The following is a 144,179-nucleotide window of genomic DNA, read 5'->3' as shown; positions in this document are numbered from 1 at the left end:
CTGTAATGACAGAAAAAGAAAGGATATTTGAGAAGATGATTTTCAAATTGGGTCTCTCTGAATTGATTGGAAAGCCAAATAATTTGTAAAAGTTGGAAATCTGAAAGAAAAGTAGAAAAATCCTGCATTTCTTTTCTCTTTCCATGGATGCCAGCTGACCTGTTCAGTTATTCCTTATCATTTTCTGCTCTTAAATAAAAGCTTTAAAGTAACATTCAGCTTTCATTGTAAACAAGATTTTGAGAGTTTTAAAAAATCAGTGTAAGATATTTGGATATAATTCAAAGAATTGTAATGCATAAATTGATTGGATTGAAATGAAGAATGCTGTCGAAATGCAGGGACATATCCATAGAATAAATTTCAGAATTATTTTACAGAGTCGGCAAGTTAGAAAATCCAAGTTAGAAAAGCCAGTGCCTGACTTAGTTGTAATGAACCATGGGAAGAAAGTGACCTGAATGTTCAGGGTCAATGATCAGTATTTAATTACATTTGCAGTCACAATGTGTACAGAGAATAGGGAACTGAAAATGAAAGCATGGACTTAAAGGAGAAATATTTGGGAGAATGAATGAGAATTAAATTGAGCTCAGTTTGTGAAATTGTGATCAATTGGGTGGCACATTTAACATTGCACATAGACTTACAGCAACTAGTGGCTCAGGTTCAAGTCCAACACCAATTGGATGTGATTGGGCAGCATGTGCTTGTGGGCCAAAAAGGCTGTTACCCTGCTGTTAGTCTGTATGTCTACATTTATAAATTAATTAGGGGGAAATATGAATAAACAAGAGCATGAAATGTGCAAGGTACGTTAGATGATTAACTCATTAAAGTTTTTCTCCAACATCCAGAATTTCATGGATATACAAACAAAATATTTTGCATCAAATTTTTCTATTTTTAAATTTAAATTTAGACCTTCAGCACAGCATGCTAAAAATATGTAGGTAATACAGAATGGATCACAAAAAAGTGCAAGAAATAGGAAAATTAGAGTGGCAAGCAAGTGCATGAAAATGACTGGCAATTTACAAATGGGAAAATGTTTTAAAAGTCTACGTGAAATGAGATGACAGTTCAAGAAGCAGCGAGTCGGTGAGAATCAGACATTGTTAATGGACATTTATCTACAATTTGCCAAAGCAAAATGAAAGGAGCACAACATCTAAACAGCCATTCTCAACTTTTATTTGGCTATTCAGTCCCCTTAGGAGACTGCTCAAAGTTTATGGGCCCCCTTCCCCATGAAGCACACAAGTTTCGATATATTCCGTACTTCTCTCCTACTGACTACATGAAAAACATGGGATATATTCATGTTCCATGAGGTGAAAAACAAGCAAGGCTTTTACTTCAATGTGCCCCAGGGCCCCACCACCCCCATTGAGATTGGTTGATCCACACCAATCAATTAGTTTTCTGGTATTAAAATAATGTTGTTAGTATTGTGCATTCAAGTTTGTTACAGCTGTCTTCTTTTGGATTCTGCAACATCAATTGCTCATCTATGCATCCTATGCCTCTTCTGCATTAGAACAGACTAGTATTATGAAATATGTAATGATATTGTCATCATCAATAGCTATCCCTTGCGGTCGAGGATGACGGCCTTCGCTCCGTTGATCCACAGAGCAAAGGCGCCTATGCGTGTATTTAACATGTACTTGATCTTCCCAAGATCGTGTTATATGGTGAGCTCTCCACTGGCCACCGTGACAGAGGTGCACCAAAGAAGAGGTACAAGGACTGCCTAAAGAAATCTCTTGGTGCCTGCCACATTGACCACCGCCAGTGAGCTGATCTCGCCTCAAACCGTACATCTTGGCGCCTCACAGTTCGGTGGGCAGCAACCTCCTTTGAAGAAGACCGCAGAGCCCACCTCACTGACAAAAGACAAAGGAGGAAAAACACAACACCCAACCCCAACCAACCAATTTTCCCCTGCAACCGCTGCAACTGTGTCTACCTTTCCTGCATCGGACTTGTCAGCCACAAACGAGCCTGCAGCTGACGTGGACATTTACCCCCTCCATAAATCTTCGTCCGCGAAGCCAAGCCAAAGAAAGAAAGAAGAAAAGAAGATCTTGTGCTCTAAGAAGCACCCGATACTTCACAAATCAACCAACCAATTCCAATGGCATGAAAACCATGACAATTAGACATAATGGATTTGTTGCAGCCTTCACAGTTGTGGAGTTCAGAGTAACTTCGTCCGCCTGTTCCACTGTTGAGGACTTGGTTGGATTGTTCTTTGTCAGGGACCTCACCCTTGATTTTACCGCCACAGGTGGCCCTACCAGGAGCATAGCTCCAGATGGCATCACTCTCGGGATCACAGGACCACACAAGCTTCTCCACCATGACAAGGTAGTATATCTGTGAAAAATAAAGATCTCGTTGTCCTGGTTTATTTGTGGGTATTTTTATTTTTTAACTATAAGCCAGTAACTAGTATCTTTCCACTGCATTTGTTAGAGATTACCAACACTCATGCACAATGAGACACGTCTGAAGAATGTACTTGCATTTATGTAGAGCCTTTTAAGATTTCAGGATTTGCCTAATTGTATCACATCAAATTGATTATTTTTTCTCTGTAGCAGAACCAATCTTTTTATGTTCATCTTGGGACCTAAATTTAAATGATGATGTTAAATTCATTTGAGGTCAATTTAATTAACCTACATATTCCATTAGATGGAAAGCAACACAACAGTCCAAGGACTAAAAGGCCATGAAGCATCAAAGATTTATGATGGGGATTAAATCCCCTTGTTTTTATGGGATACATAATTTGTTAAATGATCTGGGTGAGGAATGGGGAGGTGAGTGGTGGATGGAGGTTGAGGGGAAAAATAAGCAGGTGCAAAGTGAATCTCCAACACAACCACCATAACAAAATTATTTCAATTACTTACAGATCCCCTCTCTGTATTCATATCTCTTTGCCATGGAGTGAAAATCATACCACTATCTGAACATATTATTATTTAAGCATATCCCATTCCAATCAATTGATTGGCTAAAAATGTATAATTAAAATGTTGTCAATCTTTTAGATTATAAAGGGTTAACGGTTCAATGGGCTGCTTATCAATTGCTTTGGGGAAATAGTCCAGTACTTGAGTAACCTTGTTGATTCAGAACCATTTTCGAAGGACGCCTGACAATCTCCTCTGTTAATTCATTGCCACCTGTAACGCTTGAATTGTTTGCTTAGTCTGTGCAGTTCGATATATGGCTCGTTGGGAAATTATTTCTTTAAAAAGAAAAAAAAAACACTTGTCGGACTGGGACCCGCGTTTGAAAATTTGTAAAATCCGGATTTTTTTTTGGTAAAATTCTGGATAATTTTCTTAGCAATACAGTAAGAAATCTCCTTCTTCCCAAATACTCCCCGAATTGCCCACAATATAAAATTGTCGATACTCGCTCATTAACTGTTCTGAATTAAAATTAGAGTACAACCCAACAAGGAAAACCTAAAATGCGAATTCAAATTTTAAAATACTGATAGAAAGTTCTTCGGGGGGGAGGGGGGGGGGAAGTGAATTGCAACGTAACCAAGGAAAGAATGATTGCGTTCTCCAAGGTGATTTCCACATTTCAAAAGTGGACGTTTAAAACAATATTAGAGGAAGTTGAGTTTGGCTAAATGTTGGTTCAGTGGGGTCACCCCAGAACACAACACTGAAGAACTGCACGCTTGGACTTCTTTGCAGTAGGGAATGAGTAAAGCCTCCGGAACCGTGAGAGGTGGTGGCTTTGATTCTCTCCCCGTCATGCCGGAGAGAGAGGGAGAAACGGAATGGAGGGAGGGGGGATCGCAAGATGCCAGGGAGCTCCACATCCGTGGCAGACTTGATACTCCACCAGCCCGTCTTTTCGCATTTACTATAACGTCGGCAGGCTGACTCATTCACACTCGCCACTAACAGTAATCCCTCGCACCACCCTCCTCTTGGATTACGTCAGAGATCTCCCCTCCTATATTCTGCCCTATCTAAATATCTACAGTGAGGAAAAAAAAAGTTTGTATTGGTGACCAAGAAGCATTTCTGCAAAGGTATCCATCCCCATCCCGTCTTCCGCCGTCCTCTTCGTCTCTCTGAGTGTCGGATTATCGGTTTTCAGTGCATAAATCGGAGATCCAAATCAATCTGTGCTTCAGAGAGAGAGGATAATAGAACCAGGAGTTCACTTCGGATGCCTAATCCAAGCAGCGTTTGAGGGAGTAGAGTCATCCAGCTTCATCTGCTCAGGGATCTAAGAAGGGAGAACAAAATCGTCTCCGTCTCTTCAACTCTGGACAGCCCCTCCCACACTCCTCCCTGTCTGGAAGCGATGTGACTGTACATTCAGCACCCAGATCCCGGACAGCTCTCTCCCCCGCCTGGAACGACGTGACCAGTGTTCAGCACCTGAACTCGAGACAGCTCCCGTTAACCTGTCTGCCTGAAGCACTCGAACCTCTTGCACTCGGATGCGGTTTTGAGCTCTGGTTGCGAATTGGCGCCGTGATTCCCAACAGCTTCGTTCTCTCTCTCTGCAAGAGACGTCCAGTGAGCAAATGGCCTCTCTCGGCTTCTTCTCCAACGATTCGGGCCAGCGATCCGGCGCAGGAGACAGTTCGGCGGCAGGTAAAGGCAGGCAAAGCACGTGTAACCGCCGAAGGAGGCGGGGAGGAAGAGATCGGGCGGGGAGGGAAGTTGGGGGAGTTCAAGGAATAGGAAGGCACGGAAACCTATGACTTTGAAGACACTGTCCCCTGGGAAAATAGATATCCTGATCCATTGAATATATCCACACTCTGGGTTTGATTGGATATTAAATATTTCTAAATTATCACACGCTGACTTTATGATGTGTTAACCGCAAACAACTTATTGGAGGTTTGACTTGAACCCTGAATGAAACTGTATGAAACAGATTGTCCCCACTCGAGAATGAATGACCAAGGAACCCATTACACTTCGCAATAATGGAATATTTATTGCGCGCAGTAAGATCCACTCCTTTATTGTGAATGAACTGAATATTTTGGTTTTCAATTTGAGCGACGCACGGGTTCTAAATTCTCGCATTTAAAACATCTCATGGCAGCATTCAATTACAGGTCGCATTCTGTATTCGTGACCCTTTCCTGGAGTGTGGTTAACATCCAAAATAAGCCACTGGTTGCAATTATACACCGTCGACTGCACAGTGTGGAGTAACTGGTCGTAAGAGATCCGATTAGGCTCACGAGACCTCCATAATTGCTATGCTTTTAATTGTTTTTGCATATAATCGTGTTCTCACCCCCCCCCCCCCCAAGGATGTCAGAGTTCCTTCGCATAACCCCCTCCCGAATCCCCCAGTCCTGGCCGGAGAACTGCAGCCTCACTGACCACCCTCTGAACTCATCCTAGTGTTAGCTGAGGGATCTCGATATTGTGAGCGGGGCAGCTCGTCCTCAGCCGGGTCACGCCAACTGTAAGAACGGGTTGAGCTGGCCACAGGCAGGGCAAGATGATTTCATGTATTGTTCATTTTTACGTTTCTTGCAGCTCCAGCTTGGTGTCAAATGGCTCAGAAGTTCACAGGCGGGATTGGAACAAAGCTTTGCGGTAAGTTGACAAAATATTGGCGTGTACTGACATGAGAAGTGCTGATCGACTAAAGAGATCGGAGGTTCATATAGTTAGGTTCCAGGCAACCTCCTAAAGGATCAGCAGGTTCAAAAGACCAACGTGCATGATCTCCAATTAGATTCATAGACTTGTTGTGGGGGGGGAGGTAAACATCCTTCATTGACATTTCAATGTTTGTTAACTATCCAGAACGCCCGGCGACATGACCTGAAATGTTGGGCTAGAGGATTCGCAGGCGCGGCCAGAAGCTTGAAATTGCATTAAAACGCGTGGGAGCCCTCGTTTTCTTATCCCTTAACCTACCAGCCAGGGGTCATTTTTTTAAAAATAAAGTCTCCATGGTCTCTATTATTTTAAAGCCAAGTCTCTGTTAGATTTTTTTTAAATTATAACGGGGGTTGTGGTGGTTGGGGGGGGGGGGCGATCAAATAGCAAGATTATTCAAATTCTCGGCCAGCCTTGAGAGTTGTCAACGTTTAGAGGTTATTCCGACTGTGTCATGTAATTTCACCTTTATATAATGTCTAGTTCGTTTTATATTATCTGGGGACGTGCCCAGGAATTTAAATATGGCCTTTTCTTTTTTTTTTTGGTGGTGGGGGGGGGAGAAGGGAGAAGAGTAGAGAAACACATTCAACGTCCATTTACAAATGCTGGCGCGCCCAAATGTGGTTACTGATTGCAGTGAGGTAGAATGGCAAGTGAATAAAGGTTGAAGGGGGCTCCCACTTTTTCCCCTCCATCTGAAGCATACCCCCACAGCCATGGTGAATCTCAAAATGTTCTCATTCATATAAGGAAGAAGGCATGTGAAGAGATCTAATGCCCAAATATTTGGGCTCCAGGCAACCGTAAGGGATCAGCAGGTCCACCAAAACCATTCATAGGCTCCATGAAAATAAGTAGATGTTTCAATGAATCTTAATAGAATTTCTTTGGCTATTATCAGCCCATCTTTGTTTTGTGCTTTTTGTGGTAAATTCATTATTTTCAAAACTTACACATCTCTTCATTGAGAAATGTTCAATAGTTATAGAATCAACCTTAAAATCTACAACCAGAAAATGGAATGAGAGACAAAAATGGTCAAACTTCAGCATGTGGGCCCTTCTTGTAATCAAGCCAGAATATAATTTGATGGTGCTGCATCAGATTTAATCGATATAAAATTGTTGGTCATTATTAAGTTTGAAAAATTATGATTGACAATTTTAATATAAAAGAATATAAATATAATTACACAAAAAATAACTGGTTTTTTAAAAAAACATTCCTTCCTTTTTCTTGGTATACCTCAATCTTAGTTAGATTAATAGACTTCCCATGTTACTGTCAAATTTGTTTTGCATTATTTTTATTCTCAAAATAGGAGAAAAAAAATCAATTTTGTTCCTTGTGAATGACGTCTCAGACTTTTCTACAAGCTGATAAGCAATCATTTGAGTCAATTTGTCAAACTGGTTATCCATTTGCGCAATGCTTGTTGCAAAAGAAAATCTTTTCAATTTGTGAACATCAAGTACAGGACAATTTGGGTCTGACAAACTAGACATACATGTATTAGAATACACTTTCACTTTTCCACTGCCTACCAATATACAATTTAACCAACACTACTACTGACTTTTCCATTATCCACAGATTTGACAGCAATATCTTTAAAGATACCTGGTCAATTTACTATTATATTTCCTCAAAGCTGTACATAACCATATATAATGATACAATAATGCACAATCACTACAAAAGAAGCAGAGTATTACAATGACCAAAGAATGCAAGGTGATGGTTTTGAAACTGCTCCCCAAACTCACATACCACTTTAAGTAATCCCTCTGCCACAAGTGCTGTGATTAGTAAGGGATTGCTCAAGGTGATATGTGGGTGGAAAGAAAAGTTTGAAAACTCCTGTTTTAATCGCACCTAATTGACTCCTTATGTGCACAGTTTCATAACTCCGAAGGAAATGGCCCAATGACAATTTTTCAAGCAAAATATTTCAGTAACAATGGAGTCTAGAGCAGTGATTCTCAACCTTCCCTTCCCACTTGCATAAGGCATATGGATTACTTAAAGTGGTACGTGAGTGGAAAAGTAAAAGGTTGAGAACCACTGCATTTTACCATGATCCTCACCCTCCTTTTGTCTTCTCATCACCACTCCACCCTACATTTCTCATCTTCCTCCATCTGCTTTTCTTGCCCTTCCTTCCTTTGTCTGGCATATGCCAATCTTCTGCCTCTATCCATCATGCTTTACTTCTACCCGATCTTTCAATTGCATATGGAGGCTTCCTACCCGGTCCTCTTTATTCCAACATTTCTTTTTAAAAAAACAAGACTGCAGAAATTTTTTTTTTAAACTTGTGGCTCAAAAGGTCTCCCATTGATGCTCGACCCCATGATTTCCTCCATAGATTGGGTTTAGAATGTCATGCTACATGTGGCATCATATTGTCATGTTAAGTCAGGTGGAATTGCATAACAACAGCATTGTGAAAAACAAGGGGTAAGAAAAGATCAGCTCAAATTATAATGACCTAAATCCTGTTTTAAAATGTATCCAAATTGTATGAACATCATTGAAAAGATGTTCATTACTGTTCATCTTTATTTGCCTCCAGAATTGATGAGGCCACTTTAGAGAAAAATCCATAATCAACAATATTATGCATCTGAGGTCACATGAAGGCCAAACTGTGCAAGGGCAACTGATCAACTTCTGTGAATGATGATGGAATCAATTTTTTGTAAAAAAATCATGACAATCCAATATATTTTTATTACAGATTTATTGTAATTTCCTTTACTGCCATGGTGGGGTTCAAATTCGTGTTCAATAGTTCCAGTATTTGCTTGTTGATCTAGTAATTTAGCCATCATGCCTGACATCAGTGGTTTTCCAACTGCCCCCTAAACTCACATTCCACCTTATGCAATCCCTGTGTTTAGTAAGGGATTGCTTAAGGTGGTATGTGAGTGGGATGGGAATCACTGCTCTAGACCCACTTGTTACTGAACTACTTTGCTTGAGAAAAATTGTCATTGTCCCATTTCCTTTGGAGTTTGGAAACCGTGCATATAACGAGTCAATTAGATATGATTAAAATAGTAGTTTTCAAACTTTTTCTTTCCATCCACATACCACCTGAAGCAACCCCTTACTAATCACAGAGCACCTATGAGATAGGGAATACTTAAAATGATATGTGAGTGGAAATAAAAAAGTTGGTATAATGAGAATCCAGATAGAATTGGAGGGGAGGAAGGAGAGAGCAGAACAAAGAGCAGAAGTGTTTGCAGGGAAGAGGGCATGAGTGGAACTCAGAGATGGGTCTGTTGTCCATAGAAGGAAAGTTGTCTATTGATCTCAGAGTTTTGGCTTGAAATATTGACCATTTCCCCCCCACCCCCACTCCTTCATTGTGCTGCTTAACCCACTGAGTTCCTCCAGCAGATTGAAGATGCTACAATCTGAAGTATAGCACAATCTCGTTTTTGTCTACAAACATGATATTCTGCTCTCGAGACATTAAACATCTACTCTGTGTATTCATTATTTATACACATATTTAGACAATTAGATCATTAAACATAATGCAGATATAAGTGGTGTTTCTGAAATATACACTCAATATAAAATGGCCCTCTGTCCATTTCCTGTTGTGGAAACAGAAGACACCACAACACAGATACAGGCCCTTCAAACTCTTCGGTCTGTGACAAACTATTATCCTGCCTAGTCTCACTAATGTCCTCTTGAACCATATCCCTCCCATCCATTTACCAGTCTAATCTTTTTCTTAAATATCAAAATTAAGCATGTATTCACCAATTTAGCTGGCAGCCAATTCCACACTCCTACCACTCTCTGAAGAGGTTCGTCCACAATATTCCATTTAAAATGTTCCCCTTTCACCCTTAACCCATGTCCTCTAGTTTTTAATCTCACCTAACCTCATTGGGGAAAATGCCAGCTTATCTATATCCATCACAAATCATTTGACTTCTATGAAATCTCTCCTATTCTTCTCTGCTCCAGGGGATAGAGTAAATAAACTGTCCAACTTTTCCCTGTAACTCACTTCAAGTCCTGGCAACATCCTTGCACTCTTTCAATCTTACAGATATCCAAAACTAACCAAAACTGCATAGAATATCGTGCTGAAAGCTCAAGCACAACACTTTGGTGATGCATCTTCACCTTTGATCTGCTGAGTTTCTAGAGCGTTGTGTTTTCACAGAATACTAAATTTGGCTTTTCCAGTACATTATACAACTTAAACAAAACATCCCAACTCCTACATCCATTACTTTGATTTGTGAAGGCCAAAGTGCCAAAAGACCCTTCAACCTGATGCCACGTTCAGGCAATTATTTAGCTGCATTCCCAGATCCCTGTTCTACCACTCTTCTCAGTGCCCTACGATTAGGCATGTGTGGCCAACCTTGGTATGTCCTTTCAGAGTGCAACACCATACATTAAATTCCATCTGCCATTTTTCCAGCCAGTGCAAACCCCTCTTAAGCTTTGAAAATCTTCCATACCGTCTAATATTTCTCTAATCTTTGTATCATCTGCAAACTTACTGGTCTATTTTACCACATTTTCATCTCAGATGACTATAGACTCAATATCTATCCTTGAAGTCCACCAATAGTCACAGACCTCCAGTCAGAGAGGCAGTCATCCACTACCACTCTCTGGCTTCTCCCGTAGAACTAATGTCAAATCCAATTTGCTATCTTACCATGAACAGCGAGCAACAGAACCTTCCTGACATATCTCCCATACAAGACCTTTCAAATGCCTTAAAGTCCATGCAGACAATGTCTAGTACCTTTTCTTCTTCAACTTTCCTGATAACCTCCTCAAAAAGAAAGGAATTTGACAAGAACAACGTACCTCCTTTCCACATGTAAATAATGGAAACAAAAGGTTCTGTAATAATGCACCCATCCGATGACACCACTTGGAGTTACAGAAAAATAGTGACCTCTGAAAATACATCAACAGTGTGATCTTCTGCACCCAACTTCAAAATCAGTTTCCATTTGCGCAGGATCACTGGTTATTCTGAAATGTGTAGCAATCAAAAGAGAGTTGACATTAAAGTTTGATGACATAATTTGTCGTGCTTTGCACAGACAACCGAGAACGCTGTTTCATCGGGTTGTACTTGAGCAATCAGATGACAATAAACATGACACAATGGTTCAGATGATACTAAAGCTGGTGATGTAGCTGGTGAGGAAAGCCATTTTTAATTTTTTTCCCCCACACAAATTATATATTTTTAAAATTTTAGACATACCTCATGACAATAGGCCTCTCCAGCCCATAAGCCCATGCTGCCCAAATACCCAAATAAACATACAACCCCCTGAGGAGAAAATCCATACAAACAAAAATAATGCACAAATTCCTTGAATTGCTGGCAAACCTGAATTGCTGGCATTGTAATAGCATAGTTCTAACCATTATGCTAACCATGTCAGCTTGTATTAAGTTTACAATGAGATCTAGATCAGATGGGATGGGATGGTGGGCCAAGAAATGGCCAATGGAACCTCTCACTAACAAGTTCAAGCCAAGATAGAACATGCACAGTGAATGGCAGGGCCCTGAGGCAGGGAGGAGTACAGGCCAACAGGCAGAAGGTGATAATTCGACATGGATAGGAGTACAGGAGAGGAAAGGTGAGAATTGATGGGGGTAGAGGTGACTCTCTGAATGCAGAGCTGGAGGATAGGTGAAAGCAGGAAAGGCAAAGATAGAGAGAAAGAGTAGAGGAAAGGAAAAATAGGGATAGGGGTAGGGGAGAGATTGGGGTGGAGTTGTCAGAAACCAGAGGTCAATGTTAATGCCAACTGGTTAGAAGATGCCCAGATGGAATACAAGGTTTTGTTCCTCCAATATGGAGGAGGTCACAGTCTGGCAGTTTATGAGACCATGGACAGATATGACAGCATGGGAATAGGCAGGGAATTGAAATGGGTGGCCACTGGGATATCCCTGCTATTGGAGCAGGTAAAGCTAAATTGTTGAATGAAGCAATCTCCCAGTCTATCCAATGTAGAGGAGACAACAACAGAAGCACAGGATGCAATAGATGGCCCCAGAAGATTCACGTGAAGTGTTGATTCACTTGAAAGGACTGTTTGGAGCCACTAATGGTGGCATGCAAGGAGGTGTTGGTGCAAGTGTAGCACATCATTGAGTCACAGGGGAGGTACCAAGGTGGGGGGTGGGGGGGGAGTGATTGGGAAAAATGGAAGAGAGTCACAGAGGGATCAGCTCCTGCAGAAGAAGGAGATTGGAGGAAAGGGGAAGATGTATCTGGTTCTGGGATCTCATAGTAGATGACAGAAATAGCAGAGGATGATATGTTGAAAGCAGAGGCTAGTGGATGGTAGGTGAGAATAAGGGAAAACCAATTTTTGTTGCACATGGGTGCGGATAATGGAGGATATCTGAATGAGGGCTAAGGTGATGAAGGTAGAGGGGAAGTTCTCTTTTTTGAAGGCAGACATCTCAGATGACCTGACATGGAAGACTACATTCTGGTAACAGATGAGACTGAGACTGAGTAATTGCGAAAAAAGAATGACAGGGTCAGAAGACGTGTATTCTAGTACCTGTGGGAATTGGTGTGTTTATTGAAAATGTCTGTCAAGAGTATCTCACAAGATGGAGTCAGAGAGATTGAGAAAGGGGAGAATGTTGCTGGACATGGATGAAGGAAATCTAAGGTCAGGGTGGAAGTTGGCATCAAAATGGATAAAGTCAGTGACCTCATGAGGTAGCGCCAAAGTAGTCATTAATGGAATAGAGGAAGAGTTGAGGAGCTTTATCTGTGTTGGCTTGTAATATGAATTATGCCACATAGCCATTAAAAAGAAAGGCATAGCTGTGGCCATGCTGATACCCATGACTATCCCTTTGATTTGGATAGAGTAGGATGAGTCAAAGGAGAAGCTATTGAGGGCAAGAACAAGTTCTGATTAGATGCCTGTGGTGAAAATGAGGCAGTCGAGTTCAAGCAACTGAAAGTTGTTGAAGTGATGGAGGACATGTGAAGTATCCCAGATGAACATAGGAGGGAGAGGACTGGGATGGGGGGGTGGAGGGGAAACAAATCAGAGTGGAGGTAAGCAGATACCAGTTCAGTGGGACAGGAGCATGCAGCAATGATGGGTCTACCAGAACAATCAGGTTTGTGGATCTTGGGGTGGAGGTAGAACTGGGCAGTGTGGGGTCGAGAAAAAATAATGTTGAAGGCAATGGAAGGGAAAAGACTGGAAGTGATGAGCGCAGAGATGGAGGATGGTGAAGGCAGGTACTCTTGCAACATTTAAAGACATAGAAGGCCAGCCTATGTTGATACATTGGGTGTTTGATGCTAACCAAACTGAGCCAAAAGTCCAGATTCCTTGGTCAAGCATTTTGACAAATCTTGGTCAGGGAAATCAAGAGAGGGAAAATGGCAGAGATATTGCATGTTTTAGGGGAGAGAATTCCAGATATTGGGGATGGCAGTGAAATTTGGATCAACTCAACTTGGAGATAATCAACTAGAAAAAGCAGAAATCTACTGAAGGTTGTGTGGTTACATGTGGAGGAACATGAAAGCAAGAATGAGTATTTTTAAGTTGTGCTGTGACACAACCAACAAAGGCCTGTGAGCCTCAAAGTAAGACCTGCCGAATTTTGTATGACATTTTCTAAAGGATGGAACAAAATAAGCCAATGAACAGTGTTTGAATAATCAATGCTGTGGTGACAACACAGATTTGATTACCAGGAGCAGAAGAATAGAAAATAACTGCAACTGGATAAAGTTAAGATGGTAACAATAGTTCTTCATGCTGATGTAAAACCACAAAAATGCTGGAGGAACCCAACAGATCTTGAAGCGTCCATGGGAGATAAAGATATACAAGCAATATTTCAGGCTTGAGCCCTTCTTTAAGCAAGTAAACAGGAATTAAAAGGGTGGATGAAAAGTTGAGAAAGGGCAGGGGGAGGATCTCAGGTCAACAGATAAAAGGTGATACATGGACATAAATAGGACAGGAGAGGAAAGGTGAGAATTTGATTGGGAGAAGAGATAGAAAAGGAGTGAGAGAGTGAGCAAGCAAAGGATAGGGGCAAGGAAAAGACAGGAAGGGGCATGGGCTAACAGCACCTGGAAAAGTCACTCTTAATGCCATCTGGTTGGAGGGAATGTTCATGTGGGTATATCATTCAAAGTTCATCTCTTGGATATCAGAAGTACACCAAAATTATAAACAAGAACGGCATAGTGGCCGTATAGCGGGCCAAGCAGCCGCACAGCACGGTATCGCGAACTGTCACTGGCGCGGTTCTGCAGAACCATAATATGGAGAGCTGAATACTCACCTAATGGACTGCACACGAGAGATACTGAGTGCCGAGGAATGGCACATTGATCTGCTGAGCCTCTTGCAGGAAGGCTCATAAGGCTTTATTTAAACCTGCCGGTCCCGTGGATCGGCCGCAAACTCGTAGTGGCATCCCACCTTCTCCCGTGGAGCCCAGGACATGCAATATATAAAAGCAGTTTGTCAAGTCTGAATAAATCAGTCTTGAATTGACCAATCTGGCGAGTGTGGTTGTATTACTTTAGTAGCTCTACCACAGTAGCCACTACAACGGTTCAGTTTCAGATCTCTACTTATAAAGACATGGGATATTTTGCTCTTTCAATTTACAAACAAGGAAGCCATAAAAATCAATGAGATAGTACTGAGACTCATCAGCTTACATGTAAATAATGCAGCAATATGGGGAAGTGGGTTTACAATTAGATGAAGAATGGCATACAAGGATCAATTTAATGGGGTTCGTGATGGTTAAAAGAGAAATATTGCAGGGGATTCATTGCTTATGACCTGGATAAATACAAACAGAGGTGCTTGTATCAGCTGTTCTGGGAAGGTAAGAGAAAGATGGATGTAGGTTGAAAGGCCTGTGTATTGAAGGAATTTGGGGAGGAAGACACAGACGTGGTTGTGGTACGCAAGGCTGGAGGATTCATAACTATGAAATATCACAATTTTCTGCCTATTCACTACTGCAGAAATGGAATGTAACTATGTTTAGCTGGGTATTATTTGTTAAAACACTACTATATTCTGATTTGCTACACTCAATTTAAGAAATGGGGAGAATGAAACACAGCAATGACAAATAACACATTATCGATTGTTGTTTTCAATTACAGCATTCCTGTATGGTGATGGTCAAAGACCCAAGGATACAATTGTTAAGGAAGGAGACGCACCCTTGGAAACAAACCTGGCCTGTACCTGCAGCAAAACTCCATGCACTTGTCATGAAGTTCAAATCAACTTCTCAGTATTGCATTCAACAGGCAAGATCTATTCTAAAACTTAATATTATTTGGCCTTGATTAAAATGCAAGATATATGAATATATTCACTTCACTATTGGGATAGATTAGAGTTTCAAATCTAATTTGATACAATGCAAACCATTCCAGATTTTCGATTTTGTCATGAGTAGTCAGAATGTGCCTTTGTCAAGTATTCGTAGAGAGACAAGTGCTTCTAAAACCCCTCTAGAATAAGGCCAGTTAAATTCACTGGACCCCAGCAGTCATTGTATTATCAAGATTTTTATCTTACCTGTGTTTATTAGATTGTGATCAAGTTCCAGGGGAAAGAAAATTTGAGAAATACTTCTGGAATTAAGCCCCATGTTATAAAATTCCATCATTTTAATGAGAAATCTAGTGTATTTATGGATTCCTTTTTACAGGTGATGCAAGATATTTGAAAATATTCTGTAGAGAGAGCTGTGTTTGCCTCACCTCAGCACCCTACCTGTCATGTGAAACTTATTGACCTTTGTACCAGAACCAAAATAGATGCAAAAACCAACTTTAAACTATCATCAAGGGTATTGATGTCGATTTTATTAACACACTCCTACAAATGCTGGAGGTGATATGGAAGAGATAATCTGGGAATGTAAAAACAATGGCAAGAGTATATGAAAAGAGTCTTTGAAATTCAAAATATAATGGACAAGAAAACATAAAACAATTAGCCAAAATACTTGGGGTTGAAGGAATAATTGTACTGGAATCAGTGAGAGAAAGTAGAAAGAAAGAAGCATGTAGATTGAACTATTATATATGTGGATTTAAAATAACTAACAGTTCAATGATTCTCAATGAGAATTAATGAGTATGCCATGCTGGTAAATAGACTAGAGGGGTTTGTGTTTACAAAAACTCAATGCAATCCATCATATCAAATCATTTATTCATCTGTGTCAGAAAACTACATTCTATAAACCTAATCTTGTAGTTCTTTTAAAAAATGAGTGATACAGACTAAAAGGACTTCATCTTCATTGCTGGACTTAGAAATTAAGGCCAAAGGAACGAGGAAAGTCGCTTCACTGGATATTTAGCGAAAAAAAAGTAAATCACCACATAATTTACAAGGACCTGAACGGGGAAAAAAAATTGCAGGATCAGGAAATAGCAAAGGCTTTAACTAACAAAATCTTCATTTCACCCTTCATGAAGGAATGTCAGAATCCAATTATTTTGATCCAATTCGCAGAACATTTAATATGGAGAAGCTGAAGAAATGGAAAGTGATGATTATGTCCAGGTAGTTGGTTGCACTTTATAAACTCCAAGGAACTGAGAGGGGAAACAGTCATGGCAATGGTCAAGACTTTTGGTCACCCAAGTGTCTTACATCCTGAATTGGTTCCAATATATCAACCAATCCACATACAACCCAAGTCACATCTGCTACCATACTGAAAAGGCCATGATGACATGGTAAACTCTACTCCATCAAAGCCATTCAGAGTATACAAAAAAAATGAAAATAATGCTTTAACACTATTATTGGCAAATTGGAAATTAATGATCCATTTTGCCCCATTGTTAATCTTGCATAGTTGAAAGCAACTTCAGCAATAGGATTCCAATCAGTGCTATGTAAAAAAATCATCAAACTTTTCAATTGTTGATGAAGGATTTCTACAGGTAGTTTCTTGCATTCTGCAGGCTTCTTTAAACTAAGTAAAGGTGATAAAGAGTACCGCATCTGGATAGAAACATGGAAAAGAGGAGCAGAAGACAACAATTAATCCAATCATAGCTGATCATACCTCTTCAGTAACCCATTCCTGCTTTCTCTCCACACCCCTTGATCCCTTCAACCAATAGAGTGATATCCAACTTTGTTTTGAGACATATTATGTGGTATTTTATATTGTATATAGATAGGTTTTTAAATTGTGGCAGGTTTCTTTTAGTGTAGGTCACAAACAAATACACACACTTCAAAACAGATCTCATTTAAAATGCTGGGGCTCTGCTCAAGCCAGACAGTCCAGGCTCTGGGTGCCTTTTTAAAAACTTTGAAAAATGCCTATAAGGACTTCACAAGTAGGTGTTAATGGGACATGCTGTGGTGTAATAAATTAGTGTTTTGGAAAGCAACAGATGAACAAATGTAGAAGATTAGGTGTGGTGCTGCAGTCTGAGTGCAGTTTGCTGTTCTAAGAGGATCATGTGGGAGAGGGGAGAGAGAGAGAGAGAGAGAGAGAGAGAATTCAGTTCTCAGTTCAGCAGTATCAGCTGGGACTGGAACAGGACAAGCTGGCAAGTTTGAGGAAAAACCCCATTTAGAAGGCAGGTTGTGAATTCTTAGTTCAGCCTGGTCAAAGCCCATGTGGTCCATACAAGAGGAGAGGACTGGCTGCATAATGTTTCACTTGAAATAACGGAAACAAAAAGGTACTCTGTGGTTTCCTGAAAGAAAGAGGTTATAATCTAAAAACCAGACGGGGCAAGTTTCTTCAGCAAGACACTGAAGAGGTTGATCAGAAGGAATCAGTTGAGGGTGTCCAATGAGCAACAAATCTCTCTCTGAAAACCAACAAGAACCTTCATGAGAAGTAACCATTTACCTTTCAAGCACCAAAGCCTGATAAAATTCATAAATGCTAAATTCTGTACACATTATAAGAATTGCCTACAACCAGTGAACTTAGAGGAATGAGAAGTGAGATTAGATTGTGAACCAAAGAACTTTTCTGAACTTAAATACACATGCACTCAAAATTAGAAGGGGGTTAAGTTAGGTTAATAGTAATAAGTTAAAGTTTGATCCTGTTTTCATGCTTAAAGATAATTAAAAGAAACTTTTGTTTAAGTAACCATTTGTCTTGGTGAATTTCTATTGCTGCTGGGACTTGGGGTCCTCTGGGCCCATAACATTTTAACTATAACTAATGAACTGGCCTCAATATCTTTCTGTGGTAGGAAGTTCTGTTAAGGTTACCACTCTTAAGTTTTTTTAAAAATCCTCATCTCAGTCCTAAATGGTTTACCCTGTCAAAATTTCATCTGTCTCAATAAGACCCCATCTTATTTATCTTGATTCAAATGAGTATAATTATAGTTTATCCAGTCTTTCTTCAGACGTCACTCTTGTCATCCCAGGAATCAGTCTAATGAACTGTAATCCCTCAATAGCAAGAATGTCCTTCCTCAGATTAGGGATCAATACTCAAGGTGTCACACTAAGGTCCCATACAACTGCAGAAGACATCCCTGCTTCTATATTCAAAGCCTTTCAGAAAAAAGGGCTAACATGCAGTTTGCTTTCTCCAGCACCTGTTGCACCTCCATTCCAATCAGCAGTGACTGATGCAACATGTACCCAGGTCTCAATGTACCTACATTTTTCCTAATTACTAACTTTTTAGCTAATTATCTGCCTTTATCTAATTGCCACTGAAGTGGATAACCTCACATTTATCTACGTTATTCAACATCTGCCACACATTGCCCATTCTGCTAATCTGTTCCAATCATCCTGCAGCCTCTTGGAATCTTCCTCACAGCTTGTTCAGCCACCCATCAGCTGCAAACTTAAAGCTATTACTTACATTTTCTTTATTTAGACCAAAGCTATATTGTAACCCCAGCACTGAACCTGTGTTATCTCTCTAGTAACAGTCTGCCAATTTGAAAAAAGATCCATTTGTTACCACTCTTTGCTTTCTGCCTATCAGCTAGTGTTCTATCCACGTCCGTACATTACCTGTTCTCTAATGAACCGGTTGCTTGTCTTGTTTTAGGCCTTCTGCAATAACCAATTGCTCTGTAATAGGTACAATAGCAGGCACTTTTCTTGGAAGCCTGCATGACACATTAATTAGGCAGGCACACAGACAGAAGTGTTAGAACCAGAACTACAGCCCAAGTACTGTGTCCAATCATGATCAGATTTTTAGGAAAAAAATGTGCTTACATTGAAGAGGCTGCGAAGAGGATTTAGAAGGATGTTGCCATGACTGGAGCACAGCAGGTAGAGGAAAAAATACATAGGGTTATTTTCCAATAAAATAGGAGGCTAAATGCAGACACAAATAAGTTGTATAAAAGGATTAGGGATCTGGACAAAGAAAATAGGAAAGGTATCTCTTGATGACTTATGACTCAGTATAGTCAGAAATGTGGGCGTTGATTTAAAGTAATTGGATGAAGAGTTAAAGAGTATACGAGAAAATACTCTCCCTCAGAAAATGGGTATTTGGAACTCACAGTCCATATAACAATTACAACACAGAAACAGACCAGTTCAGCCCTTCTAGTCCATGCCGAACACTTTCTCCCACCTAGTCCCATTAACTCGCACCTGGCCCATAACCTTCCACACCTCCCATCCATATATCTATCCAACTTTAAATATTAAAATTGAGCCCGCATCTACCACTTTAATCAGAAGCTCATTCCACACACCCACCACCATCTGAGTGCAGAAATTACCCCTCATGTTTCCCTTATACTTTTTCCCCCTTTAATCTCAATCCATGTCCTCTTATTTGAATCTCCCCTACTCTCAATGGAAAATGCCTGTTCACATTTACTCTATCCCACTCAATTTTAAAGACCTCTATCAAATCACCCCTCATTCTTCTACACTCCAGGGAATAAAGTGTTAGCCTGTTCAACCTTTCCCTGCAACTCAAACCCTGAAGCCCAGGCAACATTCTTGGAAATCTTCTCTGCTCCCTCTCTATTTTGTTGATCTCCATCCTATAATTCGGCAACCAAAACTGCACACAATATTCCAAATAGACAACATCCACAACCTTCCCTTCACCACCATTCTTAGTTAAACCCCCCTTCTAAAAATTCTACCAGATTTGTTAAACATGATCGACAATGCACAAAACCATGTTGACTATTCCTGACCAGTCCCAGTCTATGCAAATAAGTGTCTATTCCATCTCTAAGAACACTTTCCATTAATTGACCTACCACTGACATCAGACTCACAGATCTATAATTACCTGGTTTACTTTTAGAGCTTTTTTTTTAAAAAAAGTGGAACAATAATGAGCCACCCTCCTGTCCTCCAGCACCTCCCCTGTGGCTAACAACATTTTAAATATTTCTGTCAGATCCCCTGCTATTTCTACACTAACCTTCCTCAAGGTCCTAGGGAATATCTTGTCAGGTCTCGGATATTTATCCACCTTGATTCTCTTTAAAATAGCCAGTACTACAGTATTTTAATCTGTTCATTTTCCATGACCTCACTACTAACTTTTCTTACTTCACCTGGCTCAATATTCTTTTCCTTAGTGAATACTGAAGAAAAAAATCATTTAAAATTTCCCCTATCGCTTCTAACTTCTCACATATCTACCCCTCTGACCCTCAAGGGGCCCAATTTTATCCCTCACTATCCTTTTACTTTTAATGTACCTGTAGATATCCTTTGAATTTATATTTAGCTTGCCTGCCAAAGCAGCCTCATATCTCCTTTTAGCCTTTCTAATTTCTTAAGATTTTTTTTTGCATTCTTTATATTTATTCCCTGCTGTCTACACCTATTGTACACATCACCTCCTGAACCAAATTCCCAATATCCTTTGAAAACCAAGGCTCCCTACATTTTCCAACCTTTCCTTTAATCCTTACAGGAACATACCAACTCTGTACTCTAAAATATTCCCCTTTGAATATCTTCCATTTATCTGAAGCATCCTTCCCAGAAAATAAATGATCCCAATCCATACCTTCTAAATCTTTTGCATCTCCTCAATATTAGCCTTGTTCCAATCAAGAACCACAACCTTGGGCCCAGCCCTATTCTTCTACATAATTAACATAAAACTAGTAGTAGTACAATCACTAGACACAAAGTGTTCCCCAACACAAACCTCTCACCTGACTATCTGATTCCCTAATAGGAGATCCAGTACTGCCCCCTCTTTAGTCAGTTTTACGACATATTGTTTAGAAAACTTTCCTATACACATTTGACAAACTCCAACCCATCCAACCCTTTTACAGCATGGGCGTCCCAGTCAATGTGTGGAAAGTTAAAATCTCCTACAATCACCACCTTATGTTTACTACACACATATGCTAACTCCTTACAAATGTGCTCCTGTTACAGAGTATTCTATATTGAGCTACTATAGATGTCAGTGTACACATTGTCAAATTGATATATACACAGGGGAGTCAATGTACACACTATAGAATCTAGTGCAAGACTGACACCTCCAGGCTTGTATGCTTGGCTTATATACATCACTGCTTCTGTCAGATGGACAGGAAGTGTCATCAGCTCAGATGAAAACCTATGTTGTTTGCAGGTCAATTTCCCACATTTTCCACAGCACATCCACCATTTTTGGAACCAGTTCACTTGCTGGTAAGTGGGTCACCACACTCCTCTAATTCACTCAGCCCATTAATGTTTTCATGGTTTTCCCATTCCTCACTTCCACCCAAATAGTCTCACTGGACAAGCCTGCCAATCTAGCCTGCCATAGCACTGATGTAATATTTTCTCTAACAAGCAATGCAACTCCTCCACCTTTTATTCCCCTTTTCTATCATGCCTCAAGCATCAGAATCCTGGAAGATTCAGCTGCCCATCAAGCCCCTCCTGCAGGCAAATTTATCTGATGGCTACAATATCATAATTCCATGTGTCAATCTATGCTCTAAACTCATCCACCTTACCATGCTCCTTGCATTGAAAGATATATACTTGAAAGAATATCCCCCACATTCACTCATTTGATTACCATCTACTTTTATTACCCCCTCTCCATTAATTTTAACAATTTGATTCTTCTCTCCCTTCAAATCTAGTTGTCCTTCTAGCAGAATCTCTGCAATCCCATTCTGATTCACATCCCCCATGCCAAACTAGTTTAAACCCTCACCAAGAGATCTAGCAAACGTGTCTGCCAGGATATTGGTCCCCCTTCAGTTCAGGTGAAGCGTGTCCTTTTTGTAGAGCTTAGACCTTCCCTAGAAGAGTTCCTAATGATCCACAAATCTGAATTCCTGCCCCCCTGCACCAACTCTTTAGCCCACACATTTATTCACCACATCTTCCTATTCCTACCCTAACATGTGACACAGGCATCAATCCCAGGATTACCAGCCTTGAGGCTCTGCTTTTTAAACTTCTTCCCAAATTCCTTATATTCTTCCTTCAGGACCTCATCTCCACTTCTATCTATGTCATTGGTCCCCATATGGACCACAACATCTGGCTGCTCACCCTCTCCTTCCAGAATGCTGTGTACTCAATGACGTCCCTGACCCTGGGATACAACATACAACCAGGAGCCTCAGTCTCATCCAGAAAATCTCATATCTACTTGCCTAACCAATAAGTCCCCAATCACTATCACTTTCCTCTTCTTCCCCCCCCCCCATTCCCTTCTGAGCCGGGGGGGAGGGGGGCAGCCTCTGCACCAGAGACATGACCACCTTAACTTGTGCTCGTTCATCCCCATCAACAGCATACCTGGGAACAGCTACAGGATCTGCATGGTCTGCATCTTCCCCACCCCTCTCCTGAATTATAGGGGTGACCACTTCCAACAGTCCTATCTTTCACTATCTCTGCCTCCCCCGAGATGCACAGTTCATTCAACTCCTGCTCCTGTTCCCTAACTCAGGTTGTAAGGAGCCTCAGCTGAAGGCACCTTCTGCAGGTGCAGTCATCAGGAATGAGTGCACTGTCCCAGATTTTCCACAACCAGAACAACCACTGCCCTAGCTGACTCCATTTTCTAACATTGATTAAAGTATTTAACAGCCTTACCTCTCTGGTAGCAAGTTCTTTCTCAAACTCTTGAGCAAGGCCTCGAAGCTACCCCTCCCTTATTGGACCCTGTCCATTATCTTAATTACTCAATTTCTCACTGCCATAAATCAACACTCTGCTTAACCCTTCAGTTGCCTTTCTGGCTCTTTTTAAACCTTAACTTGACTCCCTTCCCTGTCGACCATGTGTTGCTCCTCCCCTCTCCTCGACTTTGCTGCAACTCAAATAGGAAGTGTAGTACAGGTAAAAACTCACGTCACATTTAAACAGTACCCAGTAGTGAATTCTTGAAGAACAATGGCCTGCAGAATGGGAAAGCAGTGTTGAAGGCAGGTTTAGGCTGGCCAGCTTTTTCACAGTGTTGTTAAATGCCCTCATTCTGTGCCATAAACGTACAACATCCTCTGGATTCTATTCTGAGCAGGACCATCTAGGGGAGTCGGACAACATTTCCCCAATCTGGCTTCCTCCTTCCATTAGCTTTATACTTTTCCCATGCCTTTCATGGCCAGTGGTAGTCGGACAGTAGAATTTTGATCTAATTTGTGAGTTGCTGGATGACAACGTTTTGCCTATTGCATGCTATTTTTGCTGCTTAGTGTCCATGTGGCCTGATGTTACAACTTCACGAGGCTGGCAGTATTCCTGATGCTGCTGCCAGCATGTCCTCCCAGACTCCTCATCGAATTAAGGTTTATCTCTTGATAATAAGTGCAATGGCATGGATATTCCAGATCAGATTGCAGGAGCTCATGCTTTTGTTGCTTATTCTCAATACCTCATGGATGGACAGATTTCAGCTGCCAAATGCTGTGAGTCTGCCCAAAGTGCAACATGACTGTATGGCTATCATGATGAGATAAGTTTCTGACAAAAAAAAAGGATTTCAGAGGATATCTTTCCTACTTGAGCAAGAGAAAACGCGATGACTACTTGTGCTATTCGGAATAAAACAACAATTTCTAGCAAATCTTCATTCATGTGATGAAAACCAATACTTTTATTAGGATACAAATGATTTATCAACATTGTTTATTTTTCAGATATATTTACATTAAGATTATAGACACAGAAAGTACTGTCAAATGGGATGATTCCCCACCTTGAGATGCAACTCATATTTATCAGTTCCAAAATATAGGAAGCTGTCATGCATCCTTGAATAGAACTGAAAGGTATTATAACAAGCCCTAAGTATGCTGGTTTGATAGATGCATTCATAAAAAGATGATAAAATCAAAGAAACCATTTAAATAATGATGAAAGGTACATCAAGCCAAATATGAAGCTCCTGTTAGCAGACTCAGTCATAATTTACACCTGGTGCATGCAGACAAACAGCAAAACAGCAAAGAAACAGATCATTTTCTGTTCCATGCTCGGACTAAGTAAGCATTCACGTGCACATCACATTACTGCATTTCACCTAACCCTAACCATTTATCCTTTTAACTCTTCCCTTCAAAACGTTTCTGGCTACCTTCACATTTATCATCTGTGGGGGCATATTATTAGTTCTATCTTTTATATTTGGATTTATAGTGAATTTTTAAAACACTGACTGCCCTTAGTTTTGTATTCAAACTCGAGTTCTTCTAGTACTTCCTTCATCTGCCGAAGTAGAAGTTTTTTCTCTACATGTTAACACCTGCACACTTTTATAATTTTAAGCGGTTGTATTGGGTAATTTCAGTGTCTGAATGAAAAATATAAACTATTATGGTTATATTTCACCAAGAATGTGCCAATCTGATTTATCACAAAAAAAACCAGACCTGAGATATCAGAGACTGCTATCTGCTAATTGTCTCCACGTCAGTTCCAGTTCTTCTAATCAGAATTGCCTGGAGATAAGGCAATTCCCCTCTCCGCACCCCCCCCCCCCAACTCAGCCCCTTCCACCATATAGAATATTACTGAAAAAAAAGAAACACAACCACTCCAAGTTATTCAATACAAGGCAGCAGCATGGGCTGGCTCACATGTGTCTCTGTGAATTCCCCCATTATTTTTCTTTTCCCAGCTCTTTCTCTCCCTCTCCCTAAGATGTTGCCCTAACCCCTAACCCCTTTGAAACAATATCTTCTTCACATTCTAAATATATATTTTTCTGCCTAATCTATTTTTCATCAACCCTTTCAGTCTGTGCCATTTTGAAGGATTTGTAGATATTCTACTACTTTCAGTTCAAGTTTGAACTTGAAGCATTGAGGTACAGTGTGCGGTGAACTGGTAAAGTGTTGGGCTGATGGCTGACCCCGCCTCCTGGCTCCACCCCCATCTGCCCAGATACAACTCTGGTTTCCTGCCTAATGCCAGAACCCTTCTGAAGACTAGCCTTAGTTACGAGCTAATAAAAGTGTTTGTTCTCTCTCCAGTCATTAGAGCTTTTATTCGCACTAGACAGTGAAAAGAAAACATGTTAGATGTTATCTTAATGATTTGTGTGCTATCCTGTAAATCAAATAATTGTCCAGCAAGTAAAAGCAGAGTCCACGATGCTGAGTTACCAAAAGGGATCAGTTAGAATGGATCAAGGGCAGTATTATTTTCTTAATGTGAGGTTTGTTCAGGAGTCTAATAGCAGCAGCAAAGAAACTGTCTTTGAATCTGTTGGTGAACCTCACTCCCAATGCGAAGTGGGAGAAGAAAGTGTGGCCAAGGTGGCTGCTTTTTCGTGAGGCCACAGAAAGTGTAAATGGAGTTGATGGAAGAGAGGGCAGCTTGTGTGATGGTCTGAACTTCATTCACCATTTTCTGCAGTTTCTTATGGTCTTGTCAGAGCAGTTCTCACTCTGCATACTGGATACTTTCAATGGTGCATTTATAAAGGTTGTTGAGGATATGTAGAATTTCCTCATGCTTATAAGGATGTAAAAGTGCTGGTGCGCTGTCATCAATGTTGTTGGACCAGGACAAGTCATTGGAGTGGTTTGTCCCCAAGAAAAAAACTGTGCTCTCTTTACCTCAGTGTTGTTGATGAAGACAGGGGAGCAAGCAAGAGGCATTGGCAACATAAATGGAAAGACATAGGTGGTCATTCAGTGATGTCGAGTTCAAGAGAGACATAAGGCAAAGAGCAAATGGGAAAGAAAAATTAGGCATTTATTGGTTAAGGAAACTGATATCGATTCATTGAAAATTGTAATGAATACAAATTCACAGTTCTCATGGGCATAAGACAAGAATTTAAAGTGTGCATGCCTTTTGATGCAGTCTTCCCCTGTCTATATTGTTATCTTTCCATCAGAAGATAATAAGATGAGCCACTTAAAAGTCTAGATACATAAGCAAAATTTTCTATATATTTCCATGTAATTTGGTGCTCACTGAAACATTTTATAAAGATGAAAATTTGATTACATTATCAAGATATCAGGTGCAGTAAAAGCAACTATTGAATAACGCAAACAGATAAATGCACTTCCCAAACTGTTGTCAGTATTTCATTACTCTCTTGATTCCAAATATATAATTAAAATTATCCAACCAAGTGCAACAATGAATGATGAACTCTTTTTGCAGCATTAAATTTAGCCCAAGGGCAAGTGCATTTTCAATAGTTGATCTGGTACTTTTGTCAATTTCATGGCTGGTGATGCCACAGAAATATAAGTGCAAAATTAAAATTGATTCATTTAAAATAGTGTGTCATTGTGAGAATTAATTGGAGTGCTGTCTTTGTGTTGCAAAGAAGATCCTTTCGGTCAATATTGCATTCAAACTGAAACAACGTTTGCGTAACGCAAGACCATAAGATACAAAGTGAAATTCCCAAACATTTCACAAGGCACATGAGGAAAGAATGTGATGGGTAATCAAAACCTAGCCAAAGGTTTAACTTAAAGGTGCTTAAGGGAAGAGAGTGCTTTAGAGAACCAGGGAGGTTCAGGAAGGGAATTCTAGAGAGTGGAGTGTGGCTGTAACAAGAAGGCCAATAGGATGGTACAATAATGATTGCAGTCAAGTTCAAGTTTATTATCATCTGACTGTGCATATACAACCAGACAAAACAACATTTCTATGGACCGCAGTGCACACATATAATACACAGCACGTAACAATTACATATTTACATAAAAGTATAATTTAAAATGTATAAATATTTCAGAATAATTTATTGTTTCATTTATAAAGTTACAGGAGGCCATGCATCAATCTTACTGCCTGTGGGAAGAAGTTATTCCCCATCCTGGCAGTCCTGATTTTGATGTTCCAATGTCTCCTTCCTGATGGTAGTGGGTCGGATACTGTGTAATTGATGGCAGGGATCCTTGGTAATTCTTTGAGCTCTATTTAAGCAACCCTCCCGGTGAATGTCATCAATAGAGCAAAGGGGAACCCCTGTCATTTTAATGATCCTCTGAATTGACGTTCAGAATGATGCTTTGCAGCAACCATACCAGACAATGACGCAGCCAGACAGGACATGCTGAACTGTTCTCCAGTAGTCTTACTGGAAGCCAGTAGTCTTAACCTCTTCATCCTCCTGAGGAAGTGTGGGAAGTTAATGGAGTCACGAAGCAGGAGGAAGTTTTACATAAGGAGACACAAGGGTATAAAATGTCATTAGAATTAAAATGTTAAACCTGTAACATTGATGTCTGTGAGCCAATGAAGTTAGTCCAGTAGTGCAGTGGAAGTGTCGGGAAATTGGCATGATGTTTGAGAAGAATTTAATATAGGATGAGAGAAGAACTGTGAAGGCTTGGCTGAGTTGTGTTTTGGAAGCCAACATTAGAACAATCTATGTAGAAGTGAGCAGGATAAATCAAGGTAACCAATCATCTACTGCCAGTTTTGTTCCAGCAAAGCTGAATTTTATCTCTTTATTCATTTAATTCAATTCCCTCTTCAACGTCATCACTTTTCTCATGACTCATTGTGACAGCTCTACCATATCGCACCTCATCCTGACAGCAACTTTCATTCTCACCTGTTCCTGGAATAACAGATTATCTTTCTTTTTAAAATATTTTCATTGAGTTTAACAGAAAATAACAGATTATCTAATGTGGAATGTTTTCCTAGAATCTAGATGACTTTGAAGAACTGAATATACTAATGAAGCCAAAACTGTCTTTTTTTTTTAAATTATTCATTCTTATTTATTCCTGTAGTGTAAGCATCACTTAAACTCACCATTTTATTGCCTATCCTTGAACCATGTGGCTTTTTCCCTTTCAAGAGTAAACCAGTGTTGTGGATTCACAATCATATATAGGAAGGCAGATATCCTTCCTTAAACAAGGAGTAAATTCTACGGACATCTATCTCCATTCAGCAACTTTTCATAAAGGTTCAACTTTTGAAATTGTCTTCAATTAAAAATAAATTGATTTACTGATTTGAATCTCCCTTACTACAATAGTGAAATTTAATATACACTTCTTTATCATTAACCCAGACATAACCCTACAAGTTAGCTATTATGGTTGACCCAGGAAAGCCAAATTTGCATTAAGAGAAAACCTACAAAGACTAAGGTAGTTGATTCACATTAATTATATCAGCATTGAATTAACTGCTGCTCAATTAACCCTTGACCTTCTGACTTATTACCTCTACATCGCCCTCCTCCAATTGTCCATCAGCATTTCAGCCTTAGAGATTTACAGCATAAAAACAGACTCTTCAGCCCATCTTGTCCATGCTGGCCATAATGCTGATCTATACTAATTTGATGTCTGCATTAATTTCATCATCCTCTATCCTCTGCTCATTAAAGTATCTGTACAGATCCCTCATAAATGTTGTTCCTGTTCTTGCCTCAGCCTCCCCCTCTGTCAGCTCATTCCAGATACCAACTACTCCCTCTGTGCTAAAACTAAGACTTGGATTCCCTTTAAACCTCCACCCTCTCACCTGAAACCTATGATCTCCAGTTTTAGACCAGTTTTCACACTGAGCCCTAAAGTCACATTCCACTTAAAGTAATCCCTATGCCGCAAGGGCTCTGTGATTAGTAAAGGATTATGTCAGTGGGAAGGGAAGGTTGAGAACCACTGCTCTGGACCCAATTATCACTGAAATATTTTGCTTGAGAAAATTTGTCATTGGCCCATTTCATTTTGAATTATGAAACTGTCCACAAAACGAGTCAATTAGGTATGTTTAAAAATGAGGTTTTTGAACTTTTTCTTTTTACTCACATTCCACCTTAAGCAATCCCTTACTAATCACAGAGCACCTATGGCATAGGGATTGCTTAAGGTGGAATGTGAGTCTTGGGGTGGGAGCAGTTTGAAAACCACTCTTTTAGACACTCTTACCATAGAAACAAGCTCTAGCAATCCACCATGTCTGTGCCTCTCAGAATTTGTGATCATCACAAGGGTCACTGGAAAATAGTTCCTGCTCTCATCCTTATAGCCTTCTTAAGCAAATCATAATATTAGCCATCTTCCAGCCTTCCAATGGCTCACCTATTGCTAACAAAAATATACTGCAATCTCCTCTCCTAATATTCCAGGATGCATGTGATCAACCTCCTGAAGCACCTTGGTTTCCTTTGTCACTATTCCCCTATAAATTCCTCTTGGTTAGCGAAGCAGTTCTAGGATTTTAAACCCTGCAATGGTGAAGCTACGCCAATATACTTCCAAGTTTATGGTGTGTTGCTAGGACATTGAATTTCAGATTGCCATCTTATGCTTGTCATTCCAGCTGGTAGACAATATATGTGAAATTTAATATACACTTCTTTATCATTAACCCAGACATAACCCTACAATCTATTTAGAAATAGATGTCTTGAGTCATGGTGAATTTCTTCATCACATCCTGTATAGGGTAAAAAAAAAACTGCCTCTACTGTGCATCTACAGTAGAGGGAGTGAATGTTTAGATGGAGAATCTATCAAGCAGGCCTGTTTATTCTCAAACTCTTGACTGTGTAGCAACTGCAGTCATCCAAGCAAGTGGAGCGTATTCCATCAGAGACCTCACTCGAGCCTTGTCGATAGTGTGCAAAATATGGTGAGTGATTTACCACAAGATTTGTAATGTCAGACCTACTCAAGTGGCCATATATGGATATCTTTTTAAGTTTCTCCAAGCTATTGACAGAAGGAGATTCAGTGAGACTAATGCCATTGAATGGCAGAAGTGAAAGCTGGATTTTCTCTTCTTGTATATTGGCTTGATTGGCACTTGTGTGGTGCATATATTACTTATCACCTATCAGCTCAGGCCTGGATATTATAATTCCAGTATACTTGCACACATCTGTGATATAACCACATATATTGTCCTCCACATCCCAGTATTTTATTGGGGAACCTGTGATTATAATTTTTCCTTTTTTAAGTTCTGCCTCACTACGTTTCTTTTGAGACATCATCTCCAGAGACTGTCATACAGATTCAACAGAACCATTTCTAACAGAAAAATGACCTCTGAGTGAAAGTTATTTTGAATTCATTTCAAGATTGGATTGCATTTGTCTGATCAAGATTGGATTGCATTTGTCTGATCAAGATTGGATTGCATTTGTCTGATCAAGATTGGATTGCATTTGTCTGATCAAGATTGGATTGCATTTGTCTGATCAAGATTGGATTGCATTTGTCTGATCAAGATTGGATTGCATTTGTCTGACCTGTTTTATGTACATCTGTCAGTGGAAACAATGATCAAACGATGACTAAATTTCATAACACGTTTGAGAAGAAGGTACCATTTGTAAGACAAGACTTTAAATGAGACAAACATTGAAAGGGATGGGATATGATCTAATTAGAAACAACTGGACCAGATGTTCATCAGTAAAACTACAAATGCTGGCAACTTATTTAAACAAATATTTGATGTTTATACAAAGCCAGTGTTTAACTTTAGAAACAAAGGGACATGTTCAAAACCAAAGCCGGTGCTTTTGGTTTCAATTATAAATTCAGTGCTCCACTAACCAACTCTATTCTCTTTACACAGTCCCTCTGATGATGAATCAGATCACTTTCAACCTTGACATATCATTTTATGTCAATGAACGTCCAATGCTATTTTGCTTCATCACTAAAGCAAACTATTTTTACCTGGATGTCCACATCCAGCCCTTAATTGTAAATTGAGTCTTAATTAAAAGTCTCATTTTTGGTTTCAGATTCTGCCAGGGCCTTTTCCTCTCCAACCTCTGTAACATCTTTCAGCTCAAAAAGCGCATGAATCTACTGAGCTTTTCCATTTCTAGCCTATGTAGTTCTGACATTGATTCTTCTTTGATTGTCAGCCATGACTTGATCCTGAGCTTTCAAACTTTCTATCCTCTGACAGTCTTCTTAACATTTAATAATTTGGCCAGAATTTCTCATATTTCTGACTTAATTCAATATTAAGTCTTGATTAATAATCTCTCCTACAAAACTCTGGAGAATTTTTACAGCACAGAAAGTATGAGAAATTGGGTTCTTCGAATTGCTACCACACACTTTTTAAGATATCCTTTTGTATTTGCTTACAGGCAGATTGGTTCAGATGGTAGAGAGAACAAAGGAAAAACACTTTAATCAATAGTCAACAAAGATTTAAAGGTTCTGAATTGTGGTCCTGTTTTGGAAAATGGAAATAACTTTCTATTGTTTGTAAAAAGAAAGGAGAATCAAGATAACCACGGAACTGTGTTAACATCAGTTATAAACAAACCATGCAATATATCATATTTTATATCCATTGTAACTCACAAAACACCTTATTTTTAAATAATAGATGCTTGCAGCATTTTAAAACAGACAACAAAATACCAGATGGCTAATTAATCCTATGTCATGCAGTTGTGTTGAAATAAACAGAATTTTTGTTAAGCATGAATTGCATTTATAATTGCACCTTCAATGAGGCAAAACATTTGATGGTGCATTTGTTGAATGATAGTTCCATTTGCCAGAGTAACAATGCTCATCTTGGCAAAAATAAATTACCTGGGAAATAACAGTAGATCCCAAAGCTTGGTGTAAGATGTGTCTTTAAGCGTGTCCTTCATCGAAGGAGAAAGAAGGCAGCTTTGAAACTTCGGATCTAGTTATTGAATTCACGGTTGACCAAAAGGTCCGAATTGGAGCAGAACGTGGAGATTTTGGAGGTTATAGCCCTAAAGCAGTGGTGCTCAACCTTTTTCTTTCCCCTCACATACCACGTTAAGTAATCCCTATGCCATAGGTGCTCTGTGATTAGTAAGGGATTGCTTACGGTGGTATGTGGGTGGAAAGAAAAAGTTTGAAAACCACTGTTTTAATCGGACCTAATTGACTCATTTTGAGGACAGTTTCATAACTTAAAAGGAAATGGGCCAATGACAATTTTTCTCAAGCAAAATATTCCAGAAACAATTGGGTCTAGTGCAGTGATTTTCAAATTTCCCTTTCCACTGACATACCACCTGAAGTAATCCCTTACTAATCACAGAGCACTTATGGCATAGGTATTGCTTACGTTGGAATGTGTGTCTGGGGGGGGCAGTTTGAACACCATTGGTTTAATGGATGAACAACAAGTAAGATACGGGCTCCATGGTCTCAATTTTTTTTTCAGAGATAATTGTGGGATAGATGACGATTTCAATGCAGATAAGCTGAAATAGTGACAGATTGAGTGTCATTATGGAAGTGAAAATACATAGGCTTAGTGAGAATATCAATATGTAGTTCAAAAGTTAACTTGCAATCAAATATGTCACAAAGTTTGTGAGCAATCTGATCAATTTCAAATAATTGTCTGGGAGAAGCACAGATCACTGACTAGGGAGGAAATTTTATGACTAGGACTTAGAGCAATATCTTCTCGTTCTAATGATTATATTTGCAAAAAAGGACCATTGTTCAAACTCAATGTCAAGCAAATAGTTTGACGATAGAGTGGCAGTGAATGCTTGAGTGGAACGGCAAATTAAATCTGGTTGTTAACATCAACAGAAAATTACGGTGTGTTTATGGATGACGTTAAAGAAGAAATGAGTTTTAGCAATTTTGAAGATAAATAGATGGTGAGAGAAAGTTTCTCTACAGAACAAGCATTTGGCTCAAATAGATTCTTCTCAGATACCATAGCACAAATTTACATGACTAAGTATCACCTGATTTAGTATTTCAACTGTAACATTAGGTCTGAGAGCAATTTAAAAAAAAAACTCCACTTTTATAAAACTGAAACAATTTCTTTTCCAGAATGCACAACTGATACTCTACACTTGATAAAATGAAGACAGAGTATCTGAGATAAAAGAAATATGGGGTTAGTAGGTTAATTGGTCACATGGGTACATTTGGTCAGCACAGACTCTTGGGCCGGAAGGACCTGTTGCCATGCTGTATCTCTAAATAAAAATAAAAAATAATAAAATTAAAAACAATAAAAGTTTGCACACATAGCTCAGAAGCTGAAAATCAAAAATGTGGAAAATCTAAAAATCTAAATAAAAGCAGAAGTGCAAACAAATTGGGCCAATGACATTTCAAGGAACTGGAGAAAAGGGGAGTCACGTGATGGAGTAGTGGCCGGACGGTGAACTCCAGCCCTCTCCAGAAAAGTCGGGAAAAACAAAGGAAAACACAAAGGCACAGAAATAAAAGTTACAGAAAAGTGAGTATAAAGGTGGAAAGAAGATGGCGACAAAAAAAGAAAAATCGAAAGCAACGGTAAGAAGAGAGGAAGAGAAGACAAAGGAGGAAAAAGGTGAAGGCCTTACCTGTCAGAAGAGGCCCGCTGCGGAGAGAGAAACCCGCTCCCTCAGGTCGGTAAATAATGGACTACAAAAATGGGTCGCTGAGCCGAGTAAAAGTGCGCAAACGCGCATGCGCGATGCGAATGAAAAAAAACACACCGACGGGAGGGGGGACCAGTTGGGGAGTCGATCTCCACAGCCGGCAACGACAGCTGCAGAACACCTGCAGCAAGAAGAGACCACAGAAGACAATAGAAACAAGAAAGAAGAGGAGGAAAGGGCACCAAAGAAACAACAGATGGCCAACACAGAGGAAGAAGAAGAGGAAGAGAAAGAGTACAGTGAAATAGAAGAAGAAAAGAAAGGCAAGATAAAGGATATACTTTCTCTTATTAAAGGATACATGGAGTCATTTAAAGAATGGCAAACACAGGAATTTAAGGATTTAAGAAAAAGAATAAACAACACAGAAGAGAAAATGAATAAAATAGAGATGACCTTAACAGAAATGGGAAAGAAAATGGACAAGATGGAAGAGCGGGCAGTAGCAGCAGAAATGGAGGTAGAAGACTTAAAAAAGAAATTGGAGGAATCTAATAAAAAAACTAAAGAGACACAAGAACTACTAGCTCAAAAAATAGATACAATGGAAAATTATAACAGAAGAAATAACATAAAGATAGTGGGCCTTAAGGAAGATGAAGAAGGCAAGAATATGAGGGAGTTTATAAAAGAGTGGATCCCTAAGACCCTAGGATGTCCAGAACTACAGCAAGAAATGGAAATAGAAAGGGCACATAGAGTATTGGCCTCTAAACCACAACCACAACAAAAACCAAGATCTATTGTAGTAAAATTCCTAAGATATACTACAAGAGAAAAGGTACTGGAGAAGACAATGGAAAAAGTAAGAGAGGGCAACAAACCACTGGAGTATAAAGGGCAAAAAATCTTCATTTATCCAGATATAAGTTTTGAACTCCTAAAGAAGAGAAAAGAGTTCAATACAGCAAAGGCGATTTTATGGAAGAAAGGGTATAAATTTATACTAAAGCATCCAGCGGTATTGAAAATATTTATTCCAGGACAACGGAACAGACTATTCTCGGATCCAGAAGAAGCACGAAAATTTGCAGAACAATTACAAAAATAGACTGAGGGAGGAAGACGGATAATGAGAGTTAAAATGATCACGATTGATATGTATGTGGGTAAAGACAAAAATAGACTGAGGGATGAAGACGGGTAATGAGAGTAAAAATGATCACGATTGATATGTATGCGGGTAAAGAGGTATAAGAGTGAATAGAGACAATGTGCATACGTGAATGTATCTGTACTTAGAGGAAAATATAGATAGTATAGACAAGAATTAATAAGGGAAGGTAATGGAATAGAGAGAATAAGGAGGGAATTAAAAGAGTGACCTTTGTGACATATGAAAAGTGAAATCTTTTCTGGGGGGGGCGGGGTGAGGGGAAATAGCGGTAACTGCAAAATCAGTTGACGCTTGCGAGTGGATTCGCAAATCCAAATGGAGAGGGGAGATGTGGTTGTCCGACAAGGGATAAAGGACAACTCAGGAGGGGAAGGGGAGATTGGGGATAAATAAGATAGAAATAGGAGAATAAGGAAAATGTTGGATGTTGTAGGAATGTTGTCTTATAAAGAGTTGAAAATAAGAAAACAGAAATGGAAAAGGAGGAAAGGTAATGGAAAAACGGAAAGAGAAGATAAACAAAATATAAAAGGGCTACGCTGAACTATATGACTTTAAATATTAATGGAATACATAACCAAATTAAAAGGAAGAAACTACTAAATTTAAATTAATAAATGTATTCCATTAGAAAAAATAACATATAGGTTAAGAAATAATATTGAAATATTCGAAAAAGTATAGGAGCCTTACATTAAATACAATAGCGAAAACCTACCGGGGACAAACATTACCTAAGTTGATGGAAGGAGAAGGAAAGAAAAGAATGGACTCAGTAGAATTTCTGGTGTATTTTTGTTGAATGACAACATTGTCTGACTGGCTTAATGCAACCTAGATTGTATACCTAAAATGGATGAGGTGGGGGGGGGGGGTGGGGGGGTGGCTTGGGAGGAGTGGGGGAGAAAAAGTCACTGTATATGTGTGAAAAAGAAATAGTGTATATCATGGCTAATGTGATTTATGGTGTGAAAAATAAAAAAATTAAAAAAAAAAGGAACTGGAGAAAAGAACAAACATACTGCAAGCAGCAAAGAAGGGAGCAGAGAATAAATATAAGGTGTGGAACAAGATTTTGCAGGTGACAAAATGCTTTCGTTCTGTCTTGTAAATAGATAAATGAGGCAGGAAGAGTGGGGAAGAAAACAAATGAATTTGCTAAAACTGTGAATCAATAACAAAATAGGAGAGGCTGTTGTGTGAGTTCTTAGGCAACACGTGAATGAAGGAAAAGGTTATTTACTTTAAAATTGAAACAGCCCATGAGGCTGCAACCCTCCATTATAGATCTTACATAAAGCAATCTCCTGCTCTGTGTCAGCCCCTGCTGGGAGCCAAGTATAATCAAACAGGAACTATAGCCAGAAGACCTTGCTAGTAGAAAATGCAACCACGATCACTATCATTACATCTCCCTTTCTTAAAACAAAAGTAGCTTACTTTTAACTAACATATTTTCTTTGTATATCTCTGCAATTTTAACTTTAACACCAGGAACTTACAATTTCATTATTATGAACATTGTTAACATTTTTTAAACTTGTTTTGTGTGTTCACATTTACATACATTAAAATTTGAAGAGCGAATAAGATAGCACTACTTCATTCTAAAACGGGAGTCTTTAAATTTGCTCAGTGAGTCTCTTAGGAGGATTCACATGTCTTGACAATCTCCTGATTGTTTGTCCTTGATTCTGAGTTAATGTCTTCTCAGCTGTGTATTCACATTGTTCAAAAGTATCCGTCTTTCCATCTATTGTGGCTGGTTCCATTTGAAGATCTCAACGATTTCTTCGCAGAACAGCACCTTCATCTGTCTGAATGGTGCATGATCTTGGTTGGACTTCACTAAGGACAGTTTCCTTCTGAGTCCATAAGTTTGTTTTGTCTTTTAGCCTTACTTGGTCACCAGTTTGTATTTCCAGTAGGTTTTTTGTTCCTCTGTCAAAGTAATATTTTTGTTTTTCTTTCAGTTGCTCTTTGAATTTCCTCACTTTCTTCCCCTCTTTTGTTTTTAGGAGATCCTCCTGAATGGGTAGGTTTGATCTTACCCTACATCCCATAAGGAGTTGTGCTGGTGACATACCACACTTCAGAGGCATTGTGCGGTATACTAGTATGCTCTGGTGGAAGTCCATTCCCCTATCTTTCGCCTTGTACATCAGTCTTTCCATTGTCTGTACTGATTTTTCCACTAAACCATTGCTTCATCCAATTTCCACTGCCAAAATCCTGATGATGCATCTAACTTGCTGAAAAACTTTGCATTTGCAAACTGTGACATGATTTCTTCACGCTTTGGAAGCTTAAAATGTTCTCTCTTTATTACTCTGTTTAGATATCTTGGATCCAGGCAAATTCTAAGCTTTCCATTAATTTTGTCCACAATAACGAGTGAGCTCATTGGCTCTTCTATCTTCTGAATCACATTCAGGCTTTCTATCCTGTCCAACTGCCTTTAGTTGCTTTTTGAAGCGCAAATTGAACTTTTCTGCATGGATGTATTATCAGTGCCACAAGTTTATCCACTCTGATCATGTGTCCTCCTGAAAGGCAGCCTAGACCCTGAAATATGCCATTGTACTCTTTCATGAGTTCATCATAGACTGTCTCTGCTTTCCACAACAAGGACTCTTTTTACGAGGTTCAATTTCTCACAGGCTGCTAAACCATAGCCTTTGGTATGTCCTTTGGTACCATGATGAATGTTAGCATATGCTCTCTGTCCTTGTACCATGCTTTCTCCTTGTACTGGTATATCAGTACCTGAATATCCTGTCACCTTCACTTTTGTTCCATACATCTTTGGTCTGGTTCTAATCTTCTTAAAATCAGTCTCTGATTTACATTAATTTGTGCTCTAGTATCCAATTTAACTGAAATGTATATGTCATTCACTTTTAATCTCAACATCCAGTCTCTGTTTTCTTTCTTGTTTTCAGTCACAACATCTACATAGAATTTCTCTATCTCCCTTTCATCTACTACATGAACCTTGCTTTGTTGCATTTGGTTCCTAAAGCAACAGGCATAATAGTTGCTTTTGTTGCACATATAGCATGTTTTACCATATGCTGGACACTTCTTTGGTAGGTTTTGTGTACCGATTCAATGACATGGCTTTCCATTGTCCCTTACATTTTTTGTTCGCTGACCACACCTCTCTTTCTACTTTGGCACACTTTTTGTAAACCGCTTTATGTCCATTCTTGCCCACTGCATCTACATTGCAGCTAGTTTCACTGAATGGCTCTTTTGCCTGCAATTTTGTTTCTGTAGCCCTACAGAGTGCTATGGCTTTTTCCAGGTCTTGATGTTGGTCTCTTAGAAGTCTTTCCCTTAGACTATTATCTGGAATACCACACACTAGTCTGTCTTTTATCAGCGAGTCAGTCAGTCCACCAAATTCACACATTTTGATTCTTTTTCTCATTCAGTCACATACTGATCAATACTTCCTTCTGCTTTCTGTACACATGTGAAAAATCTGTGCCTCTCAAACGTCATGTTACTTTTAGGCATGCAGTATGCCTCAAACTGTTCCATTATTTTTTCCAATTTCATTTTATCTCCTTCAGTAGCAAATGTGAAGTTATTATACATCTCCAGGGCTTCATCACTGACAACATGCAAGAAAACTGACACTTTTACTTTATCACTTTTCTTGCCAGCTCTGACAGCTCTGACAATCTGTTCCAATTTTCAGCCACATTACCTGTCAACTGAAGTTTTGCTGGTGGATGTAATCCTTCTATTTTTCACTTTGTTAGCTTCTCTTCACTGATCAGTTGCTGACTTTAAATTTTCCTTTTAAAATATTTCCTTTTAATTTCCTTCATCCCACTTCTGAAGGAAGTGTGAGTTCTTAGACAACACAAGAATGAAGGAAAAGTTCTTTATTTTAAAGTTGATGTAAACAGTCCCTGAGGCATGCCATGCGGCTGCAAGCCTCCATTACAGATCTTACATACAGCAGTCTCCTGCTCTGTGTTAGCCCCCTGCTGGCAGTCAAGTATAATCAAACAGGAACTATATCCTTAAGACCTTGCTAGTAGCAAATGCAATCATGATTACTACCATTACAGCTGCTGATCTGAAAATCTTAAGATTTATGGAATCCCATACTCAATTCTTTAAATATATGTTGGATATCAGTTGACATGTGACTGGAAATTGAGAATCATAACTGAAATCTGAATTTTGGCTGTTGTAGTCACTCAGTCTGTCTTTGGTTTCACTATTGAAAAGGAGACCACATTGGGAACACTGAATTCAGTTTGCCAAGTGAGAAGGATCTTTAGGTTACAAGATGATGGGAATGGACAAGCTAAATGGACAGAGGTTCCATGGGAATGTCCCATCAGAAGGATGTGGAAAAGCTCATTAGGGATCTGAAAAAGAAGGAACAGTCCACTGCAATATGAAAAGGGACTAGAAGGTGCAACCTGTAGTAAAATCTCGATGAAAGTGGGGGAGGGGTGTGAGGAGTATTAAGGATGCATGAAGATGCAAAGTTAGTGGACTGGAAGGCAAGGACAGGGTTGGCAGAAGCGAGTATGTGAGCAGGAATGTGAGAAACACAGGATTCATGGTTAAGAGTCCTATCAACGAACATCAAGGGCAATACATAGACAGGCTAAAAGAAAGCCATCCTGAGGGAAATTAAGTGGAAAGCTTAGTTGTTACAACAGACAAGACAGAAATATGGAAACAGGGAAAGTGGAATGATGCCCCTTGAAGAATCAGGATGAGATGAGGTGTAATCAGATTAGCTGTGGAACTCTGTGGGCATGTACTGGGTTAGACCCTGCTGCGTTAAAGTTCAAGTGTCAGTGGACAATGTACATATCTCCAGAACTTTGCTTTGAACAAACTTATGACTCAAAATGTAAGAGTAGGGATGTTAGTGGAAAGATCAATTCTTTCTGAAGTATAATTTGATACAGAGTAATTCAGTAATTATATTTTTATAGAAATATACATTAATCAGAATGACAAAATGCTTAAACATCTAATTTTCTAAACATTGTTCTTCCTACTGTAATGAAAGAACATGACTAATATTGGTTCTCCTCATGTTTAAAGATGCCATCTGGAGCCAGTCAGAAAACTCTTTTCATGCACTTTTTTTAATGCTGAGTCCTGCATTTGTGAAACCAAGTGAAATATAATATTGTTGGAATGTGTTTCACAAGAACCACTGATTATATTTCTGAAAGATTTCAGTAATTCCAGGTATCAGGTCTAGTGGTTGAAGAGGGAGAGCAGGCTATAGCACTGATAGAATCAGGAACAGGGCGGCACGTTAGCCATTACAGCGTCAGCGGCCCTCGATCAAAATTCATGTTGTTTTTTAGGAGTTTGTACTTTCTCCTCATGACCTGCTTGGGTTTTCCCCAAGTGCACCAGTTTCCTCCCACCCTTCAAAAAATAGGTGCGGAATTGGTAATTTAATTAGATGTAATTGGGTAGCATGCATTTCAATAACCTGAATGGACTTCTACCATGCTATATGTTAAAAAAGTTAAAAATGTTAAAACAGTTTAAAAGGACCAGGAGTTGACGAGAAGGAATAGGCATCTTGCCTGGCCACAGGAGCTGATAGGCTCTGAGAAACTGGACCAGGGGTGGAGGAAGGGAGCAGGCAGCTTGGATAGAGAGGCTCAAAGTTGGCTTCCAGGGCAGCAGAGGCAACTATGTCGGAGAGATGGCAGGATGTTCAATCACTTGCTGTCTCTGAAAGCAATTTGTTTCTTTCCTTTCTTTTTCTTTGTTTTTTCAAAGTGGTACCAGAATATGGTGAGCTTTTGCGAACCCTTGAATAGCACACTAAAGAAAGCTTTTCACTGTTCATTGGTACACGTAACAATGATAAATACATTTAAATATAATATTTGTCATGACATTTGTTGAACAAAAACATCATGAAAGTGTGCAAATCTGGTTATAATGAATGGCCTGCATTATAGGGAGACAGGAACTTTTCTACCATAAAGTTAATAGAGAAAAATAATCTATCTGAATTAGGTTGTTGCTTTGTCATTAGATATTGTCATTTGCTACCTGGCTAACCTGTTCAGAATCCATATTATTTCATAGAGCTCTCTCAAATACTGAGAATGAAATTTCTTTGACCATCTGTGAACTGGTAGTACAAGATGGTCAACAAGTACACAGAATGAAATCCCAGGACAGGTAACTGGCAGAAAATGTGCACAGGAGCCTGAACCAGGTGAATTTTCCAGCTGTCCCAGAGGTGGCTTGTGACATCAGCATATATATGAGCTATGGCTTTGTTTGGTGTTTTACTAGCTCTTCAATTTACTCTTCACAGCGATCTGAAATCCGCAGCGACTCTAGCATTGGGGTCAGTTTGCAGGTAAACATGATGGCTCTTCACAATCCTGGATAACCATTGAAATTTTCAACTCATATTTTCAGATCCCAAGAGGATCAATTCGTTTGGTTAACGTTATGGCCTTGAAATAATTTAGGACTCAATATGAGATAATAGGTCGACAGGAATTGTGAAGCAAACCAGATGCAAAAATTGGTGTGATGCAGTGTTTCAGAAAGTCTACCAGATTATTTGTAAAATATCTTAAAGCCTGAAAACCAGAACCTCTATGTTGAAGAACAGTTTATTTCCAACAGCTATCAGCTTCTTGAATTTCCCCTTGTTACTCTAATCATGAACTACTCCGACAGCATGAAAGAACTGTCTGCACTATTGCAAGTCACATTTTTTGCATTAGGATTACTGAAAATTTTATTATCTATCTACGTTATGTATTTATTTTCTTTTAAATTAATTTAAGTTGGCTTCTATAATTTTTTTTTTAAATATTATTACCAGTATGGCTGCACAAGTAAGAATTCTGGTGTAATGTAAATGACAATAAACTCATTCTCATAGTCTATAATTTCAGCAAATATTCCATATTTGTAAATATGAACTTTTGTGTTAGGTTTTAATTAAAAAGTATCTCCAACAATGAAAAAGTTCTAGTGCTGCAATTGATTTATTAATTTATGGTCAAGTACTGAATGGGAAGGGAAGGTTGAGAATCACTGCTCCAGACCCAATTGTATTTGAAATATTTTCCTTGAGAAAAATTGTCATTGGCCCGTTTCCTTTGGAGTTAGGAAACCATGCACATAATGAGTCAATTAGGTACGATTAAAACAGTGGTTTTCAAACTTTTTCTTTCCACCCACATACCACGTTAAGCAATCCCTTACTAATCACAGAGCACCTATGGCATAGGGAATACTTATGCGAGTGGAAAGAAAAAGGTTGAGACCCTCTAACATAGATGGTCCACTGCTAAATTAATCCACCAACCAAATAGCATGAAAAGCCAGATACAAAATGCAGGTACTAAAAATCAAAAATAAAAAAAAAGAAAAGTTATGGTCGAAGTACTTCAGATTTCCAAAAGTAAAAGACAAAAATCTGCAGACACCATGGTCGAAGTTAAAGCACCGAGCTGGAGAAACTCAGCAGGTCAAGTAGTGCCCTTTACATAGCAAAGGTGAAACTACATAACCAATGTTTCGGGCTAGAGCCCTTCATCAAGGTATGGAAAAATGTAGGCAGGCATCCAAATAAAAGAGTAGGGTTGGAGGGATAGTTGCAAAGGCTGGAGGCAATAGGTGGAGAAAGGAGGGAGGGGACAGCAGCGATCAAGGGGAGGAGGGATGGCTAGGTGAACAGAGGGGGAAGGGAGGGAGGAGAACTGGGAAGGGAAAGCGGAGGCGGAAGAGGAGAGCAGGGTAGCAGAAACTGGAAAAGTCAATGTTAATGCCATTTGCTTGGAGAGTTCCCCAGGCAGAAAATCAAATGCTGTTCCTCCAATTTGCAGGTGGTCTTGGTGGGAGAGTTCATAAGGTCATGTACAGACATGTGAGTATGGGAGTGTGACACAGAACTGAAATGATTGGCTACTGGAAAATCTCTGTCACTGGTGATGATGGAGTGAAGGTGTTGAGTGAATCAATCTTTCAATCTGATCCCAGTCTCTCTGATGTAGAGAAGGCCACACAGCGGATGCAGCAAATCAATCCTGCAGATACACAAGTGAAGTGTTGCTTCACTTGAAAGGCCTTTTTGGGGCCCCAGATAGTGTTGAGGTGTGAGCACAAGTGTGGCACCTCCTGCAGCCACAGGTGAAGATGTCAGTCAGCAATTGGTGGGGAGGGATGAGTGCATGAGATAGTCTCAGAGGGAGTGGTCCCTACAAAGGGAGAGAGGTGAGAAGAGGGGAAGATGTGTCTGGTGGTGGGATCCATTGTAGGAGCCACAAATTCTGGAGGATAATGTGTTGGATCTGGAGGCTGGTGGGGCAGAAGGTGAGCATCCGGAGCTCTCTTTGTGGTCTTTCCACATTGGAGAGACTTGGCAAAGATTGGGAGATCACTTCACTGAGCACCTTTGTTCCATCTGCACCAGTGACAAAGACCTTCCAGTAGCCAACCATTTCAGTTCTGGGTCACACCCCCATACTCCATGGCCTTATGTACTGTCCCACCAATACCACTCACACATTGGAGGAATAGTACCTGATTTTCCGTCTGGGCACTCTCCAACTGGACAGCATTAACATCGACTTTTCTGCTAACCTCCTCTCCTCTTCCCCTTCCCAGTTCTTATCCCTCCTTTCCCCCTCTGTTCACCTCAACATCCCTCCCCCCCTTGTTCCCTCCCTCCCTCTCCACCTATTGCCTCCTGCTTTTGTGACCATCCCTCACCATTATTCTTTTTTTCAGACGTCTGCCAACATTTTTCCAATCCTTGATGAAGGGATCAAGCCCGAAGTGTCGGTTATGTAATTTTACCTTTGCTATATAAAGAACACTGTTTGACCTGCTGAGTTTCTCCAGCTCTGTGTTTTTACTTCAGATTTCCAGCACCCTCAGTTTTCATCTAATGAAGAATCATTGTCCTTGAATGTTAACTTCTCCCACAACTGCTTACGAACCTGTTGAATGATCCCAAAATTTTCAATTATGCATTTGGTCAGACTGACAGTTCTGCAATAGAACTGGGCCTGTTAAAAATACATCCTATTAATAGTCAAAAACAAACTAGAAGCACCCCCCAGACATTTCATTCATCTCATTGGTAATGCAATGACTTGTAACTTCATTATTGAGAAAGAAACTAAATCAAAGAAATCTTTATGCATGTGGCAACTGGATAACATTTCGATGATTTTACTGGATTTGATATTTTATTGAAAAATTAAAATTGACTATATACAGCATATTAAAATAGTAGGATTAAATATTTTCTGGGCAATTGGAAGTGTGTGTCAGATAATAAGGCATCAAGCTAGAAGATTGCTATCTGAATGCACAAAGCATTAGTCTACACCAATCAGAAATTATCATTTTAATCTACGTTTTTAATACACAGTCACACTAATTCTAAGAATTCTTTAACAATACACAACTTCATTTTAATCGCAGAACAAGGAACTGACAATAGTCACGGGAAAGCATGAATAAAGATTAGATCTTTTTTATGTCATTCGAGTTTTAGGGCTGCTCATGCATAGTCTGTATCCTCTTTTACCCTCAATAACACCTACAGCAAAATCTTACTCAAAGTAGTAAGTATTAGATTATATTTAAAAGGATGAGAAATGGAGAGGAATAGGAAGGAAGGGGGATTTTAGAGGCTTAACACTAAAAGTTCTAATGTAAATGCCCAAAAAGTCAAAGGGCAAGGAGTCTGGTCAAATGGCTTAAATGAGAGCCAAGGTTGATCAGAAACCTAGAGTGAATGGGACTTAAGGTAGGATATGGATGACCTCAAATGTAATTTACTCCCTCCTTGAATTTAAAAAAATATTCTGAGAAATAGACATTAGAGGATGGGTGTTCAAGTAATTATAATATTAGAGGTCAGAAATGAAATAGTTTTATTTCTGAAAAAGGAAAGAGGTGCAAGTTGCAAATTTCAAATGGAGCAGAAAATTTAAAAAAAAGACCTGTTGAGCCAAAGGACTTTTCTGTCCTTTAAATCTCTCATGTCACTTACCATTTACATCACTTTCAAAACCCTTTCCAGCAGCAAATAACTCGTCATGGTTCAAGTAATTGAAAGGCCTTCCACACCATGAGGTGGGCCTTAAACTTGCATCTTACTTCAGGGGAACTAGAAGTTCGCTGTGAAAATCTGAACAAGAGTTTGAGCCAGAAGGAAACCAAGGAGACACATTTGGAAATCAAGATATATATGCAGTATAGTGGTATCTGCAAGTCATGTTCTCCTTTTACAAATATTGAGTCTGCCCAGGTGAATTTTGGAGGTGGAGCATATTGCAAACTTCTTCACAGTATGTGCCAATGAGCAGAGAATGAATTCCTTCTCCCTCGCTCCATAAACAACAATGAGAAGCAAACTCAAGGAAAACCAGAGATATTTGCTTGCAGAATAATTAATTAATTACTTGTCTACAATCAGTTTCTATTCAGAAAAATCTCAAGGATGCTACAGTCCTCATTGAATTTGGGCCATTTCCAATGGAGAAATTTTGGTCAGAAAATCTATTTTCTGTTTATATAATCAAAGCTCTTATCCATCCTTTCCCAGAACCATCATGCTTACTTCTAAGCTAAAAGCTCACATTTTAATGGTCATCAAATCATACCTTTCAATCCATCCTGTTCATACTGATAAAAACAAGTAGCCATGTAGACTTGTCCCATTTACCAGCACTTCACCCTTGGCTTTGTTTGCCTTGGCAGTTCAAGTGTTCATCCAGATACCTAAATGTTATGGAAATAATTAAACGTAGGACAGTACAGCACAGGGACAGAACCTTCAACCCACAATGTCTGTGCTGACCATGGTGCCAAATCAAACTAATCCCATCTATTTACATATGATCTTTATCTCTCCATTCCCTGCATGTCCACATGCCAAAATAAATGGCCCTTAAAATCTATCATATCTAATAGAAGGAAACAAGGAGGGCAAGACAGGGTTTGAGATGACGCTGGCTGATGAGATTAAGGAGACATTTCCACCCTGGGAGAAAGACTCTTCTTTGTATTCTATCTATGGTTCTCATAATTCCATAAACATCCACCATATCACTTCTCAGACTCTGACACTCCAGAGAAAACAACCCAATTTTGACCAACCTCTTCTTATACCCTCTAATCCAGGCAACATTCTGAGGGTGTATTCTGCACCCTCTCCAATGCCTCCACATCCTTCCTGTGATGTGGTGACTAGAACTGCTTACAATACTCCAAATTTGCATTCATACCTTCTCACATAGTGTATTCCAGATTTCAATCACTATCTGAATGGGTAATAAAAGACTTTGCCCAAGATCCTCACTACCCCTCATCTGGGGTGGCATAATTGGCATAGCGGTTAGTGGCACACCTTTACAGCAGCAGTGATCAGGACAGGGGTTCGGATCCTACACTATCTGTAAGGAGTTTGTACATTCTCCCCATGTCTGTGTGGGTTTTCTCCAGGAGCTCTGGTTTCCTCCCATTGTTCAAAATGTACTGGGGATGTAGGTTAATTGGGTATAAATTGGGCAGCACAGACTTGTGCACTGAATTGGCCTGTTACCATACTGTATGGCTAAATTTTTAAAAATTAAATGTGTGCCCTCTGCCTAGATACCTGTTGTGAGGAAAAGTTTCACATCATTTACCTTATCTTTGCCCTTCATAATCTTGTACACATCTACCATCTTCTCTCCTCGGCCCACTCCACTCCATAGAAAACAAACCCCAGCCTATCCAGTCTCTCCTGATGGTCCATCACTTTCCAAGTGAAGATTAACCCTGTCCTTCAGAATTTTGTTCCAAATAAAAACTGTCAAATACAAGGGGGAGTACATAACTAAAGGCAGTGATGCACAGAGGGGTCAGGTTCATAGATCCTTGAATGTGGCCACGTGAAAAAGGTAAAGCAGGCTTAGGGAGTGCTTGCCTTCATTGGGCAGAGCACTGAGCATAAAAATAAGGAAGTCATCTTGCAACTATATTAAATATTGATTTGACAACACTTGGAGCATTGCATTCAATTCTGGTCACCCCATTACAGAAAGGATGTGGAAGCTTTGAAAAAGGGCACAGAAGAGATTTACCAGGATGCTTTGAAAACACAAAAATCTGCAGACACTGTGATTGTAGTAAAAGGACAAAAGTGCTGGATGAACTCAGAAGGTCATACAGCATCCATAGGAGGTAAAGATATATAACCAACATTCCAGGCTTGAGCTCTTCATCAAGGTATCAAAGATATTACCTTGACGAAGGGCTCAGGCCCGAAACATTGGTCCTCTGACATTTCCTTCTTTGCAATGTTATGTCTCCCTCCTTGATGAATACAGAAGAGATGTATTCATTTAAAATTCATTCATGTCCTCTGACTTCACACTGAGATTTCCCTTTGGTCCATAATAAACACCACTCTTTCACTAATGATCTTATTGCTCTTAAGATGTTTATAAAAGCTATTGGTATTTCCCTTAATTTTGTTCCACCCTCCCATCTTCCTAATTTTGTTTCTTTAAATGCCCCTCTTCCACATATTAAACTGCTGAAAGTCCTCACGTGTTTTCTCTCTTTTCATTATCAAACCCACCATGTCCCTGAACATGCAGGGTTCCCACAACTTCCCCTCCTTACCTCTCTCCTTTCCCAGGCCCTGAACTCTCACCATTTCACTTTTAAGAAAGAAGCATTTAAGAGGCTTCTGTACAGGCACATGAATATGTGAAACTGTTGGTTCATCCATCTTTTTATTGGTCTTTGGTTCTAATGTGGACCACAGCCCAGACTGTTTATGCTCCCCTATTTAGATTATCCTGCAGCCATTCCAAGATGCCCCAGTCCCTGGCTGCAGGGAGGCAACATATCATTCAAGAATCCTGTTTACCCCCACAAAAACTTAGCTGTTGCTATTTTCCCTGGGAGGCCGATGGTATGTCTGTTGTTTGAGATGGAATGATCCCAGCAGTCTCCTGCATTAACTGCCTCATGTGGTAGTCACACATCACTTTCCACCTGCAGAGATCACAAGCATAATCCCCTTGATTTCTTCAGTATTGCAGAAACCCCACAGTAAATCAATCCAGCTGCATAATATGGTCAGCCAGGCGTTACAGCTGGACAATGTTCTGCGTATATGACTATTAGGGGAAGTGTCTCCTACTTCCCACATTCCATAGGAGGAGCATATGACAAAGATAAGGTGTCCGGCCTCCAATCACCTTAATGCTTTAAACAAAGGGAGGAATTAATTATACTGGAAGCCTTATTACACTTCAAACTCAACTTCTTACAATTTGACATCTTTCCATTTAGTTTAACTTAGAATATTAAAGTCAGCGAGCAAAGATAGGAACACCCACTGGTTACTGCTCACCAATCCTCATCCAGCCCTTCAAATCCACTGTAAATACACTTGTGGTGGCTTATTTGTCTTCATTTTTATCCACACAGACAGCTCCAGTCCAGATAGCTGAACCTAATCCACTTCAACTGACAAAAAAAAATCCTAATTACAATTACTTTGTGGGGTACCTACCATATACCTTGTTACCTTCTAAATCTGCAAGAAGTGAACTATAAAAATTAACTTCAACAGTTAATTTATGATGAACTCAATCAAATAATTTCATCTTGCATTTGCCTAATTCAATAAAGCCTTCACTCGGAGACTTCTGCAGTCCAGGAACCACTGCACAGTGACTTGTCAATGCACCGAATGTATGATGTTCCCTTCTCTGCCAGTTAATGCATTGAGGAACCTAAAATAAACAGATAAATGGACTATTTATAATTGTCAATATTTATGCACTTTATCTGTTCATAAGATCAAAAATCATTTTATTGGATGACATCTTTATTTTGATATGATTTACAGTATAACACTTGATAAATGGGTATCCTGGACGCAGAAGCTTAGTTCTGTTGATGTTGAATAAATCATTGACTTAATATGGTTCTTCATCATTTGATTCCTGATGGGATAATTGTAAGGTGAAACATGAGAGCTGTAGTTCATTCAACATCACTGTGAGTCATTTGTCAGATCTCAGCCAGAAACAGTCCAACCTAGTTGGGGAAACCAATTGATGTAATTAAATTCGCTCCATGTGGCTGTCATCTCCAGCTGCCAGAATATGGACAGTCGTTGATATCAGTTGTAGAGGTGACTGCAAATTATTTGTTTCTACTTTATGTAAGTAACCTGCTTGGACCTTGTTAAGGCAATATGAAAATTGGATCAAAAGCAAAATCAACTAATTGTCTTTCTTCCCATTCTTACTCTACAGACCTTCTGCCAGCCTGCAATGGGGAAGGAGTCACTTTCACTTTCCTGGAACAGGTTTTGGACATTCTGCTTGAGTACATTTTGAAAACATTTGATAGATCTACAAAAGTAATAGATTTCCACTATCCCGATGATCTCCTCGAGGGATTTAATTGGATGCTGGACGAAAAGCCAAACACTTTAGAGGACATTTTACTGACCTGCAGGACAACACTAAAGTATGCTGTAAAAACAGGTATGAAGAGATGGTAACTCTTCTTATGTGTTGAAAGCCACAATACCATGTCATCTTTAAAGTGGAGTTTTTTTAATCCAGACATTACCTATATAGTTTAATTAGCACAACAAGAATTTAAAATATTCATCACAAACATATCACAATTATTTCTGCTAACCTGACAACAGAGCTACTTTTGAGTTGGATGAGACATGGTAAGAAAAGATAAGCCCAATATGACTGTGGCAATCCAGCAGAGCAAAGTTCATGTTTGGATTAGGGTGTCACTCACTGTCTGAACTCATGATCTGAATTCACAGGAGTGTGAAAATTATATGATCTTCTCAAGTGACAGATTATTTATCAAGAGCATTCACTCTCCAAGTACAGTATCCTCTCAATGCTACTGAGAAGATATCATACTCTAAACGGTTGAATCCTTTTAATGGATGATATTTGGGTATTCATTAACTGAGCTGTGGATCTAGTCAAAGGTTTCCAGAGAAGGGCATAACTAGAATAATCCAAAACACAAGGGAAGGTATCCTCTCAAACTACAGGTACTCCCCGACTTGCAACCTGTGCGACATACGTCCATCCGCACAAAAGACCATACATTTTTTTAAAATAGGTAAAGAAAAAGTATAGAATTTACACAAATTATGTTGTATTTGACAAACTATAACAGGGATACAGGCCAGTAAGAGCCAAAGTGTGCATACTCACCTTGTTAGTCGGCGCCCAGGATCTGTAGGCTGGGTGTAGCTATCTTGATTCCTGTGTGCATGCGCGAGCCTTTGGTTGGCTCATGTGCAAGAGTGTACCACCTGAACTTCAATACATGAACTCACCGCGCATGTACCAACCGAAGGCTTGCGCATATGCACAGGAGTCAAGATGGCCGTGCCCAGCCTATGGACCCTGGGATGCCAACTAACTTGGTAAGTGTGGACCAAAAAGTGGAAAGAATCCCCCAGGTTGATTGACAAATTCAGGAAGCTTTAAGTAGTGATTGTCAAATCTATGATGTAAAAAAAGATTTGATTAATAAGTCTGCTTTAAGACTTTGGTACTCTATGCACACGGCACAATTCCCACTCGTCCATTTCGAGATCTGACCGATCACTTGGTCATAGTTGCGGTCGTAAGTCAGGGAGTACCTGTATTTCCTTCTTGGTAATTTATTATCCCTTTCAAAAAAGAAACAGCTTACAGATGCATGATTCCAGTTAATATTATTATGAAATTGATAATCCAGTCTTTCTGTACAGTGTGAAACAGCCCAATAGAAATTCTTCATGGATAAAAAAATACAATGAAAAATAAAATACACAATGAGTTTGAAATTGTCATTTATTCACTCAGGTTTTATTCATTTATCTCCCATTTTGGAGAAAGGTTAAAAATGTTGTGCTATTTTATTTCCTCATGCAGTGGAAGACTAATCTGTCCATTTCTAGCTGAAGCAACATGTATCTTTTCAACTCATGCTTCTCAGCTGATCAGTTAGAGTAAGATGTGTGGTGATCATTTCTCCAAATTCCCTCTCAACCTCCTGCACTCCAAAGAATAAAGACTTAATTTGCTCAATTTTTCTTTGTAATCTATATGCTGAAACCCAGGTAACATTTTTGTAAATCTTCTCTGCACTCTCTCTACCTTGTTGATATCTTTCCTATAATTCGGTGACCAGAACTGCACAGTACTATAAATTTGGCCTCACCAATACCTTGTACAGTCTCAATATCACTTCCCAACACATGTATTCTATGCATTGATTTATAAAGGTCAGCATACTAAAAGCCTTCTTCACCACTCTATCCACATGAGATTTGACCTTCAGGGAACGATGCACCGTTATTCCTAGGTCTTTCTGCTCCACTGCATTCTTCAATGTCCTCCCATTTACTACACATGTCCTGTTTTGATTATTCCTTCCAAAATGAAGGACTTCACACCTCTCAGCATTAAACTCCATCCACCATCTTTCAGCCCACTCTTCTACGCAGTTCAAATCCCTCTGCAATCTTTGAAAACCTTCCTCATTATCCACAATACCACCTATTTTAGTATCATCTGCATATTTACTAATCCAATTTACCACCCCATCCTCCAGATCATTAATGTATATGACAAACAACAATGGACCCATTACAGAACCCTGAGCCACACCATATGTCACCGGCCTTCAGCCTGACAAACATTTATCCACTACGACTCTCTGGCATCTCCCTTCTTGCCACTGTTGAATCCATTTGACTATCTCAAAATTAATATCTAACAACTGAACCTTCCTAATTAACCTTTCATGCAGACAGCATCCACTGCTCTACCCTCATCAACATTCCTAGTCACCTTTTCAAAAAATTCAATAAGATTGGTCAAACATGACCTTCTATGCACAAATCCGTGTTGTGTGTGTCTGATCAGACCCTGCCTCTCCAGATACATATATATATACTAAGTCTAAGAACACTCTCCATTAATTTACCTACCATAGACATCAAACTTACAGGCTGATAATTGTCAGGCTTGCTTCTCGAACACTTTTTAAACAATGGAACGACATGTGCCACACGCCAATTCTCCGGCACTAGACCCATCTCTAATGACATATGAAAAATCACTGCCAGAGCCTCTGCTATTTCCTCACTAACTTCTCTCTAGGTCCTGGGAAAAATCCTGTTAGGACCTGGAGACTTATCCACCTTTATATGCTTCAAAAGCTCCAGTACTCCTTCTTTCTTAATCACTATAGGCTCCATAATTACCCTCTTTGGTTCCTTTACCCCGCACAATTCAATGTCCTTCTCCTTTGTGAATACCAAAGAAAATAAATTGTTCAAGATCTCCCCCATCTATTTGGCTCCACGCACAGTTGTCCGCTCAGATTCTCGAAGGGACCAATTTTATCCCTCACTCTCCTATTAACATATTTGTAGAAACCCTTTGGATTTATTTTCACCCTGCTTGCTATAGCCACCTTTCTAATTTCTTTCTTAAGATTCTTTTTATATTAATGTATTCTCCAAACATCTCCTTTATTCCTTGTTTCTTATATTTATTGCAGGTCTCCCTCTTTCTTCGAACCAAGTTTCCAATATCCCTTGAAAACCATGGCTCTCTCAAACTTTTGACCCTACCATTCAACCTAACAGGAACATAAAGATTTTGTACCCTCACAATTTCACCTTTAAATGACCTCCATTTCTCTACTACATCCTGCCCATAAAACAATCCACTTCTTGTAATTCCTTTTGTATCTCCTCAAATCCAGCTTTTCCCCAATTGAAAACCTCAACCCTAGCCCTTGATCTATCCCTTTCCATAATTACATCAAAGCTAATAGCACTATGATCACTGGGCCAACGTGCTCCCCAAAACATATCTCTGTCACCTGGCCTATATCATTCCCCAACAGTAGATCCAACACAGCCCCTTCTCTAGTTGGTACCTGTAAAAAAACTATCCTGCACATATTTTACAAACTCCAACCTATCCAGCCCTTTCACAGAGTGGGTTTCCCAATCTATATGTGGAAAATTTAAATCTCCCACAATCACAACCCTGTGTTTATTACAAGTATCTGCTATATCCCTACAAATTTGCTCCTCTAGTTCTCGTTTTCCATTAGGTGTTTTAAAAGTGTAACTACCCCTTTCCCACTCCTCAATTCCACCCAAATAGCCTCCCTGGATGAGCCCTCTATCCTGCCTAAGCACCACTGTAACATTTCCTCTTTCCCTCTGGTTCTATCATGCCTAAATCAACAAAATCTAGGAATAGTTTGTTGCCAATTACATCCCTCCTGCAACCATGTTTCACTAATCGCTACCATATCATACTTCCAAGTGTCAATCCATACCCTCAGTTTATCCACCTTTCTTACAATGCTCCTAGCATTAAAGTATATGCATTTCAGAGATTTCCCACTTCATACTCTCTGTTTGCCCCTATCTTTACAAACAACTCTATTATGTTCTTTTTTTATCATCTCCCCTCCATCTTCGTACAGAGCATCTCCCTTCCCTATCACCTGCCATTCCACACTCAAACACTGTCTACAACCTTTCTCTGTTTCAATCTAACCTACTCCTTGCTGTTCTCTTCCATTTGGTTCCCTCCCCCCAACCATTCTAGTTTAAAGTCTCCTGAGTATCCCAAACAAATGTACCCACAGGATTCTGGGCCCCCTGGGATTTGATCATTATAGATGGAAATAGACTTTAGCATGTGAATATTGATTTCAAATTGAATGTTGAAAATGCAATTTAATTATAGAATGGAATAGTACCGTAGCATTAGGATTTAAGGATGCATCAGTCAGGCTAATTATTTTTCCAAAATATTATCTCCTGATATTTCCATAAACTGTAGGATAGACTCACTTAATAGTTTCTCAATTGGCACATCAAATAGAAAATTACTTTTTTAACCAAAATCCCAGTACATCCCATTCCTGTACCAAAATAATGTCATGCAAATTATATTGCTGCTATTTCACATGTTCGACAGTCTAAGTTCAGCTTTCTGGGTCATTTTAGTATGGCAATTATTTATCACTGATTCAGATTAAAACAAAAAGGAAAAATGTAATACATGAATTTGAATTAGTTTCATCATTGAGGTTACTAAAAGTTGATCTTCATTAATGTGCTTGTAATATTTCAACATAGTGTGATTTTTCATACAATTCTCAAACAATAAATAATATAGATTTTTTCATTATATTCAAATAAATTGAGATCTGTTTTATTTTATTCCATTTTTCTAAACTCACTTTAACTCCTACCTGTCATATTTAGTAAGATTCTCTGCAAGTAATTTACTCCACTGTTTGTGCTATGACAAACACATCATTCTGAAAAAGACTGAACCACAACAAGGATATCAGAAGTTTGGAATAAGTGCCATGAGATCTTGGAAAATATGATAACATTTCTCTGCAGATGTGTCCTTTGGCCCCTTGATCAGATGTGACAGCTATTACTTTTAACATTAATACCAGTTGTGTCAGTTTTTCTCACAAATCTTCTGTGGATCTAAAAGATGGAATAAGTGGGCCGAATTCTTGCAAGGTTTAAGACAACAAAATAAATAAATAAATAACTTTTTTTCAATTTGTCCTTTTCAAGCCTTAAAAGTTATATAGATAAAGAATCAAGCAAACAAATCTCTGCAACTGCTCCTCCTACATAAGCCTATCATATCATTGTTCTGTTGAAGAAATGTTCTTCTCTGCAGGCAGAGCTCTTCAATATATTGCAAGATCAAAACTGCATTTCAATGTATCATATTTTTCTTTGCTTTTTTCAAACTAAATTTAACAATCTTATCTGATTAGAGCACAATGAACTTGGATTTTGGCCCATTTCCAACTTCCACATCCAACTCCCATTCTAATGATCAAAAATAACCTCATAGTTGCTCTTGCACAGGCAAATGTACGTGAAGCATACTTGAAGAGTTTCTATGCCATGCTAATGAAGGACTAGATGTTGTCAGGAATTTAAACACCACAGCAGCTGTTGGCAGTCTTGTATTATTTGAAATAACAATTTTAATTTGAATGTAGTTTGAATGTAGGCTTTAGTTGCTGATAACGATAACAAGAGTTTAGGAATTTTGAAGCCTTTATCTTTCAGAATTTATGTAAATGACAGCTTGACGTTATTGTGAGTTATTTAAATGAAGTTTTTCCATTAGATCTCTTCTGCTGATTCTTGGGACTCGGTTGTTGTCACCAGCTTGTCACTAGCTTCTGCACTGTTGGTCATCTGGCTCCTTTTCCCCAGCAGTGCGTTCTTGGACATGTATATTTGTTTCGGTGTTATAGTCTGGAAAATGATAGATTCAATTGTACTTGCAATTCTCACATGCTATCGAGAAAAGCTGTTTCCTAGTGGAAAGGAAGTATCATATATCAAACCGTTGACACTATGGATAAGAAAATGCACTAACTCCTTAATTTCCTCATAAACAGAAAGAACTTCAGCACATCTGCACAATTCAACACAACTTTATTATAGCACCAGTGACCCGCCATCTGTAAGAAGTTCTCCCCATGCCTGAATGGGTTTCCCTCCTCCCTCCCTCTAAAAACAAATGGGGTTTGTAAGTTAATTGTGTATTTGGGTGGCATGGGCTCATAAGAACATATGAAATAGGAGTCGGCCATTCAGCCCATCAAGCCTGCTCTGCCATTTAATGAGATCATGGCTGATGATAGCCTCATCTCCAACTACCTCCCTTTGCCCGTATTCCTTAATTCCCTTACTATGTAAAAATCTTTCCTACCTTGTCTTAAATCTATTTAGTGAGGTCGTCTCCACTGATTCAATGGGTTGTGAATTCCACAGATTCACCACTCTCAGGGAAAAGCAGAGCCTCATCACCTTCCTAAATCTACTAGACTGAATCCTGAGGCTATATCCCCTAGTTCTATTCTCCCCCAGCAATGGAAAATACTTGCCTACCTCTATCTTATTTATGTCTTTCATAATTTTGTGTATCTATAAGATTCCCCCCCCCCATTCTTCCAAATTTCAGCAAGTACAGCCCCTCGTGGCTCATGGGCCGGAAGGGCCTGTCACCATGCTGCATCTCCAAATTAAAATTAAATTAATATCCTCAGTTTCTCTTACCATTTTTTGACACATCAGAGTAAGTATCCTGTCCAGCTGCATTGCAGCTTGGTATGGGAACTGCTCTGCCCAAGACCACAAGAAACTGCAGAGTTTTGATTATAGCTCAGGCCATCAAACAAACCACTATCCCCTCCATTGATTCCCACTGCCTCAGGAAAGCAATCAACCTATTAAAGAACATATCCCACCTGGTTATACTCTTTTCTCCCCCCCCCTTTGGGCAGAAGATACCCGAGTTTGAAAAAACACACCTGCAGATTATTTTTCTCATGTTAGCAGACTGTTTACCGATGCCATAACTGTTTAACTGCACTTTTTTTCTTTCACACTATAGCCTGAATTTTTTGTCATAAATAATATTATCCTCTGTACATGTTTTATTTCAACACCATCCCCTGCTCTTGAGTTTTTCTTTATTTTCGCATTACCTGTAATACAATGTGTATGGCCATTTGCTTGCATGGATAGCATGCAGGCAGTTTTTAACATTTGCATGCCATCCAAGGCACTTGAACACAGGTAATGGCAGATTTTTATTCTACAATCATACGTTTTAAATTAAAATTTTATTCACAATATAGCAGAAGCCGATTCCAGTCATTGAGACCTGAGCTGCCCCATTAGATCCAATTAACGTGCAATCCTGAATACTTTGGAGGGTGGGTGTTAGCCAGAGAACCCCTGGGAAAACCCATGCAGGTCACAGGGAGAAGGCACAAACTCCTTACAGACAGTGCCAGATTTGAACTCGGGTCACCAGCGCCATAACAGTATTGTGCTAACCACCACACTAACTGTGCCGCTGTGTTAAAATCACAATGAGTGGCTCCTATATCCCAGGGTGACAATAACAGATACCAGGGGGCATCTGTTTAAGGTGAGTGGTGGAATATATAGGGAGGTGCATTTTCTATGCTGACAGTGGTGGGTGCCTGTGGGTGGTGGGAGAGGTTGGTACAATACAATTTTTAAAAGAATCTTAGATAGGCATATGAAATTAAAAATAGTGGGTTATGGGTTTGAGGTAGTAGATAGTCGTGGAGTACTTAAAGATCGGCACATCATGAGGTAGAAGCTCTGTACTGTGCAGTTATATTCTATATAAATATCAGTTGTTAATCTCGTTTCAAGGAATGTACAATGGTGCAAATGGTGCAAAGTGAAAATTCAAAATATTATAGAATGGGTTTTAAAATGATTCTATGATGCAAACAGTTTTATTTTAATTCAGTACACTTTAGGAATATTACCAGAATTTGAAATTAATATCCAGTTGTTGTTTGCTCATAGGTCACCCTAGATATTTCAACCAGCTCTCAACAGGATTGGATATGGTTGGCCTTGCTGCTGATTGGCTTACCTCCACGGCTAACACTAACATGTAAGTGGGGCTTGGCTGTTACATTCTGGACTGTGTAAAAATGCCTTTCATTGATCAATTTTCAATCTGCCTAAATAGGGCCTCAGGACTTGTTCATGGAATCATACAGCAAAGGAAAATACCTTTTGTCCCTCCATATCCACCACCTCTTTGGGCAACCCACTTCCGATTCCAGCCACCCCCCCACCCCCCCTGCTGCTTAGACCAAGGATACTGATCTGAGCCAACTGTTGTAATGACGGTCTGTGGTTGAGATCATTAATCTCACTTAAGCAAAGGATAAAAGCACATTTCAGCAGGTTATTCGAAGTCGGTGAAGAGAAAAAAAAACTTCCTGTTAATGACCTTAAAGCTGCATTATTTCTCCGAGTTCTTTTCCCTGCTCTCTTGGCAGGAGTGCAAATCATTTTGCAGCCGTTTTACACTCTTCTCTCATTTTCACCTGCACATTTCAATTTCACGATAACTTCCATAACACTAACTCAGGGAATGTTTGCAGTCAGTATCCGTAAGACCACATGGATGCACAGATTTTCATTGTCATCTCAATGACAACCACTCCCACGTTGGTCCTTGCTTCCTGTGAGGAGTCAATTCTATTCTTCTATTTTATGCATCTTTGTTGTGTCAGTTCAGATGTCAGCATCTCCCATATCAGAATGAAACTGGCATGTTGCCTGGCTCAAAAGCAATGGAGAGAGGTTAAGTACACGTAGTAATCCTCAAGGCTATTTTCTCTGCACCTTCACCCCATTTAGTCCCTTGTTTTCAACATATTTTCTCTGCTTATTAGCTCCTCTTCTTTCTCACACCAATTTCTTGTTGAGGGTTGGCTGCAAACTTCTGACTGGTGGGATCACCATTGTGCAGCGACCAGTGTATTTGTGCATTGTGTAGCTACCAGTGAATTGTGTAGCGACCAGTGTATTTGCTGAGAAATTCATCCAACCTCTGAGCATTATCCCTCTCTGATGTAGTGGTCTTGTTTTCTAAATGGCTTCTGAAATTGAGTTCCATTGATTTAAATTGAATTTAATTTGAGAAGTGGAATAGGTCACTTTACAGTTCTCTGTACTATAAATGCATTTATTCCTTCCCTCTGGCGTGTATTTAAAAAAAAAGATCCCCTTGCTACAGGCAGAAATATTATAGCAATGGACTCTTCATTTTCACTGCCTGAAGAGAATTCTGAAACTAATATCTCCCCAGTGAGAGTTGAAACAAACAGCCCTCTGTGCTTCGTGACCAACACAGAATGATCATTGTGTAGATTCTTAAGGCAACCGTGTATTTGGTCTTTGATGATTCTAAACTGACAATAGATGTTTAGTGTCAGTCAGTCATTTGTGTTTGCTTTGATATATAAACACACAGACAAAATAATTCAACGCTTGTCCAATACATTTAGTCTCTGTTAAATTCAGAGAAGAATGCTTCCTGGAATGGAATGTCAGGTCAGTCATGTCAGGATAGGAAAGTAACATCTTGTCCAATCATACAGAAGTAACTAGCATAATATTTTCACCACATTTGTGTGTTTAACTAGCCAAACCCCACAGTACACCAAGGCCTCTACACTAACATCACTGTAATGCTAAGAAAATTTACATTTATGTTGTATATTTAAGGTGGAACTATATTGGTGGTGTCTTAGCTTTGGCTCTACTTAAGTTCTTCAGGCATGGGGAGACAGTCTAGTGAGACTTAATCCCTATAGGATGGTTTATCTAAGGCAAGCAAACAAAACTGCCTTTGTGGGTTTTGTTTGGAGAAACCTTTTTAGCTTAAAGAGTCATTTAGGTTAAATAACTTAGCTAAATAGAATAATAAATGCTCATTATTCATGCAAGGTATGCTGTAGAGCATCCACACTTCTGAAAGCATCGATTGCTTGTTTTTTTCTTGAACAACTCCTGAGTACTTGTGTCAGCCTCACACCAAAGGACACATGTTCTTTGGCTTCTCTTTCCCCAAATTTATGCAAATTGCATGTCAATATCCCCAAGTTGTCTCCTATTGAATTCACTTCCAACTTCTTGCAAATGACCTTGAGAGATATTTTGATCCTCTTTGCAACTGGAATGGCTCCTTAACCAGGTAATCCTTCCCAAGTTGTGTTGCAATAACGAAACATGAGCTTCTTTCTTTCTTATTTTGAGCACCATGTATCCAAATGTTGCTTGTGCAGTTTATTGAAAGTGATGTTCATATGATGGTAAATTCTACACAGACACTCCAGCATCCATGAAAGCTATACTTCCCCATCAAAAAGGTATCATCTGACCCGAGATCTCTCTGGCTCCACAGCTGTTCCAGTGATTATTTACAGCCGACTATATCTACCAGTCACTGACCTGCAGGTGAATGCAATGGTGCTACAGGCGCGCAGCTATCGCATGGCTCCAGCTATGTTGGTTCAAATCAGTGTGGAGTTTTCTCATTAGCCCTGTCACTCAGTGGATGTTCCCTGGATTTTCCCATTCCTCCCACATCCCAAAGGTGCATTGGTTATCAGATGAATTGGCTAATTCCCTCACCCAAAACTTTTGTAGTTCATGTCCCAGGCACAACACTGCTCCCAAAATGAATCATCTCACATTTATAACAATTACACTCCATCTGCTATTTCTCAGTACATTTCATTAATACTGTGATATCGCCCTGTTGTCAACGACTGCTCGCCACATTGACAATGATTCCACCAATCTTCATGTCACCTGCAAGCTTACTGTTCATACTTCTTCCCACATCTACACCTAAAAGCAGAGAAAACAGAGAGTAGTTAGTCGTAGGAACATATTCTGCCTGGAGGTCAGTGACAAGTGGAGTTTCACAAGGATCTGTTCTGGGGCCCCTGCTCTTTTTGGTCTTTATAAATGACCCAGATGAAGAGGTGGAATGATGGGTCTGTAAGTTTGTGGATGATCCAAAGGTTGGAGGAGTTGTGGATAGTTTTGAAGCCTGCTATAGGTTACAAAAGCATATAGACAGGATGCATGCAGAGTTGGGTAGAAAACTGACAGATGGATTTCAATGAGATAAGTGTGAGGTGATGGATTTTGGAAGGACAAACCAGAAGGTTGAGTGCAAGGTTCATGGTCAGTTCCTTAGGAATGTGGATGAACAGAGGAACGTTGGAGTCCAAACCCATACATCCCTCAAGATCGCCACGCAGGTTGATAGGATAGTTAAGAAGCCCTATGTGATTTTGGGTTTCATTAATAGAGAGATTAAGTTCAAGAGCAGAGAGTTCATCTTGCAACTCTACAAATCTATGGTGAGACCACACTTGGACTATTGTGTCAGTTCTGGTCACCTCATTATAGGAAGGAAGTTGAAGCTCTGGAGAGGATGCAAAGGAGGTTTACCAGGATGTTGCCTGGATTGCAAAACAAGTGTTATGAGGAAAGGTTAACAGAGCTAGGACTTTTTTTCTTTGGAGCATAGAAAAACAAGAAGAGACTTAATAGAGGTCTACGAGATTATGAGAGGCATGGATAGTGTAAACAGCCAATGCCTTTTTCCCATGGCAGGAATAGCAAACACCAGAGGGCATACATGCAAAGCACTGAACAGGCCTTCAGCCCATCAAGTCCACACTAACTATCAAGCACCCAATTACACTCATCCTAGATCAATCCATTTTTACTTTGCTACATCTCATCATGCAGTTTTTACCATTCAGACTAGGGGAACTTATAGCCATCAAATAACCTACCAATTCAAATATCTTTGGGATAGGGGAGACAACAGGAGCATCCAGGGGAAACCCACAGAGAGAACATGCAAACTCCACACTGGTACCACCAAGATCACTGCTGCTGTGAGTCAGTGTGTCTACTAACAACACCATTGTGCCATCAGCACTAACACAGAGCTCTCGGGCAGGGGTGAAGTTTTAAATTTTTAGATGCCAGAGCTCACCAAGAATGGCGACAAGGAGGTGCGGGAGCTGCCCCATGGGATGCCGAAGCAACCTTCTGAGGTGCCCAAGTGATGGTCCAGTGAGCTCCAGCAGCACTGCATCCCTGCTCTCGGGTATGAAAATATGAAGAGGATTAAAAGTTACTGATGTACTATATTGTTGCTATTTGATAAATCCATCAATAACCAGTGTGCTGTGTCCACTTTGGCTAATGCTATAGTTCAACCTCATGGTGTTCTTTCCTAACTCACCGAAGATCTGAATTCTAATTATTTCATCATGATTGAAATGTAAATATTATTTCAATATGTATGACTTGATTGTGGTTATCTTTCTTTCCTTTCCTTCAATATGCGAATCCTTCAAAAATGAAGTGGGAGAAATAAAAATAAAACTGAGTCGTGGGTTATTTTGCTATAAATAGATTTTATCTTGGTTTCCCTGATCCATTCTCTATCCACCTTGCTGGGATTCCTTGATAAGGTAGATCACAGAATGCTGCCTCACTCCATTCCTTCCATTGGTGAAGTGTTTGCTCATAGAATTCAGAGGCTTTTACAGTTTCTGGCAGTGCCAAACCATATAGCCTGATGCTCCTTCAGGAGGCATGGAACAGCTGTTATGCCTCATATCTGGGTTCCTTTAAATACACCAGCTCTTTAGTTCATTAACAGACAACTACCAATATTGGAGACAAACCTAAGTCAAGACAGAATTATATTCTAGAATTAAATTCGTTCCTTGGTCCCCCTCTCTGTTCAACTTGAAAAGTTAAAACCTATCTGTTTGACCAGATAAGTAATCATTTCTCTTAATAATTTCCTCCTTCCTAGTCAAGGCACTCAGCCTCTCACCCTTTTTAGAATGCCTTTGTTGCTCTTGAGCAGTCTATTTACAAGAAAGTAATATAAATCATATTAATACAATATATTATTTATTGTGAATTATCTTCAGGTTCACATATGAAATTGCACCAGTGTTTGTCCTGTTGGAATACATCACGCTGAAGAAAATGAGGGAAATGATTGGCTGGCCTGGAGGATGTGGAGATGGCATATTCTCACCTGGTACATGAATTTTTAGGTTTTCTTTGTGACTCAGTTTTCAGGTGCAGTTAAATTGAGAATAATGGTATCCATGACACTATGTGTAAAATCGTGTGAAATAGTAAAAATTCACCAGATTAAAATGAAAACAATATGTGCCAGACAATTATGCAATCTCTTCCAAATTATAACATTTGGTAAGAGTGTGAGATATCCAACAGACGTGATGAATATATTTAAGAGGGAATTAGATATGTTTCTTCAGTATAAGGGAATTAGGGGTTACGGAGAGAAGGCGGGGACGGAGTTACTGAACTTTAAGATCAGCCATGATCTCATTGAATGGCGGAGCAGGCTCGAAGGGCCGAATAACCTACTCCTGCTCCTATCTTCTATGTTTCTATGATGGGCTCCCGCCTGAAGGGTGTTGCACTCTTTCTCTCCCATCAGTGTGCATGATCTGCTGAGTTCCTCCAGCAGTTTGGGTTTTTTTAATCCCCTCCAGGAAAATAGAAATGATGCTCTGGAATGGTTTTTTTTACCCTTTTGAATAGATAAGGTCATATTTTGCTTTGATTTTGGTAAAGTCTAATGTGCAGATATTTAACAAAATTAAATGAAACATCTAACAACATTGTTAATTTGAAGATATTTAACAAAATTAGCTGAAACATTACTCACATTTGTTTAAAAATTAGGGCTTTGTGTTGGGCAGATCATATCTTACAAATTTGGGGAGGTGGTTGACATGATGGGGCAGTGGATGTTGTGCTACTCTACTTTGATAAGGTCCCTCACAGCAGACTGATCCAGAATGGACAGATGAATGGGATGCAGGTGAATTGATAGCTTAGATTCAGAATTAGCTGGCCCATAGAAGACAGAGGGTAGTGGTGAAAGGATGTTATTCAGGCTGGATACACATGACCAGTGGTGTTCCACAGGAATTGGCATTGAGACCTTTGTTTATCTATATTTATAAATAACTTGGATGAGAAAATGGAAGGGTGGGTTGGTAATTTCGGCAATGATACTGAGTGGTGGAGCTGTGGACAATCAAAGAATACAAAAGGATATGGAATAGTTACATTTATGGGCAGAGAAATTGATTTTTTTTAAATCTTTTTATTAATTTTCCACAGAAAAGGAAAAAACAGAATAATATACAGAAAACATGAAAAAGTAATATACATATCCTTGAATATAACAATGGTGTACTTTCAATTAATTCAACATTTCCATACATTGACAGTTACATTGAGTAAACAAAAATAGAACGTTAATGCATAGAACAAAAAGAATCTAACTCTGATGGGGGGTGAATGAAAAAAAAACAAAAAAATAACAAAAACAACTGGTCAATCCATTCTAAGAGTAACTTCAAAGTAAGTAAAAAAGAGATTCTTCCTGAGTAAACGCAACACACTTGGAGAGGAATAAAAATCGAACTGGAAGTGGTTCAATTTTACTTATTAGTTTGAGTTATATATGGTCACTAGGTTTTTTCAAAGTTAAAGGTCGTATCAAATGTCTGACTTCTATTTTTTCCTAAATCTAAGCATGACATAATCGAGGAAATCCATTGAAGTAAAGTTATCAGATTGCAATCATTCCATTTGAGAAATCGAGCTCTTCTTGCCATTCCCTTAGGCTAAAGCAGGTGCAAAGCCTAATCCCAATATTATAATCCCAAGAATAGCTGTGAGTAAGGTTGGCTGTAAATCTAGGTCCAACACTTTAGCTAAAGTTTCAGAAACACCTTGAAAAAATTATCCAACTTTGTACAGGACCAAAACATTTTAATAAATGATTATTATTATTAGGAAAAAAAGTTCACTTTCATTTAAATTTATATCCTGAAAAATACTAAATTCTGTTAGCCAAGATAATCAATGTTTTAGGATTGGAGGTATATCGAAATATATCAACAAATCATCTTCACATAAAGAAACTTTTATGTGCTCTCTTCCCTCTCTGGATACCATGGATAGTTGTAAAATCTCTTAGTGCAATTGCTAAGGGTTCCAAAGTTATGTTGATTAATAAGGGACTAAGAGAACAGCCCTGACACATACCCCTATGCAACCTAAAATAATGAGATTTATAGTTATTAGTAATAATCACTGCAATAAATTAGTTTGATCCAAAAGATAAATCCAGGACCCAAGTTAAATCTTCACAAAACCTCAAACAAATAAGGCCATTTCACTCTGTCAAAAGCTTTTTCAGCATCAAGTAAAACAGCACCTTCTGGTCATTTAGATGGAGTGGAAAAAATAATGTTCAATGATCTTCTAATATTAAATTAGAGTATCTATTCTTAATAAACCCAGTTTGATCTTTAGAGATAATTTTAGGCAAGATATTCACTAGTCTATTGGCCATAATCTTAAAAAGAATGTTTAAATCTACGTTTAATAATGAAATCAGTCTATAAGAAGTATATTCAGACAGATCCTTATCTTTTTGGGTGGGGGGGGGAATTAATGAAATTGAAGGCTCATAAAAAGTTTTAGGCAAAGTTCCAGAAGAAAAGGAATCAATAAAAACTTTACTTAAGTAAGGACTCAGAATATTATTAAATGTTTTGAATAATTCAACTGTATACCTATCAGGTCCCTGAGCTTGGAGAAATGGATTCTAATGTTGGCATTTGAGGACATGGTTTGAGAGGTCAAATATAAGGGGACCATGTCCAATTAATAGCAGGTCTTAAAGTCATTGATGTGCAGATGGATCTGGGGTTTCAAGTTAATAGATCCTTGAAAGTGGCCACGCAAGTGGATGGGGTGAAGAAAGCATATGGTACGCTTGCCTTCGTTCGATGGGAAATTCAGTATAAAAGTAAGGAAGTCCTGTTGTAGCAATATAAAGCTTTGGTTAGGGCACATTTGGATTATTGTGTGTAAAGGTTACTCCATTACAGGAAGAATGTGGAGGCTTTGGAAAGGATACAGAAAATGTTGACCCAGTTGCTGCCTGAATTAGAGGGTATGAATAATGGGAAGAGATTGGATAAGCTTGGGTTTTCTCTGGAATGTCATACAGTGCGGGTGACCTCATCAAAGTTTAGAGAGGCAATGATAGGATGGAGAGTCAGAATCTTTTCCACAGCGTAATAAGGAAAGGTGGGAAAGTTTAAATGAGAAGTGTAGGGCAAGTTTTATTTCCACAAGAGTGCTGGGTGCCTGAGATTGGCTGGACTTTTACCATGTAGTGATAAAAAGGAGATATAATCGCAGTTTAAGAGGCTTCTAGGTGGACACATGAATCTGCAAGTTATAGAGAGATATGGATTATGTGCAAGCAGAAGATTGAACTTGTGCATTGTGTTCAGTGCAGACACTTAGACCACCTTATTCCAGTGCTGTATCCTTCCATGTTGTATTTTCCATGGCTAAATATTAAAACTTGAAATTTCCCTGCACATTTCTGATCCTGCATTGATCTAAAAACCATAATCTATTTTTCCTCAGGGAATAAATGTAATGCTTATTTTTGGAAGGTTTATACCAAATTTTCATAAGTTCAACAGCCTTCAAACCATTTGTGTTACTCCCAAGTGACATATGATTAAGCAGAGTTCCTTCAACTCATTAAATAATGTCATCTAGAACTAAAAGAGAAAGTGAATTTCCTTCATTGATAACTATTTGAGCAAGTCAAAGTTTTGAGAGCAACAGAACCCAGGATGTCTTGGCTTTGAAAATGTTCTCTTTTCGAGTTTTAAGATTTAGTAAAAGTGAAGGCAGAGATTGATACAACAAAAGGGAATAACTCTGATAGAGTTATTTCAGAATTCCCGTGCTGCAGATAAGCTGCAGATAAAATCATTTAAGGTGGGTGGAGGGAAAGAACATTAACAAAGGAGTATAAATGCTATGAAATAGGGATGTTAAAAAAAGTGAGAACAGAAACAAAAGAGGTTGTGAAATGCAGAGCTGAAGGAAATGCTCAGCAGGTCAGTTCATACAATGGAAGGAGAAGAAATGAGCCGGCAGAAGAGCTGGAGAGCTAAGATACAGACAGGACGTGTAAGCTGAAGTTGTACATTGTGTCCAAAATGTTGCCATATGCCCATGTGAAAGATGAGGTGCTACTCCTTGTATATATTTGGCCTCATTATAATGGTGCAGGAGACCACAGAGTGAAATGTGATTGAACATTAAATCTGCATTTGGTTTCATCAATATTGAAGAAATACCTTCAGGGATCCAAGTGCCTTGTGCTGAATTGGAAGGTGTACAAATGAATCACTGCTTCATGTGAGAGGACTGTTTGGACAGTGGGGAGTAAAAGGCCAAGTGCTGCATTCCCTACAGTTTAGAGCAGTGGTTCTCAACCTTTTTTCTTTCCACTCACATACCACTTTTAGCAATCCCTATGCCATAAGTGTTTTATGATTAGTAAGGGATTGCTTAAGTTGGTATGTGAGTAGGAAGGGAAGATTGAGAATCATTGCTCTAGACCCAATTATTACTGAAATATTTTGCTTGAGAAAAATTGTCATTGACCCACTTCCTTTGGAGTTATGAAACCGTGCACATAATGAGTCAATTAGGTAGAGTGGTTTTCAAACTTTTTCTTTCCACCCACATAACACCTTAAGCAATCTTTCCTTATCTAATTCCATTTTTCTTATCTAATCCCATTTCCTGTATGTGCCCTATAACCCTCTGAACCTTCCCTATCCATAAACCTATGTAAATCCCTTCTAAATTATGTCCATCTCTACCACTTCCTTTGGCAGCTCATTCAATATACCCACCATTTTCAGGGTGGAAAAAACTTGCTCCTCACATCCCTTTTCCCTTCTCACCTTAAATCTGTGCCTTTTAGTTTTAGACTCTCCTTATCCTGGATAAAGATTTTGACCTTTCACTTATCTGTGCCCTCATGATCTTATACTGTAAATCTTATATCATCACTCATCAACTTCCTTTTTGTTTCATGAAAAGAGTCCCAACTTAACCAGTCTCTCTTTCTAACTCAAGCTCTCCACTCACTGCAACATCCATATGAATCTTTGTTGCACTCTCACTAGCTTAATCACATCCTTCGTGCAGTACAGTCACCAGAACTTCAAGGTGCCATCCCACCAATGTCTTGTAAAGTGGTAACATGATGTACCACCTCTTGTTCTCCATCTGATCTACCTGTGTCACTAATTTAAGAGATCTGTGCACATGTAGCACTTGGTCTCCCTGTTCAACAGCATTTATCATTGCCATGTCATTTACTGTTCTGGTTTAACTTCCCAAAATGCATCACATCACACACTTCCCACTTTCACATTTGATATAAATCCTGCTGTAGTTTAGGTGATCTTCACTTACACCCCATCACCAATGTTGCTATCATCTGCAGTTACCAATAATGTCACGTACAAATGTCACATTCAAATTTTTATATGTACAACAAACAAGATTGCAGCACACCATTGGTCATGGACCTCCAATATGAACTGCAACTCTCCAGTACCACCTTCTGCATCCTACCATCAAGCAGGCCTGGAAGGTTGATTGTGCTTTACTGCCTATGAATGGTGCATGACCTGCTTAGTTTATCCAGCACTTTTGCATATTGTACTTGACACCAACATCTGCAGATTTTCTTATCTCTAATTTTGTATCTAATTGACCAGTTCACCCTGAATCCCATGAGAACTCACTTTCCAATCCACCATACTAGACCTTGTCAAAAGCTTTGCTGAAGTTCATGTAGACAATGACCACCACCTTGTCCTCTTTAATCTTTTTGGTCACCTCTCCAATTTGTGACACGTAATTTCCCACATCTCATCAGTCCTTGCCTTTCCAAATGCAGATAGATCTGTCTTTCTAAAACCTTGCAGCAGCAGGCACTATCAATGTCAGATTCACCCTGACTCTCCTTGCAGCCCTTCTTAAAAGAAAAGATTCAACATTCACCACTCTCCAAACTTCCAGTACCTCATGCATGGCTAAAGAAGATACAAAGATCTCTGATAGGGCACCAGCAATTTCATCCCTTGCTTTTCACAATATCCAAAGATGCATTTGGTCAGGCTCAAAGGATGTAACCACCTTAATACAAATTAGTGTCACCAACACCTTCTCTTTCATAATATCAAATATGTTTCAGGATGACATTATTCCATTCCTTGAATTCCCTGACTTCCAGGATCATCTTCATGGTAAATATAATCAAGAAGTATTTATTTAAGTCAAACCTATCTCCAATGGCTCCACAACTCCACTGATCATTAATGGAAAAGTTTCTTTCCCTCATTACCGTTTTGCTCAGAATATTCTCTTACAGGATTTATTTGCCAAACATGTCTCATACCCATTTTCCCTCCTGATTTCTTAAGTGTATACTCACATCTCTTGTACTCATGTGATTTGTTTAATCTCAATTGACTACTCCGATGAATGCCTCCTTTTCTTCTGACCAAAACCTCAATATCTCCCAAAATCCTGCCATCCTTGCCCTTTACTCTAATAAGAACATGTTGGCCCTAATCTCTCCTTCTCGCACATTTAAAAGTCTCATATTTCCCAGACATCTATTTAATTGCTAACGCCCTCTTCCATTTAACCTTCACAAATTCCTCTTTCCTGTGTTCGAAATGAACCTTACCCCAATTTAGAACTTTAACTTTTCCATAACTATTTAAAAACTAATTATTGATTTTTTTTCTCTCACTGGTCTCAAAGTATAAAGCATGTAAGTTACAAATTGAGAAGATAAAAGTTCTGCATTTTCAATAATGCTTAATCATTTATGAAGAAACTCCCACAAATGACCCAATTATTTTTAATTTTCAATTTCATTTAATTGAAAGTAATTTGAATCCAAATCACAAGAACTAATTTCAACATCTCTACGAGCATGTCTTTTTTCTAGATTTCCATCTGGCATTCCAAACTTGATCAAAATAGCCTGCAACACTGTGGAGAAGAGGGAAGGGGAGTCTCTGCTTTGTTATTCTGAAAATTCTCTCCCATTTGTTGATGAGTTGATGAGAGACCAAAAGCATGGTAGCATGGTAGACACTTGAACAGGTGACAAAGTGGCTAAACAAATGATTTTTTTTTAAAGCAGTTAAAAATAATATACCCAGTCTCATTGTAGTTGTCCTACTGTGCAATGGAGAGACTTTTTTGTTGTATAATTGCAAATTGTACCCTGAAGGTATTGGCACTGTTATTGACACTTATAAATATCACAGTGCACTTTTTTTAGACTAATTCATGTGGAAATCGGGTCAAGGAGAGTGAAAAGGCATGGTGATGAGAATGATGTACTCCTGACAGAAAAAGAGGAGCAAAATTAAACTCCTGATCTAGAGTTGTGCAAAATCAGCAATTATGGATAGGCTTTTTGAATAAGAGGGGTAAACCGGTTGAAGACTGTTGTCTCCGTGAAGCGAGGTTTGCCAGCGTGGCTGGTCTGGCATTTCAATGACAAATTCTGCAGAGTTAGCCAATGTTCAATAATTCTTCACCTTAAACCACCGCAGAACCATAGTGTTTCATGCATATACCCAATTGTTGTGGTTTTGGGCAACACTAAGGGGAAACCACTACTGTAACCTTAATAAGACCTTGGCCCATCTCCAAATAGAGACTAATTAATTCTTCTGAGCGATTTGAATGTCAGAGTTGAAAGGGAAATGAGCCTTTCGTAAGATGAGATCAACATGAAAGAAGTAGGCAAGACTGACTCCGTCAGGGTCTTTATTTTGACTGAATACTTGGAGCATGGCTTCATCAGAGCAAACATCCTGTTTCATCAGAGAAGCAAGCTCAAGATGTCATGGCAACACCCTTTCCAAGACCCTGGGAGCTGCAAGGTTATATCATCATCTGGTGGAGTGATAGAAAAGATTTCCAGACCGTGATATGCTATGACCATTAAATAATCTGCTCTATTTGCTCATCAAATTGGCACAAAATCAAAAGCACCAATAGAACTTGGTCCTGTTGGTCAATGTGAAACCTCCCAAGGACACCTCAAAGCCAACTCTTTATGGACAATGTCTTGAAATCAATCTGTTAACCTTCCCCATGTGAGCTGCAAAGTGTCCAGATTTTGGGCTGCTCTGAAGTCCACCATAACTGGCTTCTGTGAAAAGATTTTTCATTCAATCTTCCAACAAGAACCAGAATGGCCAGGTTGAAAACTAATTAATCCAAGATGTAAAGATAGATTGGAAGCTCCACTTTTCCTGAATGAGAAAAAGAAGGTCCACGTGTATCTGAAAGCAGAGGTCCAGCGGAAAACTAACCAAAGCACAGAAGATGGATGGGGGGAATGCAAGAGACTTAACAACCTGCTAATAGCCATCTGCGGTCCCAATATCCATGGCTTCTCTCCACCGTGAGCCAGGAATATGGCCTACTTGCATGCACTTTTAACGAACTCTGAACTTGGACCCCCAGATCACTCTGTACATTAATGCTTTTAAGAGTCCTGTGATTTATTATATACTTTTCCTTGAATTTGACCTCCCAAAGTGGAACATTTAACCTGATTGAATGCCATCAGCCATTTCACTTCCCAAGTCTGTGACTGATCTACAGTATATCCTATTGATTCTTTGATATCCCTCTACACTGTCCACAACTCCACCAATCTTGGAATCATCTATGAACTTTACAACCCACTTGGGTACTGTCTAGGACTACTTTCTTTCCATAGAAAGAGATTCACTGGGGCATTGGCTGGAATGGATGACTTTAGATATATTTGATAAATTGTGCAGGCTGAGAGTGTTCTTACTGGAGGACTAGGGATGACCTTATAGAAATTGAGGGGCATACTGTAGATAGGTTCAATACACACAGCCCATTTCCAAGAGTGGGGGAGACATGTGAGAGGGGTTATTATTTAAAGGTGATCTGTTGGTCAAGTTTTCTTTGCACACAAAGTGTGGTAGGTATGTTGAACTAGATGCCAGAGCATATTAAAGAGGCTGGTACAATTACACCATCCAAAAAGACATTGGATGTGGATAAGAAAAGAGTGGAACGATGTGGGGAAAATTAGGCAAAATGGGATTGATGAAGATTGGTAGTCAGCATGGATGAGTTGGGACGAAGGACTCGCTTACATTCTATATGGCTCTATGAAATAAACACCTCAACTTGAAAATAAGACTTCACCCATCCACCTACACTGTCAGCAACCACCTGCTCCACCTGTGGAAAAGACCAACATTGGCTCGTGAGCTATGTCGAGACCAACAAATCCAGACTGGATACAAGCTATCCCAGGTACTACTTAAGGAGGAGGAGGAGGAGGAGGAACATTTTCCTTCCCACTAATTGGGATGAGCATATAACTTACCTTTTACATCTTTCACATCCTTCCAGAATTTAACTTCAAGACTTCAAGCACCAACAAACCTTGTTGGTTGACACCTTCAGAGTGGACACAATATCAATCAGCAAAATGGAGAGTGAACTATCAATCCAAATATTTAACATGAATGTGACCAAATGTGAATCCATGAGCTATGAGGTTAAAAGTCTGAAGATGCTGAAGAACTGAAACAACACGCAAAAGTGCTGAAGGAACTCAATGTTTCATACAGCATCCCTGGAAAGCAATAAGCAGTCGACATTTCAGGCCTGAGCCCTTCAGGGACGCGGAAGATCAGACAAATGCCGAAATATGCCAGTGCGGGGTTGAGTGGGGTGGGAGATGGGAAAAGGAGGTGGGGGGGGAGGGGAAGATGATAGAAGCACAGGCTTAGGGGAGTAGGTTGATATTGATGGGTGGTTACATCTGAAATCAGTATTTGAAAGTATCTTGGTTATTTGTTCTGAGATCCCGGGTATATTCGTGTCTTTGGGTGGGCTGGGGGCCACACATATTTTGGTGGAAGCTACAATAGTCTTGTTTCATTTGCAAGCACATTAGCAAAATGTGTGCTTGAATGTGACGTTTGTTTCTCATTGAGTTGGCGAGGAAACAACATTCCTCTGGCACACTTGGCTGTCAGGCTCACAAATACAGTTTTATTATCATCTGCACTCCCTTTATTTGGATGCTCATGCTCATTTTCTCAACAATTCATATCAGGACAACTTGTTTTTAAAATTTTATTTCTTTATTGTTGAGCTCCTTATTGAATAAATTCTAGTTCAATTTGAATCAAATGGATATATGGTTTACAACCTATTTCATGACACCCCAAAAAAATCTCATTCATTATTATCTGGACTATTTTGATCATCAAGAAATAAGCATGAATATTTGTTTAATAAATGAAAGTTTCAAAATGGCAAATTGAATTTGCGGTAAAAGGTATGTACATTTTACTTCACAAAACTCCTGTAATTTAATAGTTAACATTTCAGATGAAAGGTTTCTTGTCCTGAATTGTTAACTGTTTTCTCTCTCCTTGTTTACTGCTTGATTGGGTGAATTCTTCCATTATTTCTGGTTCTGTTTGTAACTTAACAGTTTTTGGAATATTGTATGACTAACCTTATTCATTTGTACCCCCATGGTGTGTATAAACTTTCACCTTGGGATATACTTTCTTTTGCAGAATCTTTCAAGAGGTTTGCATTTATCCCTGAAAATTTGCATGGCAACTCAGCTGTGATTCAGGGGTTTACTTTAAGCTGTGCGCTCACTGCTTGGCCAAAACCGGATAACTCTTCAGAAATTTGAAGGGATAATTAGTGGCTGTGCTGCAATACAGTTCATTGATCATAGATTCTCTCAGGCTTTTATGTAAATGTGCAGCATCTTCTTTCTCTTATCACCTTGTACAATGACTTTATTTTTAGCAGACCGGCTGATCCAATTGAATGTGACGTGTTTTGAGTGAAGTTCCAGCAGCTGAACCTTTGCCAGCTCATGAACTACGTGGGGACTCAGAGAGGGAAGCCGTCACTAGTTAGAACTGGTACTTATAAGTTCGAGAACATCCCAAAATGGGACTGGTAGTATTATCACCCACTGCCCTTAATGAGGCAATCAGCACCAATTGGAGGGTCCCTACCAGTGGACTCGCAAATCCTAACATGAATCCAACTATCCTGGAATCCATGGTTAATAAACAAACTAGGATTCCATGAACCTGATTGCTAGTTCAGATCAGAGTCATTCACACTGCATCTTTCCACAGCTCAGCATGAAGTAATGACCTTATCACTCTGCTGACGTAACTTAATTTCCCAATACAGTAAAGCCCCTATTGTCTGTAATTCAAGCAAACAGCAGCCTCAAACAATTGGCAACAAAATCACAGAAAAAAAAAGGTAAAAAATAAGGAAGTTTAAAATTGGCATGCCTCGCCATTGGTTCACCTATCACATAACACACAAGAAGAAAATTCACTTATCCAGCATCCACCCATCCCCATAGGTGCTGGATACCAGTAATTTTACTGTACATTGTTTTCGAAATGTACAAAAGTCTCACAAAAATAATCCAGATGCCTTCTATGTCCCTTCTACTCTATCTAGATCACCCTCCACATGCATGAGTGATAGAGCAATATTAGATAGGCTGGTTCTTTATTCCCAAGACCAGATGAAGCAAAGGAGTGGTTTTCAAACTTCCCCTCCCCCCCACCCCCCAAGTCATCAGGACAGCTTCCTTCCCAATGCCATCAGATTCCAGAATAATCAATGAACCAAAGACACTGTCTTACTTTTCGTGCATATTTTTGATTTATAGTAATGTTGTAAGATGGTTATAATATGAATGTTTGCCTACGATGCTGGCGCAAAACACCGAATTTCATGACTTGTTCATGACCATAAATTCTGATTCTGATTCTGAATGAGCTGTGAGAAGAAACTGTAGAAGAAGGCACAATTATGACATGCAAAATCCATTTTGACAGATACATTGATAGGAAGGACTGAGAACAATAGGGACCAAGTGCAGGCAAATGGGAGAAGCCCAGAATGCCATTTCGGTTAAAATGGCCAAGTTGGGCTGAAGGGCCTGTTCCGTGCTGTATGAACTCTACAGTTTCTTCATGCAGCTCAATTGAGATACAGAGCATCAGCTTACTTTGAGCCAACTAAATGAAGAAAAAAAACGGCAAATATGGGAAATATAAAATAAAAACAGAAAAGGTCGAATCACTGCAGCATTAACTCTGGTTTTCCAGCTCCGTGAGCTGCTGAGTATTTCCAGCAATTTCTGCTTTTACTTTGCCCACTAACCCAGGTTTCTAAATATCAGCCAATTTTATTTATCAAGTTGCTTCACAATGTCCATTTGTGCCCTTTCATCACAAATGTGAATGTAATGGCCTCAAACTCATACTAAATTTTTCACCCAGAGTGCAAATGGCTGGCTGCACACTTCAAAGCACTGCTGGAATTAACTGTTGAGATTAGAAATCATATCTTCCTCTCCTGTTCCCATAAAATTTTACACTGTTGCTTTAAAATGATGAACAACTCAAGGTTTCTCAGTTACATTTTTTAACAATAAATGTCAAGTTGCCGATAAAGTAGAAAATAAATCACAGAGAGTGAAAGCTGCTGCAGAACATGAGCTGTTAGTATAACCTATCAGCAGATTACTGATAATAAAAGCAGAAAATACTGGAAACATTAGCCAACACCTTTGGAAAGTGCATCAGTTAATCAAATCTCACCCGATTGATGATATACTCTCTATCCAATTCCTTTTCCAAATTCTCTGCTACTGAAAACAAACTTCTCTCTCTATCCCAATTCCTATTGAGAATCATGGATCTGAAACATGAACTGTGTTTCTCTTTCCACAGATGCTGCCAGATCAGTTGAGTGTTACCAACATTTTATAATTTTATTTCAGATTTCCAGCATGCAATTTGTTTGATTTTAAGTAGATTTTTAAGTAAAATCTGAAATCTAAGAGAATGGATGCATGGTCTTTATATGTTTTAAATAAAACCATAGAACATTACAGAAAAACAGACCTCTTCAGTCCTTCTAGTCCATGCTAAACCATTTTTTGCCTAGTCCCATTGAACTGCACCTAGTCCATAGCCCTCCATATTTCTCCCATATTTCTCTTCTTAAATATTAATATTGAGCCCACATTCACCCCTTCAGCTGGCAGCTTGTTTCACACCCGCACCACTCTGTATGTGAAGAATTTCCCCCTCATGTTCCTCCTAAACCTTTTCCCCTGTCACTCTTAACCTCTATCCTCTAGTATGTATCTCACCTACCCTGAGTAAATCTACATTTACTCCGGTCTATCCCCCTCATAATTTTAAATACCTCTATCAAATCTCCCCACATTCCTCTACGCTCCATGGAATAAAGTCCTAACCTGCCTAACCTTTCTCTGTAACTCAGTTCCTGAGGTCTGGGCAACATCCTAGTAAATCTTCTCTGAATTCTTTTCATCTTATTGATATCTTTCCAGTAGTAAAGTGGCCAAAACTACACACAATACTCCAAATTTGGCCTCACCAATATCTTATTTAACTTTAACATCCCAACTCCTGTACTCAATACTTTGAATTATAAAGATCAATATGCCAAAATATCTCTTTACAACTGTATTCACCTGTGACGCCACTTTCAAGGAATTATATATTAGTATTCGCAGAGCCCTCTGTTCTACAATACTCCTCAGTTCCATACCATTTATCTTGTCCTTTCTTAGTTTTTCCTTCCAAAATGCAACACATCACACTTGTCTGCATTAAATTCCATCTGCCATTTTTACAGGGAGTCCAGATCACTCTGCAAGCTTTGAAAACTTTATTCACTGTCCACACCTCCAATCTTAGTGTCATCTGCAAACTTGCTGATCCAATTTACCACATTATCATCTAGATCATTGATATAATGACAACCAGGAATGGTCCCAGCACCAATCCCTAAGGCACACCACTAGTCACAGGCCTCCAATCTGAGAAGAAACCATCCACCACTACTCTCTGGCTTCTCCTGTCCAGCCTTTGTTGAATCAAGTTCACTACTTCATCATAAATACCTAGCATCTGAACCTTCCTGATCAACCTCCCATAAGGGACCTTGTCAAAGGACTTACTAAAGTCTATGTAGACAACATTCACAGCCTTTCCTTCATCAACGTTCCTTGTAATCTTCTCGAAAAACTCTATAAGGTTAGTTAACACAACCTACCACGCAAAAAGCCATGTTGACTATCTCTAATCAGTCCATGGCTATTCAAATAATTGTATATCTGATCTCTTAAAACACCTACACCTGATGTCAGGCTTACTGGCTTATAATTTCAAGGATTAATTTTGGTGCCTTTTTTAAACAAAAAAACAACATGAGCTACCCTCCAATCTTCTGGTACTATTCCCATGGCTAAGAATATTTTAAATATTTCTACCAGTGCCTTTGCAATTTATAAACTAGTTTTCCTCAAGGTCCAAGGGAATAGCTTGTCAGGCCCTGGGGATTTATCCACCCTTTAAGACAGAAAGCATTTCCTCCTCTTTAATCTGTATAGGTTCCATGACTTCATTGCCTGTTTTCCTTACTTCCCATGACTCTGCTCCCTTTTCCTGAATGAATACCAGTGAAAAAAAAATTAAGATCTCTTCCATCTCTTTTGACTCCATACAAAGCCAATCACTCTGATCTACAAGGGGGCCAACTTTTTCCCTTACTATCCTTTTACTCTTTATATACCAGTGGAAATTCTTAATATTTTTCTTCACACTGCCTTCCAAAGCAACCTAATCACTATGTTTAGCCCCTCCTGATTTCTTTCTTGAGGTTTATCTTGCATTTTTTTATACTCCTCAATACCTCATTTGCGCCAAACCAGATCGCAATATCCTTCAAAAACCAAGGATTCCTATGCCTTCTAACCTCACCTTTGATCCTTGATGCAAAATCTGTACTTTCAAAGTTTCACCTTTGAAGGTCCCCCACATGCTTCACACATCCCTGCCTGAAAACAGTTTCTCCCAATCCATGCATTCTAGATCCTTTCTCAATTCCTCAAAATTTGCTTTTCTCCAAGTTAGAAACTCAACCTGAGGCCCAGAGCTATCCTTCTGCATAATTAACTTGAAACTAATGGCATTATGACCACTGGACCCAAAATGTTCCCCTGCACATACGTCTGTCACCTGTCCTGTCTCGTTCCCTAGTAGGAGATCCAGTATTGCCCTCTCTCTAGTTCGTATCCCTATATGTTGATTTAAGAGTCCTTTTACAGTATGAAAGTCCCATTCAATATGTGGAAAAAGTTAAAATCCAGCCTTAAGTTTCCTGCAGTTGTCTGGTATCTCTCTACAGATTTGCTCCTCCAATTCTCGCTAACTATTAAGCAGTCTATAATACAGCCCCATGAGTGTGGTCACACCTTTTGTCAATAATGCATGCATAACAAAATCTCTTTGTGTTGATTATCAAAAAATGGCAGCTTTTTATCACCACAGTATTAGTCCTACTACTGATGTCGGGCTCACCGGCCTATAATTTCCAGGGTTATATTTGGAGCCTTTTTTAAACAACGGAACATGAGTTACCCTCCAATCTTCTGGCACCACTCCCATGGCTAAGGATATTTTAAATATTTCTGCCAGAACCCTGCAATTGCTAAACGAGCTTTTTAAACTAGATTAGATCAGAACAATGATGTAGGTTCCCATACAAATTGATAGGGTGGTTGAGAAGATGTTATGCTGGCCTTTGTTAGTCAGGGGATTGAGTTCAAGAGCCACACGATAATGCTGCCACTCTATAAAACAAAAGTTAGACTGTGGCTGCTCACTAAGCATGTCTCAAACCAGCTCAAAAAATTGTGAGTGTGCTGCAGGCATCAGCCATCGGGAGGACGCTGACTCTGGGGCAAACAACGGGCTGGAAAATGACATCATTTCCACCCCACAGTGAATGAGGTTTCCTGGGAGTGAAAAACCAGTAAAGTCTTTTCAAACTGGATGCCATTTGAGTCAGAATACTTCTTTCTCTCATCATGACACAGCTTGACTAAGTTAGTGACCCCGACGGGCCCAACAGATTTTGGACCCCTCGTGGACATTGTGGCCATCCAGAATGCTGTCTCTCTCAAACTGTCTTCTTTTTGGTTGGCTCAGCCAGAGGTCTGGTTTGAGCAAGTTGAGGCATAATTTCAAATCAGACAAATAGTGACAGACACCACAAGTACTATTACATGGTGAGCACCCTGAACCAGGAGACGGCAGATCGCCTGATCGATTTCCTGCAGCATCCACTGGTTAATGACAGGCATGAATCGATTAAAGCACTCCCCATCTGAATGTTTGGACTTTCTCGCCACAAACGAACTGCGCAGCTGCTGCACGTGGATGGCCTAGGGGACCGTTCACCATTGGCATTAATGATTGATGTGCTGGTGGCTGATGGCCATGGGCCCTGCATGCTCTTGGAGCAATTTTTTCTGGAACAAATGCATGAAGCCTCTTATTAACAAAAGAGGATTTCAGTGACCCCCACAGGATGGCCACCCACGAGCATATTCTGTGGCAGCGAAGCAATAGGATGGGCGCCCATTCGCAATTAGTGCTGCGTCATGCCCGAAGGCCCAGGCTCCACATACTCCAGCAGCAAGGCAAAACACAGCCTCCAACAGAGATAACATCAACACAGATTCTTGGTGTTTCTACCACCAACAGTGGGTTCCGGAATGCGCCACTACCGATCTCCATGTGCATATTTGGGAAATGCTAGTGGCTACAGCGGCTGGCTACTGTGACAGCCTGCTATATGTCTAGTATAGGCACTCTGTATGCAGGTTCTTGGTGGACACTGGTGCTGAGATCAGTGTTCTCCCTCCTTCATGCCATGATACATGGAACAGGAAGGCAGGGCCACTGCTAACTGCAGCAAACAGCACTGCTATATGCAGGTGTGGATCTTGGTCCATACCCCTGAAGTTTGGGTCCAGCAAGTTCACCAAGATTACGCCATTTGGAATCTTTGAGTTTCTCAGGATGCTGTTCCGTCTGCAAAATACTGAACAGACATTCCAGCAGTGGATGGATGCAGCTGGGCGGGATATGGCATGTGTGTTCATTTAGAGTGCTGTTCCATTATCAGTGAAAGTAGAAGCCATCCACCAGTTCACCAGGCCCGACTCAGTTAAGTGTCTGCAAGAGTTCATGGGGGTGGTGAATTTTTACCACCGCTTTTTGCCTGCGGCAACCCACATCATTCAACCTCTGTTTGGTCTCATCACCATAAAAGCTAAAGAAATCACATGGCCGTAAGAAACAACAGCAGCTTTTGAGAAGGCCAAGGAAGCCCTGGCAAATGCCACACTCCTGGTCCATCCCCGTATGAATGTACCCACAGCCCTCACAGTGGACGCCTCTGAATTGGCAGTGGGCAGTGTCCTGCCATTCTTCCATCATCGATGGCCAATGGAAATCCCTGGCATTCTTCAGCAGGTGCCTATGGCTCCCCAGAGGTCAAATGCAGTGCCTTCAACAGGGAGCTGCTAGCCCTATATCTGGCCATCTGGCACTTTCGGTATTTCCTCGAAGGAAGGGAATTCACCATCTTCACTGACCACAAGCCCCTAACCTTCACCTTCACCAAAGTGTCGGACCCATGGACAACCCAGCAACAGCTCCACTTTTCTTATATCATGGAGTTTTCCACCTTGATAAAGCACATCTCCAATAAGAGAAATGTAGTTGTTGACGTGCTGTCATGCACTTCAGTACAGGAGGTGAATTTCCTAGCTTCAGGGGTAGATTACGCAGTGCTGGCAGAGGCTCAGTGCCAGGACAATGAGATTCTGGCATACAGGACTGCAGTCTAGGGCCTTCACCTGGAGGACGTCGCCATCAGATGAGAGGGTCAGACACTCCTTTGTGATGTATCCGCAAGCCAGCCTCGGCTCATCGTCCAGACCATTTGGAGGCACTGCATTTTTGACGCACTGCATGGTTATTCCATCCTTCCATCTGGGCAACCATTCGCCTTATAGCTGATCATTTCTTGTGGCACGGCCTCTGCAGGCAGGTCAGGCACTAGACCAGATCTCGCATGGACTGCTAAACCACCAAGGTGCAGCGCCATGTAAAGGCCTTGCTCTAGCCCTTCCAGACTACACAGCGAAGATTTGAGCATGTGCACGTGGACACTATGGGTCCCTTGCCAGTGTCCAAGGGGAGTGAGGTACCTGTTCACCATGGTGAACAGGTTCACGAGGTGGCCAGAGATGGTACCCCTCACTGACGCCACCACAGAATCATGCGCCAGGGGCCTAGTTTCTACCTGACTGTTGCATTTTGGCCTCTTGGCTCATGTTACCTTGGACAGGGGCGCACAGTTCACATCTGAGCTATGGACCGCGCTGTCACACTTGCTGGGAGCATAGCTCTACTGGATGGCGGTCTATCACCCAGGTCTATGACCTGATTGAGTGCTTCCACAGGCATTTAAAGATCACCCCCCCCCCCCCCAACTAATGGCATGCTTTCATGAACCAAACTGGGTAGATGAACTACTCTGGGTGCTGGTTGACATCCAGACAGCTCCCAAGGAGGACCTGAAGTCTTCGTCAGCGGAGATGGTATACACCATCATGGTGCTCAGAGAGTTTCTGCCCGCAGCTCACTGGCAGGAGGATATGCTATCAGAAGTGCTCATCAAATTGTGTGAGCAGCTCAGGAACCTACCCTCGATCCTAACTCCCACCATGGCACTAACACCCTTTGTGCTCAAGGGCTTACAATACTGTGAGTACATCTTTGTGTGAAGTGGCGCGCACAGACTACCTCTACAGCTGCCCTACAAAGGTCCATTCAGGGTGGTATGCCACAACGGCATGACTTGCAACCTGGATATCAGCAGGCGTGAAGAGACATTTACTATCAACCGTCTCAAGCCAGCGCACCTGAACCTTAACTGGCCGGTAACAGAGTTTGCATCACAAAGACAAGAGTGACCACCCAAACAGCCAGCGAATGTGCAGGCACCGGACGTTTCACCTCCTATCACCACTTCTGGTGGGGGGGGGGGGTGCATGGGCGGCTCACCTAAGCACATCTCAAACCAGCTCAAAAAAGTCTTGAGTGCGCTGCAAACGTCAGCTGTCGAGTGGACGCTAACTGCGGAGCAAACAGCGGGCTGGAAAATGATGTCACTTCCACCCTGTGGTGTGTGAGATTTCCTGGGAGTGCTGTTTAAAAACATGTGCATGAAAAACCAGTAACGTTTTTCTAGCTGGGCACCATTCAAGTCAGACTACTTCTTTCTCTCATTGCCACACAGCGCGACTACAAGACCACACTTCGAGTATTGTGTTCAGTTCTAGTCACCTCATTATTAAAAGGATATGGAAGTTTTGAGAGGGTGCAGATGAGATTTACCAGGATGCTTGCCTGGATTGCAGAACATGTCCTTTGAAGCAAGTTTCAGCGAGGAAGGTCTTTTCTCTTTGGAATAATGGAGAATGAAGCAACTTTTAAGAGTAGTATAAAATTATGAAATATGTAGAGTGGACTTTTTTCCCAAAGTGACAATGGCCAATACCAGAGGGCATCTCTTTTAGGTAAATGGAAGAAAGTTTGGGGGAGATGACAGTGGTAGGGTTTTTTTTAACACAGAGTGTGGGTGGCTGGAATGCATTGCTGGGTTGGTGGTGGAGGCTAATGCATCATAGACTCTTGGATAGGCATGTAAATAAAAGAAAAATGGAGGGTTAAGGGCTGAGAGGGAAGGAGGATTATAATAATGTGGAGCAGGTTTATATAGGACTGCACAACATTGTGAGCCAAAGGTCCCATACTCTCTTGTCCCATTCTATTCTCTTCAATATATTCTATAATATTGATTCAATTAAAGTTCAATTAAAGTGCAGCTGATATTTTCTGTTTAAAGGTAGTCAGTTATTGGATTGGTGTATCAGATAAGAATTAATGTTCTTCCACATTGCTTTGATGAAAACTGATGGTATCTCATTTTCTGATTTAGGGGGAGCCATATCAAACATGTATGCCCTGCTAATTGCACGTTACAAGCTGTTTCCTGAGGTGAAAGAGAAAGGAATGGCTGCCCTTCCCAAACTGATTGCCTTCACATCAGAACATGTACGACATTTTCATTATTTTTTATTCCTGTTGAAGCATTGTCTACATAAATGATGATTCTGCATATGCTTTCGAGGACTCTTGAGCAAGCAATGTTACGCTTTTTTTTATCCTTTTAGTTAATCTTTCCTGATGAGTAATTATTGATAAACATTCAGACAATAATCCAGTGTGTAACTAAATATTCTATTTAAATATTTCCATTGGCACGTTGTCATTTCATTTCCACAGTCAAGCTTCTATTTCTGATTCTGGATGTCGTCTTAACACTAAACCAATGAAGTATCAAATCCCACTGCCATGATGTAACCCCACAACAGGATAAGTATCAATCACTTCAAGTGTTATTATAATTGTTTGCTTCAGTAGCAAAATGATATTTTATTGAATAACTGATCGAGATCCTGAAACAGTTGAATATTCAGAGAATATTTCTAGAAAGGTGCATGGACTTGATGGGTCAGATAGTCTACTTCTGCACTGCCCTAGTCACCATCACATTGTCCCATCTCTTCTCTCCAATGGAGACACAAGATTCCTTGGTTCTCTTTTGAAACAGTGCAAGGAAGTTACCTTTGGTGCTGTATCCAATGTTTATTATGCAGTAAATATCACAAAGAAACAAGTTATTCCACAGCCGATGAAGGAAAACTGCAGTGGCTAGATGGGTTACTGAGTTTCCTATTCTTCAACAGGAAGTCCTTCAAAAGGTTCCCATTGGTTCTAAATGCTTTGGATATTCTAAGGACATAGGGTTATAAAATTCATCTTTTTCTTTCATCTTCTTTCTCTGTAATATTCTGGTACCAAAAACGTGAGTTTCACGTTGAGAAAGCACCAAAATGTTCACTATGCTCATTGATCAAGTATCAAATCAGCATCTTCAAAGGATATGAAGCAGAAATAATTAAGGGACAAGAATGCCTCACTTATGTAATGATCCTCGTCCTGCACGAGGTTGAGAGGATCCTGTTGATGTTACTCTCCTTATGTGTTGATGCCTTACAGAGTCATTTTTCAATCAGGAAAGCAGCCGCGGCTCTGGGGATTGGGACAGATGGAGTTGTTCTGATCAAGTGTGATGTAAGGTAGGTGGTTTTACCTATTTCCTGTCGAGCTTTCTCCTCCTTACGCAATGAGACTCTACTTCTGCATTCAACCAAGTTTAAGATCTTTTCTGATACGCAATCTGTTTGCATTTGCTCTGACCTCTGACTGGAGAGTGCTTGCAGTCAGTGCAGCAGGGAAGTAGGCAGGAGGTTCCAGTATGTGTCAGGCACAGCAAGCTTTGGGGAAGCTAAATTCTGGTCAAGTCTGCCCTCTTTGGTGGATGCGCGACAATCCAGAACACCACTAAGCAGAATAATAGAATTCCTCCCAGTGTACTGGTTAATAATATCAGATAATAAGCAAAACTTTAACCCAGAAAAGTGTGAAGTAATTCATTTTAGTAGCTCAAATATTGAAGGCAAAATTTAACATTAGTGGAGGTCTCTGGGCAATGTGGACCAACTGAGTGATCTTGGGATACATGTCCATCGGGCACTCAAAGCTGCTGAGTAGCTTTGTCAAGAAGGTGTGTGGTGAGTTCAAGAGCCTTGAGGTAAGACCCCACTTGGAAGGCTGTAGATGTTATAGAGGGGGTGCAGAGGCATTTTTACATGGATTGGCAAGCACATCTTACGAGGATAGGTTGAGTGAACTTGGCCTTTTGTCCTTAGAGCAAAGGAGGATGAGGGGTGACCTGGTAGATGTGCATGAGGTGATAAGAATGCATTGAGCATGTGGATGGCAGCTTTTTCCCAGGGCTGAAATGGCTAACATGAGGGGGCATAGCTTAAGGTGCCTGGGAGTAAATACAGGGGGAATACAAGAGGTACATTTTTCACGCAGAGGGTGGTGAGTTCATGGAATACACTGCTGTAATGATGGTTGAGGAAGGTACAATATGATCTTTTAAGGATCTATTACATATGTACATGGAATTCAGAAAAACAGCAGGTTACATAATAAGGAAATTCTAGGCAGTTTAGAGTAGGTTACTGGGTTGGCACAACACTGTGGGCTGAAGAGCCTGTATGAGCTGTAGATATTGATGTTCTATGTTCATTGTAAAGACAGAAAACGCTGGATACATTTTATTTTGTATTTCTAGTATTTTTTTTAATTTTCATCATGAGAGAATAACTCAATCTCTATTACTGTTGTCTGTTAGTTCTTGATGTTTGAAAAATATCATCAGCTTTTCAAATGACAATGATTACCATACTTGAGAAGTAATTTATTGCCTTTAATTATCTCTGGAATGACCAGAACTCACATTAATGCAGATATTTCCATTGTAACTACTGAAACTACCGTTAGTATCTTGCTACTGGTCTGAATCTTAATTTGTTCTGAGTACTGTTCTTTATTCACAGCATCACCTTATTTTATGCATAGATGTAACAAGGAGGAGGAGGCCATTTGGCCTATAAGGCCAATACTGGCTCCCAGAGAACAATCTTATTCTTCCATTCCTTCCCCTTTTATACCCAAACCCCTGCATGTAGATGCTGCCCTTATGCATGCTCATCAGCTCCCCTTTTTAAAAACCTTTTCTTACTACTAACCTACCCTAAGACATAACTCTGTGTCTGTATTCTTTGGTGTTTAGAACATTCAGAGGTGGCCTTATTCAGCATGTAAGATACTCAGGAGGATAAAAGTTGAGATATTTCCACGAGTAGGGAACTCACAAAAATAAGGGAATCGAAATGTGAAACTAAGGTGGATGAGACATTTCTCTCTCAGAAGGTAGTGAACCTCTGGAATTCTCTGTCCCCAAGGATAATGGAGACCAGATTGCTAGATATACTTAAGGAGAGATAGATAAGTATTTGAAAGATCTCAGGTTGTGGGCAGCTGGCACAGAAGAGGAGCTGAGACCAGCCTATATCAATCATGATCATGTTGAATGGTGGGACAGGGGCTTGAGGGGCTTGCTGACCTACTCCTTGTGACATGCTGTGGCAGCAGCAAGCAGACATAAATCACAAAAGACTGTACTACAGGCTTTATTCTGCTAAAAAATCTGTACACACCAGTTTCAGCTGTGGTGGTTCCCATGTGACTGGCTCAGGAGGGGCCGACTTAGGCTTATATTCGGGTTGGCTGATTGACAGCCGGCCAGGTGGAGTTAGCCCCCAGATGGTCCTTCTGCAGGTACAGAAATCGCCCCCTGCAGTCGGCCAGTGGTCGTATCACCACACTCCTGCTCCAGTTTTCTTGTGCTCTTGTATAGAGTAACCAATTAACTACCATCCGTCGCTATCATTAGATTTGCTCTTCCCTATGATGGTGACCATGTCTTCAGTGCTCTGTATCTAATTAAAGGACAGCATGACCCTTGTGTCATAGCACACAATGCTTCCCCTGAGAATTAAAATATTATGTAAGGCATATGATTTGCTTTGGCAGACAAGGTGAAGGAAAATCCACAAGGCTTCTACAGCTATAATAAAAGCAAAAGGACAGTAAGTGATAAAAATGGTTCCCTTGAAGATCAGAGTGGTCGGCTATGTATGGAGCCAGAAGAGATTGGGGAGATCTTAAATGGTTTCTTTGCATCTGTATTTACTCAGAAAACTGGCACAGAGTCTAGGGAAGTGAGGCAAACAAGCAGTAAGGTCATGGAACCTGTACATATTAAAGAAGAGGAAGTGTTTTCTGTCTTAAAGTGAATAAAGGTCAATTATCCCCCAGGGCCTGACAAATTAATCTCTCTTTCTTTGAGGGAGTCTAATGAAGAAATTGCGCATACATGGCAATTTTTGGTCAGTGTCGTGACATCGTCAATGAACTGACTCAGTATCTAAAAGTAAAAGACAAAAATTTCTTGTTTATTTTTATTAAGTGACGACATTGTTTAACGGGTTTAATGTATCTTATAGATTGAACTTTGAATAAATGGGATGGGGGTGAGGGAGGGAGGGAAGGGAGAGGGGAAAAGGGGATAAAATGACACTGTATATATTCAAGAGAAAAATTTCTGGATGTATTTTGATCAGTATGGTTCATAGTGTGAAAAATAAAAAAAAATTTAAAAATGGAGTAGGAAAGGTTACAGGCCTTGATGAAATGAAAGCAACGGGTGATCCTTGGGTGGCAGAGGTTGTTGTGCAGCAATTACAGTCGGTCCATCTATGCACTGGCACATTTCTCCTGAGAAAGGGCATCAGAGGACTCGTTGAGCTTTCCGGGCCAGTCCAATATGTCATAATTGTATGTGGAGAGGTCGATTCTCCACCTCAGGACTTTATAGTGTTTGATTTTACCTTTCTGCTGGTTGTTGAACATGAAGATGACTGCCCGTTGGTCAGTCAGCAGGGTAAAATGCTTACCGATGAGGTAATGCCTCCAGTGCTGTACCGCTTCAATGATAGCCTGGGCCTCTTTCTCGATGGAGGAATGCCGGATCTCGGGGCCCTGGAGGATGCATGAAAATAAAACTGCTATGAGCCTGCCTGCCTGGTTAAGTGTGATAGCCATGGCAAAGTCCGATCCATCACTCTCCACCTAAAATGGGGTGAATTAGTCCACTGTGTGCATCTTGGCCTTTGCAATGTTGGCTTTGATTCAGTTAAGTCCTTGTGGGCTTCTGCCGACAGGGTGAGAAACGGTAGCCCTAATGAGGGGTCAGGTCTTCTCCACTTAGCTGGAGAATGGGCATAGTAAGAGAAAAAAAAACAGGCAACTTTTTAGGTCCTTGAGGCAGTGAGGGAGGGCAAGTTATAACAGTGGGTGTATGTGGTTGAGGTCGGGGCTGATAACTTCATTCTCCACCGTATGACCTAGTATAGCAGCCGACATGTGCTGAAGTCACACTTCCCTGTATTATATGTCAAGTTAAGGTGCTTTGCATTTTGGAGGAACTTCTGGAGGTACCTGTCATGATCCTGCTGGTCTTGGCCACAGATAGTAACATTGTCAAGGTATGGAAAGATGGCCCGCAACCTGTGTTCATCCACCATCCAATCCATCTCCCTTTGGAAGTCAGACACCCCATTCATGACCCCGAAGTGGACTCTAAGGAAATTATACAGTTAGCCATCCGCCTCAAAGTACTGGCAGTCCGCGGGGCAAATGGGGAGTTGGCGGTATGCCATCTTATGGTCGATAGTGGAGAATACCCTGTATTGTGCGATCTGATTCACCATGTCGAGCATGCAAGGTAAGGGGCAGACATCTAGCTAGGTGAACCTGTTGATGGTCTGGGAGTGATCTATGACTATCCGATGTTTATCCCCACTCTACTACTACTACTTGGGCTCTCCAGGGGCTCATGCTTTATTCTATCACCCCCCCTCTGCGAGGAAGCATCTCCCCACTGACAATGAATCCCCTGTCATCAGCGCTGTATCACCGACTTTTAGTGGTGATAGGCTTACAGTCAGAGGAGAGATTAGTAAACAGGGCGAGGGGGGGGGGATCCGTTCCATGGAGAGGCCACATGTCAGGTGTGGTGATCTGGCTTGGTGATCGACCACATGGTGAGGGGGCGGTGGGCAGTTCACAAATTTCTCATTACAGACCATGAGGGCGGATGGGGCCCATCATACTCCGTAGTGACGCTCTTTAAGTTACATTGAATGTCCAACCCCAAAGTGACGGGTGCACAGAGCTCTAGCAATACAAGGAGCGCAAAGTCAATGTATACTGTGCCTTGGACCATCAGGGTACTGTACAGCTCCCGTGAACTTTTGTCAGTTTGGTTTGTGAGGCAAGGGATATGCTGTATTCCGTGGGCTGCACTTCCTGGGTGTATTGCTGAACAGTGTTAGGATGAATGAAGCTCTCAGTCCTACCACTGTCAAATAGGCATATGGTGGGGTGGCCGTTTACCTGAATGCTCATCTGACCCTGGAGAGTTGATGCAGTCAGTGTTGATCCAGGGTTACCGATGCCAGCATCAGCTCATTGTCCAAGGGGTGCCATTGTCTTCCAATCGTCCGACAAGATGGCGGTCATGATGGTAACCCCCAAGGCTCACATGCGGTCCCGTCATCGCTCACCAGAAGAGAAGAAGGAGAAAACGGAAGTGACATCATTGCAGTTGGTGATCTCCATAACGTGTGTGCGCAGGCTTCCCCATTCCCCGGAAGTGACGATCCCCATTCGCACATGGTGCTGCTGAGCTTGGGGCTTTACTTTGGCTTACTGACCATTGCATTGGGTGCATGTGGCATCCTTGGCAGGGCAGTGTTTCCTCAGATGCTTTCCCTGCCCACAGAAATAACCTGTCGGGAGGTCGTCGATGATGGCGGAAGTCAGGTTGGAATGGGAGAAGGTTTGCGATCCCGCCTTCCAAGATGGCGGTGCCCTTGTTCCCCATGAAACGGTCGCGTGCTCGCTGGAGAACGATTCAGCATTGTGGATGGTAACTTCTAAGGTGTTCACCAGCATGATGGTTTGAGGAAGGTTCAGTTGTTTCTGTTTGAGTAGTCTTTGTCTCATCAGCAGCAGTGTATGCTGTTCTGAACTCACAGCCTGGCAACTACAATCCCTTACAAGGGCCCTGATAAAGTCATTGAATGTCTCCTCGGGTCGCTGCCTGCATGAGTGGAGTATGTGCCATGTGTAGACTTCATTCACCTGTACCTTATACTGGTCTTTTAGGACATCCATGGCGTCTCCGTAAGTTTGGCAGTCCCGGAGCATCCAGTAGACCTAGGTGCCCGATGTATGAGAACAATAGATGCAGCTTGTCTTCGTTGTCCTGGATCACGTCCACAGAGGCTGTGAGAAATCTTTAGTAGCAACGATGCCAGACAGCAAATTTGTCGGCTGCTTCAAGTTCTCACAGGTCGATATCCAGGTGATCCAATTTCAGATACTTGTCCATGTTCTGAGGAAGCAAAATCTAGCAAACAAAATTGATGCACAATCAATTAATCAAAAAACTGAAGGACTGGAACTGAAGGGTTTTATTAGTGAGAGATGGACAACATCCCTTGAGTTGCTGGCTCACACTGACTCGAACTGGAGGCAGGGTTGTGGCATGACAGCCTTTATGGGGAATAAAGGGGAGGAGTCACAAGCCGGCCAGTGAGAGCAGAGTCGCACATATACGGTCAAGGTATTTACGTACACAAGTGGTTTCACCACACCAAGATCCCCCTGTTTTTGGCTATTTCCCCATTTTGGAGGGTCAGCAGGGTGCCCTCATGGCAGATTTGGGCTTGTAAAGGCTCAGGCACGCAGGGAGGAGGAAATGTATCATGGGACTCAGTTTCCTCGGGGTTATCACCATTCATCCACACAGACCCATCCCCCAAACACTTGTTGATCCCCTCCCCCCACCCCCCCCCACCCCCTGCTGGACAATGGTTTAGGCTCTTCATGGGGAAGCTGTGAGCCAGAGCTGCCGTGTAGCTTGTAGCTGCCGTATTTCTTTTCTACGTTGGTCACTTGCCCTTGCGAAATCTGCCCTGCCTCTTGCAGTTCACAACAGTCATGTTTCAGGGATTCTTTCTGGATGCACTGATTACTTAACTCGGATGTCATACCCCACTGGCGCCAAACTACGGATATCAGTAACCATAGGGCTCCCCCACAACTCCCCCTGGCCTCAGGAATCCCAGTAACTCCAGGTGGGGGTACCACATGGTGACATCTTCTCGCCGTGGGGTCCAACCTGTCAATCCAAATGACTGGCAGGGCATGGCTTACCAGTCATGCTGTCAAATGGTTGAATCCCTGACAGTCATTGATCCACCTGGGGATTTTATAATCTGACCCCAGGGTCCCTTCCCTATCTGTGGGTTGCCTCCTGCTGTCCCCATTGGTGAGCAGGTACATAATCACACATGCACTCAACAGGATGCCCATGCACACACACATTGATATGATCTCCTATATTGTTAGTATAATTTTCCATTCCTATATGATCAAGACTTCACGTGTCCTGATGAAATTCTCTTAATCCTGCTTGCAACGACAGTTGTCTTGTTGGGAAGAGCATCAGGTTTGGTGGGTTCATACAGAGATGAGTCTGAACACAAGTGTTACAGTCACATGTTGCTAATTAACACACGGGAGACAAACAGGCGAGGACATTAAATGATACTCGATCACCATTTCACTTAAGTGATGGATATAGACATTCACCTCAGACTTCGGTTGAACTCCAACGACATTAATCCTATACTCCACTCGCTAACACACTACAAACAGGGACTCTTACGCATACCTGGTTCACTGAACAATGGGGGTGTGGCTCTCTGTAAGTACTGATCCATCACAGTACTAACGGCTCAGCTTAGGTGTAGTGCACACCTTGACCGCTACACTTCCAGCTATCTCCACAGTAGTAACCTGGCATGGAGCAATGTCTGGGGCTTGGACCATAAGGCAGAGAGAAAGAATGTGTTGTGCATTGGGGTTGTATAGAGTGCTAATTTGAGCTTCTAGCAAGTAATGACCCTAGGTGATTTGAATTACCCAACAGCAAGGTGTGTACTAATGGCTGGACAGAGTCCAACCTTGATTGACAGGTGATGTGACTTTTGAATAAGTTTCAGACAGGGATGGCACGTGACCACCTGCAATACACACATTCAAGTAAGGAAGAGAGACCACGTTTCCTCCACGCACTACAAGCGGTCAGTGAGGAAGGTTTCCAAAGCTTGTGGAGGGATCTGGTCAGCTAAAACAATGGGCTGCAAAATAGCAGATGGGATTTAATGCAGACTAGTGTGAAGCCAAGCCAAAGAGTGTGAGGTGTTGTATTTTGAAAGGCCTTCATCAATTGAATTGTTGAGTATAGGAATTGGGATGTTGTGGTAAAGTTGTATAAGGCGTTAGTGAGGTCAAATTTGGAGTATCGTGTGCAGTTTTGGATACCAAATTGAAAGAATACAGGGAAGATTTACTAGGATATTGCTGAGATTTGAGGAACCGAGTTAAAGGGAAAGGTTAAGCAGATTAGAACCTTATTCTTTGGAGCATAAATAATGAGGGAAGATTTCATAGATGTATACAAAATGGTTATATGAAAGAACAAATGCAAGTAGGCATTTTTCTACCGAGGTTAGGTGAATTAGAAACAAGAGAACATGGGTCAAGGGTGAAAGGAGGGAGGAGGAGACGTGATGGAGTAGTGGCCGGTCAGGTAGAACCAGCCCCCTCCAGAAAAAAGAAAAAAAAGTTTGGAAAAAACAGAGCTCAACAAACATAAAACTCAGGAAATAGAAGATAAAGTTACAGAGAAGAGCCAGAAGATGGCAACAGAAAGAAAGTAAGAACAACGGAAAAAAAAAGAAGGAAAATCACTAGAGAAGGAAGAAGAAGACCTTACCTGCATGTGGGAGCAGAAAGCTACAGTGGAGAAGAGCAGCTGATCTCTGAAGCTGGTGAGTGCCCAGAAAAGTCGCGACTTCTTGTCCGGTGGACTTCAAAAATGGCTCTCGGAGCCAAACAAAAGTGCACAACTGCGCATGCACAAGGAGTCACACGTGCAATGCGTAATCAAAAGACAGAGTGAACACCAATGGGAGAGGGGCTCAGCCAAGGAGCGGGCAGCTACAGGGCGACCAGCTGAAAGACGCCCAGTGTCGGGGAGCTCAGCTGGAGGAAACCTACAATCAAGAAAAACAGAACAATGAAGAGGGAGAATGGCGATGAGGTGATCTTCAACAAGACGATCTGCAGCAGGAGGCCCAACAGACAGTCGACCTCTGACTGGAGGCCCAACAGCAAGAGGCCCAGCAACAGGAAGCCTGACAAAGACACGAAAGTAGCTCATCAGAAAGAGCCGAAGAGACACAGATACAAAGAAGAGAGGAAGAAGACACAAACATAGGTTCAGACACAGAAGAAGAGGAGGAAGAAGACCAAGATCTTCACAGGAAAAAAGAGGGTAAAACAGATGGACAAAATATAGATAAAGCCTTTTTTGAAGAACAAATGAGGTCATTAAAAGAATGGTTATCATTAGAATTTAGTGCAATTAAAAGAAAAATGAAAAGAGCAGAAGATAAAATGCAAAGTTTAGAACTGGTCATGACAGAAATAGGGAAAAGAGTAGAAAATGTGGAGAAGCAGGAGACTGCTGTAGAAATGGAAATAAATTATTTAAGAGAAAAATTGGAAGAAAGTGACAAAAAAGTTAAGGAGACACAAGAGTTGTTATCCCAGAAAATTGATATGTTGAAAAACTACAGTTGGCGAAACAACATAAAAATAGTGGGCCTGAAGGAGGGAGAAGAAGGCTCAGATATGAAGGAATTTATAAAAGGATGGATCCCAAAGATGTTGGGAATGACAGATTTACATGAAGAAATGGAAATAGAAAGGGCACATTGAGCACTAATACCAAAACCGCAGCCACATCAAAAACCGAGATCCATCTTAATAAAACTTTTAAGATATACAACAAGAGAGAATATACTGGACCGGGCAAGGAATAAAGTTAGAGAAGATAATATGCTGTTGGAATATAAGGGACAAAAATTATTTTTTTACCCAGACATAAGTTTTGAACTCAAAGAAGAGGAAGGAATTTAATACGGCAAAAACTATTTTATGGAAGAAAGGTTATAAATTCATGTTAAGATATCCAGCTGTACTTAAAGTATTTATACCTGGAGAACAGAATAGACTATTCTCGGATCCAAAGAAAGCCTAAGAATTTGCAGAACATTTGCAGGACAGAAGAAGAGATGAAGAGAAGTAACAAGAAAGAAGACCGGCAATAAAATATACAAAAAGATGTAATAATATAAAGTAAAAATAATGTATATACAAAGATCTAAAGATGGAAAAGAGGGAAGGAAGAGGGGGGAAAAGAGAGAGCTTTGTAATATATGTAGAAAATCCGTGTTTTCTGGGGGGGGGGCTGGGGGGAGAGGATAATCGTCACTGCGAAATCAGTTGACACTTGCGAGTAAGATCGTATACCAAACGGAAAGGGGAGTTGTGGTTGCCCGGCAAGGGTTAAGGGGCAATCCAAGGAGGGGGGAGTTCATTTGGGGTTAAAGTGTTATTGGTTGTGGGGATGATTGGAGTATTTTATGCTTTAAGTGTGTTGTCATATATTGAGATTAAAAAGAAAAATTTAAAAGACAATAATGGAAAAATGGGAATGGAGGTGGTGGAGGTAGAAAAGAGGTGTAAACAAAGATATAAGATGGCCATGTTAAACTGTATGACTATAAACATTAATAGAATACATAACCAAATTAAAAGGAAGAGGCTACTAAATTTACTTAAAAAATAAAAAAATAGATATAGCATTTGTGCAGGAAATGCATCTAACCGAAGTGGAACATAACAAATTGAAGAGAGACTGGGTAGGACATGTAGCGGCAGCATCATATAATTCATATAATTCAAAAGCTAGAGGTGTAGCTAACAAAAATATACCAATCAAGATAGAGGAGGAAATAGCAGACCCAGCGGGAAGGTATGTAATGATAAAGTGTAAGATATACTCAGAATTTTGGAATTTGCTCAATATATACACGCCTAATGATGAGGATCAAAAGTTTATGCAAGATATTTTTTGAAGCTTGCAGATAGGCAAGCAAATATATTGATAGGAGGGGATTTTAACCATAATTTGGATCCAGTGTTGGATAAAACTGGGAAAAAAAAGCAAAAAGAATAAAGTAGCCAAATTTATGGTTAAATCAATTCAGGAAACAAAACTTATGGATATATGGAGGAGACAGCACCCAAAAGAGAAGAAATATTCATATTACTTGAGTAGGCATAAAACATACTCAAGGATTGATACATTTTTGTTATTGGCTCATATTCAAGGGAGAGTCAGGAAAACTGAGTTTTAAGCTAGACTACTTTCAGATCATTCACCCCTGCTATTAGAAATAGAACTGGAGGACATCCTACCAAGAATATATAGATGGAGGTTAAACCCCATGCTACTTAAAAGGCAGGAATTTAGAGAGTTTATTGAATGCCAAATTAAAACATATTTGAAATAAACACAGAATCGGTTAAAGATAAATTTATACTATGGGATGCAATGAAAGTCTTCATTAGAGGGCAGATAATAAGTTATGTAACTAAGATGAAAAAGGAATACAATCGGGAAATAGAGCAACTGGAAAGGGAGATAGTAAATACAGAAAAGGAACTAGTGAAAAGGGATGATATAATGAAAAAGAGAGAATTGGCAGACAAAATAATAAAAGATGAAACATTGCAAACGTACAAGGTGGAGAAGAACATAATGAAAACAAAGCAAAAGTATTACAAATTGGGAGGAAAAAAAACCATAAAATATTGGCCTGGCAACTGAAAGCAGAGCAAGCTAAAAGAACTATATTGACGTCAAGGAAAAAGGACAAACAAATCACATATAACCCAACAAAGATTAATGAAAACTTTAAGGAATTTTATGAACAATTATACCAAACTGAGATTGAGGGGAAAAATGATAAAATAGAAGAGTTTTTAGCTAAAATTGAACTGCTGAAATTGCAAGTAGAGGATCAAAGCAAACTGATAAAACCGTTCGAAATAGAGCAAGGAATTTTATAAAACATTCAAAATTCCTCCTCTCCTAGAAGTAATGAATCAAGTAGAAGAAACACAAAACTTATCAGATTCATGCAAGACAGCAATAATTACAGTAATACCAAAGATGGGGAAGGATCCATTAATACCAGCATCATATAGACCAATATCCTTACTTAACACAGATTATAAGATAACAGCAAAATTGTTAGCAAACAGACTATATACCAAAAACAGTAAAGCAAGACCAAACTGGATTTGTCAAGAAAAGACAAACAGTGGACAATGTCTGTAAATTTATTAATTTAATTCATGCAGCTCAAGGGAATAAAAAAGCAACGGTGGCAGTTGCTTTAGACACATGAAAAAAGCCTTTGACAGAATAGAGTGGAACTACTTATTTAAAGTGTTACAGAAATTCAATCTGCCAGAAAAATATATGGGATCAAACAATATCAGATAGGTGTTTTCGCAGTTAAAATGAAATGGGAACAATACATGCAATTTGGAAAAGTGAATACATTTTGGGAAGAACTAAATCAGATATTAAGAAAAATCACAAAAAACATACCAAAAAATCCATAGATTTTTATTTTAAATAACATAAGAAATAAAGAATTTGGTCTCAAATTGGATAAAGCACAAAAAAAGATAGCCTTAGCAATAGCAAAAAAATGTATTATGTCAACTTGGAAAATGGAAGAGAGCCTGAGAATACAGCAACAGTACATGGAAATGAATAAATGTATTCCATTGGAAAAAATAACATATAATTTTAAAAACAAAATTATATTGTTTGAACAAATTTGGGAAACATACATGGAACATAACAGAAAGAGACAGCCTCGGACCTCCATTTCCTAAAATGATAAGAAGATAAAAATGATTAGATTTAATGTGTAAAAGTGGATGACACATCTTTCTTGTTTGTTTTTCCTTTGTGTGAAGATGTTGTTTTATGGTTTTATTGTATTTTATATGTTTGGTTTTGGTTTTGGTTTTGGAGGGGGGTGGGAAGGGGGGAGAAAAGGAGGAAAATGTCACTCTGTATATTTAATGAGAAATATCTGTAAATATTTTGGTTGATATGGTTCATCATGTGATAAATAAAAAATTACAAAAAAAAAGGGTGAAAGGAGGGAAGTTTGGGGGAACATTAGGGGATTTTTTTCACACAGAGAATGGTGGAAATATGGAACAAGCTGCCATATGAAATGTGGGCTCAATTTTAACATTTCAGGAAGATTTGGACCAGTACATGGATGTGAGGGGTATGGAGCAATATGGAATGGATGCAGATTAGTGGGACGAGGCAGAATAATAGATTGACACAGACTAGAAGGGCTGAAGGGCCTATTTTCTGTCCTATAAAATGTTACTTCCCTTTCGAAGGCAAACTGGAATATGCAGTTTCAAAATGAGGAAGAACATTCGACAGACAGCCACTTAATTTAGCTAAAAATAGTTGAATGCATAGAGAATTAAAGAAATCTACAGGGGGATCTTCCCTAAGGGTTAAGTCGCCACATTCCCTTTGCATATTGGAAGTTACAAATAAATAGTGCTTAAATTTCATAAATATAAGCCAATGAGAAGCTCGAATGTCTGCTTTAGAATTTTTGTTAATAACAATTGCTTCCAACTTTTTGCTGCTTCTCATTGAGAAACCTATCAATCTTTGTCCGAAAAGCGAAGGGTTCTTTGCCTTCTGTGAAGTGCGTTGCTCATTGAACTGTCAGTCACATGCTTTGATATGTGATCACCAGCTCCTTCAGCCATTGTCGAAATTAAGACTCACACAATGTATAGAAAATTCAGTGATGCAAAAAAAATGCCCACAGAATGTGGATTTTAATAAACAGGACGATGTATAAAGATGTAAAGGCCTGGCGATTGTTACTGTAGAGCAACTGTGGTTCTGTACAAACACTGGTCATGGAGGAGCCATCATCTCAAAATGGATGAAAATTATAGATAATGACCATTCATTAAAAGTCTTTCTAAATCACCATGACAACCAGTTTGAATCAGATGCTGGCTTGCTGGTGAGGGATACAAGATTATGAATCTGATCTTGCAGGAAAATTAATTCTAAAAGCTGCAGAGCAGCCCAGGAGAAAACCAATTTGCACAGGATTAAGCAGTGTAAATGTGTTCACACTGGCCACAATAAAACAACCTTAACTAACTGGTAGGGATACTCCTACTGCATAAAATAGCAATAAAATAGCAATGGTTGGGCCCAAAATGTCTGGTGATCAAGTGAAAATGAGCAGAAGGAGCACAGGTCTCTGAAGGAGATGGACACTCAGGTGTAGTGTTTCAATGGTTAAAGCAGGGCCAATTCTTGGCTTTGATAATTATAATTTGGTTCATCACACAAAAGGCTTTGTATAATAATAAGCATTGTATTTCATTGTTTGCATTTTTTTCAGATCAATGATTAACAACACTAAAAAGCTTAAGGTGCTGTATACTGGGCCGTGGTTTCAGGCCTCATCTCCTCCTTTGTGCAAGTTCCAAATAGTCCTCAATTCTATGAACAGTCAGCATTTTATCTTCTCCAGTTGAAGTACTTCCAATGATCTTACTTTCACAGTTCTCTAATAGAGAAATCACTGCCCGAGATGAGAAGAAGTTCCAATGCACCTCAGTTTTAGGTGATTCTCCTACCAGCGAAGACACCCGGAGCAAACAGTGAGAAGCTAAAGGGACTTACCTGGTCAAACAGAATCCACAGATAGAAATGGCAGTCAAAGCTCCGTATCAGGACCCTTTCAGAAAACAAAGTAGGAAGGAATGATAGCATGAATGTCAAGGGGGAGGGGGGGAAACAAGTGTGGAGAAGCTGAGGAAGAGCTAAGAAGTGATAGGGTTTTGAACAGGGGTAGGAGATATGGAGCAACAGATAAAGCAAGAGACCACTGCGAGGGGGGAAGTTCGAGAAAAGTAAGAACTGTGGTAGATAAATAGGGAATAGAAACTGGAACCAGATAGAGGTGGGGGTTGCCTAAAATTAGAAAAATCAATGTTCATGCCGTTGGGTGTAAAGCTACCCAAGAGGAACATGATGTGTTTTTCCTCAAGTTTATCTTTAGCCTCACACTAACAATAGTTGAACATAATACAGTACAAGCCCTTCAGCCCTCGATGTTGTGCCAATTCATATATTCTTTATAAAATAAAGTACTGAACCCTACCTGTAACCCTCTATTTTTCTTTCAACCATGTGCCTGTCTAAGAGTCTCTTAAATGCCCCTAATGTTTCAGCCTCCACCACCATCCCTGGCAAGGCATTCCAGGCATCCATAACTCTCTGTGTTCAAAAACAAATACCCCTGATGTCTCCCATCAACTTCCCTCCCGTCACTTTGTACCTATGTCCTCTGGATGTTTGCTCTTCCTACCCTGGAAAACAGGCTCTGGCTGTCCACCCTATCTATGCCTCTCCTAACCTATTGAATCTCCTCTCATCCTTCCACACTCCAAAGAAAAAAGTCCCTGTTCTGCTAACCTTGCCTCATAAGACTTATTTTCCAATCAAGGCAACATCCTAGTAAATCTCCTCTGCACCCTCTTCATAGCTTCCACATCTTTCTATAATGAGGTGACCAGAACTGATCACAATACCCTTAAGTGTGGTCTCACCAGAGATTTTTAGAGTTGCCACATGACCTCTCTATTCTTGAACTCAATCCCCCTATTAATAAAGCCCAGCATCCCATAGGCCTTCTTAACTATCCTATCAACATGTGCGGTGACCTTGAGGGATTTATGAATTTGGACCCCAAGGATCTCTCTTAAGTAAATGACCATTAACCTAAGGTGTGGATGGACATATCTATGTGGGAATGATAAGAGGAATTAAAATAGTTGGCAATTGGGAGTTCTAGTTTGGATCCACAGAGAGCAGGTGCACAATGAAGTGGTTGCCCAATCTACATTTGGTTTCACCGATGCAGATGAGGTATTATTTAATGACCCAAATACAGATCAAGTTGGATGAAGGGCATGATAAACTCTGCCTCACCAAGAAGGTCTGAGGCCCTGGATGGTAGTGATGGGGGAGGCCTTCCCGAGTATAGGGAGCAGTACCAATGTTGTCATCAATGTAGCATGGAAAGAGTTAGATAAGGCATAAGTTTGGAACAAGGACTGTTGCACATAGTCAACGAAAAAGACCTGGGGCCCCATGGCTACAGTTTTGTTTTGTAGAAAGTAAGAGGAATCAAAAGAGAGAATGTTCATAGTAAGAACAAGTTGTATCAGGTGGATGAGAGCGTTAGTGGAGATGAGCTGCTTGGATCTTTGTTTCTGAAAGAAATGGAGGCCCCAAAGCCATTTCTGATAGGGATTGGAGGTATACAGAGATTGGGCGTCCAATGGTGGTACCAGGGAATTATAAGACAGTGGAAGGCATGAGAGGTGTCCTGGCTTTAGGCAGGAAGAGTCTGAATAAGGGGAAACAGGGTGGAGTCGATGCATGACATGGTTGGAGTAGCAGTTACTGCAATACCTTTGCAGCAGCAGTGAATGGGACCTGAGTTCAAATCCTGCGCTGTCTTTAAGAAGTTTGTACATTCTACCTGTGTCTGTGTGGGTTTTCCCCAGAGGCTCCAGTTTCCTCCAACCCTTTGGAATGTACGGGGGGGGGGGGGGGGATGTAGGTTAATTGAGTGTAAATTAGGTGGTACGGACTCATGGGCCAAAATGGCCTAATTTAAATTTAAATTAATGTAAATAAATTCAGTGCTGCCAGAGCAGGATTGGAGGTTGTGGTGGGAGTATCTCCTGAGGTATGAGATCTGTACTAGTTTGGAAGACAATGTTCTGGTGATTAGTGAGGTCATGGACCAGATGAAGGTGCAAGCAGGTGCCCAGATTCTAGCATTCGCAATAACTTGTGTCTCCATCCCAGCAAATAACTTGATAAATTTCCTTCACATTACTTTACCTTTTCATAGGTAAAGGGGCAAAATCTGTGCACAATACTCCACATGAAGTTTGACCAACACTCTATACCATTGCAACAAAATATTTACATTTTTAAACTCCAACCCGTTTTCATTTAAGGCCAAGCATTAAGGATGCACCAGCTTGCTAACCTTTGATACTTCACAATGGTGAACAGCTACTCTGCAAAGAGAATGAGCTTTTCAAGTGCATGATAGGCAACAGATAAGAGACCTTTGTTTACACAGCCTTTAAATATTAAAAAAAGCAAGCTTGTTCCGGGTATTTTTATTTAAAAAAAGGGCATAGTTCACCATTCACTTCAGGTGGAAGCAGTGAATATCAATTAACTCAATGTTGATTTAACAAGATGGAACTGCCTTTATTGCTTTTAAGAACTGTTTGTTGAACCTATTACCATCTATTTGGAGAGGTAATTGAGTTCTTGTCAAATTGACAAGCAAATCATTAAAATGAAAGTGTCCCTGAGAAGGGCTGAGCACCTCTTGGAATTCCAAAGAGATACCAGACGAAAAGGTGTGGGCAGCTATAGATCTGGAGAGGAACCGGCATACAGAAATGTTTTTTCATGAATAAGGTCATTTGGGTTGAATTGAGGTGAACTTTTGCTAGGATATAATTCTCAGTTTGCTACGATGAAACAGCTTAATGTATTTACTGGATGTTGCAATCCATATTTTTTTTATGGCAGCATTCACAGATGGTTCCATGAGAAAGAAGTGATATTCACTTCAGATGCTGTAAAATGTAATCCTTTAATCTCATTAATGCAACTCTATAATTACCTATCAGTGCTCGGGCACTCTCATATCAACATGGTAGCAATCATCAAGAAGGGTCAAGTATATCCATAACCAAAATGAATTCTGTGGCAGATTTGAAATTTTGAAAAATGATTTCTGCTGAAGGATTGATCCCGAATGCATACTTAGCATCCGAAGCTCCTCTTAGATGCATCAACAAAGGGCCTTTGGATCAAAGTTTACAGAAATTGATGAGCCCAGAATCTTGTCACATGTTCCACTTCTGTGCGATGGTTCCATACTGGACCCATATGGATGAGGACCTTGACCATACATTCTCAGTCCCAGAAGTAATTAGCAAGAGCATTGTTAATTATGGTTGGAATAAAATATTTTTCTCCATATTCTCTGCAGGAAAAACAGAAATTGTGATGAACAACTCAATGGATCTTTGCTCCCCACTTCTGAAAACAGTTTCCTGTGGTAGTTGCTCAGAAGTGAGGAACATGAATAAGCTATCGACAATTTATATTATATTTTTTTTTATCCATCTGCAACTAGGATGTAACTCAGGAGAGTGACTGATTTTATCAACATGAAATTTCCAACCTTCCATCCCTGTAAATGTTTTGTATCCCTGTAAATATTTTCAATATTTCAAGGCATAATTATTGATGTATACCCCATTGATCCTCTCCCAAGTAAAGTAGTAATTTTCTCCCCACATGAGAGAGACAAGTGGTAAATGATGTAACACCCACAGCAAACCTATTGAGTTTGTAACAGGTCAATCAGCCACTTCTCTGATGCATATGTCTGTGACATGGCTTGCTTTTACAATCTATACAGAAATGTGAAACATCATTTATGGAGAGACACTGTATTTCAAAACATGATTGTGCTTTTCTAAAATTGCAGAGGGAAAATAATCCCATCAGACCTTGAGAGAAGAATACTTGAAGCCAAGCAAAAGGTCAGTTCATGTTTGAATTAAATAACACCCAAATTAAAACTATTGCATGTTCCTAAACCCAGTTATGAATTAGGCATGAGCTTTTTCTGTATATTGAGCCAGTACTGGGTGCTCAGCTGTCAGATATATTTATATTTGCAGAAGACCCAACAAATAGTCAAGGATTAGAGAGTGAATTTTGAGATTGGGATTCAACAGTCCATCTGGTTTTAATGAATTTTTTTTGGCAATCACTTTCTTCAACTGGTTTACACTGCTGCAATGGGCAACACCTTGGGATTAAGGGTGATGTGCTACCATTGCAATGAAGAGTGGAAGATGTAGACTTGTAATTTCTTTTATATGAGGTAACTGTTACTCACCAGATAACTCATGGCTATAACAAAGTGAGGTCCTGCTTCAATGGTGAGGAGACTTAAAATAATTGGATGACATCCTCTGCCATTTGACTTTATATACAAACATACGATGACAGACACAGATGCCTTCTCACACTCTTAGCTGGTGCAGAAACCTATCTATGCATAATCAGGTGAGGACAAACAAGCCACAAATTTGCTTAATTCCCTTCCTCAACCCCTAGTTCCCTCTCTACCCCTTCTCTCACCACTCACACCCACTATCCAAAACGAAGGACCCAGTCCTCCCCCTACCTCTTAGAAACCCAGTGATGTTGGTAGGCTGTGTCCACCCAGTTCACCTTGAGCAGGTGATGGGGCTGTTGTGGACTGGATTAATTCTGGAGGCATATATTCTTCCTGAGGAAATGCAGCATCAGCCACCTCTCTCAGTCACCACCTTCTTCATTTGCCTACACTAATATGTTACACTGGATTGGGAGGTTGTAGCATGGAATTCTCTAACATGTGTCCATTTTGTAGACCAGACTGAATTTCAGTCAACAGTTGGAAAAGAGAATTCAGAGTAACTTAATGTAGCATCGACACATACTTTTCAAGAATAGTGAAAGTCCTGAGAAAGATTTCTGACTTCATCTTTCAGAAAGAACTTGACAAAGAAGAATTATCAAAATAGTCCTTCCAACACCCACATTATTTACATTATTGTTGATTTTAAACCATACAAGTTGTATTATTATTGGCTCAAAACTATACAATTTACTTGTGATTTTTTATTGTAATAAAGAAACCTGGGTTGTTTAAAAACTGTATTTATTAGCTCAAGCACACACAGACAAGACCTATGGAGGCATCTATTTTAAATATACCTGAAGCTGCCAACAAACTAGTCTCTGACTCCCTCTAGTGGTTGGGAGGATCTCTGGCACTCTATCACAACATCCCTTTTCCTTGAGATGTTTAATTAAACAATATGACACTAATGCAGTATTCATTTCAATTTGAAGTTCAACACAAACATACACATCAGCAAAACAAACATTTAAGTGTGCAATTCTTTTTCTTTTAGAGAATCAGTCTGACAGGTACTTTAACCCATGCAGATCTTCTTAACATGGGTGCTTTTCTCAGCTCTGCTGGTCCACTACCATTTAGCACTGATGATGCTTCCTCTGTTGCTGTGCAGGGTGGATCTTCTGCATTTTTCTGGTCCTGCAGTGTCTCTTGAATTTTCAGCAGGCTCTTTCGATTCCTCCTCAATATTTGATCATCCTCTGTTCTGACAGTGTAGGATCTTGAATTTATTTCCTCCAGCACAGTGGCCTTTTTGTCCCAATTGTTGGAATATTTCAGTCTCACTGAGTCATGTTGTGCCAATGGCCCAAAACTTCTTGCTTTTTTGTTTCCATTACAGACGCTTTTGTTTCTCTTTAACATCTTTGACATCCCTGTCCTTGGGTCTACAGAGTAGGGAAGTGTTGTGCATAGTCTACGTCCCATCAGAAGCTCAACGGGTGACATGCCATGTTCAAGTGGCGAAGCTCTGTAACTCAGTCTAGCTAAACACGGATCTCAGCCACTGCCTAGTGCTTTCTTGAGTAACTGTTTCATTATGTGAACTCCTTTCTCTGCTTTACCATTTGACTGTGAATGCAGAGGACTTAAGTCACATGTCAAAAACCACACTCTCCTGCAAAGTTCTGGAATTCACTACAGCTGTAGACAATTTGAGAAATTCCATGTCTTGCAAAGATTGTGTTCATATATTTGATCACACAAACAGCAAACATATTAGGAAACAGCGCAATCTCCGGATAGTTCAATAAATAGTCAATAACCAGCAAGTAATTCTTTCTATCAATGTGGAACAGATCAGTGCCAACTTTCTGCATGGTTCTGCTGGTATGTCAATTATTATCATGGGTTCCTTTGTCTGTTTTGCGTGATGTTTCAAACAGATCTCACAGCTTGAAACCATTCTGTCAATATCAGCATTTATCCCTGGCCAATAAACAGCAGTTTGGCCCTCCTCTTGCATTTTTCCATTCCAAAGTGTCCCTCATGCACCCTTTTTAGCATCTCTTGTCATAGTGATTGAAGAATAATAATTCTGAGTAGAAAACCATTGACAACACTCAGCTCAGCTCTCATGTTGTGGAATGCCTCTAGACCATCCTTCATTCAGATCCTTGATGACCTTCTGTAGAACTGTGTCCTTTTCTATCTCAGCTATGATCTGCTTGGGTTTCATGTCAGATACGGGAAGAGATTCAGTGATAAAATTCACATGGAGATTAACATCTGACCCTCTGGAATTCTCACTTTGAGCTTCACTCTGTGTCGTTGCCCTAGATAACGCATCAGTTAACACAATTAGTTTCCCTGGTGTGTACACCCTCTTGGCAAGGCTTAAGTTTTCACATGCTTTGTCACCAAGCAGTGATTCATGCCCATCTGGGACTACTGCAAACCTGAGGCAGTGCTCTTTATCTTTAACTTTCACCTTGAGTTTACATGTACCTTTCGTGTCAATGCTCTATTCATTGTAGGCTTTGAGCTGTACAGGATTTGTATGGATTTGTAACGATTTGTATCATTGCCCTGATGCCATGCTCACAGATCAAATTAACCTTTGCCCCTGTGTCCCTCTTGAAAGGAATATTTGTTCCATTTGTATGCAATGACACAGTCCACTTATCCTGCTTTATTCCATTCATGCTTGGCTATTCAGTATCTGTTGGTTTGTAATCTTTCTGTACTACCATGCCCATGAAAAGTATATCTCTGAGAGCAGTTTCTTCTATAGTGTGTATAGTGTGCATGCTTTCACTTCTTTGTTTTTTTTTCCCTTCGGAGAAACATTGCATTACATAGTGATTCTGCCCTTTGCACTTATTACAGATTTTCCCATAGGTGGGGCATCGTTTTGGTGCATTTTGAGTGCCACATCATTTGCACTTGAATGTCTCTCCATCTTTCTGCTGTGCCCTCATTTTCACTGGCTTTTGCACTCTCTCCAAACATTTTTGCATGCTGCAGAGCTAATTCACTGATGTGGCCTATCTTCACAGTTCCAGCTAAGGTAAACTCTGTCTCTCACAGCAACCTCTCTCTCACTTGCTTATCAATAATCCCAAACACAATTTGATTACAATTGTTGAATCTTGCATTGATCCAAAATTGCATGTTCTTGCTTTCTAATTTCAAGTCCATTTAAAAAGGATCAAAGCTCTCTCCCTGCAGCTGTGTACATGAGGAAAATACATGCCCCTCAAACATTTCATTGGTGAACATTGTTCATCAAACATCCTGATAAGTTTGTTGAACTTGCCCTGGTATTCTGCCTCAGCAAAAACAAATGTATTGAAAACCTTTAGTGCAGGGGTGTCAAACTCAAATTCACAGAGGGCCAAAATTAAAAACTTGGACTAAGTCGTGGGCCAAACTAAATATTTATTGAAAATTTTCAACAACATCTGCATGTTTTCTCTTCTTTCAACATATGTAATGTTAAACTTTTTCTTATTAAAATAAATGTTTAATAATAGTTTTGGTTAAACTCTTTCCAGAAGAAGCATTAACAAATGAGAAATAAAATATAAAATAAAGTTTGCTGTAAAACCAGACTTCTTTTCATCTCCTCCACCTTCTGGAGCTTTTGCTTCTCATTCAGATCCTTAAACCTGTCCTGGTGTTTCGTTTCATAGTGTCGTCGAATGTTATATTCTTTAACTACAGACACGCTGGCTCCACACACAAGACAAACAGGTTTGTCTTTTAAAATGATGAACATATAGTCTGCCTCCCACCTGTCTTGAAAGGTCCTGTTTTCTGTCTTTCGTTTGGCCATTTTTCATAAGGGGTTTATTACATTTGAGTTAGGCGACAGGTCGCAGATGCTAATCAAAGTAAACAGAGAAGGTGGGGGCGATTAGTGGGCTGACGGGCCGGTGCCAATGCATTTGCAAAGCATTCTGGGATTTGTAGTATTAGCTGTGCATGCGCTATACTGGCGCGGTGGCCAGCGGGCCAGCTCTAATACATATTTGATATGATCTTGGGGCTAAATATAATTATATCACTGGTCAAATTTGGCCCGCAGGCCTGAGTTTGACATGTGTGCTCTAGTGCTTGGGGTCCCACCATGGTAAGTAGCAGTGCAATCTTCCATGTTACAGATTTGCTATAGACTTCAATGACTTACAAGTACAGCATGAATCTTTGTTTGGTCGACTTTTCTAGTCCATTTTAGAGCCTCAGAGTCCTTTATACTCTCCATATTTTCTCTGTTGCTATCGACTGATTCTCACTCCTGCTACCATTATTTTTCATTTATTATAATAAAGAAACAAATTCTATTAAAACAACTATATTTATTAGCTAAAGCACACGTTGACAAGACCTCATAGAGGAATGCATTTTGAATCTACCCAAAGCTGCCAATGAACTAGAATCTGACTCCCTCTAGTGGTCAAGAACATCACTAGCACTCTATCATTACAGTTTCTGACTACCTCTAGTGGTCAGGAGGATATCTAGCACTCTATCACAACAATCTTCATCTCTGATCTATATCTTTTTCCTTACTTCAAACACAAAACACTCAATCAAAAGAAATTTATTGGATGGTTAATCAGATGTCTTGCAGATTTTAAGAGTTAGGACACCTTTGAACTCAGCCTGACTGGCTCCTTGTCTTTTTATTCAGGAGCCATGGCCTCACACCCTCAATCTAATCAGGTCAAATTGTGTATTTTATACAGCAAGAAAAAAAGATACATACCACTAAAAATTGATTATTTTAAAAATCCAGAATAACTGAATTTAAATTCTACAAATAACAAGGTAGGGTTTGAATTCAGGACTTTGGATTGTTTTTTATATTGCTTTTATTTCAGTAGTTCATTACCCGAAGAGCTGAACACCTATGCCCACGTTGAGAAGAAGAACCAAACAGTGCCCTTTAGAATCCCTGAAAAGGCTGAGGACCCTGTGATATCTGTCTCTGAGGGTGATGTCAGGACATCATTCAAGATGGTGAACCCTCAAAACCCATCATGCCCTGACGGCGTACTTGGCAGGGTGTTGAAAATCTGCACCAACCAACCAGCTGGTGTGTTCATGGACATTTTCAGCCTCATTGATTACCATTCAGCTTCTACTGTGAAGAAATACTTTGAGAGGCTGGTCATGGCCAGAATGAACATGTACCTAAGCAAAGATATGGACCCGCAGGTGCAATATCGTTGGCTCTCCACTTGGCTCTGGAGCACCTCAAAAACAGCAATTCATTCATACGGTTGATCTTTATCGACTACAGCTTGGCCTTCATAACAATTTTATCCTCAGTCCTGATCAAGAAGCTACAAACCTTTGTGCCGCCCCCCACCACCCCCCCCCCCCCACAATGCAACTAGATCCTTGACTTTCTCATCAGAAGACCACAGTCAGTACGAATTGGAAGCAATGTCTCCTCCTTACTGATTATCAACATAGGCTCGCCCAAGGATGTGTGCTTAGCCCACTGCTCTACTCATTATACACTCATGACTGTATGGCCAGGCACAATGACACCATAGCTGATGACACCACAGTTATTGGCAGAATCATAAATGGCAACGAGGAAGCGTACAGGAGGAAGATAGATCAGCTCGCTGAATGGTATAACAACAACAATCTTGCACTCAATGTCGGAAAAACCAAGGAGATGACTGTGGACTTCAGGAGGAAGTCAGGGGAACACGACCCAGTCCTCATTAAGGGATCAGTTGTGGAGACGGTCAAGAACTTCAAATTCCTGGGTGTCAACATCTCTGCGGATCTGTCCAGGAGCCTCCAATGTTGTAGCAACCACAAAGAAGGCTCAATTTAATTTGCCCAAATCTCAATTCTTTAGATATTTGAAAATCCAGCTTTTTAAAATGTTTAATAAGTTTAACAAAAACCCTTTAAATAAGGTATACTAATGATAACATAAATCAAATCACATCAATGCATATCACATATCAATTGTAAAATAAAAGCATAACCATAATTATTATATAACTTATTTCAAGTTTCACAAGAAAGAATTAGAATAACAAGTTTTTAATTTCCCGAGAGAGTTTGAATCAAATTTTGTCAGAGTTTTTTTTAGCTTTAATGCCTTCTTGTAAAGGTTTAATATCTATTACTTATGAGAAATAGTTGTTTAAGATCAGACTTCATTAGTTAAAATCAAAAGTGCTTGGGAACAGGATTTAAATTGGACTATATCAGATGTGGATTGGGACACAGTCCTTAAGTTGGTTAATAGCTCTTTGTTACATGCTCAGCATCGTCTATTACAACTCAAAGTAGTACATAGAGTGCATTTGTCTAAGGCTAAATTGTCTCACTTTTATTCTGATATGACTCCTGGTGTGACAGGTGTAAGGACAGAGAAGCGTCATTTAATTCATACACTCTGGACTTTCCATACTTTATCAAACATTTTCAATATAGATTGAATACCCAATCTTTGGTGGCCCTCTTCAGTACAACAGGAGGGAGTGATTCTTCTTTGTCTCTGGTTCAGAGTTGTGCTACTTCTTTTCCATCTCTTTTGGCAAGGCATGCAATTTTATTTAAATGGAAGGATGCTGCCCCACCTACTCATGACATCATGTCTTCTTTGAACATGGATTCGTAATTCATATTTAAGATTCCAGAGTTATGGGGATCATTTATGACTCACTATCTTACTTTATAATTATACTCGAATGTAATTAAACAATTTGACTTGTATCATTTCCATGTTCCTTATTTTCACTTTTTTTTTACCTTCATTTTTATTTTAATACTAGTAGAATCTAGCAATGTTGTTAGGTAAGGGGTTTGAGATTTTCTCCTCTACTATTTTCTTCCCTATTTTTTATATTATTAGATTTTTTTTCAAAAAAAAGTATGTACCCTTTAGAATATGAATTATGGATATGATTTATAATTTATGTATGTTGGTGACATACGGAATATCTTATTTAGTTTATGTAACTGTCCATACTACCTTATTGAATTGTATCCTTTTTATTTGTATGTTCTTTATTAAAATCAATAAAATTATTTTAAAAAGAAAGAAGGCTCACCAGCGGCTATACTCTGTGAGGTGTCTGAGAAGAATCAGTATGTCACCAAAGACTGTCATAAACTTCTACAGGTGTACTTTGGAGAGCATTCTGGCTGGTTGCATCACTGTCTGGTGGTGAGGCACAAACTCTCAGGACAAGAATAAACTCCAGAGGGTTGTGATATCACAGGCACCAGACTTCACTCCATCAAGGACATCGACATGAGGTGATGTCTTAAAAAAGCAACCTCTATCCCCCACCATCCAGGCCACATCCTCTTCAGGAAAAAGATAGAGGAGCCTAAAGATGAGCATTCAATGGCACAAGGACAGCTTCTTCCCCGCTGCCATCCGATTCCTGAATAATCAATGAACCAAAGATGCTGCCTCACTTTTTGTGCACTTTTTATAGTGATGTTGTAAGATGGTTATAATATGAATGTTTACACTGTGATGGTGCCACAAAACACCGAATTTCATGGCTTGTTCATGACAATAAAATCTGACTCTGATAGTTTAAATATAGTACCATCATGCCATATTTGTATTTGCTGTAAGCTTTATTTGACGACTTTGGTTCCTTCCTATGTGCCTCTCTAATCAGGATTTTCTGTTCTGTTTAGGGCTTTGTACCATTCTTTGTGAATGCCACAGCTGGCACCACTGTGTATGGTGCCTTTGACCCTCTTGCAGCCATTGCTGATATATGTCACAAGTACAGGATCTGGATGCATGTGGATGTAAGTGAGCCTGACGACATAAACCACCTTCCTTTTGAATTTTCATCTCATCTGCTCATTCCAGTAGGATCAGAGCACTAACCAAGTCTTCACATGTTAATTCTTCAGAGAGCAGGATTAATATCTGGGAGTGAATGCTTCCATTGAACAGCCATGAAACTCAATACGTCTGATTAAAAAGTCAAACTGTAGTATTTTGAGTTATTAATTATCAAAGGCAAATGTTTACTAACTGGTAAAATAAAATGAAAAAAACACAGCAGGTCAGACAGAATCTATGGAGGGAGAAGCCAAGTTAATATTCCAGATTGATGGGCCATTCACAAAAAAATATTAACGATGTTTCTTCACCCACAGATGCCATTTGATCTGCTGGAAATCAGATTTCCAGGATGTGCAACATTTTTTTTCTTCTTCTTGTTAGTTAAGTAAATAGTGATCTCTCTCCTCAATATCCAGTTCAGCCCATCAGCAGATTGCTTCATTTGTATTAACTGTTGTGGAAAGTTGGGATTACCTTGATGCACTATGTACTTTATCTTAATGCAGGCAGCCTGGGGTGGTGGTTTGCTGATGTCCAGGAAACATCGCTGGAAGTTAAGTGGAGCTGAGAGGTAATGAATCATGTCACCACTTTTCCTCACCTGGTGATTAGTTTTGCCACACATTTTGTCAGACAGTCGGCACCAGAGTGCTGGCAATCCTCCACTGCAGTGTTGGTGGGAGTTTAAAGGAACACCTAGGGAAGCAAATTAATACAAGAAAACATTGGGTTAAAACATCAATGTCTTTCCATTTTAATTCCATGCACCATTCGCACTCCAACATGCCTGTGCGTGCCCTCATGCACTGTCAAACCAAGGCCAACGACAAATTGGTGAAATAACACCTTATATTCTATCTTGCTAGTCTCCAACATCACCTTCTCCAATTTTCGTTAACTCCCTCCCCCATTACTCGATCTTTCCCTGTCTTCCATTCCTGCAGCTCCCCAGCCTCTCCTTTCCTTCTAACTTTCTGCCCTCTCTCACCATTACTTCTCAGCTTCTTTCACTTCTACCCTCCCATCGGTATCCACCTACCCGTTCATCTGTGCTCCTCCCCACATTTTTATTCAGGCACCTGATGAAGGGCCCAGACCCAAAATATTGATTACCATTTACTTCCTATGGATGCTGCATGACAACCTGCTGAGTTTCTACAACGTATTTGTACATTGCGCTCAACCACTGTATCATTTGGACTTTATTTGGATTTTCCAGATAGGAAACCACTTCAGTGAGGCTGTTAAACAAGATCATTCAAAGGTTGTAAGGGAAAGTACCATCAGTCTCTACTTCATACTTAAATTTCTAACTGCTTTTCAGGTGTCGAGGAAGCTCTTAAATGGTATATATTTGCTCTAGTCATAGATATTTTTATTTCCAGGGGGAATTCTGTTACTTGGAATCCACACAAGATGATGGGAGTTCCCTTACAATGTTCGGCTCTACTTGTCAGGGAAGAGGTATGGACTATTTTTTTTTATTTTGCAAATTCATTCATAGTGAGTTACTAGGGGCAAAAAATGGTTTGGCACAGACTAGAGGGGCCGAGGTGGCTGGCTTCTTTGCTGTAATTGTTTGTGCAACTGTATTTTTTAATACTATTTTTCTGAGCTCTCTGTGGCCATTAATGATATTGCACAAAATGGTGGGAAAGGCATCAATATTGACCTCTAAACACCCAGATCATCCAGAAGAAAATTAACCTGGATTCTTTGCCTCTTTCTGTACTCAGTGACCCAGGTGGAAATACATTGCATGTCTGACTCTATTAACAGAACATTTAGTTGTATCTACCAGGTGTCCATATATTTCATCTGTGGCCTTCTGGAGCTTGTTGCTACCCATACATTAATAAATATGTCCAACCATCAGAGGAGCAAGATTTAAAGGGACTTTTTGAGGAGCAAGTTCTTCACACAGGTTGGGTCTATGAAATGGGTTTCCAGGGGAGGAATTAGATAGGTGCTGAATCACATTAAGGATCATTTTCCCCTCATTAGGATTTGCTTCTCATCTACATATTGAAGACTACACAAAAGATTCTAGAAAAACAACCAACTGAAAAACCTCACAAAGATTAGCGTATACAGAGCCATTGTCATACCCACACTCCTGTACGGCTCCAAATCATGGGTCCTCTACCGGCATCACCTACGGCTCCTAGAACGCTTCCACCAGCGTTGTCTCCGCTCCATCCTCAACATTCATTGGAGCGACTTCATGGCCAACATCAAAGTACTCGAGATGGCAGAGGCCGACGGCATCGAATCCACGCTGCTGAAGATCCAACTGCGCTGGGTAGGTCACGTTTCCAGAATGGAAGTCCATCGCCTTCCCTAGATCGTGTTGTATGGCGAGCTCTCCACTGGCTACCGAGACAGAGGTCCACCAAAGAAGAGGTACAAGGACTGCTTAAAGAAATCTCTTGGTGCCTGCCACATTGACCACCGCCAGTGGGCTGATCTCGCCTCCAACTGTGCATCTTGGCGCCTCAGAGTTCGGCGGGCAGCAACCTCCTTTGAAGAAGACCGCAGAGCCCACCTCACTGACAAAAGACAAAGGAGGAAAAACCCAACACCCAACCCCAACCGACCAATTTTCCCTTGCAACCGCTGCAACCGTGTCCGCCTGTCCCGCATCGGACTTGTCAGCCACAAACGAGCCTGCAGTTGATGTGGACATTACCCCTCCATAAATCTTCGTCCGCGAAGCCAAGCCAAAGAAGACATATTGAAAAGAAACCTCCTGAAGTCTCATCTCTACCTCCCATCTCCATGCAATCTCTCTCTCTCTCTCTCTCTCTCACTTTGTAAGATGATCTTGTGGGCTTTGATCCTATGTAGATAATTTCATTGTTGTCTTAACAGAATAAGCTAATTAAAATTTAATTACTGCTGATTTGTATTCATTCTCTGCTGGTGAATGTGCTTGGGGATATTATTTGGTGGGAATAAATGGGGCGAGATTTGTTTTTAATGTGCAAATTTGCTTCTTTCTTTTTCCTCTAAATTGTAAATATGAAAACATTCTGTAAATGGAATTGTTCAATCCTGTATCCAACTATGCTCGATTTCAATCGAGGTAATCCTCATTCAGTTCAAAAGTAAAATTTTACATTTGATTGTCCTTTTTGCAATGCTCAAACCAATTTTCTTCCCATGGTTATTTTATATTTTCCTTTCTTTCCTTTTCCTTTTCTTGAACATTCATTATCTTTCTTCAATTCATCTTCCTCCTTCCTTGACTTTTCACATTCCCTTTTGTTACTGCTCTTCATCTCCCAATCTCCCCATCCCAATCCATCCAGTTGTCCTCAGCCATGACTCAGATCGCTGTTGAAATTATGTTCCTTTTGCACTATTTTGCACATACATTAGGCTGGGGTTTTACCTTAATGCACACTTATTTTGTATGGTTTTACCATGAGAGTGAAGAAACTATATAGCTGGCACATTAACAGATTCTTCCCCTTTTTCTGTCATTTTTTTAGATATATGCCTGCCCCAAATGTTATGCAGAGAATTCTGAATTGTTGTTTAGAGCAGTGGTTCTCAACCTTTTTCTCTCCACTCACATCCCACTTTAAGTATTCCCTATGCCGTAGGTGCTCTGTGATTAGTAAGGGATTGCTTAAGGTGGGATGTGAGTGGAAAGAAAATGTTTGAAAACCACTGTTTTAATTGTTCTAATTGACTCTAGTTATGTGCACGGTTTCATAACTTTAAAGGAAATGGCCCCAATGACAATTTTTCTCAAGCAAAATATTTTAGTAACAATTGGGTCTAGAGCAGTGGTTCTCAATCTTCCCTTCCCATTCACATAATACCTTAAGCAATCCCTTACTAATCACAGAGCACTGATGGCATAGGGATTACTTAAAGTAGGATGTGATTGGAAGAAAAAGGTTGATAACCATTGGTTTAGAGGAAAGAACTTGTGTAGCAAAGATTTATAAAGATAAGAAACTGAAGCAGGAGAAGGCCATGTCGCACATTGATTCAAATACATTTGGATGTGTACTTAGGATACAGAATTAATATGCACAAATTGGATTAGCATAGGTCGGCATCATGGTCAGCCAATGGTCCCATTTTGTGCCAAACAACTCTGAGTGTATAAATCTACACTATCATCCAGAGAGACCTCTCCCAAGATTCGTACATTTTCAAAGGTAATTGATGAGGTTAGGCCAGCAGATATTGTCTCAATAAGACATTCCACATGGTCCCTGATTGTCAGCTGATTCAGAAATTAGGATGCATGGATTCTTGGTGGATGGTATTCTAAGTGACCTTGGCAGTAGAAGACAGAGGTGGAAAAGTGTTATTTACTTTCAGTTTCATTTTCTGAGGAAATTTTTAGACCAAAATTCAAGGACATTTGGTGGATTTTAATTTACTTTGCAATCTTTACTAGATAATACTTATATTTTCTCAATTGTCTGAATCTTTTGCAGGGACTGCTACAGAATTGTAATCAGATGAATGCCTGCTACCTCTTCCAACCTGACAAACAGTATGATCTGTCCTATGACACAGGAGATAAAGCATTACAGTGTGGACGGCATGTGGATATTTTTAAATTGTGGCTGATGTGGAGAGCTAAGGTAAGCAATTCAATTCATGTTTTGCATTGATAATACATTTATTTGAGAACAAATTAGAGCTATTGCATTGAAGAAACATACTTATATTCGGCCTTTAAAAACATATATGATGACTTAGTGTGACACCACTTTCAGGGAATTATGTATCTGTATTCCCAGATCCCTCTGTGCTACCGCACTCCTCAGTGTCCTACTATTTATTATGTATGTCCTACATCGGTTTGTCCTTTCAAAATGCAACACCTCACACTTGTCTGCATTAAATTCCATCTTCCATTTTGCAACCCATTTTTCCAGCTGGTCCAGGTCCCTCTGCAAGCTTTGAAATCCTTCCTCGCTGTCCACAATGGTGTCATCTGCAAACTTGCTGATCCAATTTACCACATCCAGATGTAGATGGGAAACAACAATGGTCTCAGCACTGATCCCTGAGGCTCATTCACCAGTAGTCACAGGCCTCCAGTCTGAGAAGCAATCATCCACTATCACTCTCTGGCTTCTCTGTTATAGCCAATGTTGAATGATTGACTACTTCAGCATTAATATAGAGTGCCTGAATCTTCCTGACCAATCTCCCATGTGGAACCTTGACAAAGGTCTTAATAAAATCCATGTAGATAATATCCACAGCCTTTCCTTCATCAACTTCCATGTTAACCTCCTCAAAAAACCTTATGTTAGGTTAAACATGACCTACCACAAACAAAGTCATGATATCTATCCCTAATCATTCCCCAGCTTTCCAAATACTTGTATATTCGATCTCTTGGTACACTCTCCAATAATTAACCTAATATTGACATCAGGTTCACCGACCTATAATTTGCTGGGTTAGTTTGGAGCTTTTTTTTGAACAATCCTACAGCACATCACCCATGGCTAAAGACATTTTAAATATTTATGCCAGGACTCCTGCATGGGTGTAAAGGATATTGGAGCCCTGATTCATCAATACTGCTAAACAGATAAAAAGTGTTAATTACATGAATATAATAGCTGTCCAGTCTAGACTGTTTTGAATGATAATGGTAAAGTCTAATTTCAAATGACTTCTTACACGTTCAGATGAAGCATGCACTTCTGCAATAGTCAAGAGGTTTATGGTTCAGCAAGTCACTCTAATAGACTTTAAGAAAATGAATTTCAGGGGCAGGTAAAATGTGATAACGTGATAGAGCAGAAATACAGTATTTCTGTTGAATTGTGATCAGCTCTGGCTAGAACCTGTCAGAGTTTGGAATTCTACCTGACATTACTAGGGTTTAGGGTTGAATGAGGAAAGGCCCATTTGCTTTATTTAACAAGAGCCTCCTCCTCCTTTTCTAAGTGAAATTGGTTCTGTTCTGGTGAAAGCTTGTTCAGCTTTCTGCTCTGTTTTCTCTCCAATACACTTGACAGAAGATAGATACCAGAACTGAATGACCATTTCAGAAAATCATGGAAGCAGAGGTTTGAAGATATCTTCACATCATGGTTGACTGATTGCAAAGTTAACTTCACCTTTTGTTTTACAGGGTACCTTAGGTTTCGAGGCACAGATTGACAAGTGTTTGGACCTTTCTGACTACTTATACAATAAAATAAAAAACAGAGATGGATTTGAAATGGTGCTTGATGGGAAAGTATGTTAAACTTGTATTTCTAAGGTGGTACAAAAGATCATCTTTTAAAAAAACAAACTAACTAATGGAGAACAGCAAATATTGGTAAATACAGTTTGCCTCATGAAAAGTTCAGCTCACACATGGATCCCAAGCAATGTTTTATTATATTGTAGTAACCAAAATGTTTATTTTATGGTTATGCTAAATGGTCTATTATTTCTGCTGCTGAGCCACTTTCAACTTTCTCAATCCCCTTCACCACTTCACCAGCTCCCTATTGCCTCCAAGTTGATGTTGCTCTCATTGGGCTACCCCTGATTTTGAAAATCTGCCTGCTCTTTCCAAGCAACAAACTTCACAGAGCTGTTTCACAGTCATCTGATTCTACTGATTGGCCTCTGAAAGGTGGAAGGATGAGATTACTGCATCAGACATTTTAATTTGATACGAGACGATGCCAAGTAAAGCAAAATCACTGTACATGACAGTATGCGTGAAAATAGTTCTAAATATTCATTGTTGAATTATGAATCAAACACTGCTGTCTTCCATTATGTAAAATTTCAATATAAATGGTAAACGTTTACACCTCCCGCACTTAAACTTACTGAATATCAATTCAAAAAGAGAGGAATTGCTTATTGGAATGCAAGGCACAATTTGAGGCTCTATTAAGACATTACACTAGTGAGTCCTGATTCTTTATATTCCTGATGTTCTTCTCCCTATTGCCCACCATTTGCTCTAAAATTTCCACTTATACTCCATCAGACCGCTTCCTTCCAATCCTCCCTATGTATTGCCACATAAATGGCATGCAAGCCTGGTCTTAAACAAGGGATATATGAGAGATTGAATCTCTGGGTCTACTGATGCAAAGCAAGCCTGCATTATCATCCCAACACTTTTCTCATACTTCCTCAGCACAATATTTCCCCTTAAACAAGCTTCCGCTGAAGTGTGGCTGATTGACAGGTTAAATAAGAAACTGTTCAACCTACATCACTTCCATTCTAGAACCAAGAGCATTTTGATTTCAGTAATTGAGTCAGGCTGCAGGACTCGGATAATGCTTACAAGTTCAGATGCTGGGCTTTAAGAAATTATTGACTAATGCACTGAAGTATACAAGCCTTTCATGGTCCTTTACTAACCTGCCCCTGTTGTACACCACCACAATAATGCCCGAAAAACATTGACCACTTTAGGAGCCAACCTTCTGTGAAGGAAGAAGTTGACGATGAAATTTGCAATCCTGCTCATTGTGCCAGGGCAGACTGATTGGTCAGCTGAGGAGGAAAATTTGAAGATGAAGTCCTTAAGCCTGATGCTCGAATAAGGTAGTAGTAATTTCCACCCTTCCACAAGGTTTTGAGCCATGAACTACGTACAGCAAGTACCCAGGCACTAGAGATGCTACCCATTTAGTCATCATCACAGAGTAATATTTAGTCTATGTGTGACTAATGAGCAGGCCACAATGCCTGACATGATTCCATTCACAGATATTCCAATCCAGGCTCCTTCAAGACAAGAAAATAGCCAAGTGGACAAAAGAAATTATTCAAAGATGTCGTCAGATCCTTCTTTAAAATGTGCAGCATTCCCACCAACTGCATGGCTGAACACAAAGGAGTAGATCATTGTGATGGTCTTGCAAACATGGGTCTAACCATCAGAAACACAAAGAAGCTCCAAATTGTCCATCTGCCCCATCAGTGGCTGCTTCTTTGACTTCCTTGAGGCCAGAGAACTGGAGAGGAAGTAAATTGTTTTGACTTGAAAGAACTGCCCACCAGGGAAGCTGCCTGCAGTACATTCTCACAATTCCTGGTTTGGAACTGTCCAATTTTAAAAACAGGTTAGACATGCATAAAAGGAAGAAATTAAGCAAGTGCCAATCATCATGAAGTGAGATTAAAAGTTGGAACAAGACAATGACAGTCACAACAACCAGAATATGAATCAGAGCATGAATTGGTTCAAACCCAGAGGGAGGAACGGAGAGAGTTATTGCATTTCAATGGCCTCACATTCTACCAGTCTGGAAAACCCAAGGCTGCACCTACCTGATGCATCACCTGTGAAACCATTGTATTGGAGACTGTCAATCCACAGGCCTCTTGTGATGCACAACAGGGCAGGAGTGATGATGAATCTTCAGGCCTTCCCGCAGAACCATCTGATGGCAGCAAAGAAATAAACCACTGGAGGAACTTGGTGGGTTGAGCAACATCTGTGCAGGCAAAGGAGTGGGCAACATTTTGGGTTGAGACCCTGCATCAACCATTCCTTTCCCTCCACAGATGCTGAATCACCCATCCAGTGGTTTGTTTTTGTTCCAGTTTACAGCATTTGCAGTCTCTTGGAATGATCTTTGACAGCTCACTCTCATCAAAGGACTTTTCACTGCTTTTAAATGTCCTTGATGTTCAAATTCATATGAAAGCACTTTAAATGATTTTTAAAATATTTAAAAGTATATGTTGAGTTCAAATGCATTAAATTACTGGCCAATAATTAATAACAAATATAAAGAAAAATAAAGGAAAATTATACGGGGAGTGCTGGTGCCTGGAATGCATTGCAAGGTGTGTTGGTGGAGAAAGCTGGTACAATAGGGACATTTAAAAGACTCTCAGATAGGCACATGGATGTAACAAACATAAAGGGTAGGAAAGGATTAGTTTGCTCTGGAGTAGGTTTATATAGGTCAGCACAACATCATGGGCTGAAGGGCCTGTATTGAGCTGTAAGGTTCTTTGTTTTATGTATGTTCATAGTAAAATAAACAAAAGATTTAAACTGTAGTTAACTGTAGTTAATGAATGGGTAATTAATTGTGTGCCAACTTTTATGCTGAGAGATTTGATGTGAAAAGCGCCCTATTCTTCAGTTATGACGATCCAGAGTTGACACTGATCTCGATATGGAATTGAGTGGTCGAGGTGGAGAGCTGGAGTACCGGCACCTCTGATCAGCAGTACAGGCCAGATTTCCACGGGGCAACATGAGATGCAGAAGTCAAAGGCCCATTGAAGAAAGGAGTGTAGAACTGCCGTAGCGCCGGTGGGCTTGCCACCCACATTGCAGCTTTATCCATAGATCCATTATCCATAGAGGAATCAAGCATGGTCATTGTTTTATATCCCATAACACGCAGAAATCTTTTCACTCTGCAAGCATTTCATTGGTACATGGGAAGCTGTATGAAACCATTTAAAGGCAAATCATTTAAACATCATGTAATGTGGGGTGAATGCATTAATGAGTGCTAAAATCATTTGCTCTCTTTCTAAACAAATGGTAATTATTGTACTCTTTCTCTTCAGCCACAACACACAAATGTCTGTTTCTGGTATTTGCCTCATAGTATTCGACACCTACCTGATAATGAAGAAAGAAGGAGTTTGCTCATGAAAGTAAGCCACTTTTTACTTACCTTGATATTTAGGGCTTATGGTTTACGGAATAAAATGAAGTCTAAGCCAGCCTCCTTTTATGTAAATGTGAGGAAAAAGATTATCCATTAAGATCATTGTACATTGTACACATCATCCCAGCAAGTTGGAACAAATAATGTGGGATCACCAATATTGCAGTGGCTGAAAAAGTATCATCCTATCGAAACATCCTTGATGTAACTATCATTCAGCTCGGATGGGACAATCAACAGGTATAAACATCATACTTAACCTGCAGTCAAAATACAGAATGCTGGAGGAACTCAGCAGGTCTCAAAGCGTCCATAGGAGGTGGAGATACATAACCAACATTTCAGGCCTGAGCCCTTCTTCCAGGTATGACCTGCGCACCTGTTTTAAGATCCCTGACTAGCTCAATTGTGTTAATCAACAATTAGACCAAAAATGTCATGCTTTAACTAAAATGGAACTAGTCTGCTATTGGTTTTAATCAAACTCCTGCACATCTAACACTCAAGCACAGATGAGACTCATTTTACACTTGAACTCTCCACACTCCCATAAGTTGAGTGAGCTGATAGTTTTCCTGCTGGCTTGGGTCAGAGGGAGACGATATACAGGTTTTCAAATGGACATGGTGAGATCTGCTGGAAGAAATCTAGAGGAGAGGCTTAGAAAGAGAAAGACAGAAAGAAAGGTGGATAGACAAATAATAGCCCACTTTCAAGTCATCCTAAAGTCATTTGAAACCAAGATGAACTTTAGAAATATAGTCACTTGAACAACATGATAAATGGACTCATAAATTTGCACAGCTAGTAAGAACTAAAACAGATTTTTTTTTACATTTTATTCTTAATACAATAGAAGTCAATTCCAGCCATTAAAATTTATGCCACCCATTTACACCCAATTAACCTCCATCCCTAACCATTTTGGAGTTTGAGAGAAAACTCCAGCACTGGAGAAAACCCCACACAGACATCGGGAGAATGTGCAAACTCCCTCCAGACAATGCAGGATTCGAACCCAGGCTGTTTGTGCTGTAATAGTGTCATGCTAACCTGATTTGTCTGAAGAAGGCAAATCAGGCAGAACAGTAGATACCACTGCAATGTGGTGCCACTAGATCTGTCATGTTAACCTGAGTGAGTGGAGGAGCTTCATTTTCCTAACTTATCTGAAAGTTAACATTGCAGTGCATCATTACCCTAATACAAAGTTATTGACCTAAGTTGATCTCCCTAACTTCTAACTGTTGGGAAATATTTGCCACAACAGAAGAGGGGTGGTTTATGCCCACAAGAATGGAGGAAGCTTGCCTTTCCATCCTATCATTCTTTCCAGTGGAAACTGGTGCTGCACTTTACATGACGAAATGTCTACCTCCCATTCTTCAGTGGGCCAAGGAGACCAGCAACAAGATGCCACAACCAAGCACACTCTTTATCTTGATGCTGTTCCAAATCACCACTGGACTCTGGAGTGAAAAAAATCTAGAGTGAGAACTTCTGTCTGCCCAGTCTGTCACAGTTATTATCTGTTTCCTGTAAACTACTCTATAGTTTCTGTAGTGTAGACACATGCTTCTAGTACTCTGGTTACCAGAACAAGTGTCCGAATTAATATTCTGTATAATTTGGTTTAACCTTGTCTATCTACATCATTCTTTTCTTTTCTTTGGCTTGGCTTCGCGGACACATCATATGCTTCAGTTAAAAACCAAAGTGTCCCAAGTATTTGCTTTTTAACACCTTATCCACCTGAAGGAATTCACACTCCAAAATCATTCTGTCTTTGCGCTCTTAGTGTCCTATCTTTATTGTACATTTCTTATGTGATTTTTAAATATACATAGAACCATAGAACATTACAGCCCAGAAACAGGCCTCTTCAGCCCCTCTAGTCTGAGATGAAACATTTTTTACCTAGTCCCACTGACCTTCATCCAGTCCGTTCCATCCATGTACCTGTCCAAATTCTTCTTAAATGTTAAAATTGAGCCCACATTCACCACTTCAATTGGCAGCTAGTTCCACGCTCCCACCACTTCTTTACCCTTTTTACACAGCTGTAAAAAGACAGAAATTAACCGCATTTTGATCGCTTCACTTACCTGTGTAAACGCAACATTCATGGGATGTGGGGTCATTTTCACCCCGTGTATTACCTCCCAAGGTAGGTAGTATCAGAACCAATGCATTTCACATTGGCTCATGTCTAAAAGGCATACTGACCCAGATTTTCTACATTCAGTGTGAACAGCCCGAGCTGGCTTTAAAGACAGGTCATTCATATGCCAATTAAGTGCGATTGCTGTGTAAAAGGGGTATCCATGTGAAGAAGTTCCCCCAAAACATTTTTCCTTTCACTCTTAACCAGTATCCTTTGGTTTGTATCTCATATCCTCAGTGGAAAAAGCCTATCTACATTTATGCTGTCTATCCCACTCATAATTTTAAATACCTCTATCAAATCTCCCCTCATTTTTTTATGCTCCATGGAACCTTTCCCTATAACTCAGTTCCTGAAGTTTGGGCAACAACCTAATAAATCTTCTCTGCACTCTTTCTATCTTATTGATATATTTCCTGTAGTTACATGTTGAAAACTGCACACAATGCTCCAAATTTGGCCTCACCAATGACTTATACATCTTCAACATAACATCACAACTCTTCAATTCAATATGTTGATTTAAATAAGCCAATATACCAAAAACTCTCTTTACAACACTATCCACCTGTGATGCCCCTTTCAGGGAATTATGTATTTGTATTCCCAGAATCCTCTGTTCTACCACACTCCTCAGTGTCCTTTCTTGGTTTGTCCTTTTAAAATGCAACTTGTCTGCATTAAATTCCATCTGCCATTTTTCAGCCCATTTTTACAGCTGTCCAGATCTCTCTGAAAACTTTGAAAAACACCTTCATTGTCCACAATGCCACCAATCTTAGTGTCATCTGCAAACTTGCTGATCCAATTTACCACATTATCATCTAGGTCATTGATATAGATGACAACCAGGAATGTTCCCAGCACCGATCCCTGAATCACACCTCTAGTCACAGGCCTCCAATCTGAGAAGCAACCATCCACCACTATTCTCTGGCTTCTCCTGTCTAGCCTTTGTTGAATCAAGTTCACTACTTCATCATGAATACCTAGCGTCTGAACCTTCCTGACCAACCTCCCATAAGGGACCTTGTCAAAGGACTTACTAAAGTCTATGTAGACAACATTCACAGCCTTTCCTTCATCAACTTTCCTGGTAACCTCCTCGAAAAAATCTATAACATTGGTTAAACAGAACCTACCACGCACAAGCCATGTGGACTCTCCCTAATCAATCCATGGCTATCCAAATAATTGCATATCCAATCTCTTAGAACACCTCCCAATAATTTACCTACTACTGACATCAGGCTCACCAGCCTATAATTTCCAGCATTACCTTTGGAGCCTTTTTTAAACAACAGAACAATGTGAGCTACCTTCCAGTCCTCTGGCACCACACCCATGGCTAAGACAATTTTAAATATTTCTTCCAGAGCCCCTGCAACTTCTATACTAGCTTCCCTCAAGGTCCAAGGGAATATCTTATCATGCCCTGGGGATTTATTCACCCTTATTTGCTTTAAGACAGAAACCACTTCCTCCTCTTAAATCTGTATAGCAGGGGTAGGCAACCATTTACCATGCATGGACCAGATGGTGTGTCAGTGGTTAAACAGGGGTGGGCACTGCACTGATGCTACCATGAATGAAATAATTACTGTGTATCTATAAAAAAAATGTCCTCAAGTCGATTGATAGATCTTTAAATCCTGGACCATGTCAGGTATATAGGTTTGGTGAACAGAGGGTAGCCTCACTGAGAACATGCCGTAACAATTTGTTTTGTTAAATTAAATTAGACATTTTGCATAGTAACAGGCCAAATTGGCCCTACGAGTCCATGTCACCCAAATTGCACCCCAATATGTGTTTGAGGAATGGAAGGAAACTGGAGGCCCCAGAGAAAGTACAAGCAGACACAGAGAGAATGTACAAACTCCTTATAGAGAGCATGGGATTCGAACCAAGATCTGGTCCTGATCGCTGCCACTGTAAAGGCATTGCACCAACCTTGCTGCCCCTTTATTGACCAACATAGTCAATCAGTTCATTGAGAAATGGCAAACAAAGATTTTTAAGTGACAGGGAAGGTAATCCTTCAAAGAACAAGTAATGCCAGTGGCAGATAGAGTCAGACTGCTGAACACACACAACACAGCAGACTTGAAAAACTCCCAAGAAACTCCTTTACATTTTGAGCCAGATTTCTGGGGTGCGGGGGTGGGAAATAGCTTTGACGATGACATTTGCCTTTTCAAAACTTTCCTCCATGCCTCCCATCAGTGTGTTAACATTCTGCCCCCCAACCATGTATATTTTTGCCAGCAGGAGCAAGTGGTGGCTGCTGCTGTATGCACACACGTAACTTGAGTCCGGCTGTTTGAGCACAAGGCACTGCAGACTTGAGCAGCAGCCTGATATTCGGGGACGAAATGTCTGTGAGCATGCGAGAGTGGCAAGGCTGACAGAACCCCATTTAAACAAAAATATTCTGCTGTAATACGCTCCCCTTCTCACATTACTCTGGAGTGGAAAGAGCTCCATGCAACTTTAACATGAGAAGATCACTAGAGACTAAGTTTGGCAGAATATTTATTCACTCACCATCCTTACTAAGAATGAAAAGAACAATGTTCCAAAGGCTGAGAATTACACCCTGTGTTTTCTCCCCAAACACCAAGATACTTCTTGTATCGGCGGGCCGGGTGAACATGATATTTCTGCATTGGGTTGCAGGCAGGATAAATTTGGATCATGGGCTACATCCGGCCCACAGGCCTTAGGTTGCACGCCCCTGCTGTATAGGTTCCATGACTTACTGCTTGTTTTCCTTACATTCCATTGACTCTGTGCCTTTTTCCTGAGTGAATTTTTGTGGAAAAAAACTTTTAAGACCTCTCGCATCTCTTTTGGCGCCAAACAAAGCCGACCACTCTGACCTTCAAGGGGACCAATTTCGTCCTTTTTGCTCTTAATACACCAGTAGTAATCCTTAGGATTTTCCTTCACATTGTCTGCCAAAGCAACCTCATGTCTTCTTTTAGCCTTCCTGATTTCTTTCTTGAGAGTTTTCTTGCATTAGTTATACTCCTCAAGTAGCTCATTAGCTCCATGTCGCCCATACCTGCTATACGCCTCTTTCTTCTTCTGAATCTGATGCCCAATATCTCTTGAAAACCAAGGTTCTCTATGCCTTCTAACTTTGCCTTTGATCCTGACATGAATATACAAACTCTCTGCTTTCAAAATTTCACCTTTGAAGGTCCTCCACTTACCTCGCATATCCTTGCCTGAAAACAATTTATCCCAATCAACGTATTCCAGATCCTTTCTCATTTCCTCAAAATTGGCCTTTCTCCAATTTAGAATCTCAACCCAAGGCCCAGACCTATCTTTCTCCATAATTAACTTTAAACTTATGACATTATGATCACTGGAACCAAAATGTTCCCCTACACATTCTTCTGTCATCTGTCCTGTCTCATTCCCCAATAGGAGATCCAGTATTGCCATCTCTCTAGTTGGTTCCTCTATATATTTAATTTAGAAAATTTTCCTGCACACATTTGACGAACTCCAAGACAACCATTCCTTTTACAGTCCCAGTCAGTATGTGGAAAGTAATAATCTCATACAATCACAACCTTATGTTTCCTGCAGCTGTCTGCTATCTCTCTGCAGATTTGCTCCTCCAATGCTCAATGACTATTGGGCAGTCTATAATACAACCCCATGAGTGTGGTCATACCTTTCCCGTTCCTCAGCTCCACTCATATAGCATCAGTAGACAGGCCCTCTGGTCTGTCCTGCCTGAGAACTGCTGTGATATTTTCCCTGATGAGCAATGCCACTCCTCCCCTTCCAGTCCAGATGCAAACCATCCCATCAGAATAGGTCCCACTTTCCCTGGAGGAGAGCCCAATGATCCAGAAACCTGAAGCCCTCCTTCCTGCACCATGTCTTTAGCTATGGTATTAAGCTGCATTATCCTCTTATTTCTAACCTCACTAGCACTTGGAATGGGTAACAATCCTGAGAGCACTACCCTGGAGGTCCAGTCCTTCAACCTAGCGCCTAACTCCTTGAACTCTTCTTGCACGACCTCCTCAGCCTCCTACCAATATTATTGGTCTCTACATGGACCATGACATCTTGCTGCTCACCCTCCCTTCTGAGAATGCTGTTAACTCAATCTGAGATATCTCAAACCCTAGCATCAGGGAGGCAACATATCATCCAATATACTCAATCTCTTCCACAGAACCTCTTATCTGTCTTCCTAACTATGAAATCCCCTATCACTACAGCTTGCCTCTTCTCCTTAGCCACAGGACAAGACTCCATGCCAGAGACATGATCTCCATGGCTTGTCCCTGGTAGGTCATTTCACCCCAACAAAATGGTATGCTTGTTAATGAGGGGGACTACCACAGGGGGTGTTCTGTACTACCTGCCTGTTCCCTTTTCCTTTCCTGACTGTCACCCATCTACCCTCCTCCTGGCTCCTAGATGTGATAGTGTCCCTGTAACTCCTGTCTATTAACCCCTCTGCCTCCCAAATGATTCGGAGTTCATCCAACTCCAGCTTCAATTCCTTAACATGGCTTATCAGGAGCTGCAGCTGGATGTACCTCACAGATGAAGTCATCAGGATACTGCTGGCTTCCCTGACGACACACATTTTGCAAGAGGAGCATTCCCCTGACTTGGCTGCCATTCCCATTGTCTATTACCGGAGTTAAAAAAATATGCTATCTAAAACCTGCCATTCCCTTTGCCTACCTACTGAATATTTTTTGTTCTTCCAATAGGGTGGCTCTTTCTGACTTCAATTCCAACTATTCCTCACCTCTAATCTTTTCTCACCGAAACCTGTTGAGCTAAAGCTTTACCGCTCTGACTCAGCTTACTCCGACAATGACCATATTGACTAGACTAGATCTTCACATTAGAATAACTTTGAACTCGTCTGAATGATACTCCTTTCCACAATTCTGTCATAAGAATGGAGAATCTTAGGGGTACAGATACATAGTTCCATGAAAGTGGCAAGCAGTCAGGGTGAAGAAAGCATTTGGAAAGTTTGTCTTCATCATTCAGGGCATTGAGGACAGAAGGGGAAACATGGTACAACTATAGAAGATACTGGTGAGACCACACTTTGTGTATTGTGTACAGATCTGGTTACCCAGCTGCGAGAAATATGTCATTAAGCTAGAAAAGATACACAAAAATTTTACCAGGACAGCTGGGCTTGAACTATTGGAAGAGACTGGTTAGGCTTCTTGGAACATGGGGGACTGCCATTATAAGGGTTTATAAAATCATACATAGATAAGGTAAATAATCATAGTTTTGTCCCAACGTCAGGAACTCTAAATCTAAAGCACATAGATTTGAGTTGAAAAGAGAAAGATTTAAAAGGGATTAGAGGTGTACCTTTTGCATACAGAGGATGATGTCCTTACATCCTCTTCATAATGCGCAAAAAAATCATAAATTATGTAAAAAAGCATTTCTTGTATACTACACACATGCATATAATGCATGAGGGTAGTATTAGTTGGTTCTGTCCAGCATCTTCAAAACATGTCCTATCTTATTCTTCTTTGGCTTGGCTTCGCGGACGAAGATTTATGGAGGGGTAATGTCCACGTCAGCTGCAGGCTCGTTTGTGGCTGACAAGTCCGATGCGGGACAGGCAGACACGGTTGCAGCGGTTGCAAGGGAAAATTGGTCGGTTGGGGTTGGGTGTTGGGTTTTTTCTCCTTTGTCTTTTGTCAGTGAGGTGGGCTCTGCAGTCTTCTTCAAAGGAGGTTGCTGCCCGCCGAACTGTGAGGCGCCAAGATGCACGGTTTGAGGCGAGATCAGCCCACTGGCGGTGGTCAATGTGGCAGGCACCAAGAGATTTCTTTAGGCAATCTTTGTACCTCTTCTTTGGTGCATCTCTGTCACGGTGGCCCGTGGAGAGCTCGCCATATAACACCATCTTGGGAAGGCGATGGACCTCCATTCTGGAGACGTGACCTACCCAGCGCAGTTGGATCTTCAGCAGCGTGGATTCGATGCTGTCTGCCTTTGCCATCTCGAGTACTTCGATGTTAGGGATGAAGTCTCATGTGAAGATAACATTAACAGCCTGTATAACTATCACCTGTATTTGATCTAGCCTAATCAGTATAAAAGGCCCTCGCACACATTACCTTTCAGATCTAGAGTACCAGTAGTTTTGACAATGCAAGGAATGAAACCCAAACCTTACACCGCTAACTTGAAACTGAAAGTAGTCATGAGAGCAGAATAAGCTGGCAACAGAGCAACAGCAAGACTGTTCAAGGTTGGAGAATCATCCATTTGTGAATGAAGGAAAGAGAAAGATGGACTTGAAAAGATGAATCCATGAAAATACGCATGTTCTGGCCCCAAGCTCAATGGCACTAGTTAGAATCTGACTTGAAGGAGTGGGTTCTTAGTTGAAGAGAACAAAATCAGGCTGCATCTACAGTCACCATTCAGATGAAAGCAAGACTATTAGCTGAAAGAAATTGTTACTTATATTCAATTCCATGGCAGCCCACAAAGAGAATTTAACCCAAAAGACAATCAATTCTGTTGGTGTCGACATTGCAGTAATTCTGCTGGGTTGACATGTAAACTGCAGACACTCCATATTGCTGTTAATCATCCATTCACAATGTTCATCAGATCAGAATGGATGCAGGCGGCTCTTATGAGTTTGGAGAGAAGGCGGGGACAGGGTAATGAACTTTAAGATCAGCCATGATCTCGTTGAATGGCGGAGCAGGCTCGAAGGGTCGAATGACCTACTCCTGCTCATATCTTCTATGTCTATGTCACCCCACTGGGGCACTTGAAAAGAACAACCTAACTGAAGTTTGCAAATGGGTTGCCAGAGCGTGGGATAAGAAAACATCAGTGGATTCGGAAAAGCCAGCAGGGTGTATACTGATGATGGAGATTCCACCACTGATGACAAAAACAGTAACAGCAATGAGATGCCAGTACCGACTACAGTAATGGAAGAACGGTTGCAGGCTACCCTAACATACTTTAATGAAGACAGTGAACAACCCGACTTTGAAGAATTCAAAGAGTTTACAGATGATAATGAACAACAAGAATAAATAACATCATTATTTTACTTGTTATTTCAGATGTTATATGGTTTATTTTTTGACTTCAACATGTTGTCCAGCATTTTACTTATTATATAGTTTTTGACTACAGCACCTTTTCCATTCAAGCGATAAAACATACATTTTAATTTAGAACCAGTTGATGCTCAAATAAGTTCAATTTTATATTCAACATGCAAAAACGTTTTGGTGTAGAATCCAGATAAGGCATGGTGGATTACCCAGTTTGTGAAAAAAGCATATAACACGCACATAATCTGCATGAAAATACAGTACTGGGCATATGGAATGAACTGCCATAGGAAGTGGTAGAGGCGGGTACAATTAAAAGACTAGGCAAGGTAGAGGGTATGGGCTGAATGTAGAAAAATGTGACTAGAGTGGGTATAAAACTTGGTCAGCGTGGAAAAGTTAGGCTAACGGGCTTGTGAAGGTGCTGTGATACAATAATGAACATGAACATAATGACAGATGAACCTCACATAGCTCTTTAAACTGAGGGCTTCCTGTATTTTATTGTTTCTAGTAATTCCTACTTCTTGGCTTCATGTTCACATACTGTCCAGGAACATTAGGAAGTAGTATGCTATTCTCAAATCACATTCTCTCCTCAATTGCAATTATTACGAGTCCAGAGGACCCCAAAACCCAGCAGCAATAGATATGCACCAATACAAAGGGTTACTTAAACAAAAGTTGCTTTTAATTATCTTTGAACATGAAAACAGAATCAAACTTTAACTTGACTCTATTGACTTATTTAACCTACTTAACCCCCCTCTAATTCTAAGCATATGTGTGTGCTATATGAATATAAGTTTAGAAAGCTTCTTTGGTTCACAATCCAATCTCACTGATTGCAGGCAATTCTTGTACTGTCCACAGAAGTTAGCATTAATAAAGTTCACCAGGATTTGGTGCTTAACAGGTAAATGGTTACCACTCAGGAGTGTTCTTGTTGGTTTTCGGAGAGAGAGTTTTTCTCATTCCAGGACATCCACAACTGATTCCTTTTTAATCAGCCACTCCAGTCTTGCTGACAAAACCTTCAGATTATAACCTCTTTCTTTCATGTCACCACAGAGTTCCTTTCTGTTTCACCTATTCCAAGGGAAACACCAGACAGCTAGTCCTCTCCTTTGATCAGGCAGTCTTCCAAAGCTTGCCAGCTTGTTCCTCTGGAACTGAAGTCCGTGTCTCTCTCCTCTCTCTCACCCCCTCCAACTCTGAAAACAAAGCTGTTCTGCCTCTACCTGCGAAGATCACATGCTCTTCCAGACAGCAAACTGTTTTTCAGCCAAAGTTGCTGCTGTATGCTGCTAAATTGTTTCTTTTTGCAAACACTAGTCTACTATGAAAGCTTATCAGGAAGATCTGAAGAGGCTAGGAGTGAATATTTCAGGTAGCTTTAAAAGTTGGTGTATTCTTGAGGTCTAAGTTTGTGTGATTTTTTGGACTTTTTTTGTTCTGGTAGAAATTGATAAGATTTTCACTTGATGCAGGTGGGGTTCTTGTGCATACTGCAGGATTGTAAGATAAGAAGGCCTTCTGGGGAAACAAACCTGCTGGAGGAGTTCAGTATCAGTGGGAGAAAACAAATGATTGAGATCTTTGACTTGAACCTATAATCAAGAAGTGTGTCTTGATGAGTGGTTCTGACCTGAAACGTTGCCCATTCCTTTTCTCTTTTTGGTGCTGCTCAACCCACTGTTCTCCTCCAGCAGGTTTTTTTCTCCTTCAGCGAGTGGTGGCAGAATGGAATGATCTTCCGAATGAGATAATTGTTGCAGAGTCCCTTCTGTCATTTAAGAGAAGGTTGGATGTGTACATGGAGGTGAGGGGGTTAGAGGGTTATGGGCGGAGAACAGGAGGGTTGAGCTAGTGGGGTTCTTCTATTGAACCAGTGTGGACTTGAAGGGCCGACATGGCCTGTTTCCGCTCCGTAAACGGTTATATGGTTATCATTGAAGTCTGTGAGCACTGCAAAAATTCTGTGTTTTAAAGTGACCTGCTCTAACAAATCTTTCCCAATTTCTCTCCCAAACACCTCTATATATTCTGTCACACAATAAACCAACTAATTTATAGAGCACCATTTACATTAGTTACATAGTGATAGATGAATCATGACATATATCTGAGTGATTGAAAAATACATAATCATTACCAGAAAGAAAGGAGAAGGAGGAAAGGGGCAAAGAGATAAGGAAAGCAAGGCGAGGGGTGGATGTTAGAGAAAACAGTTCCATTTCCTAGTTCCATACCTACATGTCTGTCCCTGGCAACTGCACTGCCAGGTCAGGGTTGCGTGCAATTTGGAGGAACTGCACCTTGTAGTTTGTCTTGGCAAGCAACATTAAATTAAATTAAATTAAGACATACAGCCTGGTAGTAGGCCAGTTCGGCCCATGAGTCCATGCTGCTCAATTTACACCTATTAACCTACAACCCCCGGTATGTTTTTGAACGGTGGGAGGAAACCAGAATCCCCGGGGAAAACCCATGCAGACACAAACTCCTTACAGAGAATGCAGGACTCGAACCCCAGACCCAATCGCTGGTGCTGTAGAGGCGTTGCGCTAACTGCTACACCAACATCCTGTAACCTCCTGTCTTGTCGTCTCCACCAACCAACCCACAACTCCCCCTACCCTCAGCTTTCACCTTTCTCTCATGCCCCATTCCTCCTCCTTTACTTCTCTTTCTCCTTACCCACACTACCTACCTTCCTTCCCCAGCTCCCTTCCTTCCTCCGAACACAGTGAATCTTCCTCTGCCTTTCCTTCCTCGGCCTCTTCTCAGGTTACCTTCTGAGCTTTTTTTTCCATTTCATTCCCACCTCCCCCCCCCCACCTGCCAACCTGTGCTCCTCCCCCTCCCACCCCTCACCCTCTTATTCAGGCTACAGCCTAATTATTGCTATTCGTGATGAAAGATTTTATCCAGAAACTTTGATTATCTTTTGCCTTCCATGGATGCTGCCTGACCTATTGAATTCCTCCAGCATTTTGTGTGTTGCTCCAGGAAACTAGAGTTAAAGCTAATATTAGCACAACTACAATGTTAGGAAATGGGGGAACAGACTGAAGAAGCCAAAAGACCTGCTCGTCCTCCTATTTGTTATATTTTTAAATTTGTTCCAATACTAAGAATATAAGAAATAGAAGCAGGAGAAGCACATCTGACTGGTCAAGCCTATTCCACCATTCAATAGCCATTGAATGGCCGATCTGATAATAGGCTCATTTCCACCTACCTGTCTTTTCCCCATATCCCTTAATTCACCTACTATGTAAAAATCTATGCAACCTTGTCTTAAATATATTTACTGAGGCAGCCTCCTCTGCTTCAATGGGCAGTGAATTCCATAGATTCACCACCCTCTGGGAAAAGAAATTCCTCCTCATCACCTTCCGAAATTTACTACCCTGAATATTGAGGATGTTCCCTGTTCTGGTCTCCCCCTCCAATAGAGCCCTCTTACCTACCTCTTATCTTATCTATGCCTTCCATATTTTTATATATTTCTATCACATCTCCTCTCATTCTTCTAAATACCAGTGAGTACAGTCGAGATGACTCAATCTCTCCTCATAGGTTAACCCCCTCATTTCTGCAAATCAACTCAAATAATAGCTCCAAATAACTTCTAATAATAACTCCAAATATAAGGGAAACTCTAACGTCTGCTTTTCTTTCTTAGGTGGCTCCACAGATTAAAACTAGAATGATGACATTCGGAACCACGATGGTAAGTTACCAGCCCCAAGGTGACAAAGTTAATTTCTTCCGCATGGTCATCTCAAACCCAGCGGCCGCACAAGAAGACATTGATTTCCTCATTGAGGAAATAGAGCGACTTGGGCATGACCTGTAACTGCAAGACACCTGGCCTATTTCAATGGAGATATTGCTATTGTGTGAATGTATTTCATTGTTTACCTACCCCAAATTAGCCTTCTCTGATAATAGCCCTCACAGCAGGGACTGGAGCGGAAGACTCCAAACTGGAAGTATGAATGTTACAAGTAATTTAATGCAATTATACATTTGCTGATGTTGATGAACTATGTGAGTCTTCAATAATACAGCTCACGTCAGTCAAATTATTCTAATGCATGAGGTACTGTAACAATGTACTAACAGTATATGGAGCACCTTGGAATCTACTTAGATATTTCATTACGTGCTTCAGCATCATTTTTCCAGCCACTCACTGAACACTAATAGCCCCCTACCACTTTGATTGGCCACTTATAAAGGTCTCTATTTACAAAGCTTTTAGAATAGTAAAAGCCCAGATGTCTATAATTTTCATGGATGGACATAAGAATCAGTAATTGAGGCTTATTTTCTTTAGCTACTATAGTGAAAAAAAATATTTAGAGATATGTGCTTCAGCTCGGTGAAACCTTTATAATTTAAGCTCTGCATTAAAGTGTCAAATTTCAAATATACTATTTATTTTGATAGAGAATAAATAATACTTTAATACATTTAAATTGCCATACTTGAATTTGTGAATTCAGTGTTTGAGATTTTACCACCAGGAGTTGATGTAACTTATACCTGTGACGTTGCTCTTCATTATGTAAAGAAATGGCGAATGACATCCTTTGCCAACTGGATAGTGGTCAGTGTCTGTGAGAGTAATTCCTTTGTAGACCTTTGAGTAATGTCTAGTTTACCTCAGATTGAGGCTGTGCACTTTAGAATCAAACTGTATGGTGTTGAATGAAAATGTTTTAATGTAGTCGTATACCGTTATCATTTCAATACCCTTCGGTTTGGTAACAAGCAGCTTTGAGTTAAAACTCTGACTTGGTCCTCCACACCCAATGTATCAAAATTTGCATTAAATTTTATAAGCCTGTTAGATTGTAAAATTTAGGTCAATGTTAGACACTGAGTTAAACATAAAATGTGTCATGTAATATATCACCCAAAGCACAATGGAACAAAGAAAGTGTGAGATCTCTTCCACACTTTTGTGGTCTCAAAGCACAAGTTTCATCCATGCAACCATTAAACATGTCACAAACTATCTAGAAAATTATCAATTCATTATTAAAAGCTTTTAGTGTCAGTTTAGAGTAGGTGCAGTAATTTGATAGGCTCTTTCCCAGTATTAAAATCAATTGGTCATCAGTATGTCAGCTTCAAAATAGCAGAAAGCAATCTTAACTTTTCTATCAAGAATTCTATTAATTCCGGGATGGTAATCAAGTAGAATTGACTACTGAATAATGCAAAGAAGGCAAAAAGTCAAGAGCGAATTAATTGTATCTTCAATGAGGGAGCTTTAATGTAACTATACTGTAGATGGGCAACCGGATGAGAACCAAACAGCATTTTCCCGCTGTTCTGCTGTTGATTTATTTAAATGTATAAAACCAGCAGTTTAACATGATTTTGTTATCTCCAATGAGATCAACACCTGGAATTTAATCAACCCCCTCAGGATAATTACTAACTAATAAAACTATTCAACCAGGAACTTCTGGGATCAATAAACAGATCCACTCACTGATTCATCTTAATTAATGTTTGATCAGATTGGATTCCATCTCGGAACATTCACAATATGTTTTTTTTCTGCATCCCTTTTTGATAGATGTTGCCTTCTGGTCAGAATATTTGAGTGGTATGGTTAGGTTGTTATTTTGTCATTTAAAACTGGGTGAACATTTATACTTTCAACGGAATTTAAAAAAAAGAAAATCCTCAGTTCTGGTCCCATCCTTGTAAAATATAACTTTGTTCAGACATGATACAAAACCATCCCCAACGTGGATATTTTGATTGTCTTGTGGTGTCTACAACTAAATTAGATGTGTACAGTGCCAACCATGTAAAAATGCATATAATTATCCAAGCTACTTGTCATTTGTATAGAAGTGTACACCATTTGTATAGCAGAAGTGTGCTATTAATATTGTATTTTCTTGAAAGCACAAGTTAAATAAATACTGCCTCCTTGTGTACCAGCAAAGACATTTTGTTAGCAATTCAGATGCAAAATAGGTAGTGTTGAGAAATTTATGACCCAGGCAAGGCAAATGTGTTACATGTTAAGTGACGTAGACTGTACCTTTTAGATAATGATTGGCGACGCAGAACATTCTTCCCTTTTTCTAAAGTCACACATATTCTGGTAGACACTTTTTTTCAAAAAAGTGCTTTAATCCTGATGAGCATCTCCAATAACAATACTGTGCAACATTCCCTCCAAACAATATTGAAAAACATTGCAAAAGATCAATATTCAATGATAACATTTCAAATTGAATTTTAAAGGGGAAAAATCTACTATTTTTCAGTTATCTTAACACAGGTTTTAACACAAATGGAATTTAACCAGGTCAAGTGCAAGGTGTTGTACTTTGGTCGGTTAAGCCAGGGCAGGACTTAAACAGTGAATGATAAGGCCCTAAGGAGAGGATTGGGGATACAGTTACATAGCTCCATAAAAGTGCAAGTCGACAAAGTGATGAAGAAGTCATTTGGCTTCATCTGTCAGGGCACTGAGTCCAGGCCCAGGTGTCATTTTACAACTGTACAAGACATGGATGAAACCATACTTGGAGTATTATACACAGGTATGGTCACCCAGCTTTTGCAATGATGCTATTAAGCTGGAAAGTGTGCAGAAAATATTGAAAAGTATTTTGCCTAGACTAGTAGGCTTGAAATACAAGGAGAGGCTGGGACTTTTCTTGCTGGAGCATACGGGGGAGATCTTTTTGTGGTTTATAAAGCCATGAGAGGCATAGATAAGATAAATAGTCATGGGCATTTTCCAGGTTTAGGATAATCTAAAACTAGATGCATAAAATTAAAGTTAAGGGTTGGAAAATTTTAAAGGGCTGATGGTCACCTTCTTCACACAGAGGATGTATCGAATGAGCTGCCAGAGGAAAAGACAAGGACAAATGTTATGTACAAGAGACACTTAGGCATGTACTTGGATAGGAAGGGTTGAGAGTGATATGGGGAAAATTCAGGCAAATGGAACTATTTGTTCAGCATGGACAAGTTGGGTGGAAGGGTCTGTTTCCAAGCAGCAGAACTCTATAACTGACGTTTTCATATTTATGCTTAAAGAGTGATCCAGATATTTTTTTTTTAATCTAACATTTGGTGCTCAACATAAAGAATTGTGAATTTTTGAAAAGCATCAGCAAGCTGGGTTGTCCTTCCCTGAGCTTATTTAATCAGAAATTGATAAACATTTTGAAATTAAGGAAATTGGTATAAATGGGGTTAGGGGAAGAGAATGACACTGAGGTAAAAGATCATATGATCTTATTGAATGGTGGAGGAAGTTTGATGGACCAAATGTCACAACTCTGCTTTATACTTTTTATGTTGTGTTCCTAAAAGATATAAAAAAAAGGTTCACGAGTGAGTTCAAGCATAATAGAGTTACATCACGAAATAATTTACAAGGCAAGAGAAAAATACCTTTGTCAAATAATGAGAATGAAGTCCTAGAAAGGATAAAGGGGCTTACAACAGTTTATAATTCTCAGCAATGTTTATTTTGTGTGTTCCCTAACTGGTGACTGGACAGTTGAGTACCAAGCACGCTTATTTGTGGAGGATAAGATTTTGTTCTATCTGGAAACTCAAGTGGAGGCATTCTTGTGTACAGGTCACAGTTTTGGTCACTGAATACACTAGAGAGGTGCAAAAAAAAGATTTGTGAGTACATTGTCAGAACTAGATCACTTTAGCTGAGGGTTGATTGAAAAAGCTGAAGTTGCTTGGGTCAGCAGAAGGTCACAAGGGATTTAATTGGGGCACATAAAATTGTGATGGGTCTGGACAGAGTAAATTTAAAAGACCCAATTCATCTGGCAGGGGAAAAAAAAACAGGGATCATGGATGTAAAATATTTTGTGGAAGGATTAACTGGGAGAAAAAGAAAATATTTTTTCACTCAGGGGATAGCAGAGGCCTGGGTTTAATGTCTGAAAAGATGAGAGAGTAAAACATGCTCGACAGGTTTTATCAGTACTTAGTTGTACATTTGAAAAATTGTGATCCTTCAGGGCTACAAATCTAGTGCTGGAAGGAGGGATGAAGCTGGAAGCTGATTTACGACTGGCATGGACATTGTTGGTAGAACTGACCCCTTCTGTATTGTAAATAAGTCATGATTCAATCGTGTTGAAATAGGCAAAATAGAATGAAAGAGTCCTAACATTCTGACTAAACCTGATATTAAATATGTCCATCCAATAGAGAACAGGAATCAATAAAGCCTTTAAGAGAGAGATAGTGATTAAATTCTGGTTATATGATGCATTGAATTTCACAGCCAGCAGTGCTGGGCCATGGAAAGAGACTGAGGGTCAAACAGAGGAGGGCCACATGTTGTTGTTGTGAGATTTATCAAGAAATTCTGGAGAAATTATGTATCTGAGAAGTAGTCTTATGAAAGCAAATAAACTAATTCTTGTTTTGTGACATTACTTTAAATCAGTGGTTTTCAAACTGCCTCCTAAACTCACATTCCACCTTAAGCCATTGGGTCGAGACCAGTGGTTCTCAACCTTCCCTTCCCACTCATATACTAACTTAAACATTACCTTACCAATCACAGAGTACCAAAAACACAAAATGCTGAGAAACTCAGCAGGTCAAACAGTGTCCTTCATGTAGCAAAGGCAGAGAAACATAACTGACGCTTCGGGCTTGAGCCCTTCATCAAAATACGAGAAAGTGCCGGTGAGCATCAGAATAAAAGAAAATAAATGACGTCCACCGGCACTTTCTCGTACTTTGATGAAGGGCTCAAGCCCGAAGCGTCAGTTATGTTTCTCTGCCTTTGCTACATGAAGGACACTGTTTGACCTTCTGAGTCCCTCCGGCATTTTGTGTTTTTACTGCAACCAAGCTATCCACAGAATTTTGTGTCTTACTTCCAATCACAGAGGATTGGAATTGCTTAAGGTGGAATGTGAGTTTAGGGGGAGCAGGGAATAGTTTGAAAACCACTGCTTTAAATTTTGTTTTGGAATTTAAAACCTAGACATGAGTTCAAATGGGGAAATGTTAATTTTAAGTCTGACATCAAAAAATATATCTTCACACAAAGAATTGCCATCATGCCATACAGTACAGAAAAGGAGCTTTGTCCATGTCGACTGTTTTACCCATCTGATTTCATCCCATTTGCCTGCTCTATGTACATTTTCCTTCCTTATCCTGGCCATTGAAGTAACTGTCCAAATAGCTGTCAAACATTACAATTGTACCCGATCATCCCCTCTTCCAGAATCATTCCAGATATCAACCTCTCTGCGTGCGATAAAAAAATGGACCTTAGATCCTCTTTAAAACTCTTTCCTCTCACCTTAAATGTATGCCCTCTTGTTTTTGACAGAGTCTGACTCTGTCCTATCCATGCCTCTTCTAATGTTAGATAACTTAATAAATTTAATAAAAATCTCTGGAATTATTTAAGAAACAAATAGATGCTGGGATCTTTTCAAGTGGTAAAAAATACTAATGCGAGCTGAATGGCCTTTCTTACTTCCAATTATTTTGTGGTCATACTCAAGTTCATGTACTACAGGATTTTTGCCAACACTCAGATCTCTGCTTGAATTGAGTTGCATGGTGTGAATTGCATCGTAAATATAGTGGAGGAAAACCCAACTTCAACATGCTGCTGCTCAATTGAATCTAAAGCTTACTCAATCATTCACTAGAAGGTGCATGTGTTGCTAAAACGGATTACACCACTTAAGCACTGACAACTGAAATTCTAGATGGGTCACATGACCTCAGATGTCGCACTGTGATGAAGCATTGCCACTTATTGATCCAATTTAAGCTTCTTGCTTGATTTTATTAAGACTTAATGTGAATTGTTATTTGTTGGGTGGAAAAGACCTTGACTGAACAAACTGTGTCTAAATCATGTCCATTTAATTGGTTGGGATGTGCGTTACATGTATTTAACAGGATCTACAGAATCTTTCTCAGAAAAAGTGAACTATAATTAAATTATTGTGCAGTGACTTTCTTGTATATGATGTATAGTTTGCAGTATTGCCTCTACTATGGTACAGTGTATTGGAATCTAAATAGTAAACTCTGTCCTGTGTCTTTGCTGTTAAGATGCCTGTTGTAATTCCAGCCAGCTACAGGTATAGTGTTACCTGTAATAAAGAACTTGAGTGTTGGATGCTTTGGTCTGTGCTTTTGTATCAAGAAATACCATCAGAGATTGAAAAATTGATATTGAACTTTAAAGCAGAATATATTCCCTCTCAATTGTTGTGATATGGAGTCTAAGTGGGACAAATTGAGTCCAAAGTGCCAATCAAATCTGTAAGACATGAGACCAGAAATAGGCTATTCAGCCCATCAAGTCTGTCCTATCAATCAATCAAGATATGATCCATTTTTTCACTCAACCCCACTGCCTGACTAATTAAGAACCTATCAATCTCTCTCCTCAATTCACCTAATGACTGGGACTCCAAGACCACAGACTCACCACACTCAGGATAAATAAATTCCTCTATTCTTCAAATTCAGGTCGTTCTTCAATCCTGAATTTGTGCCCTCTTGTCCTGAACTCTCCCACCATAGGAAACAAACTTTCCATGTCTACTCTATCCATGCCTTTCATTATCCCATGAGATTCCCCCACTTATTCTCCTAGCTTCCAATAAGTAAAGGCCAAGAGCCATCAAACATTCTTCATATGATAAACCTTTCATTCCTTGAATCATCCTTGGGAACCTTCCCTCTAGTGTTAGCAAATCCTTTCTTGAATGAGGAGCCCAAACTAATACTTGAAGTCTGAACAGTGCCTTATAAAGCCTCAACAAGACATCCCTGCTCCTATATTCTATTGCATTTGCCTTCTTCACCACCAACTCAACCTGCAAGTTTACCTTCAGGTTATCCTGAATGAGGTCCCTTTGCATCTAGAAATTTTCATTTTTCTCCTTATTTAAAAAATAGTCTGCCTGTTTATTTCTTATACCAAAGTGCAGGACCATACACTTTTCAATATGATATTATATTTGCCACTTCTCTTCCTATTCTACTAATCTGCCTGTCATTTTGTAGCTTTCCTATAACCACAGAACAGCTCAAAAGCAGGCCCTTTGGCCCTTCTAGTCTATGCTGGACTATTTTTCTGCCTCACCCCACTGACCTCCATATCCTTCCCATCCATGTACCTATCCACACTTTTCTTAAATGTTAAAATTGAGACTGTATTCGCCAATTCAGCTGGCAGCTCATTCCACACTCCCATCACCCTGCATAAAGTTCCCCATGATATTCTCCTAAACCTTTTCCCTTTCACCCTTAATCCATGTCCTCTGATTTGTATCTCACCCACCTATAGTGAAAAAAGCCTACTTACTTTTACTCTATCTATATCCCTGATCATTTTAAACACCTCTATCAAATCTCCCCTCATTCTACTAAGTTCCAGGGAAAAAAGTCCCAATGTGTCTAGCCAGTGTAACTCAGTTCCTGAAGTCCGGCGACATTATAATAAATCTTCTCTGCACTCTTTCAACATTATTGATATCTTTCCTTTAGTTAGGTGATGAAAACTGCACACAATACTCCAAATTTGACTTTCATAACATCCCAAAATCTATATTCAATATTTTGAATTATGAAGGCCAATATGCGAACATCTCTCTTTACAACCCTATCCACCTGTGATGCTACTTTCAGGGAATTATTCATCTGTATTCCCAGATCCCTCTGATCTACCACACTCCACAGTGCCCTACCATTTACCGTCTATATCTTTTGTGGTTTCCAAAATGCAAGGCCTCTCACTTGTCTGCATTAAATTCCATCTGCCATTTTCAGCCCATTTTTCCAGCTGGTTCAAATCCTTCTGCATCTTTAAAAACTTTCTTTGTGTCATCTGTAAACTTGCTGATCCAATTTACCATTTTATCATCCAGATCATTGCTATCCTGTATTGTCAACACTACCTGCTCCTGCACATAACTTTGTGTCATCTGCAAACTTGGCCACAAAGCCATTCTCTCCACAATCTGTCAAATATATACAAGGTAAAAAGAAACAGCCTCAATACTGACCCCTGTGAAATACCACTAGCAACTGGCAGCAAATCAGAATATGATGCCTGTATTCTGACTCCTTGTTTCCTGCCAGTCAGCCATACCCATGCTGGTATGTTTCCTGTTATACCATGGGTTCTTATTTTGTTAAATAGCCTCATACATGGCACCTTGTCAAAGGCCTTCTGAAAATCCAAAAGCGCAACATCTACTGCATCGCCCTGCTTGTCACTTCTCAAAGAATTCCATCAGGTTTGTCAAGCAAGTGTTTACCTTTAGGGCTTTAGCTTTTCTTGTCATGTGTCTTCAAGTATTCTAGATCCTCATTCTTGACAATCAGTTCCAACATCTTCCCATCCACTGGAAAAAGAAGAAAACATCATCAAGAAAAATTGTTGTGCATCATTCTGCTGCTTAATATTTTTTCAATTACGTGGCTCTTAGGACTGAGCCCAGATGATTAAGGAGAAAGAGGGGAGGGTGGAGGGACTGCAGTTGGTGATTAGTAGGTGGTGGGGGGGGGGGGGGGGGGGGGAAATGATGAAGGAAGGCCCATTTGGAAGCAGGTCCTAAAGTAGACATGGATAATAGAAGTTTCAGCACTGAACCTACTGGAGGATAACTCAGTGGCTGTAAAGCACCTCATGTTTGCTCTCTCATTCCATAACATCATGCCAGGTTCTCTAATTGCCACTTCTCTACACTAGCCGCCATTTCCAATCAGTCCCCCACCATCTAAATCTATCATATTTGAAAATGCTCAGCACCTCAGCCTCCTCTGCCTTCTTGGATTGAGAATTCTACAGACTCACCACATTGTGGGTGAAGAAATCTCTTTCAGCTTTGTTCAGAATGTCAAGCACTTACTTTGAGATTTCTTCTAGACACCCTACCCAAGGCATACATCATCCTTATATCTAATCTGTCTTTCGAACTCTTGAGACTACAGTTGCCTTAAACTCTCCTCAAAGTGGTAGATGCGGGCTCGATTTTAATATTTAAGGAAAAGTTGGACAAGACAGGTTTGGAAGGTTACCATAAATATTCAAGTATAATGCGAAAAATTTTGTACTGCAATTTGAGCTCAAAGTGGGGGGAGGGGTCACATTATACACAAGGTTATAATTTTAAAATGTTTTTCTGCCAGGTTTAACGACTACATTGACGGCAGTGTGACTAGATTGTGGGGGGAGGAGGGGGGAGAGATGGCATCATGACTCGGGTGAGCGAGGGGGGAAAGAGACCAACGTGACTCGGGTGGGCAAGCAGGGGAGAGAGGCCGGCATAACTCAGGCAGGCGAGGGGAGAAGAGATGCCAGCACAACTCAGACAGGTGAGGGGCGGGGAGTCGTATTATACACTGGGTAAAACTTTTCTCCCATTTTCTACTCAAAAATGGGGGGGGTCACTTATACATGAAACACATTATGCACGAATATTTACGGTATGTGTTGGGTGCGGGACATTGGGACTAGGTGGGAGAAGGTGTTTAGCATGGACTAGAAGGGCTGAACTCATCTATTTCTGTGCTGTAATTGTTATATGGTTATATGACAGGCTGGGAATCAATCTGCTGAACCCTAAATGCATCTTATCTTTTGCATGTAGGTTCTTCCTTAAGTACATAGACCAGTCCATAACATAATATTCCAAATGAGTCTCACTACGCCTCAATATAGAACAATACCGAAGTAAAACACAAAAGTCTTCAGACTCCATGGTTAAAGTTAAAACACAATGCAGGAGAAATTCAACAGATCATATAGTGTCTTTATATAGCAAAGGTATTTTTTTTAAACATCGGGAGAAGCGGAGAAAGTGAAGGTACTTGAGATCCTTGCGGGGGCCAAACTGGGAGACCTGAAATCAGAGCTGAAAACCACAAGGCACAAGATGCGACAGAGGCAAGTAGCAAGGAAGGCAACGTGACTGTGGAAAAGAGTCTGGGTGAGTACATGGTCGTAGAGCTTAAGAGAAGCAGGGAATATAGATGGGGAGCAGTGAGAGAGAATCCCACAGAATCTTCAGAGAGCAAAGGAGAATTTTTTCAGGGTATACATCCCTCGAAGAGATTTCACAGAGTTTTGTAGTAGTCTTCCTCACTGACTATCAGGGGCACATAAAGGATGTGATCTTAGCCCACTGCTCGACTCACAATATAACTATGACTTTGTGGCCAATTCCAATGCTATCTACAAATTTTCCAATGACACCATGATTGTTGGCAGAATCACAAATGGCAATGAGTAAGCATACAGGAGGGACCTAGATCGGCTCACTGAGTGGTGTCACATCAAGAATCTTGCACTCAATGTTAGCAAAACCAAGGAGATGATTATGAACTTCAGGAGAATACAATCCAGTTCTCATCGAGGTCTCAGTACTGGAGAAGGTCAAGAACTTCAAATTCCTGGTTGTCAGCATCTCTGAGGATCAGTCCTGGAACCTCCATGTCGATGCAATCACAAGATAGCTCGCCAGTACCTATACTTTGTGGGGTGATTGAGAATATTTGGTGTGTCACTGAAGACACTCAAAAACTTCTAAAGATGTACCATGGAGAGCATTCTGGCTGGTTGCATCACTATCTGGTATGGAGGTGCCAATGCTCAGGACAAGAAAAAAAAAACTTCAGACGGCTGCAACATCACGGTACCAGACTTCATTGAGAACATCTAAAAGATGCGGTCCTAAGAGAGCAGCCTCTACCTTCCAGGGGCACCCACCACACAGGCCTTACCTTCTTCACCCGGTTAACATCAGGTAAAAGGTACGTGAGCCTAAAGACAAGAACTCAGCAACACAAGGATAGCTTCTTCCCTGCTGTCATCAGATTCCTGAATGATTAATGAACCGAAGACACTGCCTTTGATTTTTCATGCACTATTTTTAATTATTTTTGTAAGGTGGTTGACATGAATATTTGCTCTGTGATGCTGCCACCAAAAAAAAATTAATTTTGTGACTTGCTCATGACAATAAATTCTGATTCTGATAGAAGTAAAACGTGAAAGTTTGCAGACGCTTGGTTGAATTGAAAACACAATTCTGGATGTGGTGATACAACCACCAGCCTACTGCAGGGGGCGACCTTTGTACCTACAAGAAGACCACCTGGGAGGCTGACTCCAGCTGGCTGGCTGTCAATCAACCAACTTGGATATAGACCTTGAGCCGGCCCCTTCCGGGCGAGTCACACATGGAACCATCGAGACTGAAACTGGTGTACAAGACTTAAGTGGATTAAACCCTGTAGTACAGTCTTTCTTCGACGTTAGGGATGAAAGCGCTCCAATGGATGTTGAGGATGGAGCGGAGACAACGCTGGTGGAAGCGTTCTAGGAGCCGTAGGTGATGCCGGTAGAGGACCCATGATTCGGAGCCGAACAGGAGTGTGGGATGGCAGAGGTCGACAGCATCGAGTCCACGCTGCTGAAGATCCAGCTGCGCTGGGTGGGTCACGTCTCCAAAATGGAGGACCATCGCCTTCCCAAGATCGTGTTAT

At 40.1% G+C, this 144,179-nt stretch overlaps 1 protein-coding gene across 1 annotated transcript; it reads left to right on the top strand.

Annotated features, from left to right (window-relative positions):
* The first annotated feature begins 48,943 nt into the window (after window positions 1-48,943).
* On the top strand, window positions 48,944-132,474 carry gad2 (glutamate decarboxylase 2). Its single transcript, XM_069932071.1, has 13 exons — window positions 48,944-49,238; window positions 57,158-57,248; window positions 62,128-62,240; window positions 82,133-82,248; window positions 83,257-83,336; window positions 101,403-101,457; window positions 109,524-109,640; window positions 110,190-110,254; window positions 111,069-111,147; window positions 114,144-114,293; window positions 115,808-115,915; window positions 119,230-119,319; window positions 132,301-132,474. Exons 1-13 carry the CDS (start codon window positions 48,944-48,946, stop codon window positions 132,472-132,474), a joined length of 1,533 nt encoding a protein of 510 aa, XP_069788172.1.
* The last annotated feature ends 11,705 nt before the right edge of the window (window positions 132,475-144,179 follow it).

The sequence above is a fragment of the Narcine bancroftii genome, chromosome 1 (assembly GCF_036971445.1).
Source record: "Narcine bancroftii isolate sNarBan1 chromosome 1, sNarBan1.hap1, whole genome shotgun sequence".
NCBI lineage: Eukaryota > Metazoa > Chordata > Chondrichthyes > Torpediniformes > Narcinidae > Narcine > Narcine bancroftii.
Note: the sequence above shows the minus strand (reverse complement) of the source record. Positions and strands in the feature narration are given on the sequence as shown.

Coding starts and splice junctions, on each gene's coding strand:
- gad2 (XM_069932071.1), top strand. CDS start 48,944: ATGAAAATTGGATCAAAAGCAAAATCAACTAATTGTCTTTCTTCCCAT. Junction 111,148..114,143: donor CTCTACTTGTCAGGGAAGAG/GTATGGACTATT, acceptor AATCTTTTGCAG/GGACTGCTACAGAATTGTAA. Junction 119,320..132,300: donor GAAGGAGTTTGCTCATGAAA/GTAAGCCACTTT, acceptor TTTCTTTCTTAG/GTGGCTCCACAGATTAAAAC.